Consider the following 144,179-nt stretch of genomic DNA (forward strand, 5'->3'; position numbering starts at 1 on the left):
GTGATATCCGTTGAACCTGTCTAGCCTAGTGCCTCTGTGAGTGTGAATGTGGGTGTGGTGTGAATAAAGCAGAGATTGTCATCTGCTGTCAGTGACCTCCTATAACATCTCCGTGGGGCAGGGGAGTGGAGGTAGAGACTTTTTTTTTTTTTTTTTTTTCCACCCCTGGATGGGGGATCATAGGTTGAGAAACTCTGGCCTGGCATTAGAAAGTTTGGGGCGGCTCTTTGGTGACTAAAACCCCTGGAGAACGCAAGCGTGAGGGCTGAGCTGGGGAGAAGTTGTTACCAGTGTCTGTTAGGCAGGCCTGCGGGTGGATTTGAAGATGGAGGCCCCATTGACAACAATATTACGTCTGCCTGAATGTCCCCCCCGTTTGGATTCTCCTCGGCTCAGTAACAACTCCCAGGTAAACTGCTGATGCAAAAGTTTGGGCTTGGTTTCCCTGTGTATCCTGGGAGTCCGCATCAGCTCCCTTTTCCCTGGATTTATTATGCCCATCAGCTCAGAGCGCTGCTTTCCTGTAAAGCTTGCTTCATCAGCTGGCATACAGCAGTTCAAGGCTTTCCGGACTCTCCAAACCGATTAATCAACTGAAACCATTCTCTGAGTGCCGGTGATGCGTTTGGCTCCCTCTGGGGACAGAGACGAAGTGTCTCCCTTTTGAGAACACGTGCGTGAAAACGTGTATCAGAATGCACTAACGTAACAGAAGCACCGCTTCTTACAGAGGTAAAAGAATTCCCAAGCCAAAGGGATGGGGGGAAAGGATCCCTCCATTTGCTGATGTGACACGGCTCAGGGTCTCGCGCAGAGGAACGCGAAGAGAGGGAGCCTGGGTTCCGGGGCGCTGGTTTGCAGCCCGGTGGGGGGGGGGGGGGTGGTGTCTCCTTGGGCCTCCAGCCCCTAGCAGATTAACCCTTTGCAGCAAGGACTGCGAGCGAGAAGGCTCCAAAGGAAAGCGCAGGAAATGTTAGCCAGCGCGCGGACTGGGAGGGGGGCGGGGAGGAAGCCGAGACTGCAGCGAGACCAAAACAGGGTGGGGCGCGGGGCGCTCCCCGGGGAGAGGCGCCCGCCCGGGTGGCCGGGATGGAGATCTCTGCGGGAGAAGGAAGCGGACGGGCGCCTCCCGCCCCCGGGGCTGCCCGCCAGCGGCCGCAGGGCAGGGCGGCGGCGCCCGCCGGCGTCGCTCTCCCTCGCCCGGGTCGGCCCGGGCTCTGGCCCGGTGGGCGGGCCGGGCGGCGCTCGGGGCCGCGTTCCGCTTCCCCACTTTCCCTCCGTCCCTCCCTCCTCCCGGGGCCGTCCCGGGCGGCCGGGCCAATGAGCGCCGAGAGGAGGGCAGCGGGAAGCGGAGCGCGCCCGGCGCGGCCCTCCCACCGCGCCTCGGGGCCGCCGCGCCAACGCCGAGGTTGCGCCCCGGGAGTTCGTGCGGCCCCCGGCCTGGTGGCTCGGTCTCCGCGGGCGAGGCGGCCGTGGGCGTGCGCGCGCCTGGGGCAGCGGCCCGCGAGCGCTCGGGCTGCGGGACGGGGAGCGGGGTGGCGCGGGCTGGGGCCGGGGCAGCCGCCTCCCGAAGATGCAGGATGGCAGCGGAGCCGCCGTCCAGCGTCTCGTACCGCACCACGGGCTCCACCTGCCTGCACCCGCTCAGCGAGCTCCTGGGCATCCCGCTGGACCAGGTAACGGGCGGCCGGGGCGTGGGCGCAGCGAGGGACCCTCCTCCCGGGCCACCGCCGGGGGGGGGGGGGGCGGGCTACGGGCACGCGTTAGCCACCGACGGTCCTCCCCCTCACCCCCCAGCCCCTATAGCAGATTTCACAGCCACAGACTCGACAGGTGGGCTTTTTTACTGACAACGTTTTTGTCCTCGAAGTGGGAAAAAAATCGGTATACCCTGAAAGACGGGTTCAAATGCTACATATATTTTTTTCTTTTTGAGGTTTTGGGTTGCCTCGTTTCCTGTCACGAAGTTCTAAGGTATTCTGATAAATGAATCAGGTGTTTGTTTGTTTGTTTTTTTTTTTTTTTTCCATCCGTGTAGTCGAGGCTTGATTATTTTTAATTTAGATTTCTGTCCTTAAAAGATAAGCCGGATTGGTCTGTTTCTGCAGCCTGTTGCTTGAACAGACACCTGGGTTTTAGACTTGGGTGGTGAGACTTGCCTGATCAGAGGGACAGTTATTTTGTGCCAGGTGTGATGTCCATCGGAAAGGGAGGAGTTACACAAGATTGCCATCGTTTCCCAAGGGGCTCCAGTTTATCCAATGGGTTCATTCTTGAGGTTCTAGGCTCCCGAGTGAGTTAGGATAGTGGGAGAAGAGAGGCTCAGAGAAGTTACTTGGACTGTCCAGGAACTGTCTGCTACCGTTAAAACTGAAAATGGCAATAAAGAACAATATAATTCCTGGTAGGAAATCTGCTTGAGGGTTGAGGCTGCCTTAGTCATTTTCTTGTATCTGCAGGTGCTGCAGGCTAGATCTGCCGTGTCTTTCGTGGAGAGTCAGTAAATATATGTTGATTTAAGTGGAATGAAGTGTGTTGGGGGACCACTCATTCACCTCCGTTTAGTTTCATACCGAGGTTTGCCCCAGGTTTCTTCCTCTGCTTTTCACTACTGATCTTTTTTTTTTTTTTCCTTTCTTCTTCTTTTTTTTTTTTTTCTTCTTCAAACGGGAGTATACCTGCTGCCCTCTCCACTCACATTCCTTCTGCAATGAGGAAGTGAGACCTGGACATTTGCCTTATTCACATACTGTTTACTGAGCCACCCTTCTACCTGGCTGCCTCCAAAGATCTGATTCAGAGCTCCACCTCCTGTGGCCATTTGCCTTCTCATCAGTTGCAAAATCCAGAAAGTTAACAAATCGGGGGCGGTATTAGATGCTAACTTGTGCTTTTGTAAATCAGTCTTCGATTTGTAATGAAGATGGGAGAGTCCCAGGGACTTAGGCAAAGGCAGAGATACTAACAGATTCTTTTGCCCTGAAACTGCTATATAACTCATAGCTGACTTTCCTTAAGCGGAATGTGTTTTGTACTTACCCTTCGGCCCCAGCCCCAACCCCCATCAGAATTTATTTTAGTTGCATTTTCTGTTTTAAGTTATTTGGCATTGCTAGAGAGAGGAATCTGGGGAGCATTTTTGTATGGAAAGGGATAGTTAAGGAGCCCTGACAAGTTACGACTGAGAGGTGCTCGTACGATATTATCAGGTGCTTTTTAACTCATCTACCCCCATCCCCAGTCTCCTGGGTCTGTCAGAGGAACCCTGTTTTTAATTTATAAACAAGAATAAAAGAGGCTTAAGGATGTTTAAGGCTGGGAGAAGGGGATTTCTGGGATAAACTGAAAAAGAACAGTGGGCCATGGGCAAGGAAGGACCCCTCCCCTCCTTCCCCCCTCACCCCACTGCCCCATGATGTCTTTGATCTTTGGATGGCCCCGCCACCTTCCAGCAGGGTCACATCTGAGTGATTCTTGCTGGAAGAAGTACATATAGGGCAATGCCCCAGCTCACTTCTTTAAGGCCTGATGAAAATCGCAAACCATAAATAATGTGGTTTGAGGCTAAGTTGTGGCTTGAGAATTTGGAAGCTTGGTGTGTTTTTCTCCCTCACACTTTCTAATGTTTATTTTTTATTTATTTTTAAGAGAGAGCGCATGAGAGAGAGGGAATGGGGGAGGGGCAGAGAGTGAGACACACACACACAACCCGAAGCAGGCTCCAGGCCCTGAGCTGTCAGCACTGAGCCCGACGCGGGGCTCGAACTCACAGACTGTGAGATCATGACCTGAGCTGAAGTCCGGGCCTTAGCCGACTGAGCCACCCGGGCACCCCTCTCCCTCACCCTTTCAAGGCCTTTTTAAGGTCTTAGATGTCAGACTTGACCTACTCTGCCAGCAGACTTCTTTTGTGAGTGCTTCTGTGACCGCTGGCTGGCATTCAGCCTCCTAGAGCTCCAAATGCCCCCATGGGTAAAAGGGGAAATGGCAATATGTTCTGCATTCTGGGGGCACCCGGGGGGCTCAGTCAGTTGACTGTATGAATCTTGAGATCAGCTCAGGTCATGATGTCAGGCCCGTGGGATTGAGCCCCACGTGTTGGGCTCTCTGCTGAGAATGGAGCCTGTTTAGGATTCTCTTTCTTTGTCTCTCTCTCTGCCCTTCTCTCCTGCTTGTGCTCTCTCTCTCTCTTAAAAAAAAAAAAAAAATCTGCATTTTAGAGTGGAGAAAGTTTACGCAGATATAAAATGCTCTACATCAGGAGGGTCCTTCATTCACACAGGGTCCTGGCAGGAAACTCAACTCAGTGGGTTGCAGTGGAGACACTTTAATGAACTACATGGAGGGATGTGGGCAGCATTAAGGGACCCACCGGCGGAGGTTCAGGTACTAAGACCTGGATGCAGAAGGGGAAGGGGAAGGGGGAGGATGTGTTGTTACTGTTGCCCAGTGAGAGCTGTATCCACCCCCGCAGGCGGAAGCAGAGAGAGAGAGAGAGCCTCAGCCTTCCTTCCCTCCACCCACAGTCCTTCCATCTCTTGCCCATCTCCGCAGTGGTCAGATCACATCTAAGGGTGACGGCCTGGGGTGCCTGGGTGATGCGGTCTGCAGGGGCTCCACTCTGGGCACAGAACTTGGAAGAGAAAGGTAGAGCTAGAGGTGGAGGACAATCCAGGAATAAGAGAATAGTCCTCAATAAATGTTTGCTTGTGTCCCACCGAAGAGTGGCTTTTTATTGGCCTGCAATATGCTAGAGGTGACAAAACATGTCCCTTGTGTTACTTAAATAGCTCCTTATAGGCCACCTGAAGACATTGACTCTTCCCCCCTCCCCATATTAGGATTTCATAGCATTTCACGCTTGTATTCGTAATTTCTGCATTGAACGTACATCTGAGAATGTCTTTGGCTTCTGGGTGTCCGTGTGTCAAGTGTTTTATTACTTGCAAAAAACCTAAAATATCTGTTGAGCATTCTACTGTGCGAGTGAAGAACTCATTTTTCATTTGATTCTTTCATTTATCTGTTCTGTTAACTCCCCAGGGAAGTTTGCGGGCGATCGATCGTGAGGAAACGTCTGTTATTTTAATTTCCAGGGACTTTACTAGTCTGACATCTTCCTAGAGATGTTAAATGTAAAATCATCTTACTTAATTAGAAACAAGTAGAGTACAGAAGAATTCAGATGCAGAGGGTAGGAAATGGATGATGATGTAGGACGCTCCACAGGTGTGTCACAGGTGAGTGTGTGAAAATTGGATTTCTAAAACAGTGGGTCGCTGTGTATAGCAAGTATGGAGCGCCGACAACTAGTAGGATTATTTGGATATAAAGCTTCACTTGCCTGGGATAAATTAGGTAAGAACTTTTCTTTCTCATTTAGAGTGAATCAGGGAACAAAGGATGAGTATTTGTCTTATTTTTTAAGTCATCTGCTCCTTTCCTTTTCACTTGGTTTTGGTTGTGGAATGTGACCTGATCTGCCTTTAAACTAAGGGTGGCTTTTGTTTGTTTGTTTTTCTTTCTTTCTTCCTTTCTTCCTTTCCTTTCCTTTTCTTTCCTTTTCTTTTCTTTTCTTTTCTTTTCTTTTCTTTTCTTTTTTTTCTTTTCTTTTTAAATTTTTTAATGTTTATTTATTTTTGAGAGACAGAATGTAAGCAGGGGAGCGGCAGAGAGAGAGGGAGACAAAGAATCCGAAGCAGGTTCCAGGCTGTGAGCTGTCAGCACAGAGCCCGATGCGGGGGCTCGAACTCACGAACGGTGAGATCATGACCTGAGCCAAAGTCGGACACTTAACCAACTGAACCATTCAGACACCCCTCTTCCTTCCTTCCTTCCTTCCTTTCTTTCTTTCTTTCTTTCTTTCTTTCTTTCTTTCTTTCTCTCTCTCTCTCTCTCTCTCTCTCTCTCTAAATGCTTATTTATTTATTTTTTGAGAGAGAGAAAGAGACAGAGAGAGAGAAAATTCCAAGCAGACTCAATGCTGTCACCTCCCCCCTCCCCCTGATGTGGGGCTTGAACTCAAGAACCAGAGATCATGACCTGAGCCAAAGTCAAGAGTCGGATGCTTAACCAACTGAGACACCCAGGTGCCCCTAAACTAAACATAACTGTCACAGTTTGTAAGACTGATTTAACCACCATGATGGATGGATATCAATGTTGTTAATTGCGTGATGCATTGGATATCAATGTTGTTAATTGTTCAAACGCCTGTTTTGAAAGGAGTTTTGAAAGCTGAGCAAGAAATGGTTTCCTGACTATAAGGAATTTCCATTCTGGTGGTGGGGAGCTCTGGGGGCCAAGGCTGTTTTTATCGATTGTCCTACCAGACTTTGTATACTTTTGCATAAAGTAGCAATTCTTTGGTGAATTAGAAGTCCTTGCCTGGCTTTCATTCCCCTCCCAAACCCCAACCTAATCAGAAAAAGGGTCAAGGGAAAAATAGACCAGGACATAAGAATCCAGGAAATGATTTTGAGATTAAAGCAGCAAAGGTTTAGGACAATTAACATAAGCTTGTGTTATAGTTTAAAAGGCTGGGTGAATGAAGACCAGCTCTAAAGACCTGGCATTCTTGATGAATGGTGATTCCAGTAGTGAGTTTCGATTATTCCACCGGGGCCTCTGACGTGAGGTTTCTTTACTTGCCTGGAGCTTTTAGTCACCGGTTGTTTCCCTTATCCAATCTTGGAAAGCCCAACCTGCAAGTCTCTTCTTATCTAGATCTTGCCCTTGGTTAAAAGCTCAGCTCACATTCCATAGTCAGTATTAAACCAATTAAATATTTATTTAATGCTGTTAGTGCCTGGTACCTGGCCAGGTGGTACAAACACAAGGCTAAAAAGCATCAAGGCCCCTGTCCTGGAAGGGCTTGCACACCAGTAGAGGAGACAAAGGACCCATGTAAGTATACAAGTACTGTGTACTCACTGACTTGTGCAGGTGCTGACAGAAGTTTGTAGATGGTGCCCTGGTGGAACAGAGAAGGCAAAGCCATAGGACATGTTGGATTCCTGTAGAAGTTACTATTTACCTTTAACATGGTTTACAACCAAGTGGACAGCAGATCAGCCTTTGTTGGGAGAAGGGTCCTTTGCTTGGCCCACCCCCTCCACACCCCCCACTGGTGCCGCCTCCAGGCCGTACCCTTGGGTTTCTGACCTGAACAATCTGCTCTTCACCTTGGGACTTTCCAGTTCATCCCAGCTCAGGATGGGTGTGGGCATATGGCAGGCCAGAGAACATCAGCCCTGCAGAGTGCTACTTTAGTTTTCTTTTTTGGCCTCAGTAGTTCCTGCAAAGTCAGGTCTGCACTCCCCTTGATACCCCCTTCTTCTGATGTCGAAAATGATTGGCAAACAGGAGGAAAATAATTTGGTTAGACTGCAGACAACAAGTATTGAGTTTCTCCCGTGTTCCCCAAGAATTCCTTGGGGTTTGTTGGGCTGTGATGATTCAAACAGCAATAAAATAGGGCCCATCCTCAAAAATCTTGTTGGGTGAGGCAGGGACACATACATCAACCGGTGTTGCTCATGTGCAGTGACCTGGACCAACGGTATCAGCCTGGAAACTGGTGAGAAATGTACATTCTCAGGAGCACCTGGGTGGCTCGGTCCATTGAGCGTCCGACTTTGGCTCGGGTCGTGATCTCACGGTTCGTGAGTTGGAGCCCCAGGCTTGCTGCTGTCAGTGCAGAGCCTGCTTCGGACCCTCTGTCCGCCTCTCTCTCTCTCTGCCCTTCCCCCACTCATGCTGTCTCTGTCTCAAAAATAAACGAGAAAATAAAAAGTAATGTCCATTCTCTCCCTAGTGTCCCCATCTGCTGCTCGGGGGACAGGCACAGCCCTGGGTGGTTTAATGAACCCCCTGGGGCGCTGAGGCACCCTGAAGTCTGAAAACCATTGCTCCGCACGGCACACTGGGATCCCAATTAATCAAGCAGAGTGGAGGGAAAGATCTGTTCTTTGCGAGGGGACAAGGCGTGGTTGTCAGCCTCTGGCAGGTGAGGAGTAGCACGTGTTTGGTCTTGCAGGATGAGGAGGAGTTTAGCAGGCAAAGTGGGTAGAAAGAACACACGCATAGGTGTGGACGAGTGAAACCGCTCAGTTCTGGGAGCTGAGAACCCGCTGAAGTGGGTTGTGGGCTGCAGTGAGTGGACCGCAGGGTCCAGGCTGGGGGAAGAGAGCAGGGGTCACGTCACGAGGCAGCCGATGGGCTCTGGCATGTCTGTATCTCATCCTACAGACTGGAGCTCTGCGGACGTTTTCTATAAAGGGCCACACGGTCAGTATCTTCGGCCTCAGGCCCTGCAGCCCATCACATCTACTCAGCTCTGCCATTGCATGAAAGTAGAATAAATAACATAATACATAATGAATCCATAATTGGGTGTGGCTGCATTCTCAGGAAACTTCACTTACGGATACTTGTAAACTGGAGTTTCGAGGGCACCTGGGTGGCTCAGTCGGTTAAGTGTCCAACTTCGGCTCAGGTCACGATGTCATAGCTCATGAGCCTGAGCCCCATGTCGGGCTCCGTGCTGACAAGTCAGAGCCTGGAGCCTGCTTCGGATTCATTCTCTCTCTCGCTGTCTCTCTCTCTCTCCCCCCTGCTCTGTCCCCGTCTCTCAAAAATTAATAAACGTTTAAAAAAAGTTTTAAATTGGAGTTTTGTATAATTTTTCGTGTGTCAGGAAATTTTCTTCTTTTGATTATTTTCAATCCTTAAAAAAGAGAAAAAACTTTTTTTTAGCCGGCAGGCCACACAGAAAACGGGCAGTGGGCTGGGATTGGCCGAGGATTGGATTTTGTAGACCCTTGCTAGAGATGAGTTTTCCATAAAATTTGATGCCTGGACATTCTTCAGAATCTCCTGACATGTGTGTTTCAGGAATCCGGCCCCAACTGGTGAATCAAATGTTGGGGTGGAGGGGCTCCCCAGGTGATTCTCCGGCCAGCTGAAGCTGGGCACCAGTACTACCATCAAAGGGAAGACAGTGACGGACATAAGGTGTGGGAAGATTTTAATTTTGTGGAGCAGGGCAGGAGTCATGCGGCCGCAGGTTGCAGGGACGGAGGAGGGCGGGCCTTTGAGGATGGGAGAAGGCGTAGCGTTGTCTTTCTGGGATGTGGAGAAGGGGGTGTGTGCGGTCCATTTAACGGGCTGCTGAGTGTAATCGACGGGCTGAAAACCACAAATTTTGAGAGGCATGAGTTTGTGCCAATGTGCGATTTTTCTCTTTGAGCAGCTCCTTCTAGGAGCAGAAGTAAAACCGTTGGGCATTTGCAGAGAGGGTTGCTAGGCAGTTAAGAAGAAGGGGTGTTGAAAGATGCCGACAAGTACTTGGAAGTGATGGGAGAGGGAGGGGACACATCCAGAGTTTTGGAGGGACTGAGGAGTAGGTGCAGAGGAAAGGAGGCGGGTGGGGGCTGGCCTAGTGAGTGGAAGGTTCCTAGTGAAGCTGTTCGGGGCGGTGATGACAGTCCGAGTGTGGTTGTATGGTAGGGGTGACAGTTGGGTTTAGCAGCCATCCCCGTGGACTGGGGGGGATCTGGCAGACTTCCTCCCAAAGTTTGAAGCAGGTGGACTTGGGACGTGAGCCAGAGGCGGAGGAAAAGGCTGGGCAGTAACTGAGCTCTCTAGGCTGGTAGATTCCGAGAGCATATGGCTAGACCGGAGAGGGTAGACCCACCCTCCTGTCAGGCACTCAGCTGCTCTGCGTGCATGATCTCACTTCATTTTTTTGTTTGTTTATTTTGAGAGAGAGAGATGTGCGAGCAGGGGAGGGGCAGACAGAGGAGAGAGAATCCCAAGCAGGCTCTGTGCTGCCAGTGCAGAGCCTGACATGGGGCTCAATCCCACCAACGTGAGATCATGACCTGAGTCAAAATCAGGAGTCAGACACTTAACCGACTGAGCCTCCCTCCCCCCCCGCCCCCCCGCCGTCCCCGCACCATCTCACTTCATAAAAGGAGGAGTTTGGGCTGAGTCTGGAGGGAGCACAGCTTTTCTAGAAGGATGGTGGAAGAGAAGTGGGCTGAGGCAGCAAAGGGGAGGGGAATTTGGAAAAGCAGTGACGCTCCTGTCTCTGCTCACCCGTTGGCACATAGTTCTCCACCAAGGCTGGGAGGGAAGGGAGAGAGCTGGGAAGGCAGTGCGGGGTTTGGGGTAGAGCAGAGGGAGGGCTTTGAGGAGGTGGGCAGAGGGAAGGAGGTCTGCATGGGACGATGAGTCACGGAGGAGGAGGAAGTCCGAGCGGCACGTGGCTGCAAGTTGACAAAGGGGAGCTTGGTGGCTGGGCATGGGAATCAGAATGAACGGCAGGGTTCTGGGCGGTGGGCATGGGCCCCTGGGGTCCCGGAGTCCTGATAAGCCTGTGGCCAGCGACCGACCTTGAACATGGGGTGCAGTGTTTCCTGGGGCTGCACAGAAACGTGGTGGAAAGTTCCTTTGTGGTTCCGAAGAGATTGCTCAACTTGCAGAAACAGTGTGCGAATACCAAGCGATAAGATGTGTTGAGGGCAAGGCTGTGAATTCCATAGAGTTGAGAGGGCAGGGCTGGTGGAGTTGGGGACTGCCCCATGGCGTGGCCCTGCGGGAGCCTGTGCACACAGAGCAGGAGAATGAGCTGTCTCCATCTGGGGGGACTCTGGGTGAGTCCAGGAGGTAGGCTGGCCCGTCTGGAAAATGCTGACTGGTGTCGCAATCTGGTGGCTTAACTTGACAATAATTGAAGAGAGGACAGAGAATGTGCAGGCGTGACCACATACTTCCTGCCATTTTAAGCAGAGGCCCAGTGGGTTCTGGAGCTTTAACCTTTCTGTCATGGAACAAGAGTGGATTCTTCCCAGCTTGGCCTCGGTTTACCTTTCTGGCTTAAAGACACCGGCGGCTCTCTATGTTGAATGCATGTGCTCTCAAGCCTTCAGTCAGCTGCTCTGCGTACATTATCTCATTTAACGGGTGTGACAACATTGAAATTTATGCCGCAAATTTCTTTTTTTTTTTTTTTTTTAATTTTTTTTTTTTCAACATTCATTTACTTTTGGGACAGAGAGAGACAGAGCATGAAGGGGGGAGGGGCAGAGAGAGAGGGAGTCACAGAATCAGAAGCAGGCTCCAGGCTCTGAGCCATCAGCCCAGAGCCTGACGCAGGGCTCGAACTCACGGACCGCGAGATCGTGACCTGGCTGAAGTCGGACGCCCAACCGACTGCGCCACCCAGGCGCCCCATATGCCGCAAATTTCAATGTAAGCAGTGGGCCTACGGGGCTTTAGTGCCTTGCCGGCAGCCCAGAGGCTGGAAAGGGGCTGAGGCAGGACTTGAGCCCAGGACTGTCTGATTGTTGTGCTTCCAGGAAGTATGGCAGCCACCACTTGCTTCCCTGTGCACCGTGCTGTCATCCCAGGGGACTGTTTCCTGTGCCTCAAATGCCGTGTGCCTTTCGCACCTGCCAGCTTCCGCCTACACTCTTCCTTCTCTCTCTGAACCTCGTCCTCTTCCCAGTTCTCATTTCCTGTTTCATCTCCGCCTGCTCTCTGTAACCTTGGCCTTGCTGTCTCCCTCCGCTCCAGGGGCAAACAGGTCCCTTCGTTTTTTCTGTTTCTCCCCAGGACTTTGCATACCATATTGCGGGGCTTACCTTACGTCTTAGATATTAATTGGTCTTTCTGCCCTGCCTGACTCTGGGAGGCCAGATAACTGGGTTGGAATGGGGCTGTGGAGATTGGTTAGGGTGTACCTTAATCAAGTGACAAACCCATACGTGCTTGTTCAACCACTGTGTTGCATGTGAACCCTTGTAATACAGCGTGCTGCATGCTTCAGGGAGTCCCTGCACGTGCCACTACCTGGGGGCCACCAGGCCTCTGCAGCAGCCCTGTGAGCTGCCGCCTTAGGACGAGAGGGGAATGTGCTGGGCTGGGGCCAGATGGGCCCTGCAGAATCTTCCAGCAAGAGGAAGCTGTTTGAGCAAAGTTACTGAGACTCGATTGGAGAAAAGACCAGCATTCTTCGTGGGCAGTGACTGAGGGTGAACCTTCGTCATCTCGGTGTGCTGAGTACAATGCAGGAACTTCATAAATGTTTGTTGAACGGGAATTTTATTTACGCTCTTGCATCGGAACGAATGAGTAAACTCGGTGGGACTTGGGAGCCAGCTCTTTTTACCAACTGGTTAGGTCTGTTTGTTATTTGGAACCTGCATTTCAGATTCGTAGGCCTGATATCTGATTGGAAAGTTAATGAAGGGCCCGGTTGCTGATAGTTTGAAATTAGCCTTGGCTTGTTTAAATTCTCCATTCCCAGTTGTATTATGTGGGGTTGAGGTATGCATTCCTTGGGATTATTAATATCAGTTTTTGGCCCGTTTTCTCAGATTTGTGTGGGCAAAATGTGGAAGTTTCCCGCAGCAGCCTACAATCAGGTGTCGTGTGTAAAAGATGCCCTATACCCAAGTGTTTTGCAGCATGGCCTCCGAATTACATTTATAAAGAAAGGTTTCTGAAAAAGATTCTAAGGAGAGACAATCTGGAATTATGTTTTGTAGTAGCAACTTGTAAAAGGAATTCAGTATGTGTAATTTAATAACAGAACTTGGTTGTGTGCCTTCCAGAAGCTTTCTATTTTAAGTAAGTCAACCCTTTCAGTAAACAAGATAAAGGAGAAACTTGCTGTGGTCGTATTAATGGCTATTTCTAGCAATTTCGCCAAGGATCAGTGTAATACTCGGTGGGAAAAGTTAACTTCAGGTAGTTTGTACAGCTGAAAAATGTGCTTTATGAAAAGACCTCTGTCCCTTTGGGCTTAAGAAATGTGACCATCTCCCCCACGATGAACTCTTTGACCTCTTTGTAACGTGCCCTTGGTGAATCAGATATCCAGTTCCTTGTAACAGTGGGGCTGTGGTTACAACTTCCTCAAGTTGTCAGCGGTTCATCTTTTATGCGTTAGTAATCAATCGGACTCCAAATTGGTTTTCCAAGCCCATAACAGCATGAAAGCGGTTTTAAGTGTTGAATTCAGATTTCTGGGCTGATAGTGCTGGGGGTTTCCCAACCATCTTATTATTACAAAGAGTCCATTCGCAGGCTTGTTTACCAAACACCAGCACAGAACTCAGGTCTAACGTGAGAAAGATCGAGGGAGGGGTAACCTTTGAACAGTTTTTGTCCCCGTGGTTCTAAATTCTGAGGTCAAACAAGTAATTAAAATCACAAAGACTGTAGTTCATCTCCTCCCAGCCCCTGATTTGTCGCATTCATCATTCTGTAGCTCTAATTTGTCAGCAAAGGTAGACAACAGGAGGTTGCTAAGGCCTAGAGGAACTAGGTCTAGAGGAACTTTGGCTAAATTCAAAAGTCCTTCTGTGAAATTTCATGAAGTGGTTTCATTATGAATGTCATAGAGTTAAAACTTTTTTTTTTTTTTTGTGGCATTATGTTTTACCCTGTCTTTGTTTTTATTTAATTTTTTTTATTTGTTTAAATTTTAAAAGTTATTTGAAATTAATTTTGTGGCTTTTATGTTACTTCATTTTTAAATTTTTTTAAATGTTGATTTTTAAAGACAGAGAGAGACAGAGCATGAGTGAGGGAGGGGCAGAGGGAGACCCAGAATCCCAAGCAGGCTCCAGGCTCTGAGCTGTCAGCACAGAACTTGACGCGGGGCTCGAACCCACGAACTGTGAGATCATGACCTGAGCCGAAGTCGGACGCTTAACCAGCTGAGCCACCTAGGCGCCCCTGTGGTTTTTATATTGTAAAAGTACAGTAAAAGAAATTAGTTTTCTGCCTAGGTAGCTTATATGCTTAGTATCAAAAGCACAAGGCAGAAAAGAGGATATAATGAAGGGTCCCTTCCCACACTCCCCCTGCCCCTTACTTTGCAGCTGCCCAGATCGCCTCCCCACTGGCAGCCAGTGACGTCCTTTCAGAGATGGGCTGTGCATACGTGTGTACAGAATCTCTTTGTCTGTTTTTCTGAGAGTAGACAGTTCTTCCACTCCTTGCCTTTTTTTTTTTTTTTTTAACTTAGTGTCTCCTAGGAGTGATTCGTATCTGTATATACAGAGCTCCTGTGACATTTGACTTGCTTTCTGCCTTTTCTGAGAGTTCTGTTTCTGTTTCCAGGAACTGCCTTGCCCCTTAGCAAGAGCATGGAGTACCAGTCATGGTGGGAGAGGAGGTCGGGGACGGGGCTTCCCACGCTGGCGCCCCCTCCTATGTTCTCATTCCCGAGGACTGTGGTATTAAACAGCACACATTCAACTGGGTAAACTTAAAGATCAAATTGGCTTTATGCAGCCTTTCATGAGTTGGGCAGCACCCATTTAGCAATTGGAAGGAGCTCCGGCAAGCCGTAGAAAAGGAAAAAATTTTTAAATGTTTACGTATTTATTTTGAGAGAGAGGAGAGAGAGAGGGAGGGAGAGAAAGAATCCCAAGCAGGCTGTGCACCTGTTTGGGATTGACAGGGGGCTTGACACCGTGAACTGTGAGATTATGACCTGAGCTGATATCAAGAGTCACGCAACCAGGGGCGCCTGGGTGGCGCAGTCGGTTAGGCGTCCGGCTTCAGCCAGGTCACGATCTCGCGGTCCGTGAGTTCGAGCCCCGCGTCAGGCTCTGGGCTGATGGCTCGGAGCCTGGAGCCTGTTTCCGATTCTGTGTCTCCCTCTCTCTCTGCCCCTCCCCCGTTCATGCTCTGTCTCTCTCTGTCCCAAAAATAAATAAAAACGTTGAAAAAAAAATTAAAAAAAAAAAAAAAAAAGTCACGCAACTGGCTACCCAGGTGAAGACTTTTAAATGCAAAAAGGGTGCGGAAAAAGGAAATTATTAGCAAAGAATGCATTGTTCCAGGCAAGGTCCCCTTCCTAAGGGGACTTGAGCAGTCTCTCTGGTGGGATTATTGCATTGGTGCTGACCAGGTAATTCTGAGCTGATTAGTTAAAGCTTATATTCCTGGGGGCGGGGGGCGCTTGGGTGGCTCCGTGGGCTAAGTACCTGACTGAATTTCAGCTCAGGTCATGATCTCATGGTTCATGAGTTCAAGCCCCATGAGTTCGAGCCTCGCGTTGGGGTCTGTGCTGATAGTGCAGAACCTGCTTGGGATTCTCACTCTCCCTCTCTCTCTCTGCTCCTCCCCTGCTTGCTCTCTTTCTCTCTTTCTTGAAATAAATAAATAAACTTAAAAAATTTTTTTACATTCCTGGGTAATCAAAACTACAGCTAGGCTAGGTAGTAAGTCTTTGCCGATTGGGGCTTAGCATAAGTGACTCCCAATTTGGGTCTGCTCTCTCCTGCTTAACAATGGGGAGCACCGAGGTCCCCTTCCAGTAGCACACATGGTGGGGAGAGAAATTGGGGTTTGTTTCCAGTTTCCCCTCACATGGAGAGAAATCCAGTCTGGACTGAGGTATAAGAATATTAAAGACCCCTGCAATCCTCAAGTCCCAGGGATGAAAATGGCTCTGTCTCTAACTGGTGTCGGCTGTACCTCGTCAGAACTCTTGGTATGCCCATCTGCTGAAAACCTGTTCAGCCCTAAAATTCTGTTCTTCCAGAATCTTCAATAATAGCAAGGAAGGCTTGTTTTTTGTTTTTTAAAATTTTTTATTAAAAAAAATTTTTTTTAATTTTATTTATTTTTGAAAGAGAGACAGACAGAGTGCAAGTGGGGGAGGGGTAGGGAGAGAGAGCGACACGGAATCTGAAGCCGGCCCCAGGCTCTGAGCTGTCGGTACAGGGCCCGACACGGGGCTCGAACTCATGAACGGTGAGATTGTGACCTGAGCCGAAGTCAGACACTCAGCTGAGTGAGCCACCCAGGTGCCCTGTAAAGAAACACTTTTTGAAGATAAAGCCCGCAAACCAAGACTCTTTATTTTCCACTTTTTGGTGGCTGTAGGTAATAGGATTCTACATGTATATTTTACTTTTTTATTTCTGCAAATGTAATGTGTGCCTTTTGGTGAATGTTGGCTGAATTGAGTTAGCCTTTGGGGTTCTGGAATCATCTCTCTTCTTTCATCTGTTGAGGTGGAGGAAATTTTCTATGACTTTCAGAGTCCTTCTAGCTGGACTAAGAATGAAATTGACATGAGACAGATTAACGGGAGAAAATCAAATCTAATAGCATATGTGTGAGGAATCCGCACAGACATGAAAATTCCGAAGACACTCAGGCCACAGAAAGCTTATTTTGTGACCTCCTGAGCTAAGGAGAGGGGTAAGGTCTGGAGATACAAAGGGGAGGATGACCATTAGCAGGAAGGTGAGGAGATGTTTAGAAAACAAAGGTTGTCCTGCTATGCAAATAAATTTCTTCAGTAAAGAGGAATCTCTGTTCATAGCTCTCTTTCTGGTACTAGCTGTCTTTTCCAATGTAAATTTACACAGTGGAGGGGGAGGGAAGGAGATTTTTCTGCATCTGCAGTTTGGATTGCTTTTAAGTCAAAATAATCTTTATGCCAAAGTGGCGCCATCTTGGGGTGGCCTGACCCTGACCACTGCACCCCTTTTTTAGTGTAAAATCAGAATTTAGGAATTGGGGTGCTTTACTCTAGAAAAAAGATCATGTAAAGCAGCGTGGCTATTTCTTGTCTACTAGGGCTTGTTGAGCTGTTTTTCTTCCCTTCTCCATTCTTCTCCAAACAATACATGTTCATTTGCCTGCAGATTATTTAACGGAAGGGGAGAAAACCAGCATTTCTATGAAATTATATTCCGAGAGTCAGTTTATGTGGAGGAAGGGACAAAATGATTTTTAATTTTTTTGTTTTTAATGTAATGGTGGAGTTTACAAAAGAGTTACAGTGGTAGACTCTTTCACATTTATTTTTGTAATCTCAGCCTCATTGAGCTAACATTTACCTCAGTTTTATAGTTCGCTTTACTAAGCTGCAAAACTGAAGTTGACTTACGTGGTGTTTATCTTTCTACTGAAGCATTTAGAGCATCTTTAGACATATCTTTATCTGATTGCCAGTTCTGCTATCTTAGGTTAAAGGAAGGGTAGAATGTGGCCGTAAACTAAAAATCATTTCCTCAGGATTTAGGTTGGGGCTCAATTTCTTCATACCAACAAATGAGGAATTATGAGTATGCCCCTTTGAGAGCTGAAACCGCGGAGAGAATTTTAAGGCAGGTAGTAGGCTATGAAACTGTTTCGAAACTGACCACTTATAAGTTTGCATGAGAGCTGGAAAGCCAGATCTTGTGTACTTGGCAGCCTTGAAACTTTTATTAGACTAATGCATGTCTAGCTTTGGTCCTCTGTTGCAGTTTCCAGAAGAATGGAGAAGGTAGAAAAGAGCAACGAAAATGGTTCTAAGAACAATTGAACTTGACAATTACGTGAAGTTTGCTACACAGAAGGAAATAACCTCAGGTGAAAAAGTGACTAAGGATAGCCAAAGCCACAGATCATGGAGAGCCATCAGTGAAGACCTTAAAATGCAGGGTAGGTGACCATAAGTGGGGTGTACCACTAACGCACCTCGTTTCCCCACAAAGGCCTTGAATGTGGTGGCCTTTGTTGTATTATTTTGTAATCAGCCCTCATAAACTCAAGTGAAAGGTACCAAGGTCTTAGCAGTATTTTAAGAAAAGACTTGCACATCTTTTAAAGACGGCCCTTTGTTTTGTAATAGATGGGTCACATTCTTTGGTAATTAAAAAAAAAAAAAACTTACTGTTTTGGAATAATTTTAGATTTAGAGAAAAGTTGTAACGATAGCACAGGGCGTTTTTATGTATGCCTCACCCAGTTTTCCCCAGCGTCAACATCGTACGTGGTACATCTGTCAAAATGACAAAAAGCCAACACGAATATATAACTATTAAATAAATTCCAGAGTTTTTGAATTTCACCAAATTTTCCATTCACGCGCTCTTTTTATTCCAGGGTCCTGTACCTTACAGTTCCCTCATTTAAAGTATACGGTTCAAAATGTTTTTTAGTATAGTCACAGAGTTGTGTAACCATTGTCACAAGCTAATTTTGGAACATTTCTGTCCCCCACCCCAGAGAAAGGCCCATGTCATTAGCAGTTCCTGTTTCTTCCTAAATCCTGCCTCTCCCTGTCTGCCCCTCCCAGTCCCTGGCAACCCCTAACCTACATTCTCTCTCTACAGACTGACCTATCCTGGCTGTTTCCTGTAAATGTAGTCATATAATATGTGTCTTTGTGATTGGCTTCTTCACTTTTCAAGGGTCTTTGGTGATTTTTGATTGGGTGCTCATGCCTCGTTGCCCTGTTGTACTTTAACTGTGGGAATGTTTTGAGACCCGGATTTAAAGCGCAGCCCTTTTAAAAAACATTTGGGGGGGACGCCTGGGTGGCGCAGTCGGTTAAGCGTCCGACTTCAGCCAGGTCAGGATCTCGCGGTCCGTGAGTTCGAGCCCCGCGTCGGGCTCTGGGCTGATGGCTCGGAGCCTGGAGCCTGTTTCCGATTCTGTGTCTCCCTCTCTCTCTGCCCCTCCCCCGTTCATGCTCTGTCTCTCTCTGTCCCAAAAATAAATAAACGTTGAAAAAAAAAAAAAAAACAAAAAACAAAAAACAAAACATTTGGGTTCCCCTTCTGCCGGGACACCTGGGAGTATTCCCAATCCAGGCTCGCTTAAATTGTACTTTCTGCTTTGGACTTTTTTTTTTTTTTTTTTTTGGCCATACAGGGCATGTAAATTTAGGCCTCCAAACTCTCATTCTCACGGGAGTCTTTGCACGTTTCGGCTCTCCACCGAGAGTCGCACCCCTATGAACACACACCCCGCTGTCTTGGCTGTGGGGAGGGCGGTTTTCCCTAGTTAGCCGTTGCCTTTCAGGACTTACGGAGCAGTCGTGACTTCAAGACGCGTCTTCACCTTTTGCCGAGTCTCCAGCTCTTCCTCCCGCCTCTCCGTTCTCAGCCTGCCTGCCTGCCTGCCTGGTCTCTGGTGCCCAAGCTCTGGACTGTCTGGAGCACATGCCAGATGTCCTACACGTTTGATTTCTGCTTTCTTGCATTTCTGGCTTCTGAGGAACTTTCCCACCAGTTCAGCTGTGCATGAAAATGATCAAGCGTGGCAATGTGAGCTCATGTTTAGCTTAACAAATATAGATGGCCGCACGTAGGAGTATTTATAGATGTGTGTATATTCCAGAGTTAGTGTATACACATAGTTCCTTGCGCTTTCAGCTGAAAGGGTCTGCAGGCAGTGACACTCCGTTAGCGGTGAGGACACCTGTGCCCACATGTTGGTTTCTGATACTTTTCTCCAAAACCAGAATAAAAGCTCGTGGTGAGAATGTGTCAAATTGACATAGGAGCCCCCTGAAAGAGGTCCGAATGACTAGAGGTGGAAAGATTTGAGCAACAAAGTAAAGAAGGCTTAAATTGTAGGAGTATCAAGAAGTAGAAATTATAGGTCTATCGTCTATTGATGATAAGCCAAAGTATAGAGTGAGCATCAGTGAGTTCCTACTGATATAAAATAATTGAATAAGTGAATACATGGGGGAAAATAGACAAATCTCCTTGCAGAAGAATTCTTCCTTGCGGAAGAATTCCAGATGATACTGGTGCTGTAACTTTCCACTCTGCAAGTGTGGGCTGTGCGTTGTGACTTCCTTCCAAAAGGATGGTGTAGAAAGGGAAGGTGGGGCAGAGTAAATGTACAGTGCAGGAACCTAACAAACATGACCTCAGCCATGTGACAAAGGTCAGGATCCACAGTGATAATTATACTGGTAGTATGTTCCCCTTAATACAGTGTAGGGAAAGTGACACTTTATTTCTGCGATCTTCCTTTCCAAAACCCATAACCCTCTTCTAATTATGAGAAAAACCTCAGACAAACATGAGTTGGGGGAGTTCACAAAATACCCGACTAGTACTCCTCAAAGTGTCAAGGTCGTCAAAAACAAGGAAAGTTTGAGAAACTGTCATAACCAAGAGGAGCCTAAGGAGACGTGACAATGAAATGTCATGTGGTTTCCTGGATGGGATCCTGGGACAGAAAACGAGCATTACGTAAAAACTAAAGGCGTCTGAATGAAGTATGTATTTTAGTTAATACTAGTGTATCAGCATTGGTTCGTTAACTGTGGCAAATTGCCATACGATGTAAGATGTAAGGGGAAACTGCGGGGTGTGTGGGATCTCTCTGTACTGTCTTTGTAATTTTGTGTAAATCTAAAACTGTTCTAAAAAAATAAAAGGTCTATTTAACAACTGATGCTTTTTTTCGGGGTGCCTGGGTAGCTCAGTCAGTCGGGCATCCAGCTTCAGCTCAGGTCACGATTTCGTGATTTGTGGGTTCAAGCCCCACGTTGGGCTCACTACTATCAGCCTTGAAGCTGTCAGTGTAGAGCCCGCTTCAGATCCTCTGTCCCCCGCTCTCTGTGCCCCTCCCCTGCTTGCTCATGCTCTCTATCAAAAATAAATAAACATAAAAAAAATCAGGTTTTTTTAAAGTTTTTATTTATTTTGAGAGTTAGGAAGAAACAGAGAGGGAGGGAGGGAGAGAGGGAGAAGGAGGGGGAGAGAGAGAGAGAGAGAGAGAGAGAGAAAGTGTGGGGGAGGGGCAGAGAGAGAGAATCTGCTGTCAGCACAGAGCCCTATTCGGGACTCCATCCCATGAACTGTGAGATCATGACCTGAGCTGAAGTCAAGAGTTGGGGGCTTAACCAGCTGAGCCACCCGGGTACCCCAGCTTTTCATTTTTTTTACTTACTAATATACAGTGTTGTATTCGTTTCAGGTGTGCAGTATAGTGATTCACCAGTTCTGTACATTTCTCAGTGCTCATCATAAGTGTACCCTTAATCCCCTTCACCTTTTTTACCCATCCCCCCACCCGGATGCTTTTTGTATTTAAAGTAGGATTGTTAGTTGTGCTGTCACTGTGAACGTTGAACTCCTCATATTGTCAGAAGTGGAAGTTGGGACCAGTATGTTTTTAGAAAATTTCCTAGTCAGAAACATGGAAAGAAAACGTGCAGTTCTGCTGGTCCATGTTCGTGCTTTAGAATTACTTTTTACTGTAAGGTTCGATTTATGAACATCTTTGCATGTGTCTAAGTCACTTTCAGTAAAGGTGGGACGGATTTTTGGTTCATCCTGACTCCTCAGGCTCCAAATCAGGTGACTTGAGCGAATGAATAGTTGTTTCGTAAGATAAATGTTTCTCTTGTAACATCACACAATAGAACCACCCCAAACCAAGCTCTCCATGCACTCACCGTTGCTCACTGAGATAGTTCCTCCTTGGAAATGCTATTCTGCTACTCACTTCTCCATGCAAACAGCACATATTGATGAAGCCACAAGAACCCATGCAAAAATCTTATAAGGAACGATGGAATGCTAGCTGTATAAAAGGAGACTGGAGTTTAGACACACGCTGTGCAATTGATGTTTGGGGTTCCCTCTGAGATCTGTCCTGTGAACTCACCTGGCTCTAAGGGAGTAGGAAGAAAGGTGGAATAGCAGGTGGGGGAGCTGGGTTCTAAGCTGAGAGCCAGTATTTATTAGACACGTATTGGACAAACTATTTAGACGTTCTGAGCCCGATTCCTGGTTTGTGAAACAAGCCAATAATATCTACAGTGAGGGGTTGTTGTGAATATCAGGTGAGGTAGGTGATCCCCTGGGAACGGGTTTGCAGACCGGTCAGTAAACAGGTAGGTGTCATTTGCTGTCACTTCCCCATCGCCAGCTCCATCACACTTCGGAATCTAATAGGGATGCCAGTGTCACAGCACAGAACTTCAGCGAGATGGGTGTGGGTGGTGTTCGGCTAACATCCGGTGAATGGAAGAAAAGACCTGCCCTTGCAGGTGCTGGGGAGGAAGGAATTTAGGGTACTTCAAGGCAGAAAAGATGGGGCAGAAGGAGGAGTGAGTAAAGATATGGTGACGGGTGGAAGGAAAGCTTTTTTTTTTTTTTTTTTTTTTTGACCGTGAGATCTAAGCTGATATGTGAGTAGGTTTCGTGTACCTAGGAAGTGTGAAAGAACTCCTTATCAGGTAAACATTACTTACCATCTGCAAATGCTGGGGTTGTTAGTTGGGGTGTGTTCACAGCTACCAGCATGGCTTTGCATGTGGGAATATTAAGAAAATCAGCTGTCTTCTAAAGCAGACAGTGAGACACAGTTTTTTTGCTTATTTATCAGACAGCTGGGTGTATAAAAGATACAAGTTCTTTCTCTTCTGATAGAAAGGAAAATGCAGCTTGATCCCCGAGGAGGAATGGGCCATAGGTATACTTACTCCACCTTGTGGCATTATTTCTCCTTTCAGCTTCTGGTCGTCATGCTTATCTAGCGTTAAATAAAACTTTTTACAGTGAGTGCTTCCCATATGCTGTGCTAAACACTCGGCACGAATGATCTCGTGTAAGCCACACCACAACCCTATGTGGTAAATAATATTTTCCCGGAAAAAAACGGAAGGGTATGTGACTTGTGTAAGATCCCATGGATTTTGACCCAGGAATTTAGGGTTCCAACCCTGGACTCTTAACCACTCTTGTATTTTATGTCTAAGGGTATGGAGCACAGCCTCAAAGCAGGAATCATTAGGGGAATATTTGGTAAATCTGGGAATGAACTAGATAGAATACAAAGCAATTTTGCAGCTGCCCCATTTGGCTTGTGCAGTGGGGTACAGTGACCCAGAAGACATGTCTTGCTCTCCTGTGCAAGAGCAGGTGGTCACAGCAGATCACGCTGTGTGGTGTAGTCACAGCTCCCCAAGGCTGTTAGCTTTTAAGAAGGACACTGGAAAACTGAGGCATAGCTGACGGAAGGTGAGCAGGAAGCTAATTCATATGAGGATTGTTGAGGAAGAAGGGGTGTTTAAGTTAAAAGCTTTAGGAATGATAGGATAGCAGTTTTCAGATATTTGAAGAATATAGTTATTCTGTGTCCTTAGCAGAGTTAAACTCATGGGACAGAAGCTTTAGGGAGGTAGGTTTTAATTCGTCATAAAATTCCTTATTGCTGTGAGTTGCGTAGATAAAAGAATTGATGACCAGTGGAGTTCACGAGTCCCCATCCCTGGCAGGATTCAAGCAGAGGCTGTATGATGATGGTGCCTGTCTTCAGGAACTACACCCTTCCTTTCCTGACGTCCCTACACGCATGTCCTGAGTTCTGTTTCGTGTCCAGCTGCCACTCCACGTGATTCTTGTTTTAGTATTAATTGCCAAATAAGTCAGTGGTTTGAGGAGCAAAGTTTCTCAGTAGGCATTTAAAGATCCTGAGAGCCCAGGACGTCTGGGGCTCAGTTGGGTGAGCATCTGAACCTTGATTTTGGCTCAAGGTCATGATCACAGGGTCGTGGGTTAGAGCTCCGTGTCAGGCTCTGTGCTGAGTGTGGAGCCTGCCCGAGACTCTCTTTCTCTCTCTCTCTTCCTTTCTCCAGCTCTTACCCTCTCTCCCACTTGTGTTCTCTCTCTTTTTAAGATAAAATTAAAAAAAAAAGATCGTGAGATCTCTAAGTGTTAAGCAGTAGAGGAACAGATTAAATTATGCTATTTAATGGAACCATATACAAATATTAGAAGGAAGGCAGATTGAAAGATATCTATCACACTGAGTAAAAGCAAGTTGCTGAACAGCATGTATATTATGATCCCATCTCCCATTTAAATTAAAAAAAAAATCAATATGCTCTTTCTTTCTCTCTCTGTCTTTAGTTCTGGAATGATAGTTACCAAAATGTAGCTAGTGGTCTCATCCCAGTGGCCTTGACCCTCACAATAATCATCCAGATTATTGGGAAGGGTGAAGGAAACTTTAAAATTTTACATCTGTGTGTGTGTGTGTGTGTGTGTGTGTGTTTTAACAGCCCTAGTATTTTGGCATTTAAAATCTATAAAAGGAAAGAGCTTCAAGACCCAAAGGGATGACGTAGTTGTGCAAGATGACGGGTGATGTGGCGGTTACTTTGTGGCTCACCCAGTTGTGAACCCAATAGGGTTGCAGAGGAAGATGTCAGAAGAGGAAGAAGACGGGGCTGTTATGCACTTGGAGTTTTGAGTATCTTGGCAAATGGGACTACTTTTGACAGGAACGAGGAAACTGGAAATAGAGGTTGACTTACAGTGTGACTTCTGCTTGGGCCAGGACTTCTGCTTGAGAGCAGGATTTCAAAATGGACATGTCCTGAAGGGAAAGCGAGCTGTGAGCCATCAGAGCTGAGAAGTTGGAGGTTTGGAGATCACTGGCATCTGGGGGCAGATGAAGCCAGAAAAGGTGTGAACTTGGGGGAGGGCAGAGGGGGTGACCTGAGACCACAGAGACCCAGTTTGCCCTGGCGAGTGATCCTGCTGAGCACCGTGCACATTGGGGAGCCAGGAAAAGGTAATTGAGCCGAGTAGCTTGGAGATGGGGGAGGGGCGGGGGAGGATGTTACAGGGGCCCGAGGTGGGAGGAAATGGATGTCTGTGTAGACCACTCAAGAGAGAAATCTGGGGACTTTGAAGAAGAGAGACAAGAAACAATGGCGGGAAGGATCAAGGGGAGTTTGGTTTTGTTTTTTAAGACAGAGGGGAGTTGTCCTTGTTTGAAGACAGCAGTGAAGTCGAAACCTGGGGAGAAGAAGCTGACAGACGTGGTGGTGCAGAGTGGACTGAATGTCAGGAGGGATGAGGTCAAACCCCTGGTCAGCTGAGGACCCCGAGAGAAGGTCCGCTCTCCACCCAGGAGGTAGGGACGGACTTGACTCGCTTCAGTGTCGAGATGGGAAGAAGGTGGGGTGCTCCTGCTGAATAGCCTTGGCTTTGGATTTTGGGTGAAAATGTGGGAACTAATTTATCGGTGTTTATTGTTCAGAAAGAGTGAAGTGGATGGGAGCTTCAAAAGGTTGGGATTGGGCTCAGTGTGTCCGAAAGGCTCATCCAACGGGCCTAAGGCATCCGCGGTGGTCCAGAGTGTCCGTGGTCTACGGCACTCATTCCTAATCAGCAGTCACCATCAGAACCATCTGGGTGGCTTTTGAAACTCAGGGATGCCTGGGTCCCACCCTTGATCTTTCGGAGTCAGAATTTCCTAAGAAGTCCTCGTCTGGGACTCTTAGGAATTTAAAGATTCCACGTACCGTTCAGGAGCTGCTGGGGATATGCTGGCTGCCTTGAGGAGGAAGCGTGACTTTCCAGAGCATAAATAGCCTTGAGTACTGTGTGAAGGCTCGTCTGAGCATTGGCTCCTTGAGGGACTTGTGAAGTTTTGCGCACTTGGGAATTTCAGTCTCCCCTGGTGATCGGGCAACTTACTATTTCTCAGGCAGAGCCAGCCTTCGTATGTGCGGGTATGCGTGTGTTTACTGTTCTTAGCCTGCCGTGTCTCCTTCCAACTCAGCTCCAAGGCGTGTCTGAATACCCAACGAGTCCTTTTTCTCTGGGTGTTCTTCAGGTTCTCAGGGTGGCCTCTTATGCTCCATATGGTGTTCCCATTTCACTTTTAAATGTAGGAAGAAAACCAGTGTTCTGTTAAGTTTCTTCCTTTCGTGCCCTGACCAATGGAAATGATTCTGTTTCTGCTTATTGCTTTGTATGAATTAATCCAGGAGTCTTCCTCTTAGTGATGTGACTCTCTTTTCTTTCTTCTCGTCTACGTTGGAGATGGAGGTTGCTGAATCTCTTCTGGTTTTGTACGTTATTTTAAATTTGTAAAAATAGGAATCTGGAACTGTTTTCACAGGAGAAGTGAGAAGGAGAGGGGTGCTCTGCAGGACCCCTGGAGCAGAGACTCAACCTGGAGAACACTCCCCATTAAGTGTGCATGGAGGAGCCATTTGGCCGTGTGCAAAAAATATGTTACATATAATTTTGTCATGGGATTTTCAGAATTATCCTAATGATAATCATATTCCTGTCCTCATTTGGTAGACCAGAGCTAGGCTCATTGAGATTAGATCACTTGCCCAAGGACACCCAGCTAGCTAGTGGCAGAACTGGTTGTCTCATAGCAATGTCTGTGCGTTTTCCCCTGTGGCATGCTTTCTACCTTGTTCGCGTCTTCAGAATTAATAAGATGTGCCCACGATAAGAAGTCTAGGCCTTTGAATTAAATGGTTATTGCAAATGGAGTTGCTGGTGTTGAAACATTCCAGACGCCCTAGGAATCCTGTCTCATGTCCTTGGGAGGACTTTATGGTTGATATCTGAAATGAGCAAATTGTGATGGCCAGAGATGTTTCAGAGGAATAAACATAGGTTATTTTTATCCGGAAGATGTTTAAGTTTGAAGTCAATGTTTCCAAACAACTTGGTAAATAGTTTTATAACCATGTTTACACGTCGCAAGGTTTTGCTTAAAGCTGAATGGCTTCTCCTTTTCTTTCCACATTTCCAAATGTGGAACTCGTTCATTAACTAGAAATCGATCATTGGGAATAACTCTAGTCTCTGTGGTTTTCTTCTCAATTTCTGGTTAGTTTATTTACTTTCAGAAGTCAGTGACTTTTTTCTCATGTGGTTTTCTTAAGTCCCAGACCCAGTTAGAGTTTAAACCCCTTTACGATGTGCCTTTGATAGAATATTCTTGTTTGTGCTCCTTCTTCAAGGGCTGCCCCAGGGCCCTGACTCAAAGCCATGGGAGTTTAGGCTGGTGTCTGTGAGTCCTGATTCAGGCCAGTGGCCAGCCGGGGAAGAGCTTGTGCAGTAAACTTATTCCAAACATCAAGCTCTTATCTTTCCACATAGTCCCACTACAGCCTGCCTCCCTCTCTGTCTTCCCTCCTCCTTTACTTCCCCCTCCCCTCCCCTCCCCTCCCCTCCCCTCCTTAGCCTCTCTTTCTGTTTCTCATTCCCTCACCCTGGGTTTTAGGAATGGTGACGAAAATCAGGGCACATGGGTTTTTAAGTGCTTAGGACTGGAGAGTGAGGACAATAGGAATGGGACCAGAAGCACCACTGAAAATGGACTACCTGCTTGTGCAGCCACTATGGAGAGCAGTATGGAGGTTTCTCAGAATCCTAAAAATAGAACTACTCTGTGGTCCAGCAATCCCTTTTCCAAGTATATACACAGAGGAAATCAAATCACTGTCTGGAAGAGATAACTGCACCCCCATGTTCATTGTGGCGTTATTCATAATAGCCAAGACATGGAAACAACCAAGGTGTCCATTGATGGATGAATGGATAATGATTATACACACACACACACACACACACACACACACACACACACACACACATTCCACTGTAAAGATACATACAGTGGAATATTATCCCCCCAAAAGAGAAGGAAATCCTGCCATTTGTGACAATGGATGAATGTTGAGGACACTCTGCTAGGGGAGATGAGTCGGACAAAGACGAATACTGTATGGTCTCACTTATATGCAAATCAAGAAAAGCTGATTTTGTCTTCAATCACATGAAAAAGCTTTTGACTCATGTTCTGGGGGCAGGGAGGGGTGTGGTGAAGATAGAGCACCTGTGGGTGCTGAAGCTTCCAGCAAATTCCAGCCCTCTCACCCCCATTTCCTTCCTCCCAATCACTTATTGATGTGAAGCAGCAGGTGAAGGCAGGGAGCCAGGACTGAGCTGGGATTAACTGCCTGGGACGCCTTGGGCAGGTTACCCCGCTTTCTCTGTTGGGCACTGTCCTAGGTGCTAGGCTTACAAAGATGAGTAAAACTTCCTCTTTGCCTGTAGAGAACTCAAACTTAGCCAGAATATGGCCCACAAACAAATAATTACAGACACGTGGGGGCTGCTTACCATCTAGCGATTGAGGCCCGGCCATCAGCCTTGGCTAAGTGACGAGGGTCCTGCTTTCCAGGGGGGCGTTGCCTTGTCTGCCTTTCTGCCAGCATGGGCTTCTAACCCTGTCTCTGTCCACTTCTGTTGGTGGCTTCACTGCAGACAGTGTCCCATCTTCCTCCTGTCCCTGCAAGATGACCGTCTGCAGGATGACCGGGGATGCTGTGATCATCAGGCCCGGCTTTTGCCGGCCAGGCTGGACTTCCTGTCAGTGCCAGCACCTGAACAGCCCCCTAGCATGCCCTCACTGGTGGCCCTCTTCCTGCACATCTTGCTGTGAGTTACTGGCTGGAGACCCCCGGCGTTCCTAAAGTACCTTTCAATTTTAGGGCAAGTAATGGCAAAGGTTTTGGAGCCGGGTGGCAAGCCTTTTGGGGAACAGCAATAACTTGGTGGAGTCACAGCTCTTCAGGGTCCTGTTCTTAACTTTGCTAGTTAGTCTAGAGTCTTGATTTTTGTTGGGGTACTTAGACTTATGGGACTCATGGATGGACGCCAACCAAACAGAATACCTTTTTATCCGTTCACTGTGGCTAATACAATTGACACGCAGGGCAGAAATCCTGATGTTGGGTAGTCATTCCATTCACATCCCATGTAGGAAACTTTTCCTACAAATTGCAAGTATAATCAGAAGTAAAGGGAGTCAGTTGGGTGGGCATCATGGTCATGGTGATCGAGCCATGTTAGTCAGATGGACCCAGTTGCATCATACTTGGTACCTGGGCCACCTAGTTGTGGTACCTGTTCACTCATAGCGTATTCACGTACTCAAAATTTTTTTTTCTTTTTCTTTTGTTGTTTAATAGAATCCTTGCAGACCTCCCCTTTCTGTAAACACATTATCTTTTCCGGTAGGTCATAGTACTGTGGATTAAATTATCGTTTATTTTAGTTACATTCCAGCCTCAAGGACAGGGCTGCCTGCCAGATACCTTGAATGAGAGAGTAACGAAGGGGAGCAGAGGACAGGGAATTCTCTTTAGCTGTAGTCATAGCCTCACCTCTCTGGAGAGGAGCGAATGATAAGGCCAGGGGACTTTCAACGACTGAAGAGTGCTGTATGTCAAGTTGTTTTGGTAAATGTCACCCCAGTCCTTTCCATTGTGTTTTCTGAGTTTTTCCTCCATCAATGATAACTTCTCCATTATGTTCCAGAGTTACAATAACGGTTGGGATGTGAGGGTTCGTTCCATTTTCACCCCTTCCTATGGGCTGTGAATCAATTGACAAATACTCCTAGGTCTCAGGCTGCTGGATATCAGCTTTGATACTGGGAAAGCTAAACTGGAGATGTCAGTATGGCTCTGGGGCTAACGAGAAGCCCCCACAAAACTGGATTGAGCTGATCTATCCCAGTGGCAGGTTGAGCAGCTGCCTGGGGGGCTTGCCCCATGGTGGGAAGAGGAGTGGAAGACTGAGCAACCTTCGGGAAGGCATCTCAGGAGAGAGTCCAGACTCTGAAGGCATTGCTCCCTCCCTTCTAGGAAGCAAGGGTCCCCCTAGTGTCAATCATACCCTCCCTTGGGCAGACTGAGTGAGGGGAGGAGAAAATGGAGAGGGTTTCTGCCCAGTGTTCTAGCAAGGAAAAGTCTTTGATTATGTGTGGGCCCAGGGGGAAAGGTTATTGGCCTGGAAAGGTTTGAATAACCTTTGGTTTGAGTAAATACTCAAATTCTTGTAGCAACCCTAAAAGTAGGTCAATACTCCCGTCTTATGACTGAGGAATTGGAGTAATTTGTTCAGGGTCACCCAGGTCTGTGGAAGAGAGCAGGGACTTAAATCCACGTCCCCCTGACTCAAAATATGGGCTATATCCTATCACACCAACTTGTTTATGAGAAGTTGTGTGTGCTGCTATCCCTTCCTTAAATTCACTGTGGCTGTAAAATAATCTCTTAGTAATCCAAGGCACGAGATGGTAAATATATGTACCTGTGCCCTTTAATTGTGCTCTACATGCACAGTGTCCTCTTAGCATGACTGCTTCTTTAACTTCTCGTTCCCATGCAGATGTGAGCTCTCTCTGATGCTCGTAAGGTTTGTGTGTCCCATGTGTGGGGATCAGCGATGCCTCTTGCTTGAGTTGTCTGTTGGCCTCGCTTCACCCCTTTCTCAGGAAGGCGGGGGCCAAGGCACTTGCCGGTTTCCTACCAATTGTGGCATGTAGCACAATGCCTGAACCCACACAAGCTCTGTGGGATTATTTGTTCAATTGAATAAATGTCTGGATCCACTTTAGCGTGCAAGAGAGGAGGACTAGATGGAGAGAGAAGGCCAGAGAGAGAAAGTAGAATTAAGTGGGGCGGGAAGAAGGAGAGGACAGAAGGGAGGCGATAAGAAATACATTTTATTTAGTTATTTATTATTGTGTTTTTTTTAGAGAGACAGAGAGAACACAAGTAGGGGAGAGGGGCGGAGAGAGGAGGGGGGGGGGAGAGAGAGAGAGAGAGAGAGAGAGAGAGAGAGAGAGAGAAAGAAAGAAAATCTCAAGCAGGTTCCATACTCAGCACGGAGCCAGATGTGGGGCTTGATCCCACGACCCTGGGATTATGATCTGAGCCAAAATCAAGAGTTGGATGCTCAACTGACTGAGCCACCCGGGTGCCCCAGGAAAATACATTTTAAAAAGAAGAGGAAAGGAGAGGTTGCATGGTGGGCGTTTGACATGGGCCGGGATATTATGCCTCCTCTAGCTGAGACGGTCCTCTCCCTTTTTGGAGGCTCTGACAACACTTGTCTTTGGCGGAACTTGAGGAAGGTGTCACCACAGCAGTGGCCAGGGAGGCCTCTTTTGTCGCCAGAGTGTCACTCATAATTCATCTGCAGCAGCCACCCAGGTGGGAAATGCCCTCAACAGGCAAGTACTTTGGCGGCTGACAAGTAGGCAAGAGGCAAGGTTAATAAATCCACCTGGTTTCTATTTTAGCATGCTGTTAGCACTGCCTAAAGCTGATTGGCCCAAGGTAATCCTTTGCTATTATTCTCTTTTATTTTTTTTTTTAATTTTTTTTTCAACATTTATTTTTATTTTTGGGACAGAGAGAGACAGAGCATGAACGGGCGAGGGGCAGAGAGAGAGGGAGACACAGAATCGGAAACAGGCTCCAGGCTCTGAGCCATCAGCCCAGAGCCCGACGCGGGGCTCGAACTCACGGACCGCGAGATCGTGACCTGGCTGAAGTCAGATGCTTAACCGACTGCGCCACCCAGGCGCCCCAATTCTCTTTTAATTATAGGTCTCATTAAACTCAGTTTTGGCTACGTTAAATTTTAATTCTTAAATTTTAAGTTCCAGATATTTTATCGTTTTTGATGTACTTGTAAGCGGGATTGTTTTCGTAATTTCTCTTTCTGCTGTTTCATTATTAGCGTGTAGGAGTGTGACAGATTTCTGTACATTGATTTCATATCTTGCGATCTTACTGAGTTCATTTATCAGTTCTAATAGTTTTTTGGTGGAGTCTTTAGGGTTTTCTATATATAATAGTATGCCATTTGGAAATAGTGACCGTTTTACGTCTTCCTTACCAGTCTGGATGCCTTTTATTTCTTTCTGTTGTCTGATTGCTATGGTTAGGACTTCCAACACCATGTTGAGTAAAAGTGGTGAGAGTAGACATCCTTGCCTTGTTCCTGATGTCAGAGGAAAGGCTCCGTTTTTCACCATTGAGTATGATGTTTGCTGTGGGTTTTTCATGTATGGCTTTTATTATGTTGAGATAAGTTCTCTCTAAACCTACTTTGCTCAGGAGCTTTGTCAAATGCTGTTTCTGAATCTATTGGAGTGATTGATAAATGGCTTTTATCCCTTCTCTTATTGATGTGATGTATCACGTTTATTGTTTTGCAAATATTAAACCATCCTTGTATCCCAGGAACAAATTCCATTTGATTGTGGTGTATGGTTTTTTAAAATGCATTGTTGGATTTGGTTTCCTGATATCTTATTGAGGATTTTTGTATCTATATTTATGAGAGATACTGTCCTGTAGTTCTCTTTTTTTGTGTGGCGTCTTTGTCTAGTTTTGGTATTAGGATAATGTTGGCCTCATAAAATCAATTTGGGAGTTTTCTTTCCTCTTTTATTTATTTTTTTATTTTATTTATTTTAATTTTTTTTTTCAACGTTTATTTATTTTTGGGACAGAGAGAGACAGAGCATGAACGGGGGAGGGGCAGAGAGAGAGGGAGACACAGAATCGGAAACAGGCTCCAGGCTCTGAGCCATCAGCCCAGAGCCTGACGCGGGGCTCGAACTCCCGGACCGCGAGATCGTGACCTGGCTGAAGTCGGACGCTTAACCGACTGCGCCACCCAGGCGCCCCCCTCTTTTATTTTTTGGAACAGTTTGAGAAGAATAAGTATTTACTCTTTAAATGTTTAGTAAAATTTACCTGTGAAGCCATTTGGTCCTGGACTTTTGTATTTTGGGAGTTTTTTTGATAACTGACTCAATTTCATTGCTGGTAATTGGTATGTTAGAATTTTCTATTCTTCCTGCTTTAGTTTTGGTAGGTTATATGTTCCTAGGAATTTATCCATTTCTTCTAAGTTGTCCAATTTGTTGGTATATAGGTTTTCATAATATTCTGTTACATTTGTTTGTATTTCTGTGGTGTTGGTTGTTATTTCTTCTCTTTCATTAGCAGTTTTGTTTATTTGGGTCCTCTGTTGTGCGCAGTCTCTCTCTCTCTCTCTCTCTCTCTCTCTCTCTCTCTCTCTCTCTCTTTTGATGAGTCTGGATAGAGATTTATCAATTTTGTTGATCTTTTCCAAGAACCATCTCCTGGTTTCATCGATCTACTCTGTTATTTTTTTAGTTTCTGTATCATTTCTTTCTGCTCTGATCCTTACTTTTTCCTTCCTTTTGCTGGGCTTGGTTTTATTTATTCTTTTTGTAGCTCCTTTAGATGTAAGGTTGTTTGAGATTTTTCTTGCTTCTTGAGGTAGGCCTGTATTGCTATAAACTTCCCTCTTAGAACCACGTTTGCTGCATCCCAAAGATTTTGGACTGGTGTGTTTTGATTTTCATTTGTTTCCATGTAATTTTTTTATTTCTTCTGTGATTTGTTGGTTGACCCATCCATTGTTTAGTAGCATATTATTTAACCTCCATGTATTTGTGCTCTTTCCAGAATTTTTCTTGGGGTTGATTTCTAGTTTCATAGCAATATGGTCAGAAAAGATACATAGGAATAAGCCAAAGAGGTGAAAGATGTCTACTCTGAAAACTATAAAACACTGATGTAAAAAATTCAAGATGATGCAAAGAAATGGAAAGACATTCCATGCTCACGGGTTGGAAGAACAAATATTGTTAAAATGTCTATACTACTCAAAGCAGCCTACACATTTAATGGAATCCCTATCAAAATACCAACAGCATTCTTCACAGAACTAGAACAAGCAATCGGAAACTTTGTGTGGAATGAAAAAAGACCTTGAAAGACCTTCAAGCAATCTTGAAAAAGAAAAACACAACTGGAGGTATCACAATTCCAGATTTCAAGTTGTATTACAAAATGGTAGTAATTAAAACAGTGTGGTACTGTCATAAAAATGGACACATAAATTAATGGAATAATTAATTTATGTGCCTGGGTGGCTCAGTCAGTTGAGCATCTGACTCTTGATTTCAGCTCAGGTCATGATCCCAGGGTCGTGGGATTGTGCGTTGGGCTCTGCACTAAGTGTGTATGTAGCCTGCTTCAGATTCTCTCTCTCCCTCTGCCCTTCTCCTCTGCCTGCTCTCTCTAAAAAAACAAAAAAAAACAAACAAAAAACAAGTGACATATATATAATGGAATGTTAAGTAGCCATAAAAAAGAATGAAATCTTGCCATTTGCAACAACATGTATGGAGCTAGAGAGTATTCTGCTCAGTGAAATAAGTCAGTCAGAGAAAGACAAATACCCTATGATTTCACTCTTAGGTAGAATTTAAGAAACAAAACAAATGAGCAAAGGAAAAAAAAAAAGAGACAAACCAAGAAACAGACTCTTAACTCTAGAGAACAAACTGATGGTTACCAGAGGGGAGGTGGGTAGGGGGATGGATGAAATAGGGGATGGGGAGTAAAGAGTACACTTATCATGATGAGAGACAACAACCACCACCACTGCAAAAAAAACAAAACCAAAAAAAAAAAAAAAAAAAACCCTCACTTGCAAGCCACCAGGGATTCTGGAACTTTTGAGCATTAGCTCCCCATTCTCCTGGGTGGTGCCATACCAATGAATTACCTTTCTTTACTGCAAAAAAAAAAAAAAAAAAAAAGTTCTAATGAAGCCTTTCTATACCTCTAATTTGAAAACCTTTTACAAGTTTACATAAGAGATGCCATTTATTAAGTGAAGTTTTCATTAAATTCACTTGTCCATGGATATACTCTATGTTTTGAAATGGAAAAAAAAACAACCCAAATAATTGGTATTTGTTAAATGGTAGGAGGGAGAGTGGGTGCCATATTTAAAGGCCAGAAATTCACACCATGTTTAAGACAATTCAGGGTGGAATTTTGTTGGCAGATACACCAAGTACAGACAACTCTTGAGTTTCGTTAGCAAAAAAACTAGAGGAGCCGATTCTGTGACGGTGGGAGAGTGGGGTGTACACAATCCACAGCCAGTGGTGTTCACTGGAGCAGGAAGAGGTTAGGGAGCTGCCCCTGAGGGTGTGTCTGAGAGTGTGTGCTGGGGTGTCTCAGAGAGATGATGGGAGTGAACAAAGGTGGAATATTGCAGGGCCGTGTGGGGAATGATGGACAGGTCATCTGGGGAGACCAAGGGTAGTGGGATGTGGTTGGGAGAGGACTATGGGGGAAAACTGAAGTGGGTTGGCGGACATCAGTTTACCTCGGAGGTTCGTTGAAACAGCCCAAGGAGTGTGTTTTCTGGGCAATGCAGAGGTCAACTGGGTAAGGCTCCTTTGTTCAAGGAGGACACAGTCTACTAGCAGAGATGACCCGTCCACAGATACTTTGGCCACAACACGCGCCGTGGTGGGTGCAGTTGGCCAGCATGAGCTGATTGCCGTGGCTGCCAGAGGGAGGGTGGGATCCTGTATCTATCTATGTCTATATCTGTATCTATATCTGTATCTATATCTATATCTGTATCTATATCTATATATCTATAATAATTTTTTTTTTAATCCAACTCTTGGCAGGTGCCTTTTACCAACTGGACACCCAGTGTATGTTTGGTGAGCTGAACTTGGAGGAAGAGTGGCTGGTGGGATAACCTTGCACCACCCAGTACCATTTATGAATTTCCCATGCTGTCTTGTGTGGTTACCAGTGAGTTCACATGAAGTAAATCAGTTAATCATTAGCTGGCAGGTGCCAATCTGCCTGCTCTCTTTGGCTAAGTCATTTGGTCACAGCCAAGGCATTATTAATGTTTATAAGAATTTCTGAGTTAGATCCTAAAAAAAAAAAAAGAATTTCTGAGTTAGGAGGGAACTCATGGATCATTGATATGACCTCCCGATGGCACCAGTTAGAAACCTTATTAGGTCCTCAGTGATGACAGGAGTTGCCTGATGTTCCACAGGTAACAGATGTTGCTGTATCCCACGTTGAACCTGTCACAGAGCTAGGCAGCGTTCAGCCCAGGGTTGGGGAATGGACAGCCTGACTCTGATGCCAGGTGCACTTGGAAGGGCCATCACATCTAAAATGACTATTAAGTTTTAAATACTTACTTCCCAGAATTCTGTGATGCTTTTCTAACCCTGGCGTGTTTTTGTGGCATTAGCTACTTGCTAAAGATTGCAGCGATGGACTCTTCATAGTAGTAGGTGGCCAGAGCAAGACCAGCTTTTTCTCTAGAGGCAGATGGTGTCATTTGCGGTGGCCTAGAAGTCGGTTCATCGAATAAGCAAGTCATGACTGTGTGCACGTTATGTGCAGATTTTAGGAACTTCCCTGTCTCATTATGCGTGGGTACCCTTCAGCCTCCTCTTCCCCATAGAATTTATACCCTCAAGAACTGGTGGCAACAGGCGGTAACTTCTGCCTTGTAGTGTGGAATGGTGCAATTCACATGGGAAACAGAACAGAAAACCCACAACAGGTGAAAGGAAGTGGCATCTGGCTTAATGGGGTTGCAAAGTGAGTAGATTTCCTTTTTAAAGTTTACACCATTGCAAAAACTAAAGTATATACTCTATAGGACTGGGAGGTTCTACATAAAACCCAAAGGACATTTCCCTCCATATTGAGATAGAATCCCTTTAATGCTTAACTGTGCGCTCGCAGGACATGAGTCTCCTGAGTGGCACTCCATGCCAGCTAATCTGCCCAGCTGTCATTCCTGCCATCAGGGACTTAGAGAATCTGGTATCAGAGGGAAGGGAAGGAGGGAAGGGGGATGGCATGGTAGAGGTGGGGGGAGGTCAGTTGCACTTGGAGGGAACAAAACAAAAATGAGAAAATAAACGTGAAGTTTTAGCGATAGCAGGCATTTTAGGGTAATTAGAAACATTTGCCAAGTTTTGTGAAAAACTGTTGTGGTTCCTTTATTGTCCATATCTACATAGCGTGGTGGATTTTTTTAAATAGATGTATTTGGGAGCTTCTGGGTGGCTCAGTCTCTTAAGCATCCGACTTCAGCTCAGGTCATGGTTGGTGAGTTCAAGCCCCGCGTCTGGCTCTGTGCTGACAGCTCGGAGCCTGGAGCCTGCTTGGGATTCTGTGTCTCCCTCTCTCTCTTCCCCTCCCCCGCTCATGCTCTGTCTCTTTCTCCTCAAAATAAACAAACATTAACAAAGAAATTCAAATAGATGTATTGGTTATTAGAGTATTCCAAGGCAGGGATACTGTTTGCCACTTAAAATAATGAAGCGGGAGAAAATATTTAAGTTGCTGAAGTTCAGAGGCCAGCCGCCCTGGAGAAAGGTGACTTTTTAATTGTTGAAAGACCAGCTGTTAGGGTCTTTATAAGTGTTTTCATCTGGATGGTGACTGTGGGCAGGTAGTTCTTGATGGCAGGTTAGACGGTTAAAAACCATCTTTTTTAGTGTTTCTAATATGTATGAAATAACTTGGTTAAACTGTCCAGTTCAGCCCATCTTTAAAATTAGTAATTATGAGGCCAGGCCTCCTTATCATCTTTGAAATAGAGTAAAAGCTGATAGTAAAAAGCTGTCATGTCCTTCAGGTTGTATTTTCTGTTTAAATCCTCACCTTTGAAAAAATTACCTGTTTCTAAAAAAATAAATAAAGCTATTTCTGAAGTAAAAATAATTAATAATAAGCCCTTAGTCCTTAGATAGCTTTTGCCAGAGCTATTCTAAATATTGATTTTTACATATATTAATTCATTAAAACCTCGCAATTACCCTAAGTGGTAGGGTTATGTCTATTACGTAGATGAAGACAGTAGTAAGCAGTGTGTGAGTCCAAAATTTGGATCTTGGCTGTGCTTTCTACCACAGTACTGCAGCATAGTTTTGAAAAAATTTTTTACGTAACAGCAGTTTTTTAAATGTTTATTTATACTTGAGAGAGAGAGAGAGAGAGAGAGAGAGAGAGAGTGAGTGTGATTGGGGGAGGGTCAGAGAGAGGGAGACACAGAATCTAAAGCGGGCTCCAGGCTCCGAGCCGTCAGCACAGAGCCCGAGGCGGGGCTCGAGCCCACGAACCGTGAGATGATGACCTGAGCCGAAGGCGGACGTTGAACCAGCTGAGCCACCCAGGTGCCCCAACACTGCAGCGTATTAATCCTAAAACAAAACCAAAAACTCACATGCCCTCACAACCCAGCTCCGAAGAACTCTTTGCAGACAACCCTTACAGTGCTGTAGGGCTGCTTAAAATGTGTTGCAAGTGAATACGTGTTTTTCAGCAGGTAGTATTTTTTTCTAGACTTTCTTTTGTAAAGGAAAATAAAAATTTCATGGAAGAGCCTGAACTTAAAATTCTCCACTTAAGAGGAACCAAACAGTGTCTTGTGCTAAAGGTAGTTTCTCGCCTTGGGCCTTTCTCACTATATTACTTTCATTAATTAAGGAAAAGTTAAAGGGGACTGGCTGTTAGGGGAGGGGACGGTGTTTTGATACTCTGTTTCCCCTGCTTGCCTATGGAAGTCTTCATTCTGTGTTTCAGAACTTAACAGACAGTGGTTTTGCTATAACTCTCTCTACTGTCTTAGTAAATAATCTATCCAGGGTGAATTAATTTGCCTCTCTTGGATATTACCACCTCTTTCCTGCCATGCACCCATTATGTCAGACAGGAAAATGGAAATTCAAGGACTTTTCTTTTAATCTTTTAAAGTTTATTTATTTGGAGAGAGAGAGTGCGTGCAAGCAGGGGGAGGGACAGAGAGACAGAGGGAGAGAGAGGATCCCAAGCAGGCTCTACACTGTCAGCAAGGAGCCTGACGCGGGGCTTGATCCCACCAACTGTGAGATCGTGACCTGAGCCGAGATCAAGAGTCAGATGTTTAACTGACTGAGCCACCCCGGTGCCCTTGATATTATTTTTATTCTGTGTGGGTCCTGTGAGTGGAACTGTTTGCAGGTACCCGTGATTTCTTGAAGCGACTCATGAGAAGGAGCTCTTCCTTCCTGAGCCTGATTCACCAGGCTGCCCGCAGCAGTGTAGTTGTGCTGTGCGTGGGTTCAGCCACAGCAGTGGCTGTCTGGAGTGTCTATAGATTGGTGGCCTGTGCACCGGGCGCCCGATACTTTATTTTCCCCACTTCTCCCTCTGGTGTCTTCGTTTGTCTCCACACATACCCACCAGCTTTGCACTGTATCCTGAAGGTCACCTTTTATCTGCTACAAGAGCAAGTGTAACCCCACCACCTGGAGGACGTGGTCCCCTGACATCCAGGTGTGCTGCACATACATATACGTATTCCTTGGATCACGATGAATCTGGAATGTACCATAAGAGTTGCAGTTAGTGCCATCACAGATTTGTTTAGTTAGTGTGCTAGCATTTTTTAAAATGTATTTTTTTAACATTTATTGTTGAAAGAGAGAGAGAGAGACAGAGCTCAAGTGGGAGAGGGGCAGAGAGAGAGAGGGAGACACAGAATCCGAAGCAGGCTCCAGGCTCCGAGCTGTCAGCACAGAGCCCGATGCAGGGCTCGAACCCATGAACCACTAGATCATGACCTGAGCCGAAGTCGGACGCTTAACTGACTGAGCCACCCACACGCCCCAGTGTGTTATCATTTTTAAAGGTTCCTTCAAACCCTGTATTTTATGTAAAACATATAAACCTTTACAGAAAACCCAACAGTTACTATTAGTCGTGCTTTTCATCAGAGTTCATAGAGGCCCCAGTAATGGCTGGCTCAAGGTCATCGGGGTCAGCCAGGCAGCCTCTGGAGCTTGGCCCACGGGATGAGGAAGGCAGCGGCTTCACCTCTGTCTGGTCCACACTGTGTTTGCGGAGGGCTGTCCCTTGGGCATTGAGAAGAGGTGGGTGGAATGGTAAGAGCACCAGGGTAGAATTGTCTTGGTTTTTCAACTCTAGAGAAAAAAAAAAAAAAAAAAAGAAATCAAAAGTCTTCCAGTCAGTAAAGCCTGGATATAATTTTGCCGTTACCCAAATAGCACGTGACCTACCGTAAAGCAACAGGAACTAGCTGGGATCGTTCTTTGGAGCCCCCAGTTGTGGGTGCCACCGAGCGATGCCTGTTGCAGCTGAGCAGTCCCCCTTTCTCCCTTAGATTTATTTCAGTTTTCTTCTTTATGTATTTTTCCATTCACGTATTCTACACAGATTAAATACTTACGTGCCAGGCACTGTACTGGGTGCCAGGATCCAAGGGGTAACAAGGCAGTAGGTTTCTGTCCACGAGACCCTCACATTCTATTGGAAGAACAATTAGAGATTTTGGTCAAGAGTCTCAATTGTGCCGTCGATTCTGATATCTCATCTGAGTTCTGTAGTGGCATCGTAAGAAGCGACTGTTACGGTATCCTTTGTGTCTTTTCCCTTCTTATTTATTTCCTTTCCCCAACATTTTTGTCTTTATCATTTCTCTGTATTTTAAACCCAGGATTTCCGAAATATTTACTGGCACTGCCTAGCTCTGTGCAGAGTACTCAGACTTCAACAGTTGTCTGATCTCTGGTCTGTCTCTTTCTAAGTCAAGCAGAGTTTTAAATCTCCCTCGTGTCCTCCTGTTTGTGAACAGCCAAATGTATTTTGACTCTATTTGAGATATTTTCCAAAATCAGCCATTAATCATTTCGGGTGACATGTTTCCATTAAGTCGTAGTATGTTGTAAAAACCTGTTTCAATCTCTGTGATTATTTTATGGAATTTTAAGATTTAAATTTTAGATGAACTTTCAGAAGGATTTTGCTTCTGTGGGAGCCGAGGTCTAGAAAATACTAGCTTTCTATACTCAGAGACTCTAAAGTTCCAATTTTGTGTGACATGGGGAGGAACGTGTGTTTTCTTCAGAGTCCCTCTGAGGAAGCTAAACTGTGTTCATATATTTCTGCCCTTTTTGCCTGCCCCCTCCTATGTTTTTATGTATCTTTTTATGTCGAAATGTTTGTTTAATACACTACTGATGATCTGTATGCATATATCAAGGTCATATATGCATATGTGTATTTTATACTTAGGTGTTTACAGGACTTTTTATTGTCGTTTGCCTTTGACTTTTTTTGGAACTGAAACTTAGGCGCAGAGGGCACTTGCTAACTAAGATTTAGAAAGGTGAATAAGGCCGACTTCATGTTCTGTTTGGTAGTAAGAGCAAAAGTGGAGAAGGCAAGGCCATAGACATTTCTTCGATTTTCGTAGGTAGAACAGCCATCTTTAGGAATCAGTTTTTCGTAGTAGTTGAGACCACAGCATATTTATTATCTTCTCTTTTGTTGTTCTTGTGTTAAAGAATGTAAAAGAGTTTCCTGCTGTCGGTGATGCTGCTGGGTTTGGATTAAGAGGTTTAACTGCATTGTTTCCCATTGCAGTTGGGGGTGAAGGTTAGATTCGGGAGAGGCCATTGGGTGTGGATTGTATCAATCACATCTAAATCGCTGTACATGAAATAACTTCGATTATTTAAAGAAGTAACACTTGGAACTCTTGAAGGCTCCAAAACAGTCTGTTCTTGCATCTGAAAATGTCTTTCAGTAAACATTTTCTGAATGCCTAGCAGAGGTCTGAAACTATGTTCCTTACAGAATAAAGAGTAAACATAGTCTCCAGAGCCTTCTCTTACCTCTTCTCTGCCCTGCGTTTCTTTATCCACCTTTTCTTATTCTCCTGACATGCTGACCACTTAACTCCTTGCCCTTAGCATGCCATTCATTCACTCATTCGTTGCACTGTAGAGAACCTAATATATAGCAGGCGCTGTGTGTACATTGATCAAAAGGATAGATGTGGCCTCCTCGAAGCTATTGGCCCAGTAATAACAGAGCACGAGGAGTGATGTGATTGCAGAAGCTGAAGGTGCCGTGGGAGCAGCAGAAGGGAAGGCTTTCTGGAGGAGGTGATCTCTAAGCTGAGATCCGAAGGACTGCGGGGGAGGGGAGGGAGAGTTTGGGCAAGGTCAGAGGCAGGGAGATTAGTAAATGGCTGTTGAAGTTGTCCGGGTGAAATGAGTGGTAGTCTGAATTAAGGTGGTTGTGGAGAGGGGAACATGGATTAAAGACAGATTTATGAGGTGGAATTAATAGAGTGAGGAGATTGATTCTATTTGGAGGGTATATAAGAGAGAGGTGGAGTTCTCTGGTTTCTGGCCTGAACAGTTGGGTGGTTGAAGGGTCCCACCCTTAGATCGGAGACCTAGCAAGAGGAATTGACGGAGGGGGCAGGTGATGAGCTCTGTTAGGAGCTTACGGAAATTTAGGTGTTTGTGGCTCATCTGAGCGTTGATTCCAGTAGGCGTGGGGTGTCTGTGATTTCAGGGCTGGAGAAAAAGGTTTGGAAGTCATCAGCTGGTATTGGAGGCACAGGAATGAGAGAGGCCCCTTAGCATATAATGTGGCATGAGAAGAAAAGCTGGCCTGGGATGGCCCCCCAAAGGGCACCATTGTAGCAGGAATGGGCAACAGGGGAGCAGCTGTCAGGAAGGAGGTGAGGAGTGATCAGAAAGGTACAGACAACCAAGAGAATGTGGTGGTAGGGAGTCAAGAAGAAAGAGCATAGAGGGGCGTGTGGGTGGCTCAGTTCAGCTCAGGTCATGACTTCAGCTCAGGTCATAATCTTGTGGTTTGTGGGTTCGAGCCCCATGTTATGCTCTGTGCTGACAGCTCAGAGCCTGGAGCCTGCTTCGGATTCTGTGTCCTCCTCTCTCTCTGCCCCTCCCCAGCTTGCACTCTGTCTCTCCGTCTCTCAAAAATAAATAAACATTGAAAAAAATCAAAAATAAATAAAAAAAGAAGAAAGGCCATAAAGTACAAGTGCCAAATGTACTCCAGATAGACAAAGACTGGATGTGGTTCCTTGGCTTTGACAAACAAGGACATGGTGGTGACTTGGGCAAGCAGTTGTGGAGTGTTAGGGATATGGCATGGTTTATGGCATGATGGGGAGGTTACAATTGGAGGGTGATTTTAGGGATTCTTTGGAGTTTAATTTTTAAAATAAATTCCCTTTCCCCTCCTTTACTTCTATGAACGTATAGGTGGAAGAATTAATAGGCACCAAAGAAAAGCTTGCTGACTACTTGAAAAACATTTTTTAACCTACAGCTGGCGATTTGTTTCCTACCTTTGAAAACTGTGTATAGTTTGCTGTTGAGTAGGCTAAGGTATTGCTGTCGTTTTTTAAATGGGATGCATGGTTTCTTTGACTCTCAGTCCACATTGGAGTTTCCCTTTTGTTACAAACACATATTCTAGAGAACATGATTACATAATAGGAGCTGAAAATAGCTTCATTCCTAGGGACCAGGCAAAATCACAGATTTTCCTCTTATCATGGTCCCCCGTTATACGAGGGCCAGCAGCCCTTGCGGCTCTCCACTCTTGGAATTGTGATATCTGTGTTGCATCCCCTGTGGCCCCACAAGGTCTCTGTTTTGTAAAAGGTAAATGGTGATGTCTTCTATTTTCGGTGTAAACTAAATGAAAAAAATTAATTCTGTCATGCGACTTTGGAGAATTGCATAACACGCTCAGATAATTGGTCACACCCTAGGGTATTGCATAAGAAAATACGTACAGTCCTGGTTCTGCATTTTCCATTGTCCCCATAGATCTCGCTCAGAGTAGCATCTAAATAGCAAGTAGTATTATGGGTGACAGCAAAGTGTCCATGTCTATGGAGGGTATCGTCTTTAGAGTGGTAAACTTGTTACTTAAGTCCACCAGGAAAGAAGTTGTTCAAGTCAGATTTTTGTGTGTGTGTGTGTGTAGGAGGCAACATAGGTTGTTGGGGAGAGAGGCGAGCTGGGAATCTGTTTCCTTCTCTCGCGTTAAATAACCTTATTTAACCTCCCCACTTTGCCCACTGGGAAAACACTGATGCTATTTGTACTTACTGCCTCCTTAGTGACGTGAAACAACCAAATGCAACATGTGCGTGTACGCGTGCATGCGTGTGGGTACAGTTACTGTTTTCTAAGAAAGGTGACACGATGGTATCCTATGATTGACTCATGCTCCATGCTGATTGGGATTATGTCTCTTAATTCTATTTTAAATGTATGCCTAAGAATTTTAAAATAAATAATGAGATTTGAAAAAAATGTAAATTTGATTCTTTTTTTTTGAGAGAGAAAGAGAGATAGAGAGAGAGAGAGACAGAGCATGAGCAGGGGTGGGGCAGAGAGAGAGGGAGACACAGAATCCGAAGCAGGCTCCAGGCTCCGAGCTGTCAGCACAGGGCCCGATGCGGGGCTGGAACCCACGAACTGTGAGATCGTGACCTGAGCCGAAGTGGGATGTTTAACCGACTGAGCCACCCAGGCGCCCCAAAAGAATGGGCTAATTGTGTTTTTCATCTGGGAAAGGTCTTTGACTATATAGGAGCATATTATGCATTTCATAGGCCATCAGTGATTTTTTGGGTGGGGGTGTTTCATCATTTATATGCTTTCTACTAAAGGATGTATAGAGAAATTGGTCAGCTATAATTAGTACGTTTGAGCTTTTCTCCTTGCTACTGTGTTTGGAAACAGCTTGATGGGAAAAAAAAGAGATGATTAGTACGCACTGAGCATTTCATGCTGGACAGGCATTGTGCTAAATCACTTTACATGTATTAACTCACTTAATTGTATGAGGGTATCTGTATTATCATCCTCAGTTTTTGGAAGAATTTAAGACACAGGTTAAGTAACTTGGCTAAGGTGGTCCAGGTAGAGGTTAGAGTTAGGGTGGGATCTGTCTCCAGCAGTCTGACTTCACAGCTTGTGCTCTTTATAACTCTGTTCTGATTCTCATCACTATTGATTAAATCTGTGTGCTTAATTCATCTGTATGAATTCATCTGTACTCTCCCTTTTTATAGCAAATAACTTAAAAATGTTAATCTGTTGGCCAATAAAGTCATTGCCCAAAGATCAATAATAAACGAAAAGGTGCTCAACTAGTAGTCAGGAAAGTGTAAATTGAATTACTACAATACCAGTGTTTTACCATCTGATTGAAAAAATTAAACAGATTGACAGCATTCAGTGGTGGCTGGCAAGGGTGAGGGGTGAAGGACACATACACATATATGATGGTGGGAGTAAAACATGGCTTCAACTTTTAGAGAAAATCTCTGGTCATATTTATTAACATTTTAAGTAAATATGCCACTTGAGTGAACTCCTGGGAATTTATCTTACAAACATAAAATACCCAGTACATAAAGTATATGTACAAGGACTTTTTTTTTTTATGGTGCTATTTGCAGTGCCCCCCTCCCCCCGCCCCCCCAAAAAACCAAAAAAACCCCTGGAAACCACTTGGAAGTTGGAAAGTGCTTGAGGAAATTATGTCACGTACATAATATTGAAGTTTTGGAAAGCTTAAGAAGACCCTTTGCTTCCCTCCTGGATGTGGACCAACTTGGAAAGAAAACCCAAGAGACAGCCAGAGGGAGATCAAAATATTATCTTTATTAATGATAAAGCTGATTAACCACAACAGATTCCCTATCTCTTTACCCTTGACTGACTTACCCCCCCCCCCCCCATCACTGGGAGCGGGGCAACCATACAAGACCCCCGGGGAAGGACAAGGCAGAGAGCATAGAGCAGGAAAGGCTCTTTCTAAATGCAGACCTGCCCCCACAGAGAGATCCCAGAAGGCCTCACTAGCCATGCTCAGTGTCTCTTCTCAAATTCAGCAGGTGGCTAAGTCATTCCTTCTTCCCAGGGGAGGGGAGGGACTGAGCCGGTCAGGGTGGAGACCTTTCATATTTTCCCTCTGAGGGAATGGAGTGGAAATTATCTTACTTCTGTGGAAATCATTCTGTGGAAATCATCTTATTTCTATGGAAGTCATTCTGTGGAAAATAGAAAACATTCTCACCCCAACTCATGTTATAGAATATCATGCAGCTTTGAAAAGTACATACTAGCTCAACGTGAATGGACTTGGAAAGATGTCGATGGTATTTTGTGAAATGAAACATTGAGTTACAGGGTAATTTTTATGCCACGATTGTATATTAAACAAAAGGAGAAACCAATGTGTATGAGTATGTTTTATAAATATAGAAAAAAGTGTTAAAAAATGGAGAATGGTGGGTGTTGTGTGTAGAAGCTTGGGGATGGGGGGACCATGAACTTTTCTCACTGTATATTTCTGTATCTTTCAGTTGTTAAAATGAGCATTTGTTAATTTTTATAGGAATATAAAATTGGATGAAAAAGAACCACCATGACTTCTTTCAGTTGACTTCATTCAGGTGTAGTTTTGCTGGATGCCTGGAAGAAGGGTCTAAAGCTCTTTTGATGTGTTTCATTGAGTCCTCACAATGGAGGATAGTAGTTTGATTCGTTTGGATGCCTTTTATTCCTTTTGTATGAACCAGTTGGTTTTCCTGTTCATTTTTAAACCTTCCGAGAAGAGTGAGGTATACAGTGCTCTGGACCTTTTGTGTAGTTCTTTTGCCAGTTAAGAAAGCTCTTCTGTGATGGGGTGGTGAGTGCCAGGAGCCAAAACATAGCCAGAGTTAGTCAGCCAGCGCATAGGTCAATGACGTATCAATAAGGATGTCATAAGTCGCACAGGGCATGGGGTTCTGAGTCCATTTATAAGGTGGAAGGAGATCTGCCTAGAGAGTTAGGAACCTCCAGCCATAGTCCCCCCATTTCTTCCCCCCATGAGCCAGTTTCCTTATCCACAAAATGAGAAGCTTGCACCAGATAATTGTTAATAGCCTAAAATTTTCTTGTCTATTTTATGCCTGATTTAAAATCTTTGGTTACTCTAAAATACACTTATTTTTATTTAAAAAAACTTTTAAAAATGTTTATTTATTTTTGAGAGAGAGACAGAGTGCGAGCTAGGGAGGGGTAGAGAGAGAGAGGGAGACACAGAATCTGAAGCGGGCTTCAGGCTGCACCGAGCTGTCAGCACAGAGCCAGACGCGAGGCTCCAACTCACGAGCCATGAGATCATGACCTGAGCTGAAGTCAGATGCTTAACGGACAGAGTCAGCCAGGTGCCCCTAAAGTACGCTTATTAAACTGCTTGTTCCCTCCCTGTGAGCAATCTGATAAGTTGAAGCTGTGATTCATTCTCAGACCTGGGCGACACATTAGAATCAGCCAGGAACCTTAAAAAAACTAAAATGACTGGCCTTCCCCCACACCTGTCGCCCCAGAGTCAGAGTGGGGCCTTAGAATCAGCCCTTTTTATTTTTTGTTTTTTAAAAAATTGCTCCCTGGTTGATTCCAGTGTTTAGTGTTGAGAGTCACTGACTGAAGAGGGGTCTTGTGCGGTAGTTGAGTCGTGGGCAGCACAGCAGCAAGTGGTCTGTGTGGCAGTTTGTTAGCTGGCTGGACAGTTTGTAGCTTACCTAATACACAAGATTCTTTCACCTCTTATTTAGTGCCCGTTACAATCTTGTGAAGCAGATGTTGTTATTGTGTCAATAACCTTGTAGGTGGTGAGACTCTTAGTGGAGGTTACTTTTCACTCTGGAACCCAGTTGAGAGAAGGCAGCTGCAGACCCAGCTGGGTGGATTTGGGTCACGTGAAAAATTACACACACACACACACACACACACACACACACACACACGCGTACATATAAACACATTTACATAGATTATATATTGAATGTATGTTATACGTGTACACCCCCCCCCCATACCTGCTTCTGGTGGTGATCTCTGTCCATACCCAGGCCCTGGTCGAGATTATAAAGCCATAACCAAAATCAGTAACCAAAAACCTTCCCACAAATAAAAGTCCCGGACCAGATGGTTTCACTGGTGAATTCTACTGAACATTGAAAAGGAGAATTAATAACAGTTCTTCTTAATGTTCTTCCAAAAAAAAAAAAAAGAAAGAACACTTCCAAACTCATGTCATGAGGCCGGTGTTACCCTGAAACCAAAACCAGACAAGGACACCACAAGAAAAGAAAATTATAGGCCAGTATTCTTGGTGAACAGAGATGCAAACATCTTCAACAAATATTAGCAAACCCAATTCAACAATATGACAAAAATCAGACACCGTGATCATGTAAGATTCATCCCAGGGATGCAGGGACGGTTCACCATCTGCAAACCAATCAACATGTTAACAAAATGAAGGATAAAAATCATATGGTCATCTTGATAGATGCAGAAGAAGCATTTGACAAAATTCAATATCCATTTATGATAAAATTGACAAAGTAGGTATAGAGAGAACATTCCTCAGAATAATAAAGGCTATATATAATAACACCACAGTTAATATCATATTCAATGACAAAGAGGTAAAAGCTTTTCCTCTTAAGTCAGGAGCAAAGCAAGGGGTACCCACTCTCACTACTTTTATTCAACATAGTACTGGAAGTCCTAGCCAAAGCAATTAGGCAAGAAAAAGATACAAAGGCATTAGAATTGGAAAGAACAAAGTAAAACTGTCTCTATTTGCAGATGACATGATATCATATATAGGAAACCCTAAAGACTGAACCAAAAAACTTAGAACTAGTACACAAATTCAGTAAGTTGCAAGGTATGAAATCAATGTACAAAAATCTGTTAAATTACTGTACACTAAAAATGAGCTAGCAGAAAGATATATTAAAATAATTCATTTATAATTCCATAATTATATAATTTACAATACTTAGGAATAAATTTAACCAAAGAAGTTAAAGACCTGTACATTGAAAACTGTAAGACACTGATGAGAAAGACTGAAGAGGACATAAGTAAATGGAAAGATATTCTATGTTCATGGATTAGAAAAATGAATATTGTTAAAATGCCCATACTACCCAAAGCAACCTGCAAATTTAGTACAATCCTATCAAAACGTCAATGACATTTTCCACAGAAATCGAACAGTCTTAAAATTTGTACGGAGCGGCAAAAGACCCTGAATAGTGAAAGCAATCTTGAGTAAGAAAAACAAAGCTTGAGGCATCATGCTTCCTGATTTCAAAGCATATTACAAAGCTGTAGTAATCAGAAATACTGTTGTATTGGCATAAAACAGAATAATGGGACAGACTACAGAGCCCAGAAATAAACACTTGCGTATATGGTCAATTAACGTATAACAAAGGAGTCAAAAGTATGTAATGGGTAAGGACAGTTTCTTCAATAGGTGGTGGGGGAAAACTGGACAGCCACATGCAAAAGAATGAAACTTGACCACTATCTTTCACCATACACAAAAATTAACTCAAAATGGATTAAAAGACTTGACTATAAGACCTGAAACCATAGAACTCCTGGAAGAAAACATAGGCAGTTAGCTCCTTGACATAGGTCTGGCAATGATCTTTTGGATTTGAGACCCAAAGCAAAGGCAACAAAAGCAAAAATAAATAAGCAGGACTATAACAAACTAAAAAGCTGCACAACAAAATGAAAGACAGCCTGTGGAATAGAAGATATTTACAAATTGCAAATCTCATGAGGGGTTAGTATCCCAAATATATAAAGAACACATACAGCCCAATAGCAAAAAACAGTCTGATTAAAAATTGGGCAGAGGAGCTGAAATAAACATTTTTCCAAAGAAGACCTACAGGTGGCCAACAGACACATGAAAAGGTGTTTGACATCATTGATTATCAGGGAAATGCAAATCAGAAGCACAATGAGATACTACCTCACACCTGTCATAATGGCTAGAATCAAAAGGACAAGAGATAATAAGTGTTGGCAAGGCTGTGGAGACAAGGGAACCCTTGTGCCTTACTGGTGGGAATGTAAATTGGTACAGACACTGGGGAAAACAGTATGCACCTTCCTCAAAAAATTAGAAATAGAACTAGCAATTCCACTTCTGGGTATTTATCCAAAAGAAATGAAAACTCTTAACTTGAAAAGATACGTGCCCCCCTATATTCGTTGTAGCAGCATTTTCTGTAGCCAGTACGTAGAAGGAACCTCAATGTCCACTGGTGGTTGAATAGATAAAGTGTGTGTGGGGGCGCCTGGGTGGCTCAGTTGGTTAAGCATTTGACTCTTGGTTTTGGCTCAGGTCATGATTTCATGGTTTGTGATTTCAAGCCCTGCACTGGGCTCTGTGGTGACAGTGTGGAGTCTGCTTGGGATTCTCTCTCTTCTTCTCTCCCTGCTGTCTGTGTGGAGTCTGCTTGTGCTCTCTCTTAAAAATAAATAAATAAACTAAAAAAAAAAATTGTGTGTGTGTGTGTGCGCGCAATGGAATATTATTCAGCCATAAAAAAGGAAAATAGGGGCACCTGGGTGGCTTATTCAGTTGGGCATCTGACTTTGGTTCAGGTCATGATCTCACATTTCATGGGGTTGAGCCCCATGTTGGGCTCTGTGCTGACATCGTGGAACCTGCTTGGGATTCTTTCTCTCACCCTCTCTCCCTGCCCCTCTCCCTCACGCTTTCTCTCTCTCTCAAAATAAATCAGTAAACTTCAGAAAAAAAAGGAAACTTGCCATTTGTGACAATATGAATGGACTTTGAGGGTTTTATGCTAAATGAAATAAGATGAAGGACAAGTACCATGTGATCTCACTTATACGCGGAGTCTAAAAAAACCCCAGAACTCATAGAAACAGAGAACAGATTGGTGGTTGCCAGAAGTGGGGGCTGGGGCTTGGGCATAATGGGTGTAGGGTGTTAAAAGATACATACTTCTACTTATAAAATAAGTAAGTCATGGGAATGTAATACCCAGCGTGGTGACTGTAGTTAACAGTACTGTATTGTGTATTTGAAAGTTGCTAAGAGATAGATCTTAAAAGCTCTTATCGCCGAAAGTGGTGCCTGGGTGGCTGGGTCGGTTCAGTGCTCACTCTTGATTTCGGTTTGGGTCATGATCTCACAGTTCGTGAGTTCAAGCTCCACGTTAGGCTCTGTGTTGCGATGCAGTGCCTGCTTGAGATTCTCTCTCCCTCTCTCTCTGCCCCTCCCCTGCTCTCTCTCTCTCTCTCTCTCTGTCTCTCACAACAAACTTATAAAAAAGTTATCACCAAAAAAAAGTGTGTAATTATGTGTGGTGATGGGTATTAACTGGACTGACTGTAATCATTTCATAACATATACAGATGTCATTCTTTTGTACACCGGAAACTAATATGTTACATGTCAGTTATATCTTAATAAGAAGAAAACCAAAGGTGATAAAGCCGCCCCAAACCTTGCACTTCCTTGTGTGGTGGTGCTTTCTCCTGCCGTGTGTGTCCCTTCTTCCCGCTGGCCGTCTGGGACTCCTCCCTCAGACCTCACCCTGGCATGGTCCTCTCTGACCTGCATCCTGTCTTACTTCCATCCCGCATCCACGGCTGGTAAAGGATTGCAGGCAGGTGCACTGGACCAGGGTCAGGACACCTTAGTTCTCGTCCCAGCTCTGACATTCCGTGGCTGTGTGACCCAGGCCAAGTCACTGCCAATCTCTGGTCTCCACCTTTCCTTGCCTGGAGAATGAGATGTTGGAATTACAGGTGAAGATTTAGATGAATCATGCATGGTTGGCTAAGCAGATGGGCTCTGGAAGCAGGATCCGGGAGGTATGTGACGTTTGGGGAAATTTCTTAACCTCTCTGTGACTTAATTTCCTCTTTTCTAAAATGAATGCCTCGAAGAGCCTCAGAGAGTTGTGAATGTTGAAGAAGTTACTCAGAAGGACCTAGAGCAGTGCCTGTGATGTGGTACGCGTCCTGCTGTTAGTTATTATTATTGTGTTATTATTGTCACTTTAATAAATATTTATTTATTTTTTTTTTTTTAATTTTTTTTTTCAACGTTTTTTATTTATTTTTGGGACAGAGAGAGACAGAGCATGAACGGGGGAGGGGCAGAGAGAGAGGGAGACACAGAATCGGAAACAGGCTCCAGGCTCCGAGCCATCAGCCCAGAGCCCGACGCGGGGCTCGAACTCACGGACCGCGAGATCGTGACCTGGCTGAAGTCGGACGCTTAACCGACTGCGCCACCCAGGCGCCCCAATAAATATTTATTTTTGAGAGAGAGAGAGAGAACAAGCAAGCAGGGGAAGGGCAGAGAGAGAGGGGACGCAGAGGATTTGAAGTGGGCTCTGTGCTGACAGCAGAGAGCCCAGTGTGGGGCTTGAACCCGTAAACTGCAAGATCCTGACCTGAGCCAAAGTTGGACGCTTAGTGGCGAGCCAGCCAGGAACCCCTTTGTTGTCGCTTTCAAGTGGCTAACGACGGAGGTGGTTTTCGTGGGGAGATCACATCTCCGGAGGACGTGGGTGGGTGTTTGTGGACAGTGTTTTCAGCACTCCTCAAATGGTCCCAGATTCTGTTCAGTCTTCCCTGCCTCCTTGGCCGAGGATTAGAAGGAAATGATTTGTGGGCTGGGAGGCAAGCTGGAGGCAGATCCTTATAAAACATGTCACCCACATATTTTAAGGGTTCAGTCTGCCATGGCTGAACAGCATAAACATTTTTTTGCCCTTGTATCTTCTGGAATTCATTTCTAAAGGGTTTTCATTCTAAATCATAACTAATACATGACATGATATTTACAGCATAGGGTAGCCACAAATCTAAACTAACCAAAATACAGGATTTTTTCCCCTGAGAATTAATAGAGGGATTATCTCACTCCAGAGGAACTGGATGACATACTCTGAACTGAGGGAAGGAAGCTTCTGATGTGAGTATACAAACTCCAGAGAAAAGGTCTGGGTGAGCCTCAGAGAACAGTTGTTGGACAGGATGTTGAGCCTGGTAGCCTGATTCAGGTCCGCCCCTCCCCCCGGCCCCGCCACCCTACAAGATCGAGATCTTGAGAGACAATCGTAGGCAATGGCTGAGCATCTCTAAATATTTTTTTTAATGTTTTATTCATTTTTGAGAGAGAGAGAGTGAGAGAGAGAGAGAGAGACAGAGCGTGAGCAGGGGAGGGGCAGAGAGAGAGGGAGACCCAGAATCCGAAGCAGGTTCTAGGCTCTGAGCTGTCAGCACAGAGCCTGACGCAGGGCTCGAACTCACAAACGCGAGATCATGACCTGAGCCGAAGTCGGATGCTTAATGGACTGAGCCATGTAGGCGCCCCCGGCTGAGTGTCTCTAAACGTGGTGCTGCTGCCCAGTCGTTGACGGCTCTGGGGCCCTTCGCCTTGTGTCTGAGGTTCCTCAGTGGGGCAGTGAGGCTCTTTGAGAAGACTAAATGAGGTAATGGATGTGAAGCATGTAGAGTAACAGCCAAGGTTTTGTTGAGCTCAGTAAATATACATGCACAATACATCCCTATAGTTATTACTTATAACTTGTATGTTATGGGGCGCCTAGGTGGCTCAGTCAGTTAAGTGTCCCACTTGGACTCAGGTCATGGTCTCTTGGTCTGTGGGTTCGAGCCCCGTGTCGGACTCTGTGCTGACAGCTCGGAGCCTGGAGCCTGCTTCCGATTCTGTGTCTCCCTCTCTCTCTACCCCTCTCCTGCTCACGCCCTGTCTCTCTCTCTCAAAAATAAATAAACATTAAAAAACAAGTAAGAAAAAAAAAGCATTTCTTGTTGACATTCCAAGGAGGTTGGAACAGAAGTGTAACAAGGCTCTCTTTGAAAGCGCAAAGTAGCTGAAGAGTGTGGCACAAACACTTTTTGTTCCGTGGTGCAGAAGGGAATAGCATTTCTTGTAGTCTCCCCCAGCCACATTTATTCGTAGGAGGCAATGCAAAAGAGCACTGTTTGTGGAGGAGGGAATGGCTTGCCTTTAAATAAGGAATTGTTTAATTAGATCGGTTTTGTCTGGGAACATATAAGGCACTGTTGCTGAGAGAAACATTCCAGGCCTGGACAGTCGCCTGCACCTCATTGCTGAGCCACTGTCATGGAGGAAATAATTTTGGACCGTTAATATTTGCTGTTTGTTAAAAATAGACTGCTTACATCTCTTCATTAGGAGGAAGGCAGTGCTTTCTCGCCCCTGGCAGAGTTCGTTTCTCGTTGCAAGAATATGAAGACCGAGGCACAGAAATCCCCAAATAAACCCCCTCTCCAGCAGCACGTTACAGCAGATAGATTGAAGACGTGCGCTTGAACATTGCAGTACGGTTTCACTGTGCTTTGGTGAAATAGGGAATCACAGCCTTGGGCATGTGTTTTATTTGCTTGTCGTGACTTTGAAATCTTGCAAGAGCCGTGGAAACTGAGCTCTCGTTAACGTGAGGTACGCCACGCTTGCGTTTTGAGAGTCTGATCAAAACCGCTGTGCTCTGCTGTTTCCTTAGGCATAGGACCCACACAATACTCTAATTGTGCACAGCATATTGTTGTGTATCACAGATGAAAGCACAGCTTTCTTTTCTGCTCGGGAGGGGGTACGCCAGCCCCAAAGTCAAGACATCCGCACGTGTTCCTTCTAAATGTGAAGGGTTTATTCAAGAGCATCATGGGACATGTTTCTATTCTCTTTGGCTGTCCACACTGTTACCCTTGACATTTTACTGCCTGTAAAACATGTTTTTCTTTAAGAGGAAACTTTTTACAGGTTAATTTTTTTTTTTTATTTATGCCTAACTCCTTCCTAAAAGTTAGCTGTGGTAGGTGCTAATAAATGCAGCCTTGAGGCTAGCAGTAAGTAGAATTAAATACAGATTTTTTAGAGTTTCTTAGATTGCCTTGATTGTGTGTGCTCGCGTGCATGTGTGTGTATGTGGTGTGTGTGAGAAATTCCACGTGGAATTTACAACTATAAATTGTAAAAGAATTTTTGCAAAAAATTTGCTCAGATTCCCGTCACCCTGACAAAACCTCCGAATTCCATCTCACATGTTATGTTTGCCTTTTTCCTAATGCCACTGTTGTGTTTTTTTTTTTTAATTTTTTTTTTCAACGTTTTTATTTATTTTTGGGACAGAGAGAGACAGAGCATGAATGGGGGAGGGGCAGAGAGAGAGGGAGACACAGAATCCGAAGCAGGCTCCAGGCTCTGTGCCATCAGTATAGGCCCTGATGTAAGTCTCAACCTCATGATCCGCGAGAGCATGACTTGACCTAAGTGATGTGGCTTAACCGACCGAGGCACCCCTGGAATACTGTTCTGTTGCATAGGTTTACCATTAATAACTATCCTCTTGTCCTAGGATTAGGTAAATCTTATGTCATTCTGTCTTGTAAATAATGCCTTAACATTTTTTTTTTTTTAGCATTCTGCTTTTTTGTCATCCAACGAATAGATTTCCATTTGGTTGGAAGTGTGGCTTACGGCAAATAGTACCACAGTCGTTTCAAAAAGGATTATAATTCAGGGTGCGTCCTTGAGTTGTTCATGTGTTAACCAATGTCTTTACTAATTTTGTTGAACTTTTAGGTCCCTTCTTCTTGCTTTGAGAAGTTAACATGGAGTTAAAATATTTTTTTTGTGGAGATTTTTTGTGCACATCTCTAATCGTGGTGATAATGACGGGCTGAAAATTTTCAGCCAGAGATAGATGTGCAAAAACTGTAACTTTTAAGTTTGTCCCTACTAAACTTAATTTAGCTTTTGCGCTACATTGCCAGTTATAAGCGGCTTCCTTCTGTTTGGGGCTGGTTATGGTAGAGGTTTGTCTCCCTCTATGGCTGGGAATCAGGTAAGCCCTGAGGGGTCTACAGACCTCTGTAGCCTGGGTGAGGGCCTCGGGTCCCTGTGCTGTTGGGGTCTTGCTGGCTTCTGCTTGAGTGGAGCCCCTCCCTGTGGTCTTGGGCCTTAGGCTCTTGCTGCTGGTTTATCTGCTGTTCGCTGCAGCATCTTCCGTGGCTCCTGGTGGCAGGTTCACACTCAACATTCTCCTGAATGCAACCGCAAGACCTTCTCGGGCCTACCAGTTCTCAGCTGGCCTCTCTGCTGTTCTGGAGCCTGGGAGAGGGGCCTGAGAGATGCCCTGGGCCCATGTATTTCATCACCCTCTGGGCCTTCTGGAAGCAATGCTGGCCCATCTCCCAGGGCTGCATCCTGGGAAGCCAGACAGCCAATCTCCAACAGTGATAACCTGTGTCATTCCTCCGGACTTCTCCAGGATCCTGTCAAGTTTTGAGGTCCCACCGCCTCTGCTGTCACCCCCCCCCCCCCCACTCCCACCCCATGTCAAGTTGCTAGTCCTGCTCCGCTGAATCCCTCCTTCAACGCACTGGCCAAACTCTATCTCCTTTTTTTGGGCAGAAAAATAACCCTTTCATCATTAAGAACTTTTCTTCCCTCCACGATTGTAGTAGAAACTTCATGCTTTAAATTCTTCCATTTTGCTCTTGACCTATATAAAGACAAGTTTTTAGAATTTTAAAAAGAAAAAAAAAAACCTATCTTTTCAACATTGGTAGACTGCTTTGATTTATTCAGATTGATCTCTGCTTTTAGTTTATAAAACCCCACTTGGGAGCTGGAAAACCCAGAGATTGGCTCTTTGTCAGAAGCTGCATTGCCTCTCCCTGTGGAAGAAAGGACACATGGAAAATTCTGGCGGCTGCCTGAACGTTGGGTGGGAAAGGGAATCTGTACAGAGGCAGCAGGGAGGAAACTGGGGACGCCGGCTCTTAATAGCTCAACAGTAGTTACGGTGTATGGAGTTATTCTACCCACAATCTGCATGTTAACTTAGTAGATGTAGAATGATATTAATAGTAAGTGCTTATCAGTGCCAGGCACTGTTTCAAATAGTCTTATATATTCTTTTGTCCCAACAATCCTGTCAAATGAGCTCCTACCCCCGTCACATGAGCTAAGAGCCAAAATGCAGCAAGTTGGTGTAACTCTTCAACCAGTAAGTGGTGGATCCTGGTCGTGCAGCAGGGTATTCTGGCTCTGTGTTGACTCTTGGAACCACAAAGTCTATTCTTGGTTGTGGGATGGGATCAAATACTTCATTTGATTATTATTATTATTGAAGGTAGGTCTTTTGTTCTCTTGTAATTGTAATTTGATTCTCTTCTTAACAGGGGTTCGATCATTTCCTAAAAGGCTTGATCCCCCCCCCCCCCCCCTTTAGGAAGATGCGATCCCTTTATTGTTTTAGTTTGTTTCTGTACTTATGTGTGTTACTTTATTAACTTAGTGTTTCTCCAGTTTGGATAAAGAGGCCTTCTCAGTTTCAGCTGCTTGTAGTCACCAAAGTTTAATATCTGTATGATCCCAGGCCAGTGATTTGCTTTCCAGAGTTGTATAATTTTTAAAACCGGTTTATTATGGAAAAGTTCAAACATACACACAAGTGGAGAGGTTAGTAGAATGACCTCTTTCATGTGCCCAGCACTCAGTTTTCAACTCATGGCCAATCTTGTTTCGTCTATACCATGATTTGTTCATAGCGGCTCTACCGACATTTTGGGCCGGGAAATTCTTTGTTGTGGGAGGCTGTCCTCTGCCTTTTAGGATGTTTTGCGGTATTCCTGGCCTCTACCCAGTAGATAGCAGGAGCATTCCCCCACCACCATTTCTGGTTATAACAACCAAAAATGTCTCCCGGGAGGGGGGCAAGTCATCCCCAGTTGAGAATCACTGATTTGTACTCAGTCCACTCTACCCATCCCTTCAAGGTTATTTGGAAGCAGATCCTATACATTAAATACAATCCACTTTGGGATGCATTTCTGAAAAACAATGCCTCCGATTTTGTTGGCCCTATAGAGAGGAAAGGAGCCAAGATCTCATTCTGTTCCTGTAAGAACTGTTGTCATGACAGCCTGTCACCGTTGGCCGCAGAAGTAGCAAATGCAAAGAAATTGGTGTCATGCTTCAGCCTATACTTAAAAAACAAATTGTGATAAAATACACAAAATATGAAATTTTCCATTTTAACCATTAAAAACATTTCCTTTTACGTGTATTTATTTATTTAAAAAAAAAAATTTTTTTTTCAACGTTTATTTATTTTTTGGACAGAGAGAGACAGAGCATGAACAGGGGAGGGGCAGAGAGAGAGGGAGACACAGAATCAGAAACAGCCTCCAGGCTCCGAGCCATCAGCCCAGAGCCTGACGCGGGGCTCGAACTCATGGACCGCGAGATCGTGACCTGGCTGAAGTCGGACGCTTAACCGACTGCGCCACCCAGGCGCCCCCGTGTATTTATTTTTGAGAGACAGAGTGAGACAAAGTGAGAGTTGGGGAGGGGCAGAGAGAGAGGGAGACACAACCATTTTAACCATTAAGCATATAGGATAGTTCAGTGGCATTAAGAACATTCACGTTGTTGTGCAACCATGCCACCACCCATCTCCAGAACTCTTTTCATCTTGCAAAACTGAAACTCTGTATCCACTAAATAATAAGCCGGTTCCCTCTACCCCTCAGTCTCTGGAAATCACTGTCCTACTTTCAGTCTCTATGAATTTAACTACTGTATTCTAGGTACCTCATTTAAGTGGAATCATAGAATAGTTGTCCTTTTGTGACTGACTTATTCACTTAGCATAATGCCCTTGAAGTTCATCCATGTTGTAGCATATGTCAGAATTTCCCCCATTTTAAGGCTGAATGATATTCCACTGTATTTATTTGCCACATTTTTTTTTTTAATCCATTCATCTATTGGTAGACACTTGGGTTGCTTCCACCTTTTGGCTATTGTGAATAATGCTGCTACAAACGTGGGTGGAGAGATATTTCTTCAAGACCCTTTTTTCAGTTCTTTTGGGTAAATACCCAGAAGTGGGATGGCTGCATCATATGTACTTATATTTTTAATTTTTTGAACTGCCATATTGTTTTCCACAGTGGCTGTACCATCTTACATTCTTACCAGCAGCATATAAGGGTTCTGATTTCTCCTGATTCTTGCCAACACTTATTATTTTGTTTTTAAAATAGCCATCCTAATGGATGTGAAGAGGTGGCTAACTGTGGTTCAGCTTGTGCCTTTTAAGATGTACATCTGGTGGTTGAAAAGCAATCCTGCTAGGAGCCTCCTGCAAGAACTGAGCGGTGTCGCTGTGTGTGTGTGTGTGTGTGTGTGTGTGTGTGTGTGTGTGTGTGTGTGTTTCCACTTTTGCCTTGGAACAGTTTGCCAGGGAACATTCATCCAGCCATCCATGACTCACTCCCGGGAAGAGGATGGGGGTGTGGGTTGTGTCTGTGTGTAGGAGGAAGCTTTTAGTCCCAAGGGTCTTGCGTTTAGGCATTAACCACTACCAGTTAAGGGAAAGGATTTGAGTTAGATTAGAATCAGAGACTGTTACAGACTAGGTCTCCCAAAGCACATGTTTTGGAACCCCCCTCCGCCCCCCGAAAAAAGCAATTGAAACCCAGAGCACGTAAGTCTTCTTTTCCTAACTTGCTGGTAGTGACAATATCTTGCCCGCTGTACCCAGTATCTGGCATATAGCATCAGCCAGTCAATGTTTGTAGAATTAATCAATGAATTACCAAAGCTCACCCAGCTGACACCCGAGAGTCAGAGCTAGGATATTCAGTTGGTTACCCATGAGATCATGGTGGCTGAACAAGGGCAGATTGCTTCAGTGGCCCAGCGAGTCTTTGTTTCCTCCTTATCGATCACGAGGGTGACAAGATCAGAGGTAGTTTCCCCACAGTGAGCCTTATTCTTCCTTGGAGGTGGGTTAGAAGGACCCACCTTCCTTAAGACAAGCCAAGCTGATGAGACTCTCAGGAGGCTGAGGATGCCTGGGCTGGCTGAGTGACGACCATTGAGCTTAAATCTGTTCTGTCTCATCCCTGCCGCACGACCTTCACCAATCTCCTTCTCGTTTATTTGTGCTTTTCTTCTTTATGAGAAAGTCTAGTTCCTCCTTTCCTCCTGGGTGCCTCTGAGGGTCCCTCTTATTATACTTCTAAACCAGGTGCCTTCCATCTTGCCTGAATATCAGAACCACCTGAACGCCTTGGAAAGTCCTGATGTCGGGCCAGTTATGTCAGAATGGTTGGGGATAGGATCCAGGCAGCAGTATTTTTTTTAACGGTTTTTAATTTATTTTGAGAGAAAGAGAGGGAGAAGGAGAGAGAGAATCTTAAGCAGGCTCCACACTGTCAGTGCAGAGCCCGACGCAGGGCTCAATCAGACTCACGAACCGCGAGATCATGACCAGAGCCGAAGTCTGACACTTAACTGAGCCACCCAGGTGCCCCAGGCAGCAGTATTTTTCATGTCTTTAACTGCTCCCGCGCCTCAGTTTTTACCTGTTTCAACAGTTTTTTTCCTAGTTGTCAGCCTGAGTCTCATCCCTCCTTAACCGTGAAACTTCTCATTATTTACTTCGGATCTAAAGGGGGTGTAATGTAAGAGAATAATAATCATGTACTAACTTTGAGCCATGTTAATGTTACTTTACAATTGTGGGTTCTTGTGTTCCTTTCTCAGAGTATAAGGTCTGCTAGGCAGGCAGCGTGCCTCCTTTCTCCTGTATCCCAGGGCTTCTCAAAGTGACTGTGCACCCCCATTTCTTGGGGGGCTGTTAAAGCACAGATTGCTGGACCCACCTTGGGAAGGTCTAATTTAGCTAAGTCTCAGGTGGGGCACGAGAGTTTGCATTTCTTTTTAGTATATGTGCTGCCGAAGCGAGCACAGTTTGCATTTCTTTTTTAAAAAATTTTTCCATTGGGGCGCCTGGGTGGATCAGTAGGTTAAATGGCCAACTTCGGCTCAGGTCATGATCTCACGGTGAGTTCAAGCCCCGCGTCAGGCTCTGTGCTGACAGCTCAGAGCCTGGAGCCTGTTTCAGATTCTGTGCCTCCCTCTCTCTGACCCTCCCCTGTTCATGCTCTGTCTCTCTCTGTCTCAAAAAAAAAAAAAAAAATTTTTTTTCCGAGATCATGACCTGAGCCTAAGTTGGACGCTTAACCGGCTGAGCCACCCAGGTGCCCCGAGAATTTGCATTTCTGATGGTTTTCCAGCTGCGGCTGCTGGTCCCGGGACTGCACGTGAGAACACGATCTACCCTTTGGATCATTCCTCACGTGCAGGGGTGCTCAGTAATTACCGGCAAACCTCAAGGAATGGAACCAATTTCCCCTGAGCTGCTCTGCTGCCTGGGGGACCGTATTGTGCTGTGGCCGAGAGTATGAAAGAACGTGTGATTGATCACCTACAGATGATCATAACTTTGACTTTCCAGTTGCCAATTCTTTTACATTTGGACCCTCACTAAGGTGATTATTTTTCTCTCCATTGTGTGTGTGCGTGAGAGAGAGAGTTGGCGGTGGCGTGTTTAGGCTACACGAAATGATAGGACCGCATCATGCAGACCAGAATCACGGTTCACCTCCTCTCTGTCTTCCAGGGTAGAAAGCCAGGGCAGGCAGTAGCGGGGATCAGTGTTTGGAAAGGTCCGCGAAGAGTGGTCTCCAAACAGAGGGGAAACTCAGCACAGTTTTCAAAAACGAAACAGAAGATTCTCTGAAAAGTCTTCCTGTGAATTACCAGGGGCCCCACGTCCTCTTGGTTTGTTTTTTTTTTTAAATTTTTTTTTTTTTTCAACGTTTATTTTTGGGACAGAGAGAGACAGAGCATGAACGGGGGAGGGGCAGAGAGACAGGGAGACACAGAATCGGAAACAGGCTCCAGGCTCTGAGCCATCAGCCCAGAGCCTGACGCGGGGCTCGAACTCCCGGACCGTGAGATCGTGACCTGGCTGAAGTCGGACGCTTAACCGACTGCGCCACCCAGGCGCCCCCGTCTTGGTTTTTATCAGGAAAACAAAGTGAGCTCAGGAGGAGCTAATGTTGCTGCCTCCGCCCCCGCCGGGAGACAGCCCTAATGAATTTCACCAGCAGCTACAGTTTTTTGTCGTGTGAGAAACTGTGGAGGCTGAATTTGAGGCTCTATTCAGGTATTTATATCCTCGATCCCTTTTCCGTTAAGTGTCTTCTAGAAGCTAAGTTTTCCCTCCGAACACTCTGAAAAGTTTGAACCGCTCTTCCTGTTGTAATTAATGGTTACATCACCTGATGCATTTGGGTTTTGTGTTACATCAGCCGGTCTTTCCCCAGGGTATCAGGGAGTTATTTTATATTTTCTTGTACGTACAATATTTTTGAGAGATAGATGAATGAGACTTTTCTAAGGAAATTTGTTGCCTATTTTAAATAATTGGATAGGGTGGCGTTGGAAGTGTAAGGTGGGGGTGTTTCTTTTTTGTGTATGGCTTTTTAGTGCCACTCCTTGAACTTGAGCTGTCCTCTTGTTCATTTGGTGTTCATGTGTTTTTATTTTATTTTTTTCATTTGGTGTTAAGTTAAAATGAGAAAAATTAGAGTCAAACAGTTGATGATGACTTTGGAGAGAAGCCTTTAGTTTCTCAGGTATTTCATGAGGGATGCGTCATGGATTTGGTTCATTTGTGCCTCTTACAGAACACGTGCTTTATCTTAGGATAGCGCTGGGGATGTGGTGGAAAGAGACCCAGAAAACTGACCTCACAGTCACTAAGGCCGTCTACATTGAAAAGCCCTCTGTGTTGTGGGTGAGAAAGCAAGCTTGGCTAGTCTTGAAAAATTAGACGTGAAATCTATCCCCAGAATCAAGAGCCTACTGTATACACTATATGGTAGCTAACTTGACAAATTATATGTATATAAAAAATGAAAAAAAATTTGAGAACGAAACTCAGGGTTTCTCACGTCTCACATCAGATGAGGGGCCTGGTTACCCGGTCAGTCTCCTGAACCTTTTCCAAACAAACACTCTGCTGAGGAAAAAGTCCAAGTTGCAGATGCACCCAGATGCGGAGATCCGAAAAGACCGGAGAGAATTCTCACACAGGCAGAAGGATAAATAAAGGTTTTGAGTCTCTCTCTCTCTCTCTCTTCCCCCCAAACAGGTGAATTTTGTAGCATGTCAGCTGTTTGCCTTGTTCGCCGCTTTCTGGTTCCGCATCTACTTAAGTCCTGGTAAAACCAGTCCCGATGTCCGGCACGCATTTGCCACCATTTTTGGCATCTATTTTGTCATCTTTTGTTTTGGCTGGTGAGTATGAGCCTCAGAAATTCTAGTATTTATCATTTGGGTGTGTTGGGGCAACATTCTTGGCATTTCCCAGGCAGGAAATGAAATATATACTCCTATTGTAAAAAATATATATATATATACTTCTATTGTTTTATATATATATATATATATACATATATATATATATATATATAAACACACATATATATATACACACACGTATATATACACATACATATATATACACACACGTATATATACACATACATATATATACACACACACATACACATATACATGTGTATATACACACACACACACACACACACACACACACACACACTACTATTGTATATTCTAGGAATCTCATTTATTGTAAAGAACCTAGAACCAATAAACTGACTATCCATTAGAAGTCAATTCGGTGAATTTTTTCTAGAAATTGTGCTTCCATTGATGTTACCCTGGGTCAAGCAAGTGGAATGCTATAAGGTTTCATTTTCCAGATGAGGAACCTTTCTTACCTGTTGTAGATATTGGTGTTTTTCTTGCATGACAATAATAATTGATGTTAGTCCTGTGCGTAAAGTAGAAGAAGAGTTTTAGTGCTGGTCTTAGGAAGTGTGAGTCATTGCTCAACAGCGAGAGCCTGCGGATGACTCTTTTCTCTACCAGATAAGCTGGCCAAATACCCTGGGAGTGGCACTTCTCGGGGAAAGAGTTTTAGGAACCAACATTTCTAGAAATACAACTTAAGGATTTTTGTGAATTCATTCAGGATACTATAATACTGCTGTTCTTCCTTCAGTAAAAATTTGAGAAAAGATGATGAATATGTTGAATCAACTACCAGGTAAAAGTCTTGGTATCTGGTGAGGATCAGTTTTGGTCCTGGTGCTTTAAAATTAAAAAAAAAAAAAAAGTTCTAAAGAGAGAAAGAACTCTTCTGGACTCTCAGTCGTATGTGTGCCAAAGTGCAAGCCTTCCATTTATGGATCCTGACATTACTGGCACCACAGGTGACAGACTGTGTCATGACTTCCTCCTGCTGCTTCAAGATCTAGTCTAGTACCTTAATCACACAGAGCAAAACTCTTTGATGTATTTTCTGTTGCATAAACATGATTTAGCAGATCATGTGCTTTCTGGTGGGGGCATAGGCGGAGCACAGTGTGCGTGTCCAGTAGGCATGTTCATTTGGAATATACTCAACTCTCCTCCTTCTCTCTCCCTGATGTCTTAAAGGTACTCTGTGCATCTTTTTGTGCTGGTGTTAATGTGCTACGGGATCATGGTCACGGCAAGCGTATCCAGTATTCACAGGTAAGATTCTGGGAGTGAGCCGTGCAAGGTGAGGTTTTTTTTCCATGACCTGTGAAATGTGTTTCTAGGGTCAAGGGGCACTTTCCCCACGTGCCCGTCACAAGTGGCGTATCCTAAGTTCTCTGGGATATCAGAAGGAGACGGGGGGCCCTAAGTGCTGGGAGCAGTCAGAGGAAGCTTTGTGAAAAGGGTGGCAAGCCCCTCGTGTCAGAAGAGAAGCAGCTGTATGGTAGCCACAAATTGGAAACCGCCCAGATGGTCACCACAGTGGAATACTACTCAGCAGGAAAAGGGAACGAAGGATTAATAGCACACGATGATATGGATGAATCTTCAAAGTAAATGTGCTGAAGGAAGGAAGCCACACACATTTCTATTCTTGAAAATGCAGACTAATCTGAAGTGACAGAGAACAGATCAGAGGCTCCCCGGGGGGTGGGGCGGCACAGGGAGATGTGACAGGGATCGGAGAGACAGGAAGACACTTGGGGGGTGACGGATATGTCTGTTATCTTGAATTTGGCTGTGGCTTTCCAGGCGTGGACCCGTGTCAAAACTTTGTGTACTTCAAATATGTATACTAAAACGGTCAAAAGAGGAAGAAATATTCTTACTGTGATATTTTGATTTGAAAGCAGAGAAGTAACTTAATTCTGCCTTGAAGGCAACGTGCTTGGATAATCGATTCAGACACCTGGGTATCTGTTTAGCATTGTCTGTGTTTCCTGTGGTCTTTGTGAAACCCCAGCATTCGTTCTGTCTTTCTGTAACACTGAAACGTGAAAACACAGTCCACTGTTGTGTCCACAGAGCCTAGAACAGTATCTGTCACAAGTAAAGTCTCAATAAATATTTACGGAATGAATGAATACCTTTGAAAAGACATTTGTCCTGTTGTAAGTTCTTTTCTGCTGGCTTCCCTGAAAAAGCAGATGCCTTATTTTAGTTTCAGAAAGCTCTTTGATTTTTTTTTTTTAGAGAGAGAAAGAGAGAGAGAGAGAGAGAGAGAGAGTTCATGTGCAAGTGGGGGTGGGGCAGAGGGAGAGGGAGAGAGAATCTTAAGCAAGTTCCATGCCCAGCATAGAGCCCAGTGTAGAGCCCAACACAGGGCTCGATCTCATGAGCCTGAGATCGTGATCTGAGCTGAAATCAAGAGTCTCTGAGCCCTAGAGGCTCAACCAAGTGAGCCACCCAGGCTCCCTGAAAACTCTGATTAATAAGACTATTAGCACAATAGTTTTCCTTCTGCAAATCATTGAAATTTCACTTTTTAATGTATAATCTGGTAAATTACTTACAATAAATTTCCTGTTTCCGAGGGAAAAAATTTTTAAGGGAAAGTATTTTTGTATGCTTTAAAATTTTATTTTCACCCAACTTAGTGTCTGAATGAGTTCTGAAAAATTGAATTGCCATCCTCTTCCTTCTGAATGCCCTCCTTGAAAGGGATAGTGTCACTCCTTCGGAAGGGAAATAGGAAATCTATATTTCTGATTTGGTAAGAATGGGCTTTGGGAATGCTCCATATTATGACAAAATGCCGTTGTTAGTGGGAGGTGAAAATGTCTGGCTTTCCCCAAACTTGAGTTTGGAAGCCATTCAACAGTTAGTAAAAATTGGGTATATCTCTGTAGCATATTTTTAACTACCTTACAAATTGTGATTTGTCAGCTCTCTCCACACTTGTGTGATCCCGATCGGTGTGGACCATTTTTCAGAGAGTCAAGAACCTGCATGCACATGCTTGTTCCGTGCGGGGCCCAGTGTCAGCCTCTGGCCAGGAATGGAACACTCCAGCCTTGGCTGAGCCGAGCAGTTTACGGACAGGCTGTGTCTGTCCCACCACAGTAATATTGTGGTAGCAGAGGCCCGGGTCATAAGACCAAAAAGGACTCCAGCACAAGCTCTTTCTTTGCCAGGACTGCCGAAGTAGGGAGCGGTTCATGGTTCCTGACGGAGGGAAATTGCTTCCTATTGATGCAGGGAAAGAACATGAGACTGGAAATCTGGCTCTCTCTGGCAGTGTGAGTTCAGAAGGGTCATGCAGCCTCTCTGTACATCAGATTTCCCACCTATAAAATGTGGCGTGTGTGACAGTTTGAACTTAAGGTTTCTTCAGGATCAGGATTTCGCGATTCTTTGGGAATCGTTTTCTTCCCCTTGCTGAGCCAGTTACAAGAGTTCCGTCACATGGCTGGGGAGAGTCGGGGAAGGTCAGGCTTTGCCGCTATGGGGAGTTAACTGATTTCTAGACATACTGTTTTCTCTTTGTCTACAGATTTCTTGGGGTGCCAACTGTTTCCTTCCTAAGCCACTATGTTGGGCAGAAATCACAGGTGTTAATTGATCATATCCAGACCGACTGGAGCAGAATATAGTTTGTATCTCCTAGGAGAGACCGCCTCTGTGAGAACATGATGATAAGTTGCCAATTTTGGGGTACCTGCTTTGTGCCAAGTGCCAAGCCATGCTCTTTTAAATAGATATGTTTCAGGGTGTCTGGGTGGCTCAGTCGGTTGAGCGTCCGACTTCGGCTCAGGCCATGATCTCACAGTTTGTGAGTTCGAGCCCCGCGTCGGGCTCCCTGCTATCAGTGCACAGCCTGCTTCTGATCCTCTGTCTGTGCCCCCCCCCCCACCTTTGCCCCTCCCCTGCTCATGCTCTCGCTCTCTCTCTCTCATAAATAAGAACAAAAACATTACAAAAAATAGTTCTGTTTCATTATTTTGAATCTATAAACTCTTACTTAGTATATCATGTAATATATTTAATACTTCACGTCATTATTACAAATATATTCTCTCTAGGACAATTAATTGGGATACAGATTCCGCCCCTCCCCACAGGTTGAAGAAATGAATGCTCAGAGAGGTAAATAGGTATACACATAGGGAATTTTCATAAATGAATACATCCATGTTACCACCACCCAGGTCAGCAGGGGAATGTTACCATCACTCATGCCCCAGTCTCTGCCACATCCTTCCTTCATAAAATAGCTAGTATTTAAACTTCCCACATTAGCTTTGCCATTGCTGGGCTTTGAAGTCCTGTTGGTCTGTCTCCAGAACATGATGCGTAATCTCTCTACCACTCCTGGATTCCTTAGATTTTTCAGGTGCGTCCAGAGCATGAATGCATTGTGCTGTTGTCTCGGGACACAGTACTTGTTATAACTACTGAGCTGAAGTCCCTTTCTTCGCTGGGCTGGGGGGCAGGGGAAGGTATGGGTCTAGCTCTTGCGAAGGAGAAAGAGGAAGCAGGTATGGTTGCATTCAAGAGGGCCGTGGGAGAATTTGTCTTTTGTATCTGCCTCGTGCTTTTGCCTTGACCTTCACGAACTGGCTGGAGAGAGAGCACAGAGGCTGGAGGCAGAAGGGCCTAACTAGCACCATTCTGCTTCTGCTCAGCCCTTCAGGGAGTTGTTTTCTCTCAGTCCTGCTTTGTTCACCATCTTTCTGTTTGGGAAAGGGTTAAGGATGAACCCGAGGCAGGGAAAGTCTTATTTTGTGTCAGGACGTCTTTGTTTGCAAAGAGAACGTAAAGTTATGTAGTGCTTTAGAGTTTACAGAACTGCTTCACGCCCACTAGCTGGCTCTCCCTTGCTACCAAGTGTGTTTTTATGATTCTTACCTCACCATTCGGTCTCCATGAGTTATTTTAACATGAACTCGTGAATTTCAATATAATTTGAGAATATGCTTCATCTCTGTTTTATGACCCATGTTTCAGTGTTATACCTTCTAAATTTACGTCTGTTTCTGATGGGCTCCTGCACCATTTAAAATGTTGAATGTGCTCCTTTCAGTGCCTTTCAGCTAACCATACACGAACCCCCTCTATGGCCAAGGGTTGGGGTGCTCCAGGTCATGGTGAGTTGGCGTAACAGACACATGCATATAATTTCAGCATCATAATGATGAGGTTGGCATGGAGCACTGGAGATATACCAGGAGCAGAACAGTGAATTGTGCTGGGGGTAGGAGGGAAGGGGTGGAGCAAGCTGGTGCGGGGGGTACTGACCCGGAGCCCGGCCTTACCTGGTAATTAGACAGTTCCTAGGTAGGCTGGAGGACAGAGGAGGGAGTTGCAGGCAGAGGAAGGGGTGTGCGGAAGACATCTGGCCTGGAAATGCAAGCTGTAATTGTGGAGAGAGAGCAGCCGGTGTCGTCTGAGCATAAGTGGACGTGGGGTGTGCTCAGTGAGGAGTCCACGAGGGAAAGGTAGAGCTCCGTGCAGGAGCACATCGCCTGCTGCGTTTAGGAGTTTTGATGTGACTGGACAGTGGGAGCCATTGGAGACTTTTAAGACAAATAACATTTATTTGGTTTTTGTTCACCTAGCACCCAGGAGGCCACTCTTGTGAGTGAAACACACAAGACGTTCTTGCCTTCATGGTCTAGTAAGGGAGACAACAGTTAATTTGATGATCATGATGAAAAAGACCACAGACCCAAAATGGAGTCACGTAGGCCAACTCACCAAACTAGGGCCCAGGGCAGTTTCAAACTCCCCCAGAAATGGAAGTCTTAACCGGTCAGCCAGGAATTTTCTGGTCAGCACTAATGACCTCTGGAGTCTATCCCATGAGCCCTCTCCATCCCCCAAAGGGAACATGAGGTCATCTGCGTGGGGAGACCCTTCCTCCTAAGGGAAAGTGGCCTTGCCTGAAACAATCCCTTCTTTTCCTAGTCACTTCCCTGTGCCACCCTCCTTCCTGTAAAGACCTTCCATTTTGTGCAACTCCTCGGAGCACCCCTCTATTTGCTAAGTGGCTTAATAAAGCCACTTTGCTAAAGTGGCTAAATCGCTTTGCTAAATCGCTTAATAAAGATAATTCGATCTTCAAAGTTTACTCAGTTGAATTTTTGTTCTTTAATGTCACGTATGTGTGATTACAAATTGATGAATGTTCTGAATGATGTACGTGTGTGTGTGTGTGTGTGTGTGTGTGTGTGCGCGCGCGCGCGCGCGCGCGTCTGTCTGTCTGTCTTTGTGTTGCTGGTTCGTACCCTGGTGGTCATGGCAGGTGTCGGAAGGAAGCCAGGCCGTGATCTTGGTGTGTGGTAACTGAAGCCTCAGGCTTGGGCAGGGGTGTGCCCAGCAGGGCACTGGGAATGCTCACACCTAAGGAGTAAGTGGAGGAAGACAAGCTGAGCAAGAACCTTGGAAGCATTAACCAGAGAGGCGGGAAGCAATCATGGAGAAGAGAAGCCAAGAGAACAAAGTATTTCAGGAAGGGAGAGGTCGGCGGCATAATGCTGGTTCGGTTTGTATTTTACAAAGATCGTTGTGTAGACACAGTGGTTTCTGAGGAGGAGAATCTGAGCGCAAGATCTTGCAGGTTCTTGCTTCGCAGCTCTGGCTGCACGATGAAATTACACCTGCTGGGTGTATCCTGTACCAGTTAAGCCAGAATAGCAGGGGTGAGGCCCAGGCATCGGCAATTTGTAAAGCCCTCCGGGGTGACTCCATTGTGCTGTGTGCAGGTGAGAAAAGATGAAGGGTCCCAGGCAGTGAATGCAAAAGTGAGCGGAGGGGATCAGCTGGGTTACAGACCAAGCAGAGAGGACTTTGTGACTGACGATATGTGGGGAGGGAGGGAGAGGAAGAGGAGAAAGCCGATCGTGTTACTGCCACGCGTAATCATCCGATCTTCTCTCTTCTGCTTTCAGATACTCCTTCTTTGTAGCAATGGGATACCTTACAATATGCCACATCAGCCGGATATACATCTTCCACTATGGAATTCTCACTACAGACTTTTCTGGGTGAGTGTATTAATTTGGGGGGGAGGGCCCGACTGCAGACTTGCACTCCGTCTCTCGAGGTCTGTAAAGATCAAGGCTGCACAGGAGACTCCTTGGTGGCTGGTTCAATCGGTTGGTAAGACTGTGCTAATGAGGTTGGGGCTGAAGGTTTGATTGCTCTGCAGGACTGTTGGCCCTGCTGTGTTGTAAGGTTGGGGTGGCAGCCGATGGCCCGTGGGCCACGTCTGTCCTGCCGCTTGTTTCTGTAGAGTCCCAAAGGAACACAACTGGGCACCGGGTCATTACGTGTTGTCTCTGGCCTCTCTTGCACTACAGCGGTGGAGTTGCATAGTCATGACAAAACCATGTCGCCTGCAAAGCCTACAGTATTTACTGTCTTCCTCTTTATTTTATTTTATTTTATTTTATTTTATTTATTTATTTTTTCAACGTTTATTTATTTTTGGGACAGAGAGAGACAGAGCATGAACGGGGGAGGGGCAGAGAGAGAGGGAGACACAGAATCGGAAACAGGCTCCAGGCTCTGAGCCATCAGCCCAGAGCCCGACGCGGGGCTCGAACTCACGGACCGCGAGATCGTGACCTGGCTGAAGTCAGACGCTTAACCGACTGCGCCACCCAGGCGCCCCTCTGTCTTCCTCTTTAAAGGAAACGTTTCCAGTCCTCTGGTACAATGCTCTTAACATGGACTTGGTGTTTATCTCCTACTAATTAATAATACAGAAATTTTTCGCTCCCAGCTGATAAATGGTTCCCGTCCTGACCCTTCCCCCAGATTCCCTAGGCTTCTAGTGACTTGAAGGTAATACCCAGCACAGCAAGGGTCTCCATGCTGGGCTGCAAAAGTTTTTTCTTGGCCTTAACCTGCTGGGCCACCCCTCTCCTGATGGTCACCTGGTGATGACTCTGGGCAGATAAGTGAAAATTCTATACTCTGTCGCTGTTTGTTTAGGAACAGCTGTTTATGAATCTTGAGGAACGGACACTGAAGCAGGGTGATTCCTCCTAACACATTGTATATTCACCATGTTCCTTCCTGGGGAATTTGGGTCTGTTCTCTGCAGCAGCGTGAGGTCAGGCAGAGCCTGGGGTCTCCCCTCCAGTTGAATTGCACTTCCTTTCATGAGTTATTGGAGGGGAGGTAGTGAAATAAAGGTGTTGCAACTCACAGCTCAGTTCTGCGAACTTTGCAAATTTTGTGACTTAACTGTCCCACCTTGAAGAGGCTCGGGAAGCCAGAAGTGTTGGTTTTGGCCACAAAGACTGGTGTCCTGAAGTTTCTGTGACTGTGGTTTGGTCTTTCATGCATTGGTTCTTCTTATCCTTGGGTTCCTGGGATTTTACGTTTCTCTCTGACTTGTCTCCTTTCTGCATTTCCCTCCCTGTATGTTGTGGAGCACGGTTGTTGTTGTGTTTTTCTGAAACAAGTTCACAACTTTTTACTTTTTAATGACACGTTAGCAACATGTGGAAAATATGGGAGCAACAAAGATAACGATACAGCCAGGAAGTTACAGCATTAAACGTAATTTTTAATTTATTTTAATGTTTATTTTTGAGAGAGAGGGAGAGAGCGAGAGAGCACATGAGCGGGGAAGGGGCAGAGAGAGGGAGACACAGAAGCCGAAGCAGGCTCCAGGCTCCGAGCTGTCAGCACAGAGCCCCACGCGGGGCTCGAACCCATGAACCGTGAGATCATGACCTGAGCCGAAGTCAGATGCTCAACTGACTGAGCCACCCAGGTGCTCCTAAAGTTCTGTCTTGAAGTTGAACCTGGTGTTTTAAAACAGCCTAACGAGATAGCTGTTCCCTTTGTAGCATGCTTCCAAACTGAAGAGCTTAACATACTTTATTACGTCTTTGTTTATTTAATTTTTTTTTTTTTTAATTTTGGGAGAGAGAGAGAGAGAGAGGGAGTGTAAGTGCATGGCCATGAGTAGGAGAGGGGCAGAGAGAGAGGGAGACAGAGAATCCCAAACAGGCTCCACACTGTCAGAGCCCGACCCGGGGCTTGAACCCAGGGACTGTGAGATCATGACCTGAGCTGACACCTTAACTGAGCCACTCAGGCACCCCTATAAACGTCTTTAGGATAAGAGCACAGACAGGAATTGAGTGGGATTAGAGGAGATCAGCATTTGTGCCAAACAACATATATATGTTTTTAATTTGGGAGTAACAGCTAACCTCATACTTTATTCTGGGGCGTGGCATTTTATTTGACTTTCTGAAAGTAATGAGGTTTTTGTGGGCTGGACTGTTGTTAATGGCGAGGATACCACAGACGACACGCTTTTATTAGTGGCGAATATCCTTTGTGTTTTCTCTGTGAATGTGGGCTGTTAAAAATACCAGAACATTTACTGTTCCCCTGCAGGACGCTCAACAGTTGCTGGTAATAAAGCGGGTACTTGATTCCTTTGAAGTGTGTGGAAGTGAGCTCATTCTTCTGTCTTGCTCCCAGAAGGGTACAAATTGATATTTCTGAGGGAAGCAGAAAGAAGAACCCTCATTTCCTCTTTGCAGGCTCGGCCGATTCAGGCAGCTAATTGCTCTCCCATCATGTTGGCAATTTGAGTTGCCCGTGTGTTTTTGAGAACAGTCTGTAACAAGAACGCTTATACACTGATAGTGGGAGTACAAATTGGTACCGTCCCCTTCTGGAAGGCAACTTAGCCATAAAATTTCAAGCAGGAATTTTTTTTTTTTTAAGCTCATATTCTATGATAGGAGAAATTCCTAGGAATTGAATTACCTTAAGGAAATCAAATGTATTCCAAGGGTGTTCAGCTGTTGTCAATAGTGAAAAGCTGTTAGCATCCTAAATGGTCCAAAAGAGGTGAATGATTAAATCATGGTACTAATACGTGTCCACTGAAAATGTTGTCTTCAGAGAATGTTTAAGGACACTGGAAAATGCTTACAATACAATGGAAAATCAAATCCACAAAACTAATACATGACTTAAGACTCCCACTTTTAGGGGCGCTCAGTCCCTGACTGGGTGGCTCAGTCAGTTAAGCATCTGACTCTCGGTTTTGGCTCAGGTCATGGTCTCACAATTCATGGGATCAGGCCCCACCTCGGGTTCTGTGCTAACAGCATGGAGCCTGCTTGGGATTCTGTCTCCCCCTCTCTGCCCCTCCCCTGCTGGTGCTCTTTCTCAAAATAAAAATAAACATTCAAAAATAAAAGAAAAAAAAGATTCCCATTTTTATGAACGTGGACATGCGTAGTAAGCCCTGGAAGGAAATAATCAAAATGCTGAGATAGTAGTTCTGTTGGGAGGTCTTTATTGGTGATTTTAATAATTGTTTTATCCTTTTATATGATTATAACGAGAAATCATAAATAATACTTAAATATATTTGCAAGTATGCATATTATGAATGCATATGCATGCATATTATGGTGAAATGGTCTAGAGGAGTAGAACAGTAGCCTTTGTGTTCCTTTTACCTTACTGGGGCATAATAGAAATATCACTTGTCTGCACCCCTTGCTGCTAGAGATGATCATTTGTCTGGGAAATGTTTTCTTCTCTTGGTTTATGACATCCTGGCCCCTCCACCTGACCAACTCAGTATGTGCAAATAATTGGGTTTTATAATATGGGCAAAGAAGTGATGTCTGCAGGGAGATTTGCTTATTTCGTGCTTCTTCAGGCTTCTGTCAGCTCTTTGATAACTAGTATAGTCACTTGGAATTTAATTCCCAGACATGAGTATAAGTTCTACCAAGTAAGTATATTTGGTGGGTGCCTATTAGAATGGAGAACTGATGATTCTGTTATAGTTGAGTGCGAGAGTGTGGAGATTACAACTTTGGAAAGATTAATGCGAAGGGTAAGCCTATTCTACTCTGATTGACCACTGGATGGTTCCCAGCAGATACTCGGTGAACTTTGAACTAAGTGGAGAAGAGTTCCCGCTACCCTTGGTTGTAGTCCTGGGGAGCTGATGGAACCATCTGTTTTGTTTGCTGTGACTTCTGGAGCCCTCCATATTCTTCCTGATGCTGGAAGAGTTGATAGGAGTTTGGTAACATTCTACTGAAGTTGTCATACCATCACCTCCTTCTTTGGTAATCCAGGGAGTGGGGGTTACCAGTGGGGCAGAAGCAACAGAGATGAGGGAGTACTGTCCGAGCCTCCTGTACTCCTCAGCTGCTGAGTTAAGGCTACTAGTTGCATAGTTCACGTTGCATTTGGAGCCCCTGGTTGTACAAGATGGCAGTCCCAGCTTAGGTTGCCGTTGATTGAAAGTTTGTCATATTCCTATTCTCCCACCCTGTCTAACTTAGGCTTGCCTGACTCTTTGCTTTCCTAATATATTAGTATTACAATATTACAATCAAAGAGGACTTTTATTATAAAGAAAAGAGTAATGAAAATGCAAAATATACTCTTTTGGATCTAAAATTACCTGTTGGAGGAAATAAGATCCTTGAATGTCAGATCTGGCGTGATGCTGGCCAGCCAACTTTATATCATTGCCCCATCTCAGTTTTACCAGGACAGAGAACTTAACCACCCTAGCTCCAAAGAGTAAGGTAAACTAGGTAGGTTTTATTGGAATGTTGTTCAAAATTGAGTTTCTGTTTAATGTTTTGAAAGACAGGTTATTTTTTGGTGGGAGTTGATACGGAAAATAGACATGGACGAATGGGTACCACTTCTGGTAAATTGCCCAGAGTTTGTAGGAAGGCACTGATTTTCTGTGTGTGTGTGTGTGTGTGTGTGTGTGTGTGTGTGTGTGTGTGTGTGTGTTGGAGGGAGTGGCATTGTTCTTTCTACCCTAATCACATCTCCATCTGCCTGTTTTCCCTTATTCATTTTCCCTGTATGTCTTTCTCCAAATTGGAACCATAATCAGAAAAAAAAAGTGATTTTCTTTCCTTATATATATGTATAAATTTTTCCTTCTGTTGACTTTTAAAATTTCAGTATAATTAACGTAGAGTGTCATATTAGTTTCAGGTGTACAGTATACTGAATCAATAATTTTATACATTACTCTGGGCTCATCATGATTAGTATAGTCTTAATTTCCTTCACCTATTTTACCCGTCCCCACACCCACCTCCCTCTGATAACCATCAGTTTGTTCTTTGTATTTAAGGGTCTGTTTTTTTGTTTGTCTCTTTTTAAGTTTTTGTTCGTTTGTTTTCTTTCTTAAAGTCCAAATAGGAGTGAGGTCATACGGTATTTGTCTTTTTCTGACTTATTTCACTTAGCATTATACTCCCTAGATCCATCCATGTTGTTGCAAATGGCAAGATTTCATTCGTTCTTCTAGCTGAGCAATATTGCATTGCATGTATATGTACATACCACATCTTCTTTATTCGTTCATCTATTCATGGACGCTGGGCTGCTTTAATATTTTGGCCATGGTAAATAATTCTGCAATAAACAGGGGTGCATATATTGTTTTGAATTAGTGTTTTTACATTCCTTGGTTAAATACCTAGTAGTTGAATTCCTGTATCATATGGTAATTTTACTTTTCACTTTTTGAGGAACCTCCATATGATTTTCCACAGTGGCTGCACCAGTTTGCATTCCCACCGATAGTGCACTAGGGTTCCTTTTTTTTTCGCATCCTCGGCAACACTTGTTATTTCTTGTGTTTTGGATTTTAGCCATGTTCATAAGTGTGAAGTGATATTTCATTGTGGTTTTGATTTGCATTTCCCTGATGATGAGTGATTTTGAGCATCATTTTATGTGTCTGTTGGCCATCTGCACGTCTTCTGTGGAGAAATGTCTGTTCGTGTCTTTTGCCCATTTTTAAATGGGTTATTTGTTTTTTGGGTGTGGCGTTGTATCCGTTCTTTATACATTTGGATATTAACCCTTTATTGGGTATGTCATTTGAAAATATTCTCTGCCGTTCTGTAGGTTGTCTTTCAGTTTTGGTGATGGTTTCCTTCGCTGTGAAGAAGCTTTTTATTTTGATATAGTCCCACTAGTTTATTTTTGCTTTTGTTTCCCTTGCCTCAGGAGACCTGTCTAGGAAAATGTCACAGCCAATGTCAGAGAAATTACTGCCTGTACTCTCTTCTAGGATTTTGATGGTTTTGGGTCTCATATTTAGGTCTTTAATCCATTTTGAGTTTATTTGTGTGTATGATGTGAAAAAATGGTCCAGTGTCATTCTTCTGGATGTAGCTTTCCAGTTTTCCCAACACCACTTGCTGAAGAGACTTTTTCCCATCGCGTATTCTTTCTTCTTTTGTCAAAGATTAATTGAACATAAAGTTGCGGGTTTCTTCTGGGCTCCTTTGTGTTCTATTGAAATATGTGTCTATTTTTGTGGCAGTACCATACTATTTTGATTACTACAGCTTAGTAATATAACTTGAAGTCTAGGATAGTGATACCTCCAGCTTTTTCTTTTTTCAAGATTTCTTTTTGAAATTTAGGTCCTTTTGTGGTTCCATACAAATTTTAGGATTCTTTATTCTAGTTCTGTGAAAATGTTGGTGTTTTGATAGGGAGTACAGTAAATCTCTGGATTGCTTTGGATAGTATAGACATTTTACCAATATTTGTTTTTCCAATCTGTGAGCATGGAATATTTTTCCATGTGTTTCTCTTGTCTTCAATTTCTTTCATTAATATTTTATAGTTTACAAAGCACAGGTCTTTCACCTCCTTGGTTAATTTCTTCCTAGGTATTCTGTTATTTTTGGTGCAGTTGTAAATGGGATTGTATTTTTAAATTTTCTTTCTGCTACTTCATTATTAGTGTATAGAAATGCAACGGATTTCTGTACATTGATTTTGGATCCTGTGATCTTCCTGAATTTCCTTATCAGTTCAAATAGTTTTTTGGTAGACCCTTTCAAGTTTTCTATATATGGTATCATGTCATATGCAAATAGTGGAAGTTTTACATATTCATTACCGGTTTATATGCCTTTTATTCATTTTTTTTTTTTTTTTTTTTTTTTTTTTGTCTGATTGCTGTGGCTGGGACCTTCTGTATTATGTTGAATAAAAGTGGTAGGACACTTTTGTGGACATCCATCTCTTGTTCCTGATCTTAGGGGGAAAACTCGGTTTTTCACCATTGAATATGATGTTAGTTGTGGGTTTTTTATATATGGCCTTTATTATGTTGAGGTACGTTCCCTCTTAGCCTACTTTGTTTAAGAGTTTTTATCATGAATGGATATAGTACTCTGTGAAATGTTTTTTCTGCATCTTGAAATGATCACATGATATTTATCCTCTTATTGATCTGTGGATTTGTGAGTATTGAACTACCCTTGCATTCTGGGAATAAATGCCACTTGATTGTGGTAAATGATTTTTTTAACATGTTGTTGGATGTAGTTTGCTAATATTTTGTTGAGGCTTTTTGCATCTATGTTTATCAGAGATATTGGCCTGTAGTTCTCTTTTTTTTTGTAGTGTCTTTTTTTTTTTTCTTTGTTTGTAGTGACTTTATCTGATTTTGGTATCAAGGTAGTGCAGGCCTCATAGAAGAAATTTGGAAGTTTTCTTTCCTCGTGTATTTTTTTGGATTATTTGAGAATAATAGGTATTAACTCTTCTTTAAATCTTTGGTGGAATTAACCTATGAAGCTGTCTGGTCCTGGACTTGAGATTCAATTTTATTGTTGGTAATTGGTCTGTTCAAAATTCCTATTTCTTCCTGATTCACTTTTGGGAGGTTGTATGTTTCTAGTAATTTACCCATTTCTTCTAAGTTGTCCATTTTGTTGACATGTGACTTTTCATAATATTCTGTTATAGTCCTTTGTATTTCTGCGGTGTTGGTTGTTACTTCTTCTCATTCAATTCTTATTTTGTTTATTTGAATTCTCTTTCTTTTTTGATGAGTCTGGCTAATGGTTTATCAATTTTATTGATGTTATCTGTGGAATTATTTCTCTCTCCTTCTATTATGAATGATGCCCTTGCTGGATGGAGTATTTTTAACCGCGGATTTTTTCCTTGCGGCATTTGAACATATTGTACTACTCCCTTCTGGCCTGCAAAGTTTCTGCTGAAAAATCTGTTGATAGCCTTGTGGGGTTTCTGTGTATGTAATAATTTTCTTTTGCTGTTGTAAAATGTTTCTCTTTACCACTGTGTTTTGCCATTTTAATTTGTAATGTCTTGGTGTGGACCTCCTTGGGTTGATTTTTGGGTGGTGCTCTCTGGCCTCCTGGATTTGGAGTTCTGTTTCCTTTCCCAGATTAGGAAAGTTTTCACCTAGTATTTCTTGACATAAATTTTCTTCCCCCTCTTCTCTTTCTTCTCCTTCCAGGACCCCTATAATGAGTGTTTTTATGTTTTATGCTGTCACTGAGTTCCCTTAGTCTATTCTTATTTTTTATTATCCTTTTTTCTCTCTCCTGTTCAGCTTGATTGCTTCCGTTACTCTGTCCTCCAGTTCACTGACCCATTCTTCTGCTTTCTCTAGTCTAGTCTACTATTTATTCCTTCCTGTATAAATTTTAGTTACTGAGTTCTTTATCTCTGATTGGCTCATTTTTATGTTTTCTCTTTGTTGAACATATCACTGAGATCCTCCACTCTTTTCTCCAGTCCCATGAGTATCTTTATGAACATTACTTTAAGTTATCGCTCAGGCATATTACTTATCTCTGTTTCATTTGGCTCTCTTGCTGTGATTTTTGTCCTGTTCTTTCATTTGGAACATAGTCCTCTGTCTCATTTTGTCTAACTCTCTGTGTCTGTTTCTTTGTGTTAGGAAAGTCAGCAGTGTCTCCTGCTGTTGAAAGCAGTGGCATTATGAAGAAGGGGTCCCTTAGTGCCCTACAGTGCAATGTTCCATGTTCACCAGAACCTGGTGCTTTATGGTTTTGCTTCCTCTGTGTGTTGAGTGCACCCTATTGTTGTGACTGAGCTGCATTTGCCTTCAGACCAGTTGTCTGCAATGGCTCTCTTTGCCCGTTGTGGGCAGGATTTGGTCCCTATGTGTCTAATGGGCCAGACCAAGGGCTTGAGTCGGGTCAGACCAAGAATTTTTCAGAGCTGTGGTCACACTGAACTGCGGGGTGTTCTTCCTGTTTTGTCCCCTGACAGGCTCTAGTTGGTGTGTGGGGTCTGCAGTCAGACCCGATGTCTGCCCCAGCCCACTGCTGGGGCCAGAGTCTAACTGGTGTGTGTGGTTATCTTCTTCTACCTGCCTCCCCAAGGCAGGAGTCACTTGGAGTGGCGCTGGCCCCTGTGGCAGTTGCTTGCACAATGCCAGCTTGTGGTGCTGCTTTGGATGGACTCCTGCCAAGGGCAGATTACATGGGGCAGGAGAGTGGGGGTTGTGCGGTATTATCAGGCTAATTGGAGAGTATTTGAGCTGGTTCCCACAGGTGTCCTATTTAGGCAGGGATGTAGGGGAGAGAAATGGCGCCCACCAGCTGTTTTGTGTCTGGAGAAGACTCCTAAAGATCCCTGCCTCTCAAGCACACGCTCTGAGATTAGTAAATCTCCTTCCTGTATACCACAGTATACCCCAGGTATTTTTCAAATTGCTGCTTCTGTGCTGTATCTCAGCAGGCCTGTTTGTTATGCTGTCTCTTTAGGGTCCAGGACTCCGTTTCCTATCAAGCTCCAGCTGTCCCAGAGCTGAGCCTGCCAGTTTTTAAGGTTCTAGGTGTTACGTGCCACTGGTTTTAAGGACTGCTGGCGTTAAGCCACTGTGGTTTTCAAAGCAAAATGTGAGGGGGATTTATTTTCCCGGTGTCTGGTGTGGGGTCTGCTCTTCTCCATGCTTGCAGTGACCCTCCTTCCCACAGACAGTCTCATGGGTCAGTTTGGTTCCCAGCCATGTTTGCACACTTCCTACTCTTTTCAGTGTGGCCTCTTCTCTCCGTTTAGCTGTGGTGACCCTGTTCTGTCAGTCTTCAGGTCCTTGTTTGGGTTCTCTACACCGATGTGGCCATTGTCTGGCTGTATCCATGGGATGAGGTGAGCTTAGGATCCTCATATTTTAGCATCTTCCCCAGAAGTTGGCCTGTTTATCTTTTTTATTTCTTAATCATGAAAAATGTTATCGGACAAAAGAGAAATGGCCCTGCCTCCACCACGCTGGACTCAAACCTTGATTTCAGATTGACCGGATGATTCCCATGGATGCAAGTGCAGCGCCTGCTACTGGTGAGTGCGTGCAAACCCCAGCACAAGGCGCACTCCTCAGCGGTGGAAAATCCGAGTACAACTCCAGTTTTAAGGCCTCGTTGTTCTGCGGAAGTTCGTTGGCTGCATCAAGGAGCCTTTTTGCGTCCTTCCTGTACTTGTAGTTGCTCGTGTGTGCCGCGTTTTGCATTTTTGCAAAAAGTAAGCATGAGTTCCAATCATCATCGACATGTCTTGGACTATTTTAGGTTTTGACTGAAATACAACATGGATGGTATTTGAGTTTCATCTTTTAAGTCAGTAACTTTACGGATTTGACTCTCAAATCTCATAACTTGGGCATTCTGAATTTGGCATCTCATCTACTCATAAGTTTAAATAAATGGATCAATGAAAAATGTTGAGACAGGAAGGCTTCTGAGCAAGAGCATATGGCACTCCTCCTTACATGCATAGAAGAGTGAGTATGTGGGAGGATTCTAACTCCACTTCCTCTTGGTGAGATCTAATTCACATATCCTACAGTTCACTCGTTTCAAGAGTACGATTCAGGGATGCCTGCCTGGCTCGGTCAGTTAAGCATCCGACTCTTGATTTCAGCTCAGGTCATGATCTCACCATTTGAGTCTGAGCCCAGTGCTGACAGTGTGGAGCCTGCTTGGGATTCTCTCTTTCTGCCTCTCTCTCTCTCTCTCTCTCTCTGCCCCTCCCATGCACACCTTCTCCAAAATAAATAAATAAACTTTAGAAAATTAAAGATTAAAAAAAAAATTTTTGAAGAATACAATTGAGTGGTTTTGAATGTGTTCACAGAGTGGATTTACAGAGTGCAACCGTTACCATAATTAATTATATGACATTTTCATCACCCTCCCAGAGAAACCGCTATGCATTAGCCCTCAGTCCTCATTTCCCCCCAGCTGCCCCAGCCTTGGGCAACACTTCCTTTCTCTATGGGTTTGCCTGTCCTAGGTATTTCATGTCAGTGGAACCGTGCAATATATGACTTTTGTGTCTGGCTTCTTTCATTTAGCATAATGTTTTTAAGGACCATTTGTATTATAGCATGTGTCAGGACTTCACTGTTTTTATTGCTGAATAATACTCTATTGTGTAGACATGCCACATTTCATTTACTCATTCATCAGTTGGTGGACATTTGGGTTATTTCCCTTTGGGCTATTACGAATAATGTTGCTCTGAACATGTGTGCCCAAGTTTTTGTGTAAGTGTATTTTTATTTTTCATGGGTATGTTCCTAGGAGTGGGATTGCTTGGTTATACGGCGATTCTACGTTTAACCTTTTGAGAAACTGCCAGACTCTCTCAAGTAGCTTATACTAGGGCGCCTGGGTGGCTCAGTCAGTTAAGCGTCTGACCTTGGTTCAGGTCATGATCTCATGGTTTGTGAGTTCGAGCCCCGCATCGGGCTTTGTGCTGACAGCTCAGAGCCTGGAGCCTGCTTCAGAGTCTGTCTCCCTCTCACTCGGCCCCTCCCCTGCTCACACTCTGTCTCTGTCTCAAAAATAAATAAACATTAAAAATAAAAAATAAAGTAGCACGTACCATTTAATATTCCCACTGGCAGTGTATGAGGGTTCTCCAGCTCCTGGCCAATACTTGTTATCTGTCTTTTTGATTCCAGTCATCCTGGTGGTTGAGAAGGGGCACGTGATATGATTTGCATTTCTTTGATGGCTGATTATTGTTGAGCATCTTTTCATCTGCTTATAGCTCGGCCAGAGCAACTTCTTACTATTTGTATATCCTTTCTAGAGAAATGTCCATGCAGATCCTTTGGCCATTTTTAAATTATATTACTGTCTTATTCTTATTGAGTTGTAAGAGTTCTTTATATATTCTAGTGCCAAGTCCCTTATCAGATGTGTGATTTATGCATGTATTCAGCACATTCTGTGAACTATCTTCTCACTTTCTTGATGGTGTGTGTCATTTGAAGCACAGGATTTTAAGTTTTAATGATACCCATTTAATCTATAATTTTCTTTTGTTACCTGTGAAGTTACAGGTTATTGGCGTTGCATTTAAGAAACCATCACCAAGGGGCACCTGGGTGGCCCAGTCGGTTAAGCATCTGACTTCGGCTCAGGTCATGATTTCCTGGTTCATGAGTTTGAGCCTCGCGCCAGGCTCTGTGCTGACAGCTGGAGCCTGGCAACCGTTTTGGATTCTGTCTCCCTCTCTCTCTGCCTGTCCCCTGCTCACGCTCTGTCTCTCTGTCTCTCTCTCTGTCTCAAAAAATTATTAAAAAAAAAGAAACCGTCACCCAATCTAAGGTCATAAAGATTTATGCCTGTGTTTCCTTCTAAGAGATTTATGGTTTTAGCCTGCATTTAGGTATTCGATGCAGTTTTAATTACTTTTGTATCTTTTTTTATGTGACTAGTTGTGCCATCACTATTTAAGAAGATTGTTCTTGCCTCTATTGAATTATCTTGGCATCCTTGTTGACATGATGCCACTTCTTAGGCAAGTTTTTATTTGAGGTCTTTTTTCAGGTTAGGATTGGTGTTGTTTTTGGTCACTAAACGGTTTATGGACAGGTGGCTGCGTTTTACAAATGAATCTTTTACTACGGAAAAAGTACGTGCAAGAATTGCCTTTACTAGAACAACACATGGCAGAAGATACTAGAATGAAGAAGCCAGAATATGTACCTCATCCAGGCGGAAGCAGGGCACTGGATTTAGGTATCCCCCAAACTGATGCTGCTCATATGTTACTGTGCATCTGAGTTCCCTGGAGATGTTGGTAAGATGCAGGTTTCCATTCTCTGGTTCCGGAACGAAGTGTACGAGTCTGCATTTTTAACGAGTTCCAGACAACGTAGTCGGTGCCGGTACTGGAATTCTAGGCTTTGAGTAACAGTGCAAGAGAGGCTTTCTGGTGTGATCTCGTTCCGTGTTGTTCTATCTACTTACTCAAAGTGATTTGGAAAGGAAATAAAAATGTGTTTTTCAAATCCAGTGTGTTCATATTTTATTGAATAACCTTCGGGATAAAACACCACCAGTCAGGGAAATAGAATGAAAGTTTCTTCTAGTGGCCCTTCTGCCAATGGATTATCTTCTGTCTTCCTTTTAGGCCTCTGATGATTGTCACACAGAAGATCACGACCTTGGCATTCCAAGTTCATGATGGTGAGAAGAACTCTCCTTTTGGTTCTGAGAGTGAGCCTGACAGAGACCTTCGTTTAGACTATATCCACAGTCCAGGTCTTATTGTAACTTGTCAGAAATTTGCAAGCTTCTTTAATCAAAGCTTTTTACTTTTCTCGGCTATTATTTACCACTTTTCCTGCTGAATCTGCCGTCTACATTTGCTGAAGTCTTTATACCGAGAAGGGTTTTTTTTTGTTTGTTTGTTTATACCACATTTTAAATGTATGGTGCGCTCTGCCCTTCATTTCTAAATCTGTTGATTTTTTTCTTTGGTTTAATCTGAGGTGCTCATAAGGTAATAAAAAATAGTATTGGCTGATTAATCTTTTTTTTTAAATGTTTATTTACTTTTTGAGAGAGAGAGAGCGAGAGCGAGTGGTGGGGGGGGTGGGCAGAGAGAGGGGGAGACACAGAACCCGAAACAGGCTCCAGGTTCTGAGCCATCAGCACAGAGCCCCATGCAGAGCTCGAACTCACAAACCCGTAAGATCATGAGCTGAACCAAAGTTGGACGCTCAACCAACTGAGCCACCCAGGTGCCCTTGGCTAATCGTTTTTCATGCTGGATTTGTTTTGTTAGCTTAGTGTTTTTGTTTTTGCTTAGCTTGGAAAATTATCTAATGAGATTAGCGTGACCCTTGTCCTAGAAGAAGGAAGAACCTTCTGTTTGTATAAAACTGAACATTTTCTTTGCTCATGCCCTTCCTGCAAATGGCCAAGAAAGTGTGATTTACATGATTAAAACCTGGTTCCAGGGGATGAGTACAGCACTTTCAGCCGGGTGGAAGATTTTAATATGGGCTTAAGAGGTGTCAGGTACAATTAGTAAAAGTATATTCTGCAGATTTGTACTGCTCTGGCAAACGCTTTCGGACGGTTGAAGCTTCTTTATGTGCCAACAGGTTGAGTAGATTTACAATCTCTGTCAGCTAGTCTTATTTTTCTTTAAAGCTCGGGAGCCGATTTAATTTCATTTTGACCCTGGGTATTCCGAGTTCATACTTGGCAATTTAATCACTGTGTAGAGAACTGGGTAATTTCATACCAGGGATGGGGTCTTTCTAGGGAGACCATCTGTCCTGGTTTGCCCAGGACTGAGTGCTTTCCCAGGACATGAGACTTTTAGGACCCAAACTGGGTAAGTCCTGGGCAAACGGGGGGTGAGTTGCTGAATGTTTTTGTACCTAAAAGTCTACTTGGTAGTGGTTATAGACTAATATTAGCACCATAAACCAATAACTAAAATCAATTTAATTTCTAGGATTGCCAGAGATGTATTGTTGAGATCTTAGAAAAAAGTGTGATTTTTTTTTTTTTAAATACTGCCTTTTTTTTTTTTTAATAGGCTTTTTGCCTACATTTACTATTTAAACCATTCTCAGTATACCCGATTTTCTGGAACAACCCTTATATGCAGCAAGATGTTTGTTTGCCGTTTCTTTTTTTCTTTTGCGTGGGAGGAACAAGTAAAATTCAGAAACACTCTGCCTGCCTTTAGACATGTTTCTGAAGTGCCTCTGTGATCGGTGATCATAATCAGTCTTAGCTGAATATACAGTTTTAAAGTCAACTTATGACACTTCAGTTTGAGTATAAGTTAACATCTAAATTTTATGAGAAGCACTAAGGTGATTTTCTGGCATGGATGAATTTTGTTTTATTAAAAATTCTTCGTAATGTTTATTTATTTTTGAGAGAGACAGAGACAGAACACGAGCAGGGGAAGGGCAAAGAGAGAGGGAGGCACAGAATCTAAAGCAGGCCCCAGGCTCCGAGCTGTCAGCGCAGAGCCCAACGCGGGGCTCGAACCCATGAACCGTGAGACCGTGACCTGAGCTGAAGTTGGATGCTTAACCGACTTGACTCACCCAGGCGCCCCTGTATGAGTTTTAAAAGAGGGGCGCCTGGGTGGCGCAGTCGGTTAAGCGTCCGACTTCAGCCAGGTCACGATCTCGCGGTCCGTGAGTTCGAGCCCCGCGTCAGGCTGTGGGCTGATAGCTCGGAGCCTGGAGCCTGTTTCCGATGCTGTGTCTCCCTCTCTCTCTGCCCCTCCCCCATTCATGCTCTGTTTCTCTCTGTCCCAAAAATAAATAAAAAACGTTGAAAAAAAATTAAAAAAAAAAAAAGAATAATCACCTGATAATTCTTCTGTGTTTTCCCCGCATTCAGGCTTCCATTTCCTGTTTTTTGGAAGAGGAAAGTCCCCTGTTCCTTTCCCCATTCCACACCTGTGTTCTCAGCCGATACTGGGTGTCTGCACCCAGTGCACTCAGGGAGGTACTTAAGCTGGTGCGGGCAGCAAAGGCCGGCTTCTGTCTCTCATGTAGCAGTGAAACCAGAGGCACTTTGGCAAGGAGTGGAGGAGATGTGGGGGCTTCTCTGGGATCCATGACAGACTGTGCAGATTCAGTAGCAGTCCCTGAATCCTCCCCTCTTCACAAGAACATATAGAGACTTTCCTCCTCACACACATATTTGTGGGTAGCTCTTGAATCCGGGACATTAAAAAAAAAAAAAAAAAAAAGGAAAAGGAGGACCCTTTTATGATTTCTGAAGCAAAATTAATGAAATATGAGATAAATCACTTTCCTCAAATGAATTTTGTAAGCCTCTTTTAGAATGAGTTATCTGCTTCACACATCTTCTTTCTAACTTTTTTCTTTTTTTATAGGATTAGGTCGAAGAGCTGAAGACCTCTCTGCTGAGCAACATCGACTTGCTGTGAAGTAAGTTTTCACAGTATGTTCTCTAGGCCTTGGTGTATCAGTGTCCAGAAATCCCCCTCTTTTCAGTATCTGCATATTCACTGCATTATATGGAGGTAATACTGTCTGTTTAATGAATCTGCTGTTGATGGATACTTGGGGTTGTCCGTCAGTCTGTGGCTTTTACAAGTCAGTGATGCATGACCCTGTTCCTTGGTCATTTTAAACAAGTTTGGGTATAATGGTGGGACAGATTCCCGGAAGTGGGGTTGCTGGGCCGGAGAGTAAATGGATCTGTAGTTTTGTTTTGCAAGATTCTCCTTCACGGAGATTGTTATGTCCGTTATTACCGAGTTATTTTTACGGGGCCTGTGTCAGAGGGTCCTCAAGAAAGAGTTGTCGGTGCCCGTCAGTAGGATTAAATGCTGGTACGAAACGGACTCAAAGGGCTGGACAGAGGACTGGGGGCCGGGGGATGGGAGGCAGGTGGCAGGAAGCAGGCTGAAGACAGATTGTGGCTGGTGTGGGTGTTGGAGAGGAAGGGAGACTAACGGAGGAGAGTAGCATTGATGGGGAGTGGAAAGAGCCCGTGGCGTAGCACATCGGGGAAGGTGGTGCAGCCATAGTGGTGGAGGGTTCCTGCCAGAGACTTGTAGGAGGCAGGATAAGGAAGAGAGGGTCCTGGGTGGTCAGGAGACGGAGTGCCCCATTTTCACACGAAGGGATCGGGACTTGGAAGAAATGGAGACCCATTGCAAGAGACTAATGAATCCAACTCTTTGGTCAGTGTTATGAGGGCGTAAGTGCTGTAGGGTATATTCCAGTGACGGGTTACCAGGGGCATTTTAGGGAGCCTTGTCCCCACAATACCATCCTGCCCTTTTAAATGCCATTAAAACACTACCCAGAACTGGTCTCTACAGAATTGTTTCCTGCCGCTACTTCTGTCTGTTGTTCAGGACCTCGTGCCTGGATGCCAGAGCAGACAAGAGGCTGCACAGGGGTGGTTTTGTGTGTCCTCTTCTAGTGGAAACTGGTTCCACCCATCATTTGTTTTGTATTTATTTTGGCAGTCGGGAGGGAGTTTTCCCATTTCAGTGCATCTCGAACAGCTAACATTAGGTCAGGTTCCCACCCTGCCTTATGTTTATTACCTTCCTTTTTCTCTTGTTAGGCGACCAAGGGTGATGAGAAAGCGCATTTCCCAGCCTCAGAGCCTCCTTTACCCTGGACCTCACCCTCCATGTCCATAGCCGCAGCCGGCCAGCAGAGGGCGCCACGGAGCGCTGCGCCTTCCCAGAGCCACTCCCCAGTTTAACCTGCCCTTTCAAACCAGGTTTCTAGCTTTGGTGGATTTTTAGAGAAACGGAACCCAGAAAGACCACCGCACGTCTGGTAATCTACAAAGACAACCCCTGTGTTTAGGATTGGCCTACTTGCGGATCTAAAAGAAAAATCCAAAGACCAAAGACTTCAACTTGTTGTTTATTTTCACAGGGTAAAGCCCTCCTTTTTGCAATACTTAAGCTATCTTCTCAACTTCATGAGTGTCATAGCTGGCCCTTGCAACAATTTCAAGGATTACATAGCCTTTATTGAGGGGAGACATACGCACATGAAGTTGCTGGAAGTGAACTGGAAGCAGAGAGGTTTCCAGAGCCTGCCAGAGCCTTCTCCCACTGTAAGTTTTTAGTGCCGAGAGTGTTTACGCAGAGCTCCAGAAAAATAGAGCTCTGCTTCCAGGGCTGACTCTCACTGGTAATTGTTCTAATTAAAAAGCCAAACAGTTCACCAAAAAGCGTGGCCAATAACCCCCCCCCCCCACCACCCCTATGCACTGAAAATACTGGTATTGGTATTTATTTACCGCAGTTTTCCATGTTGGAACACCACATGTTTATTGCACAGAGGAGCTCATTGGCTGGAAATATTAAGGCAATTCGTCCATTAGTCAGCCAATATTTAATGCTTACAGTGTGCTCGGCCCTGTGCTAGTTAACACGTTCGGATTTATGAGTGTTTTGTCTTTAGGGATAGAAATTCATATCCAGCCCAAAGATAATATCGGGAAAGGGGGGATGGGAAGGGGTGGGAACCAGAATAAATGCGATTTTTATTTCAGAGCCCACTTCTTATGTGGGAAACCAGTTTTACGTGGGCATGCTTAAAGCTTGGTTTTATTGACTTCGAGAGAGTTTAAGATGGCTTTTTAAAAAATATTTTCATTTTAATTTGCATTTTGCTCATTTCAAAGTGGTCAACAATAGGATCGCTTCTTGAACTTTACAGAAACGCTGCATTTATTCAGATCACATGGCCTGTATTTAAGGGACGTTTGTAATTAGCTGAAGGAATAGGGAACATTGGAAAGAGGAGAAAACCGGGAGATTGGAGTTAAATATTTTGTAAATGCTACAACCTAGGCAAAGTTAATTATTTGAAAATTTAAGTGACTTCTGGAGCATGCGTTTTCAGAGAGTTTCGGTGCTGTCGGGTCTTTGACAGTTTATGGTCTGTCCACTGTCTCGTCTTTTGCTGCGGCATCAAAACAACATAGCAGTGAGGTCACCGTGGCCACGAGACATCAGGGTGCCCGCGGGTGTTTCTTGGCAGGGTCTGGCACAGTACTGCTTCTATGTTGCACGTGCTCGTAGAGAATATTCTCAGAGAGTCTTAACATCACTCTCCAGGGAGCCTCTTGCATGTTTGTGCATGGAGAGCATGAAGCAGGGAGGTGGTATTTTGGCTGAAGACACATTGGTGGGAGAGGGTGGCCCTCACGAGCTGGTGCTTCCCCAGTGTGTTGGCATCATCGTGGCTAAGTGTGGCGTGCACTCGACTGGGAGCCAGGCGTCGTTGGATGCCTTGCAGACACTCACTCACCTAACCCTCAAGCTGAGGGAGGTGCTGTTGCCGTCCTGCTGTCCCCATATTACAAAGAGAAAGTGGCCCCCTTTTGTTTTTTTTTTTTTTAAGTTGGGAACCAGAATCCTATTGATGTTCATTGACATTGCGTGGAATGTCAGGGAAACTGAGCAGAAATCACTTGGTCCAGAGGCATTTAAAACACTAGCACATCATGGGGCGCCTGGATGGCTCAGTCGGTTAAGCAACCCACTTCGGCTCAGGTCATGATCTCACGGTTTTTGAGTTTGAGCCCTGCATCGGGCTCTGTGCTGACAGCCCAGAGCCTGGAGCCCGCTTCGGACTCTGGGTCTCCCTTTCTCTCTGCCCCTCCCCAACTCATGCTGTCTCTCAAAAATAAATAAACATCAAAAAAGCCAAAAAACCACTAGCACATCTCAAGGCCAGAGCAGACCACATGTAAACCATCCTGGAAGGCTTCCTAAAGCTTTCCATTACCTGCTCACGTCCTGGCTCAGGCCCTTGAAAACTGGCACAGAATCCTTCCTACCTAAGCCTCTGTCCTTGTGGTGACTGAAACCCATTTCCTCGGCTCTGCTGGTGACAGAAGTGGAAGACAAGTGAAATGGTTCTTTTTGATGGAAGACTGCCACCCTATAATGTTATTTCCCTTATGTTTTGGGTAATAAGACGCCTACCTTTTATTGGCAGAATGTGCTGGTAATCATGGTCTTCCATTTTAGATACATTCAATCCTCAAGGGTCAGAGGTATGTTCTTTCTTCACTTGTAGCCCATATGCCCAGCATCCAATTTGTGTCCTAGGCGTGCCTCTCCTTCTAGGGCCTATTGCCAAAGCGGCTCTTGGAACAGCTTTGTTCTTAATGTGCCCTTGCTCAAATTGTTTTTCTTCATACTGGAATCTTGAATGGTTACACCGATTCTTTTCCACATTTTCAGGGAGCTGTGATCCGCAAGTTGTACATGACCTTGGTGTCTCTCCTTCTGTTTTTGACACTCACGAAGGCCTTCCCTGTCACCTGCCTGGTTGATGACTGGTTTGTTCATAAAGCGAACTTTCTGACTCGACTGTGCTACTTGTATATCGTCATGCAAGCCTCGAAGCCCAAGTATTACTTTGCCTGGACGTTAGGTATGTTCGATGGAATGGCCCTGCATGACAGAACAGCATTTGGGATCACCTAATCAAAACAGAGTTCAATACGTAATGGGGGTGGCTGAGCCAGTATCATTTTGTATTTTATCGCGCAGCACTTCTGTCTCCTGCCATCCATAAACTCAATCACCCATGATAAGAGAAAAGCAATCCTGCCTCTCGTTTAAACTCAATGCTATTAACAGATGTCCAAATCTGGAAGCTTCCTCCACCAGTCAGAACTGGCCTTCAGTACGGCGGAAAGTTAGGGAAAAATTCCAGAATGAGCTGGTCATCGGGCCATTTTTCTGGGTTGTACATAATACGGGATACATGCTTGAATAATTTACCGATGCACATCCTGATTGAGGTTATGCTGCTTTAATTGTTGGTTAAGATATTTTTCAAGTGATTTTTTTTTTTTAAGGTAGAAAATTCAACTTACTTTGATTTTTCTCTCTTTCCTTTCAAACACTTTTAGACTGGAAAAGTTTAAAGCTTTGCTGGAGTGAGCCGTGAGTCCTTCTATTTACTTACCAGGCGTGGTAAGGGATTTTGATAAGGCACGGCAGCTGTGTCTAGTTCACATTTGGAACCCTTTCAGGAATGGAAATTTGACTTCTTAGCTGAGGGTGACCTGGGGCTTGATGTCAGGGAGCGGTGATTTGGTTTATTAAGCGAAACAGATGATTAAACTCAGTGCCTGGTGCTTCGCCCATATTCCGTGAGTGAAGGCATAGCACTTAATTGAGTTCCTTTTTTCTCATTTCATGCTCCCAAGTTTTTATCTCCAAATTAAAGCTGGTAGCTACTGAATTTTTATTTTTTGTGGTAAAATAGACATAATGTAGAATTTATCATTTTAACCATCTCTATGCGTCCAATAGACTGGAATTAAGTAAATACACGGTGTTGGGCGACCATCACCACCATCTGTCTCCAGGATGTTTTCCGTCACCCCAAACAGGAATGCTGTACCCGTTAGAAAAAGTAATATTCTCCTCATTCCTCCCTCTCCCCGGCCCCTGGTCTACATGATTTTCATAGGTCGAGATGTTCAGGGATAAGTTCAGTCCGGTGCAGTATTGATGTAATACTTGGCCAGAAAGATCTGACTTAAGGCTCTTAAACAAGTTTGCAGCATGGGAAATTGTGTCTGTCCTATTTGGTTACTTCAGGGAGTTTTTGTCGAGGACCGGGTGCTGTGCTCGGGGGAACGCAAAGCGGGGACAAGAGCTCTGGTCTGTGGTCAAGATGGTTACGTTGTATGGGCACAGAATTGTGCACCCCATCCAGGCAGGACACAGAGAGAGCTGTCCCCAGGCGAGGAGTACAGAGGGGACGAGGAATATGGGCTGGGCTTCAAAAGTCCTATTCCTCTTTCTGTAGTCGTTTGATTACTTGAGAAGGAGAATTTCTTGTAGGTAGGCGTGACGCATACTATGGTGAACCCTGCTCGGCGTACCAGGCTTAGTTTTCTACGTGAATTACTTAACGTCTTCACTCTGCTCTAACCTGCGGGTGCGTCTGTGTGTGTGTGCACGTGGGCGTGTAAGAGAATGAGTGAGAGAGGAAGAGCTAATACTCTTTCACGCCCTCTTCTGCCTTTTGCTTGTTCACTTACTTTCCTTTTCTCTCTCCTCTCCCTACTTTTCCCTCTCCCGTATTCTGTATCCTAGGGCTTACGGGCTGGCTTCTGGACTAAATGAGCTCCTGCTTTAGGAGGAAAGAAAGGCCAGTCCGTGGCCTCATAGGGAAAGTCTAACACGAGGTGGGTTGTGCTGGTGGGGCTGAGGGTGGGGAGGGGGTTCTAGGGAATGGGGTGTCATTCTGCCCTTTCGGGAGTGCCCCAGATACTGGGAGTATAGAAGTAATCTTTCCCGTGGGTAGCTTTTTCTTTGGACTTGGCTCTTTTCTATACCCTCTTCCCTTTATCTGGTTTTGATAGCTTCAGTAGAAACACTTCATTAATTTGTATGGCCTCAATTTGAACCTTGTTAGTTTAGATTGCTTGGGCTGGTCTGAAATTAACCTTTGTGTTACGAATAAAGAAGCAATGAAGAGTGTAACAGGGAATGCTTAAACTGCTTTACCAAATAATTGTTTTATCCAGCTCCTTAAAACATCATTTACATATAATTGATGCACTAATTATACGTGATTATAAATTTAATCCTTAATGCTGGCCTCTTGATGGGTCTCAGCTGAGCTGCACCGTGTTAGCCTCGTTTTCTCGTTACTGTTTACAGTGAAATAATTAAAGCTGTTTTCTTTGGACTTCATGTACGATCCTGGTTGTTTTTCCCTTGCTAATTAGTACTAATTAGCAAGACTCAACTTCAGCCCAGGCTGTGTTTCAAGGATCACGACCTCCAAAATATGGGTATCCAACTTATCTATGATCATACAGTAGGCAATACAAGTAAAGCCAGTTTGGGGCTGGTGAATTTAGCACCCACCTCTGCTCGGAGACAAAAACAAGTCTTTGGTTAAGAGGAGGCGGAATGCACTAGGGGGACCCGGTACGTCCCCATCCTCTATAGAGACGTAGCATCCAAGAGTCGCTATTTCTAGTCCTTCATTTATCTTGGCGGGGTGGCTCGTAGCCGCTCAGGCTGTGGGATCAGAATTCCTTCTAGCATTCGGAGTCTGGCATTGTTGACCACCTGCGTGATGAGAATGTTAGCATCACTAAGCCTGGGCAAGACGGACACTGTGGTAACAGCTAACATTTCTTGAGCGCCCACAGGCAAGGCACCGTGCTGTGCGCTCACTCATATCTCATTTAAGTCTTTCCACATGGCTTTAAATTCGATACCATTCTTCTATCCAATTTCCTCTCAAGGGAATGGGTGTCTAGATGTCAGACAACTCTCCCGAGGCCATATGCTCAGGGTGTTGCTCGATGGGGGGCAGGAAGCCAGGGGCTCTGCCTCCGGAGCTCACCCTTGCCACTGTCTTCGCACCGCCAGGAACACTGACTGAGAACACCTGTAGAGAGAGAGCTTTCTACAATCCTGGAAAGGTAGTGAGAACCAGAAAGAGAAGAAGTTGTTAATCTGCGTTTTAGATGAGGCCGGAGTGGGGGGAAGGAGCTGAGTGAGGGGCTGCCTTGCGGGTCCCAGCCCTTGTTTTAGTCTCCAACACCGACCCCAACTGCCCCTCTTCTCTTTGTCTTGTCGTTCAGTGTCTTCCCGCACGTTTAAACTGGCACACCCAGTCGTTTCTTAACTGGCACACCCTTGCTTTGTTGTTCTTCTCCTTGTCCGCTGAGTATCCATCCAGTCAGCTTGGGAGAATGACCTATCAGCGCTCAGTCCTTCTCTTCCCTCCTTCTAAAAGAAGCCAGATCATTTCCCAGTGAAGCCAAACATAGTCACCCGGCTAGAGGACCAACCTGGAGGTGGTAAAGCAGTCATCAGCCCTGCCAAAAGGAAAGGAGACGAACATAGAACGGGCTGTTTTTCTTTAGAGTAACCCTTCAGAGGTCACTCCGGAGCTGGCCCTGAACTCCTGTAGAAAAGAATGAGTAGAGCTACAAGAAAGATTTTTCTAAGATCTCCCCAGATCTTAAGATGGCGCTGTGATTGATTTTTTATTTTAACTTCAGTGGAGTTAACATACAGCGTTGTATTTGGTTTCAGGTGTGTGATATAGTGATTCCACACTTCCATACATCAGCAAGTGCCCTCCTTAATCTCCAGACCCTTTTTCACCCATCCCTCTATGCACCTCCCTTCTGGTAACCATCAGTTTGTTCTCTAGAGTTAAGAGTACGTTTCTTGGTTTGTGTTTTTCCCCTCTTTGCTCATTTGTTTTGTTTTTTAAACACATATGAGCGAAGTCATATGGTACTTGTCTTTCTCTGACTTATTTCACTTAGCATGATACTCTCTAGTTCTATCCATATTGTTACAAATGGCAAGGTTTCATTTTTATGGATAAATCATATTCCATTGTGTGTATGTGTGTATACATACACACACACATACCACATCTTTATCTATTCATCAATGATGAATACTGGGACTGTGTCCATAGTTTGGCTATGGTAAATAATGCTGTATCTCATTGAAGCAGTATTCTTGTATTTTTTGGGTAAATAGTAGTGAAATTTCTGGATCATAGGGTAGGCCTTTTTCAAAACTTTTTAAGGAACCTCCATACTGTTTTCCATAGTGGCTGCACCAGTTTGCATTCCCACCAGGAGTCTACGAGGATTCCTTTCTCTCCACATCCTTGCCAACTCTTGGTGTTTGTTGTATTTTTTAACCGCTCTGACAAGTAATAAGGTGATAGATATCTCATTATAGTGTTGATTTGCATTTCCCTGATGAGTGATGTTGAGCATCTTTCCATGTGTCTGTTGGCCATCTAGATGTTGTCTTTGGAGAAATATCTGTGTCTTCTGCCCATTTTTTATCTGGACTATTATGGGGGGGGGGGGGCGGGGTGTTGAAGTTTCTTTTTTTAAAGAAAATAGTCTGACAGAATTGAACTAAGTGAAAAGAGAAGATCAGCCTCTTGGTCGGCATCTACCTTGATTTCATCAGGTCTCTATCTGATTACAAAATCGCATAATTAAGGAATCCGAAATGTTGCACTCACCGCAGGGGGACATCTTCTTACCGTTCAGTGAAGTGAAATAAAGATGGAAACGGGCATTTTCTCAGGCTGACTTTGTGGGTAGGACGCTTTGGTAATGGGGTCCACGTGTGGTCTCCGTGGCTGCTGGCCCCAGGTTCATGTCTCTCTGTCTCAGCTCTTTGTCTTGTGTTCTGAGCTTTTCTAACTGTATCTCAGCAGCTCTGGCTGAAACCTATTGGCATGTCACCCTGAATGTGTCCAGAATGAGCTCCGGTTTCTCTTTCAGAACTAACGCTATCAGTTCACGTTGTGCCATCTTGAATGACAACTCTCGGGCCTGAGTCCCCTGGGTCCTCGGTTTCTTCTGGCCTCTGCTTCTGAGCTTAGATGTGTGTTTACCTTCTTCCCTGTCTCCCCTTCTATCAAGTTGGTCACTAAATCCTTGCTGCTTTGTTCTGATTCATTTCTCTTTTACTTCCATTTTGTGTTCTGTGAGCGTCTAGTGCCTTCTTATTATTCGCAGGTGCTCACTAAATGCTAGCGAATGAATAAAAATGAGTCCGTGAACGTTAAGGCCACCAAAGAACCACTGATGTTTCTGTGATTTATGAAGGTACCAGGTCCTTTAAATTGTGTTGGTTTCTTTCCCAAAGGAGAGACCACTGCCTCTCTCTCAATCTTAAAGCTAGACAGACATTTAATATCTTATAAAGCAGCAACGTGACTTTTGTTCCATATCCTAATGTGTTGTTTTAAAAACCATAGCTGATGCAGTGAATAATGCAGCGGGCTTTGGGTTCAGCGGAGTGGATAAGAATGGAAATTTCTGTTGGGATCTGCTTTCTAACCTAAACATCTGGAAAATTGAGGTGAGTCTATTATGCTTTTGCATCAAGCTTCCGTCGCAAATAGAGCAAATGATTTGCTTTGAGTGTGGTGTCCCTGGAAGTTCTTCCTCAGAGTGTCCGAGGGATCAGGGAATTCTAAGTCGAGCAGCCCCTTGGACTTTTTTTTTTTTTTTTTTAAGATAACCTACTTTCTTGACAGTTTGCATGGCTCAAGGAATGACGTGTAGAAATCTGAAAAGGAACCAGGAAAATCGTTTTGTTGTTTACAGTCCTGTTCTTTCTACTAGAAAGTACAGATGTCGTCTTCTCTCATTTCACATTCTGCTTTCTTCAGTCAAGAATACAGACTGGAAGTTCCTGCGTTTAGGTTGTTGTGTGGCAGGCATTCTCTGTGGTTCCTTTTGAAACATTTCTAATCCATTTGCTTTTAAGAAGCGTTGTCATGGCACATGGCTTTTAGGCCACTCGAATCAGCGTGGGTTTTTTGTTGTTGTTTGTTTGTTTGTTTTTGGTCTTTCCCTGGCTCTGTTCTTGGATCACGGTTCGGTTCTCGACATGTCCTTATCTTCAGAGGTGGTCTTTTTGGGGCCATGAGATTCCTGGTTTTCCTGGCATTGTGTGAGCGGTCAGAGCAGCCTTTCCTCCTGGCTGCTGAGTGGGAGTAAGGACTCGGTTCTCGACCTACAGAAGGGTTGGTCCTCTAGCCGGGTGACTCATATTTGCTGTCGGTTCTGGGTTCCCACCCACCACAGGGCAGGCAGGGTGCCACGGGAGAGTCTGAGCAGAAGAGGATGTGCGTGTAGAGCACGAAACCAGGGATGTGGAGACCGACCGCCTGCTCCCTGTTAGGTGGACACCAGGCCAAAAGGGGACATGGCCGATGTTCTCCACCTTCTTAATGCCCGAGGCTTCTCTTCTTCTTAATGGACAAGCAGCAGCCTCCAGTACGACCTTTGTCATGCGTGGAAAAGCAGTGTAGATCATCTACAAGCTTCCCATTTCTATACAGATGACGTCCGAGAGAGTTGCATCGGGACTCCATTCCCTTTTCCCACTCAAGTTCTTGGCTTCCTCAAAAATCTTGGATCACCGCTGGTTGCCTTGGGGTGCTACGGGTGCACGTCCTTTACGGCAGCTCCCTTTGGCCTGCTCACCAGTCCCCTCAGCCGTATGCCCAAAACACAGCCCTCCTGTTGTGGGTGTGTGGTCAGGGTGAAGCGCTAAGTTGTTAAGTCACATCTTTATTAGAAAAGAAAACCAGAAAGCAGAAGTTTGCATTCTCAGTAGAGTTGATCTAGAGCAAAGAGCTGAAGAAACCCAAGGAAGTCTGATTTAGTTAAGGTACTTCGAAGCTGTACATATAGCGTTGTATTAGCCAAAGACAACATAAAGAAAACCCCTTAGGGCTTTGAATTAAAAAGTTATAATATCTACTTATGTATTTAATTTTCTGTCTAATCTATCTACCTACCTACTATCTCTCACCTTCCCTCCAAACATACTACATTAGGCCAATGTATGGCCCAAGATGTCCTTAGGGCTGGCATAGAAAAAAGTGCCACTTATACTCTGCCTTTATTAGGAATTCTGGTTTTTTGTTTTGTTTTAAAGTAGGCGTCATGATGCGGGCTTGAACTCACAACTCTGAGATCAAGACCTAAACTGACATCAAGAGACACTTACCCAACTGAGCTACCCAGGCACCCCAAGAATTCTGGTTCTTGAAAGTTTGCTTTATGCTTTCTACTACCAGCCTTTGATATGACTTTTTTCTTTCTTTCTTTTTTTTCAATGAGAAAACCCAACTGATGGATTATTTTGGAATCTCTCTCCTTGGCACCTGTGTCATTGCCAGTTGGGTGATGTTTGTTTTCTTTTTTTATATGGAGACTCCTTCATGCGTGAAATCTCTCCCTATTCTAAATCCAACTGGAAGCCCTTGAACCTGTGCAGCTCTTGGCAGAATCACTTCACAAGACTGACCTAGTGTATAGATGGCCACATAGGGAAAGATGACAGTTAGATTTAGGTTGTCTCCAGAAGAGCCTAAATCGACATGATGAAACTTTTCCTGTGGCAAATCCCCCTTTAGAGTGTTTAGTTTTTAAACTCAGATGACTTAAAAAAATTTTTTTGTAACCAGAGTGGGAGAAAAACCTGTAAGACATTCCTTCAATTTTCCTATAATTTGAAAATAAGTTTTGAGGGAAATGAGGACTTTGCAAGCCAAGTTTTAGTGCAAAGCGAACTGTCTAAACACCAGGAAATTGTACTGTGTAGGATGGAACCACTGATCTTCTCTGGATGGAGTCGTCTCTATGCACATCTAATCTGCCGCCAGGGAAATTCTGGGGAGGACTTTCCATTACTTGGGGAATTTTTGAAGCTAATGATAGGTGTTATTTTCTTCTTTCTAGACTGCCACAAGTTTCAAAATGTACTTAGAAAACTGGAATATTCAGACAGCTACTTGGCTAAAGCGGTAAGAAAAATAAAAAAAAAATGACCTCATTGCTCGTGGCACTGGGATATGTTTAGATGGGCGTCGCTAGATGAGCAGTAGTCTGCCAGGAGTAACGTGTCATCTGACACTTTTGTTTTGTATTAACATCTCTGCCCTGTAAATGGAAAAGTAGAAATAATGTGAGAGGGTCACAGCGTCGCATAGTTATTTTAGTGTATCAAACACCTAATAGTGCCCTTCTTGTGTAGCGGCCACTCGTGCAGTTCTCAGGGCACTTCCATAGGAGATGGTGGTTATCCCCAATTTACAGATGTGGAAAGTGAGACAGAGAGGTTATGACACTTGCTTGAAGTCACACAGCTAATGAGTACTTGATAAGAGCCCAAAGAGACTCTCTCCAGAGCCAGGCTTTTAAACCTCTGTGTTTTGCTGCCTCTTACCTATAGGAGATTAGGTCAGGGAAGGTCAATGTCAGCATCAAATCACTGAAGACCTCCATTTATCCCTAGCATTAACAGCTTGATGGCACCTTGAAGATTTATGTTTTTTTAACCTCACGTTTTTGTTCATATTTCTCTGTCGTTTATTTCCCTACACATTCCGAAACTGGAAACGTTACTTAATATGGAATTAATAATGTGCTATCCTTGAAGCAAAAAAAACTCTAGCTAGCGAATACTCCGATCATACGAGTGCAAGAAGAGTGTGAAACTATCAAGCTGCGGATTCTGTTTCCGATACGTAGCATTTTTCATAGGTCCCAACATCGGGGTAAGAGACAATATACGGTAACACTCCAAAGTAAACTCAAGCAGCGCCGTCTGAGAATTGACCGGAACATGCAAATTTTGGGAATTTGTACTTACTGCTGCTATTAATTTTACCAGTAAATTTAGCATAAACCTCTATTTCTTTTTTTGTTTGTTTGTTTTAATGTTTATTTATTTTGAGAGAGAGACAGAGTACGAGTTGGGGAGGGACAGAGAGAGAGGGAAAGAGAGTCCCAAGCAGGCTCCGCACTGTCAGCACAGAACGTGACCCAGGGCTTGATCCCGTGAACCGCGAGATCATGACCTGAGCTGAAATCAAGAGTCGGATGCTCAACCACCTGAGCCACCCAGGTGCCCCTAAACCTCTATTTCTGTATGTCAGGTAATCCCAATATCTCCATTGGGAATTTATGTTCTAAGATGACTGAACATACATAATGAGCACATAAAAAATGTAACAAATATTAAAAAATCATTTTAGAAAACAAAGTATCTTATTCATACAAAAAGATACAGAGGGTAAGAAACAAATACCTGTGAAGACTAGCCCATTTCAAAGAAACATCGGTTCTGTGTCTCTTTCCCCAAATGCATTCTCTTTCTTTGTGTGACAAGGAAGCCATAATCCTTAGTTTGGGTTCACTTCTGTTGCGTTTGACAATCCATACAGAGCTGGATTGGTGTTAACTGTTTGAATTTCTATTTTATTTTTTTGGGGGGGGGGTTCTATTGTTTAGTAAAGCACATAGTGGTTTCCTTATACTGCTACTGGCGATTTATAGATCGGATTTGGGAGAAAGTCCCCATCACTTAGTTTTAAGTAACCAAGAAGTCAGAGATCTCCAGGGTATTTGCTGACAGTTTCTAGGTTCTCACAGTGTCACTCTTTAAAGCGAATTCGTGGATTGAAATCCAAAGACACTGGGAGCGCTGAAAAGTCGTGTAACCGACACCTTGATTTTGTGCTGGAGTCCTTGCCAAGAGAGATGAAACGGTTTGCAGCGTGGGCTGGGTAGATGGCATGGAGGCCAGGTTGGGATTCATTTTGACTGAAGGAAGATACCCACTTCGAAAGACGCTATCCTGATCTGAAAAGTTCTAGTGCCAGTGGCACTGATCCATAAGTGTTCCCGGTAGATCAGGGCACTGGTGGAGTGTGCTTCTATGAGGCAGGAGCTCTTGCTGGGTGGAGTGACCGCTTGGACTTTTATTAGATCTCGTATGACGGGGCCTAGATCATTTAGTTCCGTGCAGTTTAAAACTTCCTATTCTACTCCCCAGACGATTGGACTACGAATTCCCTGTCTGGTAGCATTCAGGAAACAGAGCTCAGGCAGCTGGCATTGCATTGAAAAGCCCTGATAGGGGTAGGCATGTTCGCCATCCGTAATGGGTCAGATGATTTCTGTGTGGTCTGAAGGCACAAGTGTAGTTAGACGTTTCTGGTCCTCTGACTGATGGCTTGTCGTACCTTCCTCTCTTCATAGAGTGTGCTATGAGCGGGTTCCCTGGTACCCCACGGTGCTAACCTTTGTCCTGTCTGCCTTGTGGCATGGTGTCTACCCTGGATACTATTTTACCTTCTTAACTGGAACCCTTGTCACAGTAGCAGCCAGAACGGTAAGCTTCCTTTGGTTGTAGGATCTTTTCCCCAATAATCTGATGCCTGTATGTGTGTTACCTTCCGGTCTCAGAAGTAGGTGGGGGAGATGGGAGCGATACTTTGAAAACTCACCACACAACAGAAGTCTTCCTCTTAGAGAAATACTTCAGTATATAGGAATTTTTGGACTAACGAATGTTTCGTACCTTAAGAGATGAAAACATTTTTAATCATTAAGCGGTCTACCGATTACGATGCCTTCGTAATTGAGGCTCCACAGGCTTCATTCTGCTTGTACCCAACTCATTTTCTCATTTCATTACCGTAAGCTGAGAAACAATCCACCAAGTCTGTGCAGCCAGTAAAATTGTGTTGTTAGAGATCACTCTAACTTTTCACATGCTCATGCCTGATCCGATTAAGTTAGTTTGTGTGAAATTCTTTGTGAATTCGTTTGGGTAGCCTCCAGTTCGTCCTGGACTGTTCCTACTCTGTGCTGGTTGTAGAGTAGGATGCTAAAGAAACACAAACCCTGCCTGCCCTTAAAGAACGAAATGAACACGTATGTGAGTAATTGTAAATCAGGGTGTGCTGATTGTGCAGTAGAGTTTTGTATTTGATTTAATCGCAACCTTTGATAATGATTGTGGCCTTCCATATTTAGGTGCCAGGGATTAAAAAGAAAATTTTTTTAATGTTTATTTATTCTTGAGACGGAGACAGAGCATGAACAGGGGAGGGGCAGAGAGAGAGGGAGACACAGAATCCGAAGCAGGCTCCAGGCACCGAGCTGTCGGCACAGAGCCCGACGCGGGGCTCGAACCCATGAACCGTGAGATCGTGACCTGAGCTGAAGTCAGATGCTCAACCGACTGAGCCACCCAGGTGCCCCTGGTGCCATGGATTTTTAATGACATTTGTTAAACTGTATTTTGGATGTGAATTCAGGAGCCCCAGCGTAGCTATTCACGCTTTCTTTAATTCATGTATCCTGTGAGTGTTTCAGGCACTGGAATCCCGCAGTGAGCAAGAGTCCCTTCCCTGCAGAATACCTGTTTTAGTTCGATGAATGTGGGTTGGAATATGCGTGTGAACAAGAATAATTATTTTAAAAGTGCACTAATCAGCATGAGTAGTAACGTCTATATGCCACATATCTGTAAGTGGAAAACAAGGAACGCTGTGTCTTTTCTCCCATTCACATACCCCTTACATTATAAAAGCACAGAACAGATGGCCAGGACAAGCTAAAACAAAGACCGGAATTGTGCTCGTTTATATATCCAAAGTATTATTCCTGAAAATGCCTTTAGCTCTGTGATTTCAACTGGTATCAAAGCATTGATTTATGGAAAGCCTTTCTTTTGGGTGGCCTGGACATATTTTTCACAAATGAGGTAGGTAGGGGGTAGAGAGGGTTGATAGAACAGTATTTCCAGGAGAAGGAACTCAGGAGTTTGCTTTCTGATACTGCTTACACTCCCCAGGGGGTGGAGCTCTGACTGTCTTGAACTCGCCAAGAAGGAGTCTTTAGCTTACCCAGAGGCCCCCAGGAAGCCTCTCCTGCTTTGGGGCTAAGCTACCTGTAAGCCAGTCACTGTCCCAGCTGCACCTTTGGTTCTCAGATCTGGGAATTACATGTCTTTCTGGAGGCAAATCTAGTCCCATTTATTAAAAGACCTACAAATTAATTATGGAAAAGTTAGCTTTTCCATATTATATCACAGATTAATATTTTCGGCATGGAATATGGTTTTCGATAGAATCCTAAGAAAAAAAAAAAAGCCTAGAAAATAAAACCGTGCCATCAGTGAAAATATAAATGTGGATGTGTATGCATAGCGAGAGGCTTGGGAGGATATGTGCCAAGGTTATAAACAGTGCTTTTCGCTGGGAGAGATCAAAAGATAAAATTCTTTTTTGCTTAGTTCTTTGAACACTTGTCAACAGTGGACATAAATGTTTTTACAATAATAAAAATCATAATGGCATTTTTGATCACCTGTATTCCCAAGGTATACTGCCCCCCATGCATGGAATAAAAACTGTTTTTATTTTTTTATCCCTGGCTCTGCCTTCCTTGGCTTGCAGATGAGGAACAACTACAGACATTACTTCCTTTCCTCAAAAGCCCTCAAGGTTGCATATGATGTGGTCACCTGGGCGGTCACTCAGCTGGCCGTGTCCTACACTGTTGCTCCCTTCGTTATGTTAGCAGTTGAACCAACCATCAGCTTATACAAGTAAGTTTCCATCGTTCTCCATTGCCGTTTCATAAACTTGTCTTCTCTGCGTTTGGCTTGGGAGTCGGCAAATTGAATCCATCAGTATTAAGAATTTCTAAATATGGCTTCCACGTATCTTAAGTGGAGGAAACTGCCAAAATGCGAAATATGTGTCAACTTACAGCAGAAATGTCTGTGTTCAGCTCAAAACCATTTAATACCTTCTGGTTGCTGGGCACTGTCCTAGAAGTTAGGGATAAAATGGTGAGAAAAATAAAAGAAATCCTTCCTGGTGCCCTGGAGGGGATAGCTTGATAGAGGCAGCAGGCATTAAGATTGTACTCAGAGTGAATGACACTGATGAGGTTTTGGAGTGGTGGGGGTTGGTAGCTGATGGCCAAGAAAGAATTGTTGAAGATGTCTTTGCTGCAAGATGTGATTTTATCAAAGCACATGGACAGGCCCGGTGGGCAGGAACAGCTCTACTGGGGTTGTGAAGAGTGACTAGTTATATACCCTGGAGTTGGGGGAGGTAGAGTCAAAAGGAGGCCTCCAGAAGGCCTTTGGTCTGCTAAAGAGGACTCCTAGGATACCTGAGGCCTTGCTATTGTGAAGCTAAGGTTGTTTTTCCTCTAGTAAGGCATTTACGTTAGGATGGGAGGGGGTTCCTGGAGGAAATGTTCTACTCCGTATTTGCCTCAAGTATTTATCAATGGGCTGCAGGTTGTAAAGAAATTTAATTTTACCTGCTATTTCTTTCTTGCCTTTGTTCCCCATATCCCTATGGAGAGGAAGGTGATACCAGGGGCTCCAGGAAACAGAGTCTAGAGATAACTGGAGAGGAATCTGTTGATAATAAATTACCAAAAAAGGCCATCTTACGATATTTGTGAACTGAGGGGGATTCCCGTCCCGCACGACTGTGATCTCTATTAACTGCTTGTTTCCTTTCCTTGGTCTTTGGGCGGCCAGGAGTGTCTGAGGAATATGGCACATATCCCACCTGGGGGCGGGGCGGGGGCGGGGGTGCTGGCTTGCACTTTGCCCTCAGCTTGCCTTAATGCTCCCTCATCAGTACCGAGACTTAGGAGGGCACGTAACAGGAATCGGACTCAGACCGGACATCAAGGGTAGCTTTTGGGTGACAACGGCGTTCGAGCTAAGACCTGGAGGCTGCATGGGGGGGCAGCGAAACATAGTGTGTGTGGGGATGTGAGGGTGCTGGTCCAGGTGGAGCACTCTAGGGACTGTGCTCCAGACACAGGGAACAGCACTGAAAAGGCCCCCCGTGCTAGGAGGAGGTTCTGGGCACTGAAGCCCCAAGTGACCTGAGTGTTGGCAGAACCAAGAATCCATGGTAAATAGCAGTGAGCTGAGGGGAGAGAGTAGCTATCAGTATCCCTGTTTGTCGTAAGAGGAAGTGGAAGCTCAGAGAGGGTGATTGAACAAAACTCACACACCTCGACCTGAGTTTCAGACCTGGAGTTCCTTTATAGCAAGAACAGTAGCGCAGTCACGAAAAATGTCTTTACAAGCTATTCGGGCAGAATGTTACTGGTTGGAGATCATGCTAAATAGCGATGTGTTGGAGATAACGTGCGTTTAACCGACTAAAGTGTGCTGATTCCTACACTCAGGGGCTCTAGAGGAAGAGAAGCAAATAGCTACCAAGCCAGATCACCCAAGTAGATTTCCATCTATTTACGAAAACAATAATTCCCTGCCCAGATCAGCTCTGTCCAGAAGTTTCTACAGGATAGAAATGCTATCCGGTGTGTTAGTCATCGGCACGTGTGGCCGTTGAGTATTTGCAATGTGGCTGCGGTGACTGAGGAACTGAATTTTCAATTTTATCTACTTTCAATTAATTTGAATTGTAACAGCCATGTGTTGCCAATGGCTATCATAGATTGCATCTCACAAAGTGTTTTCAGCATCTCTTAAGAGAATCACTGAATCTGATGAAAGAAATGAAAATTGAATGTGCGGTTTTTTTTTTTGGGTTTTTTTTGTTTTTGTTTTTGTTTTTTTTTTTTAGCGGAGGTGGGTCTGGTTGCATTCCAGATCTGTTCCTCACTTGGGGCTAATTTCGGTGACTGGCAATGAATGGCAGTTGTATGCAAATCACTTCTCAGCACATCCATCACTGCTTAACATTTAAATTTCAGATGTGCTTTATTTTTAGGTCTAGTCGGTTTTCAATCTATGGTGACTTCCCATCTCAGCTTTAAATTCCCGTCTAATCTTTAAGTTGTGAATCCCAAGTAAATACTTAAATGTATTATGAAAGAACCTGTCTGAGCGCAGGATACTATGACTAAATATAGCCCGAGTGAGTTCTGCCACAAACATTTCCCTCGTTGAGGAGGCCGGGAAGTCCCAGGATCAAGGTGCTGGCAGATTTGGTTTCTGGTGAGTGCTATCTTCCTAGTTTACGGAAGCTGCCTTCTCTCCGTGTCCTCACAGGGTGGCAGAGCCACACAGGGAGAGGCAGCTTACACTCTGGTTTCACTTTATCTTCCTATAAAGGTACTAATCCCATCACGGGGCCCACCCCCAACCAGATTACCTCCCAAAGCTCCACTTCTCCAAATACCATCCCTTGGGAAGTTAGGGCTTCAATACATGAATTGGAAGGTTGGGGCACCTTTGGTCCATGGCTGGACCTTTTTGGGAACTCATTTTGAAAGGCAAATCCTTATCCACGAACTTGTCTTTAAGTAGAAGACACTTAAAAAATATATTTTAACATTTACTTATTGAGAGAGAGACACAGAGCAAGCAGTGGAGGGGCAGACAGAGAAGGAGACACAGAATCTGAAGCAGGCTCCAAGCTGTCAGCACAGGGGCTCGAACCCATGAACTGCAAGATCATGACCTGAGCCGAAGTCCGACGCTTGACTGACTGAACCACCCAGGTGCCCCAGTAGTGACACTTTCTTAAATTCAGTGTGTAAGGATGCCAGGTAGAGACCTCTTTTGCAGATAGCATCTCCTTGAGAGTGAGGACTATGCCTCATTCATCGGTGTATCTGGGGTACCTGGTTCAGAACTAGGGTGCTCAACAAATGTTGAGTTTTTCCATAATAAAGAGATGAAGTGTTTCTTAAAATTTTAGAAAAATACGGAATGGCAGAATAGGTTACTAAACTTTGGGAGGGGATTGAAATATTTTCCTTTTGACTTCCAAAATAATTGGCTTTAATCTAACATAACTGTTCCAGTGTAGATACGGCCACATGTGAAAGATTAAAGAAATTGCAAGAACAAAGCGTGGCTGGAGTGCCTGTTGAGCCGGTGTGTCTATCTATAGAACTCTTTTTCACTCTCAGTGTCCTGGTTTAGACAATAAATTAATTGTTTACTTGCCTGGGGCTGGTTAAATTATAGGAGCCTCCTTATCCCCGGTTTTGCTTTACATGGTTTCAGTTACCCGCAATTACTCTCTGGGAGCAAATGATCCCCTTCCTGATGTGTAATCAAAAGGTCAGTAGTAGCCTAATGTTACTAATTTTATCATCTCCCATCATCACAAGGGTGAGTACAGTACTATTGTACTGTATTTTGAGAGAGGAGACCATATTCTTATAACTTTTATTAGAGTAACATGGTTGTAGTTCTATTAATTTCTTTGCCTAATTTATGAATTAAACTGTATCATAGGTCTGTATAGGGAGAAACAGTGTATATAGGTTTCAGTACTGTCCACAGTTTCAGACCTCTACTTGGGGCTCTTGGACTGTGTCCTCCAGCTAAGGTGGGAGGGCGGTATCTGTGGTACCCTCACTCCTATATTCCTGTTGTTCCCCATTCCCCTGAAGGAAGGAAGGGCTTTGCCTTTTTTTAGGTCCTGGTTTAATGCTTTGTACATCCTAAGCAGTAAATGCTTATTGAGAGAATAAGTGAAGATGTATTTGCTTCTGTTAGAACTCTTGACTATTCTGTAGATGCTTTCAGGGAAATTTATTTAGGGGATGTGTGAATTAACCTGATTCCAATGGGTCTGAGAAGGATACATGAATTCGTTCTGGGTTTCTTGACATTATTTTCCTTTGATCTTCCAGAAGCATTGGAGAACGTTTAAGTTCAGCCTTTCCAAAAGGCTATAGAACAGTTGAACAAATGTGAGCTGTTTCTAATTACTTGCATTTACAGATATTTATTGTCTACGTTGTGCTCAGTGTGCTGAATGCCACATTTACACAATAGAAATGCACAGACTGAAAAAGCAGCACTTGTTTCTTATTAGTTTGGGTGAAAGCGATTTTCAGAGTCATAGAGCAGGTTTTGAAAATCTGGATTGGTCTGGCTCCTAACACACACAAGAACAACTCTTTACACTTGAGCATATCAGTTAAAGTGTAAGGTGCGTTTGTGTCTAGGGAACAGAGTATAGGGTTTGAATTGGGTCCTGTGTGTTCTTAGATTTCAAATCATTAGGGGTTTCTGGCTGTTACGGGATTAATGCTCTTAGTCTGATAAGGGCAGGGGGACAGTACTGTGTATCTATCTGTAGATGGGCTGATGGGTTTGCTGTGTTCAGTTCTATGCTTTTGGTCCATCCCTGGCCTACTCACCTACCAAAGGAGCCCCCCTTGGGGTGGATCAAGGCAAACTGGAATACAGATTGGCTACTGCCCAAAATTGTGCCTTCACTTGCTGGCCTGCAGGTGACGTAATCACACCCATGTGACTTTTCCCATTTGCATCCTTGTGCGAAATATAATTTTTGTGTTTTATTTTAGGTCCATGTACTTTTATTTACACATCATAAGTCTTCTGATAATACTATTTCTGCCAGTCAAACCCCATGCTCATATTCAGAGGCAGCCTCAGACTCTGAACTCCGTTAATAAGAAGAAAAAAGATTGATACCTCCAAGAAAAAGCTGAGCTTGTAAAACTGCAAAACATCGGAAAGTTGAGACCAAAAGGCTCAAGGGTTCTCCAGTGACTTAGAAGCAATGTTTACATGCATTTTTTTTTTAAGTGCAGGGAGAATTTTTATCAAGCCTTTTTAAGTCAGCCATGTCCAATTGATTTAATATTTCCTAGGACATTTGAGTGGTGTGGAGGTATGTGCAGAATGTGCCAGAGACCATGCAGTCTGGGCTGCTGGGTCTTTGCTTCTCTGGCACCATTTCCAGCCACGGGAGCCCATACATCTGCTCCGGAAGGCAGAAGGTGGTTGCTGACAGAGCTGATCTTCCAGAATATACCCAGATATGGTTGTTCCTTGGGAAGCCCCAGACCCTTTGACCACAGTGACGACACTCAGAAGACCACGGAGGAGAAGGAGCCGGCACAAAAGAACCAGGAGGACTTGCCGTGAACACTTGAGTGGATGGAAAGTCAGGCATGCCCTAAAGTAGGCTGTATTTTTTTTCCCCAAGAGATAGAACTCTTCCCTTTTTTCCTTCTGAACTGAGCCAAGATTGGAAATCAGTCTCCTATACTCCAGGAGTCTAGGAAGGGCTACTGTTTTCCATTTCACACACGCCATCTGTTTGCCCAGGGATGGCCCTGAGAAAACACCCAAATGTTTGCACCATCAAAGGCAGAATAAATAAGCCTTCTAAATAAGTAATTTGTTTTAAAAAAGTAAAGTTCCATAGAAGCTTGTTAAGAAGCAGCATTTTTCTCTTTGCTCACCTCATTTCGTGGAGGTGTTCATGATCTTGGTTATGATACACACACCAGCTGATTTTCACTTTTCTGGTTTTGCAGTTGATTAAATTTGACGATTTTAGTTGAATCATTGTATCGGAGAGCAGAAATGGAGGACCGTTTTCTATCCTTGTTATGAATGTGCTGTGGTTCCTTTTGGGGACTTCTATTGGATAATATTCTATGTGGGAGAAAGAAACATGGTATTAAATGTGCAAAATGATGAAACTGATAATAATAAATTATATGTTACAACAGTGTACCCTAAAGTAATGGTGAGAGAATTTGTTCCAATCACATGGCCCCCAATTGGTTTTTTACCAAATGAATGCTGTGTTTCTATATAAAGGAAGCATTCCTGAATGGAATGATTGCTTTTTGTTTCTGTGAGGGGTGACTCAGCATTCTGAAGCACGTGCCTTATATTTGTGTGTTTCTCTAAGTTTTAACAAATGCACATAGTTCAGGTTTTTAAGTTTTAACAAATGCACAAAGTTCCAGTTTTTACTTGTTTAAAATTTGACCTTTTATGACCTGTTCAATTTGTCCTCTACGTCAGGTACTTGGAAGGTTTTGGTTTTTGGTTTAATTTTCCTATCTTCATTCCCAACTTTGCAGGTAGGATTAACCCCCTTTCCCAGATGAGGAAACAGAGAATCAGGGGGAGGTTTGCTAAGTGCCCCCACAGTCACAGAGTTAGTGAAGGAGCAGAGATTAAAATCCAAATTCCAAAGCTTTGGACAGTTTGTAATTTCCAGGAGGTACCCTGCTGCTGCTTAGGGCAATGAAATGTGAAATGATGTGCTTGTCCCTTGAAGAGTTTGTATGGTGTTCATGGAGAATACTAGAACCTAAACTCTAGGCCTTATATGTAAGATAATGGAAGTTAAGAAATAGCACATTTTGGCCGGTGTCTGAGGCTCACCCCAATTTAACCAGGTAACCTTGGGGCAATACCACCTTGCTGGTCCACGAGGAATGTTAGGGGAGAGGGGATATGGGTACTTACAATCTATCAGGGTCTTTTTCCAACAGGAACATGTAGAGGTGCAAGACCAAGAAAAATGCACACCAGTAAAAATGATATAGGTCACCGTGGGCCCAAAGTCTTTGGAGTAATCCATATTACAGTGAAGTCTTTGAACTTTTCAATATGATTTATATTCCGGTTTCACTGTATCTAAATATCTTCATTTCTGAGAGAAGAATTTTGGTAACAAGAGGAGGGGTGATCACCAGGGTGACCATCCTGTTGTACCAGTGACTTTACTGACCCCTCAGTCATGGGGAAACTTGGACCATTTGGTCCCTCCAGTGTTTGCCGAGAATCAAGTATTCATTACAGAATGGAGTCAAAGTCAGGCCTTTGGAATCTGGGCTCATAGAGGCCTTATGTCAGACAGTGCTGGGCTCTTAGGCACATTTTTCTTATTGTGGGACTTTATTCAGTGCAGGCACTTTATTGTGCTTTGCAGATACTGCGTTTTTTGTTGTTGTTTTTACGATTTGAAGATTAATGGCAACTCTGTGTTGAGCAAGTCTGTTGGCAACATTTCTCCAACACCATTTGCTTACTTCGTGTCTGTCTCAGCTTGGTGATTCTCACGATATTCCAAACATCTTTGTTATTTTATATTTCTTATGGTGATCTTTGATGTTACTATTGTGACTGTTTTAGGGTGCCATGAAGCACACCCATATAAGACAACAAACTTAATTGAGAACTGTGTGTGTTCGGACCTCTCCACCAACCAGTTGTTCCCCCAACTCCCCCTCTCCTCAGGCCTCCCTATTCCTGAGACACAATATTGAAACTAGGCCCATTAATCACCCCACAATGGCCTCTGAGTGTTCAAGTGAGAGCAATAATCACACATCTATCACTTTAAATCAAAAACTAGAAATGATTAGACGTGGTGAGAAAGGCATGTTGAAAACAGGCTAAAAGCTAGGCCCCTTGCGTCAAACAGCCAAGCTGTGTTTCAAAGAAAAAAGTTCTTGCAGGAAATTCAAAGTGTTACTCCGGTGAAACAGGAATGATAACAAAGCAAAAGAGCCCGGTTGCCAGTATGGAGACAGTTTTAGTGGTCTGGATAAAACAAACCAGCCACAGCATCCCTTACGTCAAAGCTTCATCCAGAGCAAGGCCCTAAATCTCTTCAGTTCTATGAAGGCTGAAAGAGGTGAGGAGATACAGAAGGAAAGTTTGAAGCTAGGAGAAGTTGGTTCGTGAGGTTTAAGGGAAGAAGCCGTCTCCATGACATCAAAGTTCACGGTGAAGCAGCAGGTGCTGATGTAGAAGCTTCAGCAAGTTCTCCAGAAGTTCTAGCTGAGGTAGTTAATGAAGGTGGCTATGCTAAACAGTCTTTTACTGGAAGAAGATGCCATGTAAGGCTTTCAGAGCTGGAGAGAAGTCAATGCATGGCTTCAAAGCACGGCTGGCTCTTGTTAGGGGCTAATGCAGTGGGTGACTTCAAGCTGAAGCCAATGCTAGGTCCCTTAAGAATGACGCTAGATCTACTCTGCCTGCCCTCTATAAATGGAAGAACAGAGTCTGAATGACAGCACATCTGTTTACAACATGGTTTCCTGAATCTTTTAGGCCCACAGTTGAGACCTAGTGCTTGGGGAAAAAACGATCCCTTTCAAAATATTACTGCTCATTGACGGTGCCCCTGGTCACCCAAGAGTTCTGATAGAGATGGACAGAGATGAATGGTGTTTTCATGCCTGCTGACGCAACATCCATTCTGTAGCCCATGGATTAAAGGGTAATTTTGATTTTTACGTCTTATTAATACATCTCCTAAGGTATAGCTGCTATAGATAATGATTCTTCTGAAGGATCCAGGCAAAGTAAACTGAAAACTTTCTGGGGTTCTCGTCCAAGATGGTGACCTAGGAAGACCCCCTTCCTCCCCTCCTCCATGGATACAGCAAATCTACACCTGTTTACAGAGTAGTTCCTCCTGAAGAAGAACTGGGGGCTAAGCAGGTTTTGCGCAGGTAAAGATAAGCCATGTAGAGAACAGCAAGAGAGATGGGAGACATGGCAATGAAGGGAACCCCCCATCCCCAATGCTGCAGACGGCAGTGGGGAGGAATAGTATTGAGGGATCGTGAGCAGATTCATCTGATGTGATGTGGGGCACAGAAAAAAAAAGCCATGGTTTAAAAGGGCAACTAGAATAAGAATATAAAGGAACTGCCCTAGAACCCTGCAAATGGCTGGCGAGTTTCTGGAACTTTCTCCAGGTTGCAGGGGCTGACGAATACCATGGTTTATGTTCGCCTTCCTTTTTTTTTTTTTTTTAAAGTTATTTAAATAAGTTTATTTATTTTTGAGAGCAAGTGAGCAAGCAAGCATGAGCAAGAGAGAGGCAGAGAGAGAGAATCCCAAACAAGCTCTGCACTGCCAGTGAGGGGCCCAACGCCGGGCTCAAACTCATGAACTGTGAGATCAGGACCTGAGCCAAAATCGAGAGTCAGATGCTTAACTGAGAGAGCCACCCGGCACTACTGTTTTCCTTCCTTCTTGACAGTGCAGATGACAACAGGGTTCTGGTACCATAGCTGGCCCGCCGACTCAAAGCCCTGGGACCCTAGCCCACACCAGCCCCAGATGCTCTGGGGCACAGAAAAAAAGTGGTTTCAAAGAGCAACTAGAATGGAAGAGATCCAGCCCTAGACCTCTTCCAAATAGCAGATCTTCTGGAACCCTATCCAGGTTAGAGGGCCTGGGGAGCACCATGGTTTATGTTTACCATGTACCGTGATAGTGTAGATGGAGGGAAGGTTCTGGGCACCACAACTGGCCAGCCACCTCAGTGAGCCCTGGGTGCCTAGTTCATACCAGCCGCAGATACCCTTGGGCACAGAAAAAAAAGCCATGGCTTGAAGGATCAACTAGAATATAAAGGAGCTAGCCCTAGAACACTGCCAAATGGAAGGGGAGCTGATGGAACTTTCTTGAGGTCACAGAGGCTGATGAGCACCTTGGTTAACTTTCCTCCTCCACCCTGATAGCATGGGTAGGAGCAGCGTTCAGGTCCACCCTCGCCAGCCTACTGCCTCAGTGAGCCCCAGGCATCTAGCCCACACCAGCCCCAGCCATCCCACCAAGGTGGCCCCAGCATGGTACACACCAGGACACCCCTAGTCAACGCAAACTACAGCTTTAGCCATCTCACCAAGGTAATACAGTCACAAAGCATCCCAGAACAATCCAAGCCTATCTGAAAGGGAAAAAAACAACCCTACCTACAACCAAGAATACTCTACCTGGCAAAGTTATTCAGAATTGAAGGAGAGGTAGAATTTCTGAGACAGACAGCAATTTTAAATGTTCATCACCACTCAATTGGCCTTAGGAGAAATGTTAAAGGTACATCTTTAAATGGAAAATAAAAGGACATAATTAGGAGAAAATTATAAATAAAAAGATGTAAAATGGAACAACATATACATAAAATGTAGAGTGGGGAGTGAGAAAGGGATTATCAATTTAATATAGATTACTATGTACTTAGGATGTTACATGTGAACCACATGGTACCCTAGAATATATATACAAAAAACAGAGAAAGTAGTAAAAACATAACACCTACAGAAAGTCAGCAGTCATAAGGAGAGATCAAGAAACTTAGAAAAACTACAAAAAAATGAAAGAGTGAACAAAATGTAGCAAGTACGTATCTATCAATAATTACTTTAAATGTAAATGGCCTAAATGGTCCACTTAAAAGACATTACTTTATCAACGTTTTATTTATTTTTGGGACAGAGAGAGACACAGAATGAACGGGGGAGGGGCAGAGAGAGAGGGAGATACAGAATCAGAAACAGGCTCCAGGCTCTGAGCCATCAGCCCAGAGCCCGATGCGGGGCTCGAACTCACGGACCGCGAGATCGTGACCTGGCTGAAGTCGGACGCTTAACCGACTGCGCCACCCAGGCGCCCCAAAAGACATTACTTTAAATGTAAATGGCCTAAATGGTCCACTTAAAAGACATAGGGTGACTAAATGGATAGAAAAACAAGACCTTCTATATGTTGCCTAGAAGAGACTCACTTCAGATTTAAAGACACAAAGTAAAAAACCAATGTAGCAATATTTATATCAGAAAAAATGGACTTTAAAACAAAGTCTGGGGGCGCCTGGGTGGCGCAGTCAGTTAAGCGTCCGACTTCAGCCAGGTCACGATCTCGCGGTCCAGGAGTTTGAGCCCCGCGTCAGGCTCTGGGCTGATGGCTCAGAGCCTGGAGCCTGTTTCCGATTCTGTGTCTCCCTCTCTCTCTGCCCCTCCCCCGTTCATGCTCTGTCTCTCTCTGTCCCAAAAATAAATAAACGTTGAAAACAAAAAAACAAAAAAAAGCAAAGTCTGTAATGAGGGACCATGAAGGACATTACGTAATGATAAAGGGATCAGTCCAACAAGAGGATATAACAATTGTGAATATCTGTGTACAAAACATTGGAACACCTAAATACATAAAGCAAATATTAATAGACAAAAAGGGAGAAACTGACAGGGACTTTAACACCTCACTTAAATCAGTGGATAGATCATCCAAGCAGAAAATAAAAAAACAATAGTATCTTTGAATGAAACAGACCACATGGACTTAACAGATACGTATGAATGTTCCATCCCCAAAATACCAACAGAATACACGTTCTTTTCAAGTGCACATGCAACATTCTCCAGGACAGATCACATGTTACGCCACAAAACAAGCCTTAATAAATTTTGAAAGATTGACATCGTATTCCTCTTTTCTGACCACAATGGGATTGGACTAGAAATCAATCATGGGGAAAAAACTGGAAAAAATACAAACATGTAGAGTCTAAACAACATGCTACTGAACAACCAATGGGTCAATGAAGACACAATGGCCAAAATCTGAGACACAGCAAACGCCATTTTAAAAAGGAAAATTATGGTGATACAGGCCTACCTCAAGGAACAAGAAAAGGGGTGCCTGGGCTTCTCAGTCGGTTAAGTGTCTTGATTTGAGCTCAGGTCATGCTTTTACGGGTTCATGAGTTTGAGCCCCATGTTGGGCTCTGTGCTGACAGCGCACAGCCTGCTTGTGATTCTCTGTCTCCTCTCTGTGCCCCTCTCCTGCTTGTGCTCTCTCTCTCTCAAAAATAAATAAGCAACATAGATAAACCTTTAGCCAGACTCATCAAGAAAAAAAAAGAGGACCCAAATAAATTCAGATACAAAAGAAATGACAGCTGACACTACAGAAATACAAAGGATTTTAAGAAACTGGTAAGGAAAATGATATGCCAACAAATTGAACAATGTAGAAGAAACAGATAAATTTCTAGAAATATACAATCTTCCAAAACTGAATCAGGAAGAAATGGAAAATTGGAACAGACCAGTTAGTCACAACCATATTAAATCAGTAACCTAAAAACTCCCAACAAACAAAAGTCCAGGACCAGATGGCATCACAGGTGAGTTCTACCAAGTATTTAAAGTAGATTTAGGGGCCCCTGGATGGCTCAGTCGGTTGAGCGTCCGACTTCAGCTCAGGTCATGATCTCACGGTCTGTGAGTTCGAGCCCTGCATTGGGCTCTGTGCTGACAGCTCAGAGCCTGGAGCCTGCTTTGGATTCTGTGTCTCCCTCACTCTCTTCCCCTCCCCCGCTCATGCTCTGTCTCTCTGTCAAACATAAATAAAACATTAAAAAAAAAATTTTTTTAATAAAGAAGATGTAATACTTACTCTCCTCAAACTATTCCAAAAAAAAATAGAAGATGGAAGAAAGTTTCCAAATACATTCTGTGAGGCCAGCATTACCCCAATATCAAAACTAGACAAAGACACAACCAAAAAAAAAAAAAACTATAGACCAATATCCCTTATGAACATAGATGCAAAAATTCTCAACAATATTAGCAAGCCACCTTCAATGGATTATTCACCTCTTATCAAGTGGGATTTATTCTTGTGATACAAGCATGATTAAATATTTGCAAAACAACGTGATACACAATATTAACAAAATGAAGGATAAAAATATAATCATCTCAATGAAAAAACATTTAACTAAATACAACAACCATTCATGTTAGAAACTCTCACTAAAGTGGGTTTAGAGGGAACATACCTCAACATAATAAAGGCCATATATAAAAACCCACAGCTAACATCGTAGTGGTGAAAAACAGAGTCTTTCACCTAAGATCAGAAACAATGGAAAAAGGTCTACTACTTTCACTATTTTTATTCGACACAGTACTGGAAGTTACATTCACAGCAATCAGAGATGAAAAGGAAATGTAAGTCATACCAGTTAGTAAGAAAAATGTTACTAATGGTCACTATTTGCAGATGACATGATACTACACTTAGAAAACCCTAAGACTCCATCTGAAGACTATTGGAATAAATGAATTCAGTAAAGTTGCAGGATATAAAATTAACATAAAGAAATCTGTTGCATCTCATTACACTAATAATGAAGTAGGAGAAAGGGAAATTAAGAAAACAATTCCATTTGTAATTGCACCAAAAAGAATAAAATATCTAGGAAGAAACTTAATGAAGGCGGTGAAAGACCTATACTCTAAAAACTATAAGACACTGATTAAGTAAATGAAAGTTGATACAAGCAAATAAAAATATATACCATGTTCATGGATTAGAAGAACTAGTATTGTTAAAATGTCTATACTGCCCAAAGCAATCTATGGAGTCACTGTAATCCCTATCAAAATATCAACAGCATTTCTCATAGAACTAGGAAAAACAATACTAAAACTTGTATGGAACCACAAAAGACTCCAAATAGTCAAAGCAATCTTGAGAAAGAAGAAAAAATCTGGAAGCATCATAGTCCAGATTTTACTGGCAGAAAAACAAATACACAGATCTATGAAACAGAATAGACAGCCAGAAATAAATTCATGCTTATATTATCAATAACAAAGGAGGCAAAAATATGCAATAGGGAAAGGACAGTCTCTTCAGTAAATTGTGGTGGGAAAAATGAACAGCTACCTGCAAAAGAATGAAAACTGGACCACTTTCTTACACACAAAAATGAACTCAAAATGATTAAAGACCTAGTGTGAAACCTGAAAACCTAAAACTCTTAGAAGAAAACATAGGCAGTAATTTCTTTGATTTCAGCCTTAGCACCATTTTTCTAGCTATGTCTTCTCAGGAAAGCAAAACAAAAGCAAAAACAAACTATTGGAACTACATGAAAATAAAAAGCTTTTGCACAGCAAAGGAACCATCAAAAACCCAAAAAGACAACCAACGGAATGGGAGAAGATATTTGCAAATGATATACTTGATGAGGTTAATATCCAAATTATATTAAAACATTATACAAATCAATACCCCAAACCACAAATAATCTGATTTAAAAATGGGCAGAGGACCCAAGTAGACTTTTTTCCAAAGAATATTTATAGCTGGCCTGCAGACATATGAAAAGATGCTCAACATCACTAGTCACCAGGGAAATGCAAATCAAAACAACAATGAGATAGCATCTTACACAAGTTAGAATGACTAGAATAAAAAAAGCAAGAAATGACAAGTGTTGGCAAGAATGAGGAGAGAAAAGAACCCTTGTACACTGTTGGTAGGAATGTAAATTGCTGCAGCCATTGGGATTCCTCAAAAAATTAAAAATAAAAATACCATATGATTTAGTAATTCCACGTTTGGGTATTTACCCAAGGAAAATGAAAACACTAACGTAAAAAAAAAGGATGTACACCCCTATTATTTACAAAAGCCAAGATATGGGAGCAACCCAAATGCCCATCAATAGATGAATGGATAAAATATGGCTATATACCCTGAATGGATGAATATATACAATGGAATCTGACTTGGTCATAAAAATGAGTGAACTCTTGCCATTTACAACAACATGGATGGCTATGTATACAGAGTATATGTTGCGTGAAATAAGTCAGAAAAAAACAAATGCTATATGATTTTACTTATGTGGGAATCTAAAAAGCAAAACAAAATCAGAAAAGAACCCATAAGTACAGAGAATAAACTTAAGGTTTTAGGAATGGAACAGGTGGGGGGATAAGCAAAATGAGTGATGGTAAGTGGGAGACACAGGTTTCCAGTTATGGAATGAATAAATCATGGAGATAAGAAAGATACAGCACAGGGAATATAGTCAATGGTAATAACATTGTATGGTGACAGAGGGTAGCTACACTGGTGGTGAGCATTGTATACTGTATACACTTGTTGAATCACTATGTTACATTTGTGAAAACTAATGTAACATTTTATGCCACCTCTACTTCAACAAAAAATTAATCAGTTAAAAAAAAAAAAAAAACCCACCTGGAAAGAACTCACCATGAAGAACCCTTGTGATTCACGAGATGTGATTAAAACAATCAGTATGAACAGGATTTCAGAAGCAGTTGATCCCAACCCTCATGGATGGCCTTGAGGGGTTTGAGACTTCTGTAGAGGAGGTAACTGCAGATGTGGTGGAAACATGAAGAACTAGAGTTAGAAGCAGAGCCTGAAGATGTGATAAACTTGCTGCGATCTCATGATAAAACTTGAATGGACAGAGAGTTGGCTTCTTGGGATGGAGCGACGAATTTGATTTCTTGAAATGAAATCTACGCCTGGTGAAGATGCTGTGAAGATTGTTGAAATGACACCAAAGGCTTTTGAATATTATATAAACTTGGTTGATTAAGTAACAGCAGGTTCTGAGAGGATTGACCCTGATTTTGAAAGAAATTCTACTGTGGGTGAGATGCCATGAGGCAGCATCTCAAGCTACAGAGAAATTGTTCATGAAAAAGTAATCTATGCAGCAGTCTTAACTGATGACTAATTTTAAGAAATTGCCACAGCCACTCCTACCTCAGCAACCACCACCTTGATCGGTCCAGAGCCAAAGACATTGAGGCAAGACCCTCCACCAGCAAAAAGATTAAGACTTGCTGAAAGGTCAGATGATGGTTAGCATTTTTAAGCAATAAAATATTTTTAATTAAGGGGTATGCATTCCTTTTTTTGACATAATGATATTTCACACTTAATAGATGACAGCTTAATGTAGATGTAACTTTTATATGCACTGGGAAACCAAAAAAATTCATTTGACTCACTTTATTGCAATATTTGCAATAGATACTAGAGTATTTATTGCAGTGCTCTAGAACTAAATCTGAAATATCTCTGAGGTGTTCTTGTACTAAAAAGACAACTCCTAGAAGGGTGAATAGCAGCATTTTCCCCATGAGAACGATTCATACATAGAAAAAGTTTCAATTTAGGACCAAAGTTTAGATGGAAAGTTGGAACTATTTCTATTGCCTTATAGATCCAAGTTGTCCTAAAAATACATTACACAGTTTTGGATCAATGAGCTTTCAGTTTAAAAGACATACATTTTAAGTATTTTTTTAATTTTATTTTTTAAAATTTATATCCAAATTAGTTAGTATATAGTGCAACAATGATTTCAGGAGTAGATTCCTTAGTGCCCCTTACCCATTTAGCCCATCCCCCCTCCCACAACCCCTCCCATAACCCTCAGTTTGTTCTCTATTTATGAGTCTCTTCTGTTTTGTCCCCCTTCCTGTTTTTATATTATTTTTGTTTCCCTTCCCTTATGTTCATCTGTTTTTTTCTCTTAAAGTCCTCATATGAGTGAAGTCGTATGATTTTTGTCTTTCTCTGGCTAATTTCACTTAGCATAATACCCTCCAGTTCCATCCATGTAGTTGCAAATGGCAAGATTTCATTCTTTTTGATTGCCGAGTAATTCAGGTTTATTTTTGTATATGGTGTAAGAAAGTAGTCAGGTTAGATTCTATTTCATGTTGCTATACAGTTTCCCAGCACCATTTCTTGAAGATACTGTCTTTCTTCCCATTGCGTATTCTTGCCTCCTTTGTCAAAGATTAATTGACCGTATATTTGTGGGGTTATTTCTGGACTTTTGATTCTGTTCCATTACACATTGTGTGTCTATTTCTGTGTCAGTACCATATTGTTTTGGTTACTACAGCTTTGTAATATAACTTGAAATTTGGGATTGTGATACTTCTAGTTTTTTTTGTGTGTGTGAGACCTGAAACCATAAAAATCCTAGAAGAGAACACGGGCAATGATTTCTCTGATGCTGGCTGTATCAACATCTTTCTAGATATGTCTCCTGAGGGAAGAGAAACAAAAGCAAAAACAATCTATTGGGACTACATCAAAATAAAAATCTTTTGCATAGCAAAGGGAACAATCAACAAAACTAAAAGGCAACCTACTGAATGGAAGATCTTTTCAAATGACATATCCAACAAAGGGTTAATATCCAACATATATAAAAAACTGATACAACTCAACACCCAAGAAGCAAATAATCCAATTTAAAATGGGAAGAACACATGAACGGACATTTCTCCAAAGACATCCAGATAGCTAACAGACATACAAAAATATGCTCAACATCGTTCATCATCAGGGAAAAGCAAATCAAAGCCACAATAAGATATCACTTCATGCCTATCAGAATGGCTAAAATCTGACAGATTTTATTCCTGATGAAACACAGGAAATAAGAGTTGATGAGGATATGGAGATAAAGGAACCCTCATGAACTGTTGGTGGGAATGCAAACTGGTACAGCTACTGTGGAAAACAGTATGGCGGTTCTTCAAAAAATTAAAAATAGAACTACCTTACAATCCAGCAATGGCACTACTGGGTATTTACTCAAAGAATACAGGGACACTAATTCAAAGGGATACATGCTCCCCTATGTTTATAGCAGCATTATTTACAATAACCAAATTAAGGAAGCAGCCCAAGTGTACATCAATTGATGAATGGATAAAGAAGATGTAGTATATTTATACAATGGAATATTATCCAGCTATAAAAATAGTAAAATCTTGCCATTTGCAATACCATGGATGGATCTAGAGTGTATAATGCTAAGTGAAATAGGTCAGAGAAAGACAAATACTGTATGATTTCATTCATATGTGGCATTTAAGAAACAAATGAACAAAGGAAAGAGATAACCCAGGGAACAGACTCTTAACTAGAGAGAATAAACTGATGGTTGCCAGACGGGAGGTGAGTGGAGAGATGGGTGAAATAGGTGAAGGGAATTAAAAAAGACACTGATCATGATGAGCACTAAGTAACGTATGGAATTGTTGAATCACTATACTATACACCTGAAACTGATATAACACTGTATGTTAACTACACTGGAATTCAAATTAAAAAAAAAATAAATCCATTTCATAGTTTGTTTTTCAAAAAGCCAAGTCTAAAATGTTTTTTTTTTGGGGGGGGGTCTTTTTCTCTTTAAGGTAACCATTATTCAATAGTTGCAAAAAGCAATAAATAATTCAGTGAGATTTTTACAGTTTAAGGGAGAAAAAGATGGAAATTGGGAAGACTGGGAAATGGGGAGGAGGAAAGAGGGGTTGGCAGGTGGTCTGAGAACTGGTGTGGGTGCACCCTCCATTATTGTGCAGGCTCTGGGAAGACAGCCATCCCAGGCAACATTTGTCCACCCTGGCTGCACAGAACCACATAGGAAGTAAAAAAAAAAAAAAAAAAAAAAAAAAAAAAAAAGGACCAGTGTTCAGCCCCTTCAAGGTACCACATTTTATTTCTCTTTTTGCCTTCAGCACTTGGCATAATGCCTGCTATGTAATGATTTAGTAAGTTTGTTGAATGAATGAAGTATAGAATGAATTAGTTTAATGCATCGTTGCACTTGACAGTTCTGATGGAGTCCCTTTTACACTGGGAAACATATTTTCTGGTTTTCAGAACGAGTTTTTGAAATAAAGGTTTGTGTTTTCAGGGGATTCAGAAAGTCTGTTATGTGAAATAACCACTCAGGCAGTTTACATAGCCTAAAACTCCCTCATCCGTCCATCTATCTGATCCATTAATGAACACGTTCACTTCTTTCCTTTTTCTTTTCTTTTTTTTTTTTTTTTTTTTTACGAGGGAGTGAGAGAGAGTGTGAGCAGGGGAGAGGGGCTGAGGGAGAGGGAGAAAGAGAGAGAATCTTAGGTAGGCTCCATCCTGAGCATGGAACCCAACATGGGTTTCGATCCCATGATTCTGGGATCATGACCTGAGCCAAAATCAAGAGTCAGAAGTTCAATCAACTGAGCCACCCAGGTGTCCTAGCACTCACTTAATTTCTTAACTATTATTATGTCTGCTATGGGCTTGCTACTCTGTTAGGTATGGCAGGTAAAAAAGACTGCAGGTAAGAGTGTCCAGGAAACCCCAGCATCCACAATTATTCAGTGATTGGTTGCCTTCCACCCTTGTTTTCCTGTAAGTTTGGAGCACATCATTTCATGGTGCCTGATGGCCGCCCAGCACAGCAACATTGCTGTTTTGCAGCCTCATGTCCAGGAGTCCTGTCCTGTCGGAATCGAGCTTGCCCTTGTTCTGAAATTAGACGTTGGCCTTGCAGCCTATCAGTACTTGTTCATGCAGTGACCACCCAGGGCAGCAGGCTGTACTTTCACAGTTGTCCAGAGCAGTAGTGGGGTATCTAGTCCCCCTCTGGAAGGATATTTGGTAAAGGTCCCACACTCAGTAAATGACCTCATGAGGTCCGGGAGAAGATGTATTGACAAAGAGAAAACTCCTCCCACCTAAGCTTTTGTCTAATTCCTAAACTTCTGCAAGTTTGCCTGCCAGATGCTAGGAAGATGAAAGCTAGCAGTACTGTGGGTTCCCATCCCATCTAATGTCACCTCCTACAGTTCCGTGAACTTGGTATTCTCATTCTCTTTTTTGCAAATGTGGAAGCCAAAGCTCAGAGACTTGAAGTAACTTGCCCAAGATCGCCCAGCTAGTTAGTGGATCGCCCAAATCCATCTCACAAGTGCAGAAGCACTTCTGTTTTCAGAGAGACCAGGAATGTTAAAAGTTGAAGGTAACTGTATCATTCACCTGGTCCAGTGGTTTCCAAATACAGAATGGCTGTATTGGACACTTAGGGAGTTAGTAAACATGCAAGGAGTGGGGAGCTAGACTGATTTGCTCTTGAAGAGAAAGTGCCAACTGCCACTATTCCCATCTTCTAAGGGAAGCAGCAGAATTAATATCAATGGAAGGTAATGGTCACCTTGCCATTACTCTCTGCTGCTTAGGGGAAGGAACAAACCCATGAGGTGAGAGTCAAAGTAAATCATTTGATTCTGTTCAAGAGAAGGTGTTTTGAAACTTCTGTCAGTGCTTGTGCTCCTCAAAGACCTTTTGTTTAACGCAATCTTTAGTGCCTTTTGAAATAAGCAAAGGTTGGCTGAGATTTTCAGCATTTGATGCAGGTTGTGTGGGGCAAACTGCCTCATGGGGGAAATGGACAGGACTTGGGGGGAATTAGGTTCACACTGCTCAGGAGAAGAGTGACGAGAGACAACTTTGGGACCTGAGGGGAAGGGGAAATCCCCACGGGTGGACTGGTCAGCGGAATTGTTGTGGACTATTTGTCTCTTACCACCATGGCTGGAGACCCTCTTAATCTTAATGACGGTGGGTTCAGTTCAAGTTTGGCATTGGAAAAGAGAAAGGACAGACCCAGCGAGACAGAGAATACAGTAAGTGCTAGAGACCGGAGCAGGTATGTCCAGGAGTCACCTAAGCCTCCTGTGAGAACTGCCCTGAATTCTGGCCAAAATATTGGCCATAGGGTTAGGGGTGGTGCTATGCTTCCTATAATCTGAATTTGTAAGTACAAGAATATCTTATAAAGTGAGAGACCTTGGGGATAGGCAGGTAACAGACGCCTTAACAAATATTTGGTCATGAACTGTCTCCAGAGTTCCCCTCCCCACATACCTTGATTCCATTGGTCTAGAGTTATGCCTCGGGACCATTAGTCTTAACCGACTCCCCTTGTAATTCTGATGTGCGGCCCTGTTTGGTAACAATGGGCTTCATCTCATATTTTCACATCTGAGGAAACTGAGGCCCCACGTATCACAGAGCTCTTCTGTAGGAGAGTTGAGGGTAGAAACAAATGCTTTGACCCGGCAGAGTGCACCTCATGGACACACGGGTCTATGATGTGCCTCCTAAATCTTAATGACACCTTCTCAGATGAGCATGCCCTTCCAAGGCCTGAGAATGGGGGCATAGGTGAGTGGTTGGGTGTTCCAGTGGCCTGGACACCTGCATTACCTGGGTACCAGCTGGTTTCTACATGCTGCAGCATCATGTCAACCTCTCAGTTTTTTCAGAACTGCTGATCCAACCAGTGGAGGCAGACGGGGAACACTTCTCTGGATAGCACAGCACTTTTCTCTATGCCTTTCTGGATCCACATAGCCCCGAGGATCAAATGGCCCTTTTGTTCTCAAAGAAAATTCATACGGAATAAGCACTTTTGACATTAAAATATACACGGCCTAAGCAATTGCCAGCTACACACATCCATTCATTCTGGGCCCTCTGTCTATTGTCTTGTGTTTCACGGGCAAAATAACCTTTCAGCAATTCCAGCTGCAGTCCTGAGTCACAACTATCTCTGTGTGCACCAGCCTGGAAAAGCCCCAGATGCCGGGACAGGTTTCCTGCCTGGCCACCAGTCCCTTCTCCCTCCAGTCCTTCCGCAAACTACTGCCAGAGAATCTTCCTGGACAGCCCATCAGGCCAGGCTTCTTCAGAAAAAATTTGTCTAACTCCTACTATCTACAGCTTAAAACCCACCTCCTTCCCCTCTTACCCTGACCAGCCTGGTTCCTATGCCGCATGCCAGGCAATGCAGCTGCCCCACTTAGAGCCCTGCCCCAGCCAGCCTGGGGCATTTGTGACTTTTTGCCCTTGTACTTTTTGCTGCTGCCTTCAAGGCCTGTCTTTTTTGAACAGACACTTCCCAGAGTGAAAAAGACAGGCCTTTCCGGCAGAGAAAATACAATGTGCAAGATGCCGTTTTCACTGTGACATCTTCACTCACCTCTGGGTTCTGTTCATAGGTCCCCAGTAATACCTTGTGTAGTGACTTGACTTCATTTGTCTCTCCCCAGCCAGCTACCTGACAACTACAAACTGTGTTTATCTTTATATTTTCATACCTAGCAAGGCACTGGGCTCAAAGGGGTACTTGAGTCAGTGCTGGTGGAACAAATGACCGAAGGAATAAATTCCATTCACCCTGGCAGGATTATTCCTCTGGAATGAGCTAGAGGAAGCATACTGGAGATGCAGGCTGGCTTCGGGATTCTGTCCTCTGTCTTTAGAGATCAGCCCTATAAATCTCCTTTGTAATGACCAAAGGCACCATGTTGCCTTTTCCTCTACCATCTAGGCTTTCCTTTGGATATGATGCTAGATCAAACTCTCCTGGCCACTGGAGTTCAGGTAGGATAAGATCAATATGCTTCAACTAAATTCCTGGGGGTTGTCTACTCACAGGACTCCATATTGCTGGGACCCTCATCTTTTACCACTTTTGGTGGTTAGTGGGACTATTGTCTGCATAACCAAGGCTTTATTTATCCATTTTCTACTGATGGACTTTGCATTCATCTGCTCAGGCGGCCACAGAAAAGCACCGCAGACTGGGTGGCCTCAACAACAGAAAGTTATTGTCTCACAGTTCTGGAAGCTCGAAGTGTGAGATCAGGCGTTGGCAGGGTTGATTTCTTCTGACACCCCTCTTATTGGCTTGTCAATGGCCATCTCTCTCCATCTTTACATGGTCTCCTTTCTGTACGTGCCTGTGTCCTAATCTCTTCTTGTAAGGATACCATATTGGATTAGAGCTCACCCCAATGACTTCATTTTAATTACCTCTTTAAAGACCCTATTTCCAAATATAGTCACATTCTGAGGTACTGGGATTTAGGACATCAACATAACAATTTGTGGGGCACATGTTTAGCCCACAACAGACCTTTAGGTTGTTGTCACTGTTTCCATGGTATTAAGCCAGGCAGCAAGAACACCCTTTGTATTTCTCTGCACACAGGGGGTGATAAGCTACATATGGGGAAGTGCAATTGCAGGATCTCAATAAAGGAATGGATTTTTCAGCTTGCCTGGCTGTGATTGCTCTCCAAATGAATATAGGAATTTCCCCTTTGCCCAGCAATGTGTAATAGTTCTTTCTCCACATTGTCATCAGTACTTGGTGTTACCAGACTTTTGTTTTTGCCAGTCTGATCAGTGTTAAAAGATATGCAGAGAAAAGTAATTCTGCCTCCTAGGTCTGTCTTCAGCAATCTTGTTTCATTCCCTGGAGGCAGTCACTTTTATCTTCTTTGTGTGCAGTCTTTCAGAGAAATTCTGTACCCTGCATCTGGACCTTCAGAAATGTTATAAGCATTTCCCATGTTATTAAATAACCTTTCTAAAAGTTTTATTTATTTATTTTTGAAATTTATTGTCAAATTGGTTTGCATACAACACCCAGTGCTCATCCTAAAAGGTGCCCTCCTCAATACCCATCACCCACCCTCCCCTCCCTCCCACCCCCCATCAACCCTCAGTTTGTTCTCAGTTTTTGAGAGTCTCTTATGCTTTGGCTCTCTCCCACTCTAACCTCTTTTTTTTTTCCTTCCCCTCCCCCATGGGTTTCTGTTAAGTTTCTCAGGATCCACGTAAGAGTGAAAACATACGGTATCTGTCTTTCTCTGTATGGCTTATTTCACTTAGCATCACACTCTCCAGTTCCATCCATGTTGCTACAAAGGGCCATATTTCATTCTTTCTCATTGCCACGTAGTACTCTATTGTGTATATAAACCACAATTTCTTTATCCATTCATCAGTTGATGCACATTTTGGCTCTTTCCATCATTTGGCTATTGTTGAGAGTGCTGCTCTAAACATTGGGGTACAAGTGCCCCTATGCATCAGTACTCCTGTATCCCTTGGGTAAATTCCTAGCAGTGCTATTGCTGGGTCATAGGGTAGGTCTATTTTTAATTTTCTGAGGAACCTCCACACTGTTTTCCAGAGTGGCTGCACCAATTTGCATTCCCACCAACAGTGCAGGAGGGTTCCCGTTTCTCCACATCCTCGCCAGCATCTATAGTCTCCTGATTTGTTCATTTTGGCCACTCTGACTGGCGTGAGGTGATACCTGAGTGTGGTTTTGATTTGTATTTCCCTGATGAGGAGCAACGTTGAACATCTTTTCATGTGCCTGCTGGCCATCTGGATGTCTATTCATGTTTTCTGCCCATTTCTTCACTGGATTATTTGTTTTTTGGGTGTGGAGTTTGGTGAGCTCTTTATAGATTTCGGATACTAGCCTTTTGTCCGATATGTCATTTGCAAATATCTTTTCCCATTCCGTTGGTTGCCTTTTAGTTTTGTTGGTTGTTTCCTTTGCTGTGCAGAAGGTTTTTATCTTCATGAGGTCTCAGTAGTACATTTTTACTTTTAATTCCCTTGCCTTTGGGGATGTGTCAAGTAAGAAATTGCTATGACTGATGTCACAGAGGTCTTTTCCTGCTTTCTCCTCTAGGGTTTTGATGGTTTCCTGTCTCACATTCAGGTCCTTTATCCATTTTGAGTTTATTTTGGTGAATGGTGTAAGAAAGTGGTCTAGTTTCAACCTTCTGCATGTTGCTGTCCAGTTCTCCCAGCACCATGTGTTAAAGAGACTGTCTTTTTTCCATTGGATGTTCTTTCCTGCTTTGTCAAAGATGAGTTGGCCATACGTTTGTGGGTCTAGTTCTGGGGTTTCTATTCTATTCCATTGGTCTATGTGTCTGTTTTTGTGCCAATACCATGCTGTCTTGATGGTCACAGCTTTGTAGTAGAGGCTAAAGTCTGGGATTGTGATGCCTCCTGCTTTGGTCTTCTTCTTCAAAATTACTTTGGCTATTCGGGGCCTTTTGTGGTTCCATATGAATTCTAGGATTGCTTGTTCTAGCATCGAGAAGAATGCTGGGGCAATTTTGATTGGGATTGCATTGAATGTGTAGATAGCTTTGGGTAGTATTGACATTTTGACAATATTTATTTTTCCAATCTATGGGCACGGAATGTTTTTCCATTTCTTTATATCTTCTTCAATTTCCTTCATAAGCTTTCTATAGTTTTCAGCATACAGATCTTTTACATCTTTGGTTAGATTTATCCCTAGGTATTTTATGCTTCTTGGTGCAATTGTGAATGGGATCAGCTTCTTTATTTGTTGCTTCATTATTAGTGTATAAGAATGCAACTGATTTCTGTACATTGATTTTGTATTCTGCAACTTTGCTAAATTCACGTGTCAGTTCTAGCAGACTTTTGGTGGAGTTTATCGGATTTTCCATGTATAATATCATGTCATCTGCAAAAAGCGAAAGCTTGACTTCATCTTTGCCAATTTTGATGCCTTTGATTTCCTTTTGTTGTCTGATTGCTGATGCTAGCACTTCCAACACTATGTTAAACAACAGCGGTGAGAGTGGGCATCCCTGTCGTGTTCCTGATCTCAGGGAAAAAGCTCTCAGTTTTTCCCCATTGAGGATGATGTTAGCTGTGGGCTTTTCATAAATGGCTTTTATGATGTTTAAGTATGTTCCTTCTATCCCGACTTTCTCGAGGGTTTTTATTAAGAAAGGTTGCTGAGGGGCTCCTGGGTGGCTCAGTCAGTTGAGCGTCTGACTTCGGCTCAGGTCATGATCTCACAGTCTGTGAGTTCGAGCCCCGTGTCGGGCTCTGTGCCCACACCTCAGAGCCTGGAGCCTGCTTCCGATTCTGTGTCTCCCTCTCTCTCTGCTCCTCCCCCGCTCATGCTCTGTCTCCATCTCTGTCAAAAATAAAAATAAACATTAAAAAAATTAAAAAAAAAAAAGAAAGTTTGCTGAATTTTGTCAAATGCCTTTTCTGCATCAATTGACAGGATCATATGGTTCTTATCTTTTATTAATGTGATGTATCACGTTGATTGATTTGCGAATGTTGAACCAGCCCTGCATCCCAGGAATGAATCCCACTTGATCATGGTGAATAATTCTTTTTATATGCTGTTGAATTCGATGTGCTACTATCTTATTGAGAATTTTTGCATCCATATTCATCAGGGATATTAGCCTGTAGTTCTCTTTTTTTACTGGGTCTCTGTGTGGTTTGGGAATCAAAGTAATACTGGCTTAATAGAATGAGTCTGGAAGTTATCCTTCCCTATTTCTTGGAATAGCTTGAGAAGGATAGGTATTATCTCTGCTTTAAACGTCTGGTAGAACTCCCCTGGGAAGCCATCTGGTCCTGGACTCTTATTTGTTGGGAGATTTTGGATAACTGATTCAATTTCTTTGCTGGTTATGGGCCTGTTCAAGCTTTCTATTTCCTCCTGGTTGAGTTTTGGAAGCATGTGGGTTTAGGAATTTGTCCATTTCTTCCAGGTTGTCCAGTTTGTTGGCATATAATTTTTCATAGTATTCCCTGATAATTGCTTGTATCTCTGAGGGATTGGTTGTAATAATTCCATTTTCATTCATGATTTTATCTACTTGGGTCATCTCCCTTTTCTTTTTGAGAAGCCTGGCTAGAGGTTTATCAATATTGTTTATTTTTTCAAAAAACCAACTCTTGGTTTCATTGATCTGCCCTACAGTTTTTTTAGATTCTGTATTTTTTATTTCTGCTCTGATCTTTATTATTTCTCTTCTTCTGCTGGGTTTAGGCTGCCTTTGCTGTTCTGCTTTAGGTGTGTTGTTAGATTTTGTGTTTGGGATTTTTCTTGTTTCTTGAGATAGGCCTGGATTGCAATGTATTTTCCTCTCAGGACTGCCTTCGCTGCATCCCAAAGCATTTGGATTGTTGTATTTTCATTTTCGTTTGTTTCCATATATTTTTTTAATTTCTTCTCTAGTTGCCAGGTTGACCCATTCATTCTTTAGTAGGGTGTTCTTTAACCCCCATGCTTTTGGAGGTTTTCCAGACTTTTTCCTGTGGTTGATTTCAATCTTCATAGCATTGTGGTCTGAAAGTGTGCATGGTATGATCTCAGTTCTTGTATACTTATGAAGGGCTGTTTTGTGACCCAGTATGTGATCTATCTTGGAGAATGTTCCATGTGAACTTGAGAAGAAAGTATATTCTGTTGCTCTGAGATGCAGAGTACTAAATATATCTGTCAAGTCCATCTGATCCAATGTATCATTCAGGGCCCTTGTTTCTTTATTGACCGTGTGTCTAGATGATCTATCCATTTCTGTAAGTGGAGTATTAAAGCCCCCTGCAATTACCACATTCTTATCAATAAGGTTGCTTATGTTTGTGATTGTTTTATATATTTGGGGGCTCCTGTATTCGGTACATAGACATTTATAATTGTTAGTTCTTCTTGATGGATAGACCCTGTAATTATTATATAATGCCCTTCTTCATCTCTTGTTACAGCCTTTAATTTAAAGTCTAGTTTGTCTGATATAAGTATGGCTACTCCAGCTTTCTTTTGACTTCCAGTAGAATGATAAATAGTTCTCCATCCCCTCACTTTCAATCTGAAGGTGTCCTCAGGTCTAAAATGAGTCTCTTGTAGACAGCAAATAGATGGGTCTTGTTTTTTTTATCCATTCTGATACCCTATGTCTTTTGCTTGGCACATTTAGTCCATTTACAATCAGTGTTATTATAGAAAGATATGGGTTTAGAGTCATTGTGATGTCTGTAGGTTTCATGCTTGTAGCGATGTCTCTGGTACTTTGTCTCACAGGATCCCCCTTGGGATCTCTTGTAGGGCTGGTTTAGTGGTGACAAATTCCTTCAGTTTTTGTTTGTTTGGGAAGACCTTTATCTCTCCTTCTATTCTAAATGACAGACTTGCTGGATAAAGGATTCTTGGCTGCATATTTTTTCTGTTCATCACATGGAAGATCTCCTGCCATTCCTTTCTGGCCTGCCAAGTTTCAGTAGAGGTATCAGTCACGAGCCTTATAGGTCTCCCTTTATATGTGAGGGCACGTTTACCCCTTGCTGCTTTCAGAATTTTCTCTTTATCCTTTCACAAAAAGTGAAATTTTGCCAGTTTCACTATGATATGTCGTGCAGAAGATCAATTCAAGTTACGTCTGAAGGGAGTTCTCTGTGCCTCTTGGGTTTCAGTGCCTTTTTCCTTCCCCAGATCAGGGAAGTTCTCAGCTATTATTTCTTCAAGGACACCTTCAGCACCTTTCTCCCTCTCTTCCTCCTCTGGGATACCAATTATGCGTAGATTATTTGTCTTTAGTGCATCACTTAGTTCTCTAATTTTCCCCTCATACTCCTGGATTTTTTTTATCTCTCTTTTTCTCAGCTTCCTCTTTTTCCATAATTTTATCTTCTAGTTCACCTATTCTCTCCTCTGCCTCTTCAATCGGAGCCGTGGTCGTCTCCATTTTATTTTGCAGTTCATTTATAGCATTTTTTAGCTCCTCCTGACAGTTCCTTAGTCCCTTGATCGCTGTAGTCATAGATTCTCTGCTGTCCTGTATACCGTTTTCAAGCCCAGCGATTAATTTTATGACTATTATTCTAAATTCACTTTCTGTTATATTGTTTAAATCCTTTTTGATCAGTTCGTTAGCTGTTGTTATTTCCTGGAGATTCTTTTGAGGGGAATTCTTCTGTTTCGTCATTTTGGATAGAATTGCAGGGCACGTCCCCTGTGCTGTCTCGAATAGCTTGCATTGGTGGGCGGGGCCTCAGACCTGATGTCTGCCCCCAGCCCACCGTGGGGCCACAGTCAGACTGGTGTATACCTTCTCTTCCCCTCTCCTAGGGGCTTGATTCACTGTGGGGTGGCATGGCCCCTGTGGGCTACTTGCCCACTGCCAGGCTTGTGGTGCTGGGGATCTGGCGTTATTAGCTGGGGTGGATTGGCCAGGTGCATGGGGGCGGGAGGGGCAGGCTCAAGCTTGCTTATCCTTGGTGATCCGCTTCTGGAGGGGCCCTGCGGCACCAGGAGGGAGTCAGACCCGCCGCCAGGCGGAGAGATGGATCTGCAGAAGCACAGCGTTGGGTGTTTGTGCCGAGCGAGCAAGTTCCCTGGCAGGAACTGGTTCCCTTTGGGATTTTGGCTAGGGGATGGGCGAAGGAGATGGTGGTGGCAAGCGCCTTTGTTCCCCGCCAAGCTGAGCTCTGTCATCTGGGGCTCAAGGACTCTCCCTCCCGCTGTCCTCCAGCCCTCCTGTTCTCTGACCAGAGCTGTTAGCTTATAACCTTCCAGATGTCAAGTCCCGCTTGCTGTTGGAACACAGTCCGTCTGGCCCCTCCGCTTTTTGCAAGCCAGACTCGGGGGCTCTGCTTGGCCGGCGAGCCGCCCCTCCGCCCCGGCTCCCTCCCGCCAGTCCGTGGACAGCGCACCGCCTCGCCGCCCTTCCTACCCTCTTCCGTGGGCCTCTCGTCTGCGCTTGGCTCCAGAGACTCCGTTCTGCTGGTCTTCTGGCGGTTTTCTGGGTTATTTAGGCAGGTGTAGGTGGAATCTAAGTGATCAGCAGGATGCGCGGTGAGCCCAGCGTCCTCCTACGCCGCCATCTTCCAAAAGTTTTTTTTTAATAGCTGCATTCTATTTTGTAAATAAATGTGCCATAGTTTTGAAAAACACCCCCTTCTAATTGTTGGACGTGGATTGTCGCTTCAGTTAAAAAAAATCCTTTTAGAAAGTTTTAAGTTCATGAGGAGGATAAGGCATCCTTAATCTCAGTAACTGTTAACACTTTATTGTATTTCTAGTTTTTCTTTTGCAGTTTAAGAGATTTTCTAGTTGTTCCTTTTATAGGCACTTATTTTTACAAAACTCTAATACTTCCTACAGAGTTCGGATTTTTTTTTTTTCTTATTTAACTTTACAGTGTGAGGATGCCCCAAGTGATCAAAATCTTCCATACCTTTCTCTTCTGCTCCCGTGAGTACATCGAGGAATGAAAACCAGTGAGGCCGTGATGGGGGTTGGCTTGGACATGGTATATAATTTTTTAAAATGTTTAAAAGTATCGTCAACTTTATCTTTTAAAATTACTATCAGTAAGAAATTACGTTGACAGGAGAGGGAGAAGATGACAGAATAGGAGGATGCTGAGCTTACCTTGTCACCTGGACACCCTGAGGCAACAGTTACATTCTCTGCAACAACTCTGAACACAACCTGAAGACTGGCACAACAGATCTTCCATAGAGAAAAGAGCACATTAAAAAGGGTAGGAGGAGTGGAGATGCCATTGGGATCCAAACCCTCAGCACAATGAACCATAAACAGGAGGGACACCACAAGCATGGAAGAGAATCCACATGAAGTACCCCTGGCTGTGGGGATCCTCAATGGGAAAACACTGGCTTTGAAAATCAGTGGGCCTTAATTTTGGGAACTTTGGAAATCAGCAGGACTTAACTCCAGGAGAGCTGGAGGTGATACGAAACGGAGTCTGCACCCTTCAAGAGGCAGCATCATAAATAACTCAGTGGGAGGTACAACATAGAGCAGCAGTTTGAAAAATATGTGGCATATGTGTGAAGGAGATTTATTGACTAATCTTAAGGCATGTGCTGGAAGGGTGGGGGTGCTGCATATTTCTCTGGGAACAAAAGTGCTAGTGGGTGTCATTTATCTTGCATCACCCCCAGCTTAGTCAGTTGCTTGTAGGAGCCAATTCTAGCACCCTCCATCTAAGTTTTTGGCACTGCGTGCTCCACTCTGGCATTCCCCTGCAGAACTGTCCCAACCCAAGCTAGCCGCTGGGGCAGGCATCGCTCCAAACCAATTCCTACCCCAGCTAGTCATCTGCCAAAGCAGGTAGCCCCAACTAGAATCAGCATCACTCCAAAGCAAGTCCTGTACTGAGGAGGTGATGGGATAACACCACACGGCATGACTTCAGTTCCTGCAGCAGAGCCTTAGCAGGCTGTGCAAGGAGAAAGTCCTACCCTGTGGGGTACATGCAGCTGTCACAGAGACTAAGTGCAAACAGCTAGGCTGAATGCCAGCCCACCCACCAGTGAGCTCATGGTGGCTGCATCCAGGCCTCACACTATAACAAGGAGCAAACCATGCCAATGTGCCCATAGAATATGAGGTGGGTTACAGCAGCCAGCTGGGCTGAAGGCCAGACCCACCCACCACCATGCCCATGGCAACTGTGTCTAAGCCACAACAGTAGTGGGCACAGAGCCCACGTAGAGAACACCTTTGGATGTCTGGTCCTAGTGACCCAGGGGGATTGCTCTACAAGACACCACAGGACCCCTTTTTCAACAGACCACTACTTTGAAGACCAGGAGACTTTGATAACCTACCTAATACAAAGAGAAAAACAGAGAGAAGTAGACAAAATGAGGAGACAGAAAATAGGTCCCAAATGAAAGAACAAGGCAAAAATCAGAGAAAAAGAGCTAAGCATAACAGATATAAAAAATATACCTGATAAACAGTTTGAAGTAACCATTGTAAAAATACTCACTGGACTAAAGAAAAGAGTAGATAAACTCAGAATTTCAAAAAAGAGATAGATAATATAAAAAGAAATGAGTCAGAGGTAAAGAATACAGTAAGTAGAATGTAAAATACATCAAGAGAATAAAAAAATCAGATTAGAGGATGAAAAATAACAGATTAGTGGTCTGGAAGGTAAGATAATGGAAAGCAACCAAGCTGAACACCAAAAACAAAAAATAATAAAAAAAGTGAGAATGGGTTAAGGAACCACTGTGACATCATCAAGTATAACATTCACATTATAGGGACACTTGAAGGAGAAAAGAGAAAGAAGGGAGCAGAAAATTATTTGAAGAAATAATAGCAGAAAACTTCCCTAATCTTTAGGAGAAATAAACATCCAGGTCTAGGAAGCAGAGGGCTCCCGACAATATAAATTCAAGGAGGTCCACACACCAAATCATATAATAATGAAAATCTTAAAAATTAAAGACAGAATCTTAAAAGCTGTAAGAGAAAGGGAAACAGTTACATATAAGAGAAATTCCATAAGGCTACAGGTAATGTTTCAGCAGAAACTTTGTGGACCAGAAGGAAGTGGCATGATACATTGAAACTGCTGAAAGGAAAAACAAAAAACAACCACCCACAACCAAGAATACTCAACCTAGCAAGATTATCATTCAGAACTGAAGGAGAGATAAATAGTTTCCCAGACAAAAGTTAAAGGAGTTTATCAGTATTAAGCCAGTTTACAAGAAATGTTAAAGGGAATTAAGTGGAAAGTAAAGGCAATAACTAGAATAAAATTATGAAGGGAGAAATTTTCACTGGTAAAAGCAAACATAAAGTTAAAGTAGTAGATTAATCACTTATAGAGCAAGTATGGAGGTCAAGTCACAAAAGTAGCCAAAGCAATTATATCTACCAAAGTTAGTCAAGGGATACAAATAATAAAAAGATGCAAAATATGACATCATATACCCAAAACATGGAAAGGGGTAAAAATATAGACTCTTAGGTTGTATGTGCACTTAAGAGATCATCAACTTAATATAGACCACTGTACACATAAGATGTTATATATGAACCCAGTGGTAATCACAAACAAAAACCTGCAATTGATATACAAAAAATAAAGAGAAAGTAATGCAAGCATTTCACTATGTAAAGACATTCAACCACAAGGGGAGAGAGCAAGAGAAGAACAAAGAAACCAAGAAGAGCTACAAAAACAACCAGAAAACATGAAAGAAAAAAGAAAAAAGCAACAAATAAATATGGACCAGTGATTATATTAAATGTAAATGGACTAAATACTCTAATCAAACGATAAGGGTGACTGAATAGATGAAAAAACAAGACCCATCTATATGCTTCCGGTAAGAGATTCACTTTAACTTAAAGCACCTACAGACTGAAATTGAAGGGATGAAAAAAAAATTACATATAAATAAATGTGGGGAAAAAAGCCAGAGTAGTTATCCTTATATCAGAAAAAAATACACTTTAAAACAAAAGCACCAAAAGACAAAGGCATTATGTGAGGATAAAGGGAGCAAGAAAAATAGTGCAATAAAGGGAGCAATCCAACAAGAGAATGTAATAATTACAAACTTCTGTGCACTCAACAGTGGAGCACCTAAATACATAAAGCAAATATTAATAGATGCAAAGGGAGATATTGACAGTGATACAATAATAGGAGACTTTAACATCCCATGTACATCAACAAATAGATCATTTTGACAGAAAATCAACAAAGAAACAGGCTTTGAGTGGCACATTAGACCTGATGGACCTAACCAATAAATACAGAATATTCCATCTCCCCCAAAATCAGAATATACATTCTTTTTCAGTGTACATGGACTATTTTCCAGGATAGATCATGGTAGGCCACAAGTCTCAATAACTTTAAGAAGACTGAAATCGTATCAAGTATGGTTTATGACCACAATGATGTAAGACTAAAAATCAATTACAAGGAAAAAAAAAAACAAAATAGAAAACACAAACTACTAAACAACCAATGGTTTAATGAAAAAAATCAAAGAGGAATAAAAAAATACATGAAGACAAATGAAAATAGAAACACAAAGATACAAAATCTTTGGGATGCAGCAAAAGCAGTACTAAGAAGTAAGATTTAGTGATACAGGCCCACCTCAAGAAACAAAAAAAATATCTAATAAGTAATCTAACCTCATACCTAGAGGAACTAGAAAGAAGAGCAAACAGAAAAGCCCAAAGTTAGTAGAAGGAAGTTAATACTAAAGAAGAGAACAGAAATAAACACAGTCTAAAAGAAGATCAAATGAAACCAAGAGCTGGTTCTTTGAAAAGATAAAACTGATAAACTTTTAGCCAGACTTATCAAGTAGGAGAGAGGGGACTCAAAGTGAGAAATCAAGGAGGAGAAATAACAACACACATAAGTAAAAACATTATAAAATAGTATGAAAAATTATATGCCAACAAATTGGGCAACCTGGAAGCAGTAGATAAATTCCTAGAAACATACACTCTTTCAAAACGGAATCAGGAAGAAATAGAATATTTGATTTGACAGATTCCCAGTAATGAAATAGAATCAGTGATCAAGAAACTGCCAACAAACAAAAGTCCAGGATGAGATGACTTTACAGGTGAATTCAACCGAGCATTTAAAGAAGAATTATTACTTCTCAAACTATTCCAAAATATGCAAGAGACAGAAAAACTGCCAGATTTGTTCCACAAGGAACAAAACATTACCCAAAATATCAAAGCCAGACAAAAACACTACAAAAAAAAAAAAAAAAACTACAAACCAATATCCCTGATGAACATAGATGTAAAAATCCTCAACAAAATATTAACACAGGAAATTCAACAATACATTAAAAAAATAATTCACCAGGATCAAGTGGGCTTTATTCTAAGGCTGCAGGATGGCTCAATGCTTGCAAATCAATTTAATAGACTAATAAGAGAAAGGATAAACATTATACAATTTCCACAGATGCAGAAAAAATATTTGAAAAAATGGGACATCCGTTCATGTTAAAAACATTCAATAAAGTGAATTTAGAGGAACATACCTCAACATAATCAGGGCCATATATAAAAACCCACAACAAACATCATACTCAATGATGAAAAACTGAAAACACTTCCTGTAAGATCAGGAACAAAATACAGATCCATTCTCCATTTTTATTCAAAATAGTACTGGAAGTCCTAGCCATAGCAATTGGAGAAGACAGACAAATACAAAGCATCCAAATTGGTAAGGAAGAAGTAAAACTGTTACTACTTGCAGATGACATAAAACTATTATAGAAAATCCTAAAGATGCTACCAAAAAACTATTAGAATTGATAAATTAATTCAGTAAAGTGACAGGATACAAAATTAATACACAGAACTCCGCTGCATTTTTTTTAAATACCAACAAAGCAGAAAGATAAGTTAACAATCCCATTAAAGTTGCACCAAAAAGTAAAATACATAGCTAGGAGTAAATTTAACCAAAGAGATAAAACCTGTACTCTGAAAATTATGACACTGATGAAAGACACTGAAGATAACACAAATGAAAAGCATACCATGCTCAGGGAATGGAAGAATTAGTATTGTCAGAATGTCTATACTACCCAAAGCAATCAGCAGTTTCAGCATAATCCCCATCAAAATACCAACAGCGTTTCTCACAGAACTAGAACAAATAATACTAAAATTTGCATGGAATGACAAAAGAGTCCAAATAGCAAAAGCAATCTTGAGACAGAAGAATAAAGCTGGAGTTATACAATCCCAGATATCAAGATATACTACAAATCTGTAGTAACCAAAACAGGAATGTACTGGCACAAAAATAGACATATAAATCAATGGAAAAGGATAGAGAGCCCAGAAATGAACCCACACTTACATGATCAATTAACCTATGGCAAAGGAGGCACAAATACACAGTAAGGATAAGAATGTCTTTTCCAAGATAGCATTGGGAAAACTGAACAATTGCATGTAAAAGAATACAACCGGACCACTTTCTCACACTATACACATTTTAAAATAAACTCAAAATGGATGAAAGGCCTAAATGTGAGAATGGAACCCATAAAACTCTTAAAAGAAAACAGAGACAGTAATCTCTTGGACATCTGGCTTAGTAATATATTTATTTATTTATATATTATTTATTTATTCCTCCTGAAGAAAGCAAAACGAAAGCAAAAATAAACCATTGGGACTACACCAAAATAAAAAGCTTTTGTGCAAAGGAAACCATTAACACAACAAAAAAGGCAAGCCACTAAATGGGAAAGTGTATTTGCAAATAATATATCTGTAAAGGATTAGTATCCAAAATATGTAAAGAAATTATACAAATCAATACCAAAAAGAGCCCCCTAAATAATTTGATTAAAAATGGGCATTAAAAATGTCTAAAGACCCTTTTCCAAAGAAGAAATACAGATGGCCAACAGACACATGAAAAGATGCTCACCATCACTAATCATCATGGAATGCACATCAAAATCACCATGAGCTATCCCCTCACACCCGTCAGAATGGCTAGAATCAAAAGGACAAGAAACATCAAGAGTTGAGGATTTGGACAAAAAGGAACTCTCATGTACTGTTGGTGGGAAAGTTAATTGGTATAAGCACTGTGGAAAATATGGAGGTTTAAAAAAAATGAAAAATAGAAATTATCAATTGCACTTCTAGCTATTTAGCCCAAGAAAATGAAAACACTAATTTGGAAAGATATATACAACCCTCTGTTTATTGTAGCATTATTTACAGTAATCAAGATATGGAAGCAACCTAAGTATCCAATGATAGATAAACAGATAAAGAAGATGTGATATATATACACACACACACATTTACATAATGGAACTTTATTCAGCCATATAAAATATGAAATTTTGTCATTTACAATAACATAGATGGACCTAGAGGGTATTGTGGTATCGTGCTAAGTTAAATAATTCAGAGACAGAAGGACAAATATCATATGATTTCACTTACATGGGAACTCTAAAAACCAAAACAAATGAGCAAAATGAAACAGAAACAGACTCAGAGAACAAACTGGTGGTTGCCAGAAAGAAGGTGGATTAGGGGAATGTGTGAATTAGGTAAAGGGGATTAAGAGCTACAAACATCCAGTTATAAAATTAATTCACAGAGATGAAAAACACAGCATAAGGAATACAGTCAATAATACCATAATAATGTTATACAGTGATGGATGGTAACTATACTTATCGTGGTGAGGACTGAGTAACATACAGAATTGTCAAATTAATATGTTGGACACCTGAAACTAATACAACATTGCATATCAATTATACTTCGATAATAACTACATTAGAAATTACTTAGTTATATCTCACAATCCATTAGAACACAAGGCTAAGGTCTGCTTCTCTGAGGCCCCATTTAACCTGCCACCTTCCTAAGTGACTTGATTTGGCCACTTGGTAAGTTGGATGTGTCTATATAGGAAATACGGTCCTTTAAAGCAAAACTACTCTTTTGGTCTATAAAGTTGAATGATCTTCTGAAAACCTACCAAGAAACTTCTTTTTTATAACAGAGTGAGTTCCCTGCCTTCTCTGCCTCACCAGATTTGAATTGCCATTAATAAAGATAATTTATCCCAATGTCCATAAAAAAGATTAGGAGAAAGAATCTCAGTAGAGAACAGTAATAAAGGATACAAAACCTCAGAATTATCTGGGACCTTTAAAAACCTTCAATCCATAAGCATATTTTGCATTAGATCTTGCATGAATACAGTATTTCAATTGGACTTAAGGTATGTCAATACTAAACATAGCTGAAGTTAAAATATTGAGCCTGGTTAACATAATTTTGGTGTTTTTGAAATGTGTAAAAACTTGCAATAATGATTTGCAAACACAATGCTTATGTTACTGGAAAAAAAACCAATAAGCATAGAACTGCTCCAAACTGGATGAACGCATATACCACACACATAAACTCACTACGGTCATTTGAACACTAGTCCTGGTGAGGGAAAGTGCGAGAAGTATTTCAAGAAGAAAGCACAATTTACAATTCCAATGTGTTGCCTTTTGGGTGTTGCAGAATCACTGTTTCCCATGAGTCGGAAGCAGGGAAGGTGGTAAAATTACAAGAAAGTGGTGAGAGAAGCTTTGCAACTGAGCAGGTTAAGGGCTTAATCCAAGGTCTCCCGCCTTTCTGTTGTTTACACTCAGTCACATGGGTACCCCACTAGGGTGATCTCTTCATGTTTCCCAGCATTAGAGCATTCAGTCTCAAAACTTAGTCTAGGTTTTACAGTATTTCTTGAGGTAGATTTAAGAGAAAACAAGGAAGCAGTCAAAAGACAGAAATGACAGAACCTCTTTCAATTACAAGTGATCAATTATATCTGTTCAAAGATCTAAAAGTGACTTGAATGAGGATGGTTTTTCTGAATTGGTGGAAAGTAATGACATCTTGTGGACATTTCAGGTAATTGCAGGGAGCTCATATTGCATTGCAAAGCCAAGTTTTCATTCATTTTTTTTCCCTCCCACCGTTCCTTCCTTGGTAGGTTAGTTCATTCATTCACACTCTTAATACTTAATAGTTGCTACTTTAACCTATCTGGTGTTCGTTTTTTAAACAGTAAATGACAGTCTGTTGGAGTAAAGGTCAGATATTGACCCTCCTGCAGGGTCAAATGCTGCACTGTCCTCTACCTTAGAAAAAACAAACAAAAGCAAGGTATTACCACCCATTTTTAAGTTAGGAACCTGATATCTGAAGAAGCCGAGTGACTTTCCCATGGCTACACACCCAGGGAGTGATGACGTCAGCACTGGAACACTGAGCTGCCTTCTTAGACTGAAGTCTGTATCACCAGACTGTGTAAGCTAATTTTGAGAATTATATGAAACAAATCTTCTTGTGCTATTAGTTTGAATAAATTGTAATTATTTGGTTTTTTAAGCCTTGTTAATTTCTGAATGAAGAATGATCCGTTTAGAGACAAAGAAATGTCCGTAAACGGTCATGGGTGGCATCTCCCCAGAAACACACCTAAGATGGGGATTTCACTTTAAGTAGAAGAAATTTGTTTGGGAATTGATAGAGGAAGGACCTGGAATGTGGGAGACAGGGAAAGGATAGAAGATAATACAACATGCATTAATTAGTAGACTACCACCGTGGGCAAATGGGGCACGGTCTGCTGGGGATCTCTGGGAGACTACGTAGAGCGCACCCCAGAGTTGTCCCACCTGAGAAAAGAAGAAGTTGGAGTATTGGTGGACCAAATCTCATTTGTCATTGTGACAAGTCCCCAGCACCATGGCATGTCCTGCTTAATAGCCATACAGGGCCCTGGACATAGTTGAAGGGATTTCAGTTAGAAGCGGCTCCATGTACAAGGGAAGTGAGTGTTGAGAGGAGGTGGGCGGGCAGTTGCCATATCCTCCACACAGATACTCCTGGTCTTTCTGTATCTGTGATTCACATTTCTGGCACCATACAACATACTGAGAGCCATAAAAATAAGTTTAAACATATGAGATCTCCAGGTATTACAAAAGGCTAACTGAAAACACATACATACTTGAAAAAGGTAACTTGAAAAGGTTGAAAACAGTAACTTGAAAAAGGTAACACTAAGTTTGTTGGCAACTGTCAAAATGAGTAAGAAAGATATCAACCACTGTTAAGTTCAGAGAAGGGAGACATCAGAAAGCCTCTTTGAGGAAGAACTCCAAGGAATGATGGATTTGGGCAGGGAGGATGAAGGGGTAAGGTGAGACTGAAGAAAAAGTATAGGTAAGTGCACATGAAACATTTCGCGAGGATAGATCAGCTGTTAGGCCACAAAATAAGTCGCAAAAATTTAAGCACACTGAAATTATATCAAGCATCTTTCTTTTTTTTTTTTAATTTTTAATGTTTATTTATTTTTGAGAGAGACAGAGACAGAATGCGAGTGGGTTAGGGGCAGAGAGAGAGGGAGACACAGAATCCAAAGCAGGCTCCAGGCTCTGAGCTGTCAGCACAGAGCCTGACGCGGGGCTTGAACTCACAGACTGAGAGATCATGACCTAAGCTGAAGTCAGTCGCTCAACTGATTGAGCCACCCAGGCACCCCTCAAGCATCTTTTTCAATCACAACGGTATGAAAGTAGAAATCAATCAAGAAAGAAGCTGGAAAAACCACAAACACATGGAAGCTAAACAATATGCTATTAACAACAAATGAGTCAATGAAAAAATCAAAGAAGAATTTTTAAAGATCCCTGGAGACAAAAGAAAATGGAAAAACAATGGTTCCAAATCATTAGGATGCAACAAAGGCAATTCTAAGAGGGGAATTTATAGGAATGCAGAACTACTTCAAGAACCAAGAAAAATATCAAACAATCTAACCTTACACCTAAAGAAACTAGAAAAAGAGAGCCCAATGTTCGTAGAAGAAAATAATAAAGATTAGAGTGGCAATTAATAAAAGACTAAATAGAATAAAGACCAGTGAAACTAAGAGCTAGTTTTTTATAAAGATAAACAAAATTAATAAACCTGAAGCCAGACTTGTCAAGAAAAAAAAAAAAGAGAACTCTAAGAAAATTAAAAATGAAACAGAAGTTACAACTGACCACAAAAATTTGAAGGATTATAAGACAATAGTACGAAAAATGGAACGGGGTACATTTTTGGAAACATACTATCTTCCAAGACGGAATTAAAAAGAAAGACAAAATATGAACCGACGTATTACTAATAACAGAATTGAATTAGTGGTCAAAATCTCCCAAGAAACAAAAGTCCAGGACCAGATGGCTTCACAGATAAATCCTTTTTATTTAAAAGTTTTATTTATTTACCTGAAAGCAACAGAGATGACAGGTGAATTCTGATCAAACATTTAAGAGTTAAAATAGAGCGAAGACGGTAGAGTGAAAGGATCCTGAACTCATTTCACCCGAAAGACACACCAAAACAAGTACTCACGTATTATAACTCACTCTGAAAATCACCTGAAGGCTATTAGAACAGCTAGTCCATGGAAAACTTGCAGAGGAGCCCATAATCAAAAAGAGTAGGAGTGTTGATACTTAGGAACCAAACCCCAAGACTGACTAACCACAAACTGGAGAGACATCACAAGTACAGAAGAGCAAGGGGATCTGACCCCACACGGGGCATCCCTGGCCCTAGGGACTTGCGTTGGAAAGACAAGTCCACATAATGTCCAGCTTTGAAACTCAGCAGGGCTTAACTCCAGGTGAGCTGGAGGGCTATAGGAAACCAAGTCTCTGCCCTTAGAGAGCCGGCATGCTAAGTAATTGCATAAGACACAGCCCAGAAGCACCGTTTGAAAAGTGCCTGGAGTATACATGCAAGAGATTTAGATTTACTGACTAATGTTGGGACACGTGCCACAAGGGCAAGGAACTACAGATTTCTCTAGGAACAATAGTACTAGTGGGTGCAATTTTTCTTGCCTTCCTCAGCCTAAATAGTCAGATGCTTGTGAGAACCAGTTCTAATATTCTCCAACTACCTTGCTAGCACCATATGCCCTGCTCTGATGTTCCCCAGAAAACCCGCTCCACCAAAGGGCCCAGTAGATAAAGCCAAGGAGGTTCGTACCAAGACACATAACAATTAAAATGAAAGAACTAAAGACAAAAGAGAGAATCTTAAAAGCTGTAAGAGAAAAGAAAACAGTTACAAACAAGGAAAACCCCATAAGGGTAATCAGCTGATTTTTCAGCAGAAACTTCACAGGCCAGAAGGGAGTGACATGATATACTCAAAGAGCTGAAAGAAAAAATTTGCAACCCAAAATACTTTTTCCACCAAGAATATCATTCAGAATTGAAGGAGAGATAGTTTCCCAAACAAACATTACAGGAGTTCATCACCACTAAGTTGGCCTTTTAAAAATGTTAAAAGGAATTCTATAACTGGAAAGAAAAGGTTATAACTAGCATAAAATTAGGAAAAAATTCATACGTTAAAAAAAGCAAATATACAGTAAAGGTAGTAGATTAATCATTAATAAAGCTGGTATGGAGGTGAAAAAACAAAAGTAGTAAAGTTAATTAGTCTACAAAAATTAGTCAAGGGAGGGGCGCCTGGGTGGCACAGTCGGTTAAGCGTCCGACTTCAGCCAGGTCACGATCTCCCGGTCGGTGAGTTTGAGCCCCGCGTCAGGCTCTGGGCTGATGGCTCAGAGCCTGGAGCCTGTTTCCGATTCTGTGTCTCCCTCTCTCTCTGCCTCTCCCCCGTTCATGCTCTGTCTCTCTCTGTCCCAAAAATAAATAAACGTTGAAAAAAAAAATCAGTCAGGGGAAACAAACAATAAAAAGATTTAAAATATGACATCATTTACAAAAAACATGAAGGGAGGCACATCCTAGTGCTTTCAGAATGTGTTTGAACTTAAGTGACCATCAGCTTAATATAGACTGCTATACACGTATAAACCCCATGATAACCCAAAATGAAAACCCTTTGATATACAAGAAAATAAAGAGAAAGAAATCAAAACCTAACGTTAAAGAAAGGCAAAAAACCACAAGAGAAAAGAGCAAGAAAAGAACAGAGAAGAATGACAAAACAAGCAAAAAATGATTAACAAAACGACAATAAGTATATACCTATCAATAATTACTTTGAATGTAAGTGAACTAAATGCTTCAACCAAAAGACATAGGGTGACTGAACGGGTAAAAAACCAAAAACAAAACAAGATCCTTCTATAATGCTGCATACCAGACACTACAGATCTAAAGACACATTCAAATTTAAAGGGAAGGGATGAAAAAAGATATTCCATGCAAACGCAAGTGGGAAAAAAAGCGAGGGTAGCAATATTATATCAGACAAGATAGACTTTAAGGCAAAGACTGTAGCAAGGACAAAGAAGGTATTTCATAATCATAAAGGGATCAATCCAATAAGAGGACATAACAATTATGAATATCTATGCACTCAACATAGGAGCACCTAAATATATAAAGCAAATATTAATAGATACAAAGGCAGAAATTGACAGTGATATAATAATGGTATGGGACTTGAACACCTTACTTACATCAATGGATAGATCATCCTAATAGAAAATCAACAAGGAAACAGGTTTTGAATGACACATTAGACTAGATGGACTTAATGGATATACACAGAACATTTCTTCTCCATACAGCAGAATACACATTCTTTTCAGGTGCACATAGCACATTCTCCAGGATAGATCACATGGTAGGTCACAAAACAAGTCTTAATAAATTTAAGAATACTGAAATCACATCAAACATTTTTTTCTGACCACAA

At 43.2% G+C, this 144,179-nt stretch overlaps 1 protein-coding gene across 5 annotated transcripts; it reads left to right on the plus strand.

Annotated features, from left to right (window-relative positions):
- The first annotated feature begins 1,347 nt into the window (after positions 1 to 1,347).
- Positions 1,348 to 107,734, plus strand: MBOAT1 (membrane bound glycerophospholipid O-acyltransferase 1). Of its 5 annotated transcripts, none has more exons than XM_086706150.1 (13): positions 1,348 to 1,676; positions 62,067 to 62,212; positions 63,440 to 63,517; positions 69,193 to 69,288; positions 82,508 to 82,563; positions 85,256 to 85,310; positions 86,787 to 86,970; positions 89,114 to 89,306; positions 94,662 to 94,765; positions 97,162 to 97,226; positions 99,466 to 99,598; positions 101,673 to 101,824; positions 106,861 to 107,734. In XM_086706150.1, exons 1-13 carry the CDS (start codon positions 1,581 to 1,583, stop codon positions 107,135 to 107,137), a joined length of 1,635 nt encoding a protein of 544 aa, XP_086562276.1. In that variant the 5' UTR covers positions 1,348 to 1,580; the 3' UTR covers positions 107,138 to 107,734. The 5 variants fall into 5 exon arrangements, with proteins under 5 accessions (XP_086562276.1, XP_086562278.1, XP_086562277.1 ...); XM_086706152.1 differs by having other exon boundaries at positions 1,354 to 1,676; positions 106,552 to 106,999; XM_086706151.1 differs by lacking the exon at positions 1,348 to 1,676 and adding an exon at positions 16,650 to 17,466.
- The last annotated feature ends 36,445 nt before the right edge of the window (positions 107,735 to 144,179 follow it).

Source organism: Puma concolor, chromosome B2 (genome assembly GCF_028749965.1).
Source record: "Puma concolor isolate L17-30 chromosome B2, mPumCon1.1.hap2, whole genome shotgun sequence".
NCBI classification, from domain to species: Eukaryota; Metazoa; Chordata; class Mammalia; order Carnivora; family Felidae; genus Puma; species Puma concolor.

Bases quoted from the DNA above. Each gene is read 5' to 3' on its own strand.
- MBOAT1 (XM_086706150.1), top strand. From the start codon at position 1,581: ATGGCAGCGGAGCCGCCGTCCAGCGTCTCGTACCGCACCACGGGCTCC. The intron at 1,677-62,066 runs GTAACGGGCGGC...CCCCCCAAACAG, and splicing joins TGGGCATCCCGCTGGACCAG to GTGAATTTTGTAGCATGTCA. The intron at 63,518-69,192 runs GTAAGATTCTGG...TTCTGCTTTCAG, and splicing joins AGCGTATCCAGTATTCACAG to ATACTCCTTCTTTGTAGCAA.